This window comes from Hemicordylus capensis, chromosome 4 (genome assembly GCF_027244095.1).
Source record: "Hemicordylus capensis ecotype Gifberg chromosome 4, rHemCap1.1.pri, whole genome shotgun sequence".
Classification (NCBI taxonomy): domain Eukaryota; kingdom Metazoa; phylum Chordata; class Lepidosauria; order Squamata; family Cordylidae; genus Hemicordylus; species Hemicordylus capensis.
This window is the reverse complement of record NC_069660.1, coordinates 271547753-271691931: the sequence shown is the minus strand read 5'-3', so window position 1 is coordinate 271691931 and position 144179 is coordinate 271547753. Positions and strand designations below refer to the sequence as shown.

The window sequence follows — 144179 nt, the reverse complement described above, 5'->3', positions numbered from 1 at the left end:
ATTTGTTATTCCTAGGTTGCAGATAGGAAATTTGCTGGAATAAAGTCTGACTTTGTGGCAGAGTTCTGGACAGTGGAATATGGGGCAACTGAAATAAGTTGAGAGGGCAGAGATGTGGCTACTTTTCATGGATGGGATCTGTGGCATTCAGAAGGAAACCCTGTCCATGACAACTGCTAGGCTAAACATCTAAGCTTCGACACCTTTTGGAAACAGACAATAAAGACCTACCTCTTTGAACTGGCCTGTGGGAGCCAGTGTGAAACTGGAAAAGGTAAAGAATGTCAGTGGTATTACAAGGAGATTAATATCATCATGTTTTGCCTTTTATTATCTGCCCCACACTTTTGCTATGTGTGGGTTACACATCTAAACCCAAATCAAAACACAAATGATTTAAAAGGCACCCTGCATTTCCGAATAACTTTCTGGGATTTTTAAAACTTAAGATCTTTTGATAACAACTTAGTATGTTTAATGTAGTATACATTCATCCTAATTCATTTTGTTAGCAGAAATGTTTTGCACTAGTCTTGGTAAGGATAGCAGGAACAGGTGGCAGTCAATCATTTCAATAAAAGGAGGTGTGAACACATTTCTACACAAAATTTAAAAAGCAAACACAGATAGTCAGTCCGCATTTAAAGGGCATTGTAGCTGGAGGTGATGGGAGTTGTAGGGATGCAATACTGGGAAACTCTCCAGTAAAGATTGGGAGGGGAAGAGGAGGATCTGGGCAGACATACACTTACGATGGACATCACAGAACTTCATTACACCGCAGGGATTTAAGAGGCCAGCAGGGGAGGGAAACCTTTGCAGATCCCACCCCCCAGCCTTTAGGAAGCCCCCTTGAAGGGGCTACAGATATAGATATAGATATAGATATAGATATAGATATAAATGTTTGCACAGGGGCACAATTTCAGTGCTTGCCCTAGGCGCTATTTTCCCTAGATACGCCTCGGTTCAGGAGATGGAGGTGAATAGACACGTGAGCAACTCAGAGACATCTCAAACATTAATGAAGAGATCTGATCCATTAGACAGGTCTAAGAGCTTTGAAGACCCCAGAGAAGCTCACTGGATGTGACTGGAAAAGAATGACATCAGCAAACACCCAATTTTTTTTCATATCAATTATTTGATACCTAAATTTGCATTTAATGTTTTGAAGTTCTTTCACTCTCCTAAAATAATACATTAAGCATGGAAACAATGTAACACCTCAGTAGGTTTTGGAAATGCTTTTCAAAGTTGCTTAAATCAATTATAAAGCATTTCAGTGCTGCCTATAATTTTGTGCTGAATAATTCATGCAGAATATCAGCATCTAACACAACTCATTCTAGGATGATTATGTTCTTCTGGATTCAGTCAGATGCTGCCTTGACTTGGCAACTTTGACAATGCTAGTGCCTGTAAGAATCCTGCAGTTGATGATCTTGGCAACAGCAACGCTGAGCTTTTCTTGTTCTCTTATTATTTACTTAGCATTGAGAGTTTTCACCTTTCCTTATGCATCAACACCTTCCTGGGATACCTCAGGTATTTAACTTAAATCTTGACAGCTTCCAAATGCGATGAATAAATTTCCGAAATGAATTGTAATTCCCTGCCCCCCAGTAATATCCTGTGATTTCCTAAAGCCTTGGAAGATGTATTTAGTCTGTTTGAAGAACTTTACAAAACTATTGCTGATTCTGGACTGAATTAGCATGTGTAAATCCAGAGTAGAAAACATAGCACCATTCTGGACTGCAGGTACCCTTTCTAAATTACACTGCAGCTGTATATTGTTCTGTTCAAGAGTCATGTCCGAACTCCAACCAACGTGTAACTAAAGAAGCAGGCAGAAATGGCATTGTTTTTATTTCTATTTCCATTTCGCTTCCATGGAGCTTAGGGTGCACTGAATGGGGTTCTCAGGGAGCCTGCTGTCCAGGCACTGAGCAGACACAAATCCACATGGCTTCATGGCTTCAGCAACACTGCTGAACCATCAGACCATGCCTTGTGATCTATGAAATACCTTGTGCAACAGGCAGCTTGCCCAGAGATTACAATCAGGTTCATTTCTTAAGGGAAGACTGCAGCAAAAAGCCTAAATCAGTGTAGCTCAGACTTCTGGGAGCTGAGCATGCTTACAACTGAAAAGCTGTAAGAAAATATGCTGTGAGTAAGAATAAGATTTACTGCACTCAGTGAGAACATTTTTAGTTGGACAGAGAATGTCAGGTAAATGTCAGTAACGCAGCACGGGAACCAAACTTGGGCGGGTTCAGACATCATGCCCACCAGGACCTCATGCTCTTGCATCTTCTGGCAAGCTATTATTAGGCAAACACATTATATGTCCAGGCATACTGAGAAAACCAGCAAGATCAAATGGCTTTCTGCTACCTCATTGTTCTGGACCAACCAGTCAAGGCTAGAAAAATTACTGTTTAGCATAGTTCCTAGATTTATTTCTCTGTTGTTTTGGTTTCTCAGAATGGCAGCTATTTTGAATCCAGCTGTTTCTTACAGACTTTGGAACAAGGATGTTCATTAATTTTTAAATAGGCCCAAATTAAACATACTTGTAAAAGGAAGTGATGTGTTGTTAAAGATTATCTCTAATAAAAATGCAACCAGAAATTGGGGGGGGGGGGAATTGGATAAAACCTTTGCACCACTGACCCATTTTAATAGAAGGTAGAATAAGTAATATCCATTGATAGGGTCTCTTAAAAGCTGTTGTCTGGATTAACAATGTAGTATTGTCTTTATTGCAAGCAGGGTCAATTACATTGTCAGTGAGTTCTATGAAGCTGATAGAGGAAGATATAAACTGGCTTCATATTAGGAATTAATGTCCCTTTTCAGAAAGGGACACAGCTGCTCAACATTCATACAGATTTCTGTCCACATATTCCACTGTTGTTTGAATAGTAAGAACATTGACTTCGTGTGCTCTTTTCTGTTTATCTCAATGTGGAAATTCTGTTTTTTTCCTCTTAAAATATATGAAGACATTGTTGATGGTATGATTCAATAAAAATGTGTATCCAGACTTCGATGCCCTAGATGCTCAAACAAGGCTGAAATGCTGTAGAAGTAGGACATATTTTCTACTAAATTGGGCAGAGTGAATGCTCATACGTTTTTTGTATTGATTTTGTACACAGTCAGTAGTGGAAGATACAGCCCGTATTACCTGTTACAACTGCAAGCACGTGGATTCATTTTCTGCATACAATAGAGCATGTAAAGAAATTAAATAACCGCAGGGATCAGGATGTGTGTGTATGTGTGTACGAAATTACATTTTCCACAAAAATATCTGTTGATACACAAAAAATTTGTTTGTTTTTCTAAATGTTTAAGAGAACCTATGATTTAACTAACTTCATTTGCATTATCCTTCCATGGGTTTAAGCATATATTAGCGGGACAGTTCTTCATTACCTAGGTTAAGTACTTCTGCAGCTATAGAATATGTGATAACTGGGCCAGATAATCTAGTCAAAGATGAAAAATCTCCAGAGTATAGTGACTGAGGGCCAAACATGGCATGACATGGGAACTGTGTCTGGAATTCACAATGAGGTCATTCATACAATCAGAAACTGTGTTCTACCCAGGTTTGGGAGCTGTGTGTGCTCCCAATTTTTGGCTGCGTGGAACCAAGGTAAGTGGAAAACCGAGGTAGAAGTGATTGTGTAGAAGCAAGGTAGGAGAAAACCTGGGCAGCTTTTCCTCCTACCTTTCTTCCACACAATCACATCCACCCAAGTTTTCTTCTTGTGCGAATTACCTCAAAGTCTCTTTCTCAAAAAACAAAAACAAACAAACCAAAAACCCACACACATACACACAACAGCCACAAGGTTGGATTGGACACAACAACACACAACAGTTTAACCCTTTCCCCGCAACTTGGCCTGCATCCCAGCCCCCCTCCCAAAGTTGCAGTCTGGCTCTTTTGCAAATTGAGTTGGAAGAAGCTCCTCCATCACTCCAGCTGCTATTGGCTGCTAGGGCTGTACTTCAGTCAAGAAAGAAGCCAGTTCTTTCTTCCAGCCAGTTTCCCCTCCTCTTTGCAGTCTCACTGAATGCAGAGAGGGAGCTCTATGTGAGATCTGAATTTGGACAGGAGAGTGAGGGGAGCGGAACCACAGGCCCATTGGATCCGCTGTTCCACATTGCATGTGAATGCAGCCTCTACCTCATGTAATAGTGAGCTGAGGGTTTTGCTGGAGGTTTTCAATTCTGGATGGCCATTTATCAGAGATGCTGAAACAGTTTCCTGCTCTGAGCAAGGGATTGGACTAGAACAGTGTTTCTCAACCTTTTTGGAGTCAAGGACCGCTAAATTCTTCGTGCAGAGTTTCAAGGACCGCTACTTTGTTCATGCACAGTTTCCCAGACCAGCAGTTAGTAAAGGGGTTTCAAGTCTATCTATCTATCTATCTATCTATCTATCTATCTATCTATCTATCTATCTATCTATCTGACTTTTATACTGCCCAAAACTTGCATTTCTGGGAAGTTTATAATTAAAATAATATAAGCATTAAAATAATTAAATTAGGAATCTTTTGCAAACATGGAATATTAGGGGTTCTCAGCCTTGGGTCCCCAGATGTTGGTGGACTTAAATTCCCATAACCCCCAACCACAATGGCATTTGACCATTATGGCTGGGGATTATGGGAGTTGAAGTCCACCAACATCTGGGGTCCCAAGGTTGAGAACCCCTGAATCTAAAAGCCTGGGTGAACAAATATGTCTCCAGTATGTCTTCAGTATGTGTGGGGTAGGGGTGCTTGTGATTACTCAGTGGAGAGGGGATGTTGGGCCATTAGAAAAATTCAAAAGCTGCACGGGGCCAACGAAAACAACACAAGCAAGCTTTTAAATTCCCCAAAACTCTTCATCAAGCTGGATGTCATGCAAAGCAAAAAGGAAGTGAGGAGAGGAGAGCTGGGCAAGTTGTCAGCAGAGCCCGAAGTCTACAGTTTAACCCTCTCATGATGGAGGTGGAGTTTTAGCAGGAGTTGTGTAGTCACAGGGCCGGATCAAGACAACATTAGTCAGGGCAACCAATTAAATTAATTTAGTCATCTCTAATTTGTGTCAATGCTGCTTGGTCATGATCACCTGGCTTGCTGGGGAGATGAGGCACTGTTCAGGGTGGGCAAGGCAATGGTGCACCAGACTGCGTTTGGAAGGTCGCCTGGGTCCAAGAGCTGCCACTGCTGTGCTTGCGCACCAGAGTGTAGCAGGTGTTCTCCCATCCTCTCTCACAGCGTGTGCCTCTGCGCCCCCCTCCCAACTCTCCTGCATGTGCCAATCACACCAGCCTGCCTTTGGGGCCACGCAGCTCACATAGTCCCCCATGCTGACCATGTGTAGCTGCGAGGCAAGCCAAGGCAGCCCTCCTCCCTCCCTCCACTGCGGCATGATCCCAGCCAGAGGTTGCCCCCCCCCGCCCAGCGAGGTCATAAAGGGGACTGCCGTCTTCCACCGGCGGTGCAGACCAGGGGATTATAGGGGGCCAAGGGACCACAACACCCCACCAATGCAAGAGGGAAATGGCATTCCCTCTCAAGGTGCCTTGGCCGCAACAGGCAGCTGGTTTTAAATTGGTTGGGATCGGACACGAACCACGCTGGGCATCAAATCCCCAGGATCACTTCATTCCAGTGCCATTCATCCAATGACCCTTTTGCATGCACAAAATGGTATCTTGCCTCTCCCCCACACCACGCTGCCTCCCTCCGCCACTTAGCCCTCATTGGTACGCATGCTTGCTCCCCCTCCTCTGAGGAAGATCCACCTGCACTCCCTTTCTGCAGAGTCCAAGCCAAGGAGGCCCTCCTCCCTCCCTCCGCCGCCTAGCCCTCACCACGGCATTATCCCTGCCAGAGGTTCCACCACCTGGCAAGGTCACAAAAAGGACTGCCATCTTCCACCAGCAGTGCAGACCAGGGGGTTACAGGGGGACGAGGGACCACAACGCCCCACCGATGCAAGAGGGAAACAGCGTTCCCTCTCAAGGCACCTCGGCCGCACTAGGCAGCTGGGTTTCAGTCAATCAACCTTTGGCTGCAAACAATGAACAAATAAGAACCAGCAGCCCTTCAAGTGGCACCCACTGCCATACGTTTTCCTACATGCCCCCACACCGCATACAGTTTGAAGCTGTAAAGATAGGGAATAAGATAGCTGTAGGAAGATCTCAGCAGCATGTGAAGGCAAGGCGGAAGCAGGGTCCCACGCCTCTGTGATACTCCTCCTCTTCCTTTTCCGTGCCATGTGCAAAATTGAGGAAGTGAGTGCCTTGATTGCAGGTTTTTTTGGGAGGGGGGGTTGACTCCCAGTCAGGGACCGGCACTCAACCCTTCGCGGACTGGTAGTGGTCCAGGGTTTGGTGGTTGAGAAACTGTGGACTAGAAGACCTCCAAGATGCTTTCAAATTCTAAAATCCTATGGTTCTAAATAGGCACTTCTGGCTTCAAAAGAATTTTTCTACTCTCCCCTTGACTAACCTCCCCACTTTATAATCATATCTGTTTTTCTTCTAATACAGCAAAGATGTTGTAGACCACTGAAACTCCAGTTCTGACCAAGGTGGGAGGAGGTGTGAACATTTTCCAGTGTTGAAAATACTGCTGTAGTAATTATATGATCTATAGACTTAGACAGCAAAAAGGAAGACAAATCGCTTAAAAAGTCACCACGCACTAAGCTCTTTAACGTTGCTTTTATCTACATGGCTGAAACATATGGAATTTCCCTACTATTTCATTTTATGGCCCGTATTCTGTTTAATTGCAGTTTTATATGTTGCTCCTTATTGTTTGTTTTACTTTACTGTATGGCAGCCTGACAGTCTTAATGAAGAGTGGCACAGAAATTTTGAAAAGTTCTAGATCTGTTTTGGGGAAAAACTAGATCAAAATCAAACTCAAATCTTTGAAGATAGAAAATGCAGGTGAAAGAAGAATAGCATTAAAATTAAAGAGAAGAACTTAAAATAACCAAGTGAGCATACACAATCGCCAAGAGTCGATCCCTACTCGACGGCACAACTTATCTGCAAAGAAGGAGGCCCACTGGAAGGGGCCTTGTTGAGGGTCCCCTTCAAACCTGGAGCCAGCCCTAAACATATTAGAACTTACTACTACTTCTCTTGTGTCCTTTAATTCAGAGAGCCGGAAGAAACAAGCACATATTGATTATTGATTATTTTACTGAGGCAATCCGCTTTGATTCTGTCTAGATTGGTGATGGCCAACCATCTAGACAGGTTTAAAGGGGGTTTGTTTGTTTGTTTGTTTGTTTGGGAAGTACATTTCTATACTGCCCCATACAGAAGTCCCTGGGTGGTTCACAATCTAAAAACAACACTATTAAAAAAATTTAAAATACAAATAAAAACTCTAAAACCCCTAAGCTTTAAAATTATAAACTAAAAGCCCCTAAAGGTTAGGCAGATTCATGGGGGATAGTGCTTTCAATGGCTGCTAGCCTTCGTAGCTGTATAATTCCATCAGGATCAGAGGTGGCATGATCCTGAACATCCTTTTCTTCCCCCCTTGCGGGCTTCCCAGATGCACCTGGTTGGCCACTACGTGGGGCAGGATGTGGAACGGGATGGGCCTTGGCCTGATCCAATAGGGCTTTTCTTATCTTCTTAACCCTTCCAAGATAGTCTGTTTTTTTTCATGGTATTGAAATTACACCTGCTATGAGAATTGGATCCTCTTATCATGAATGCAGTGAGGGGGTAATTTGCACTGAGTCAATGGAGGGCCAGTTTTGTTACTGAGGAGGGAGGGGATCATTTTGTGAGAAGCAGGAAAAAGCGGAGGGTATAAATAGGGCTTTATGTGCATGTGTACTCATTCTGTTTGGAACCAGCACATTCACCCTTCGTCCCTCTCTTACCAGTCCCGGGTGTTGCTGATCGCCACTTCTTGCATTTTCCGTCATCAAATATTTTACCCCCTATTCTGATTGCCCTCACCAGATTTATTCAGCTGATTGACTTTGTACAGGTGGTGGGAGCTGGAAGGCAGATCAGTTACAAGAGGTTTGGATAACTTCATGGAGGAGAGGTCTATCAATGGCTACTAGTCTGAGGGGTGTAGGCCACCTCCAACCTGAGAGGCAGGATGCCTCTGCGTACCAGTTGCAGGGGAGTAACAGCAGGAGGGAGGGCATGCCCTCAACTCCTGCCTATACGCTTCCAGTGGCATCTGGTGGGCCACTGTGTGAAACAGAATACTGGAGTAGATGGGCCTTGGGCCTGATCCAGCAGGGCTGTTCTTAGGTTCTTACAAACCTGCCTCATTTGGCACTCTTTTGGGTGCTATCAGACCTCAGCCATAATTGGGTAAAATTTACTCTGCCTTCAGTTAGCTTCAGTTAGGAGCTGGGGCAGATAGCAAGTGGTGCTGTGCCTTTGCCCCAGACCTAGCTCTGGCTGATGGGTACTCCCTCCTTGACAGAGTGCTAAGTTGCACTGTCAAGGCTGGTAGATTGTATGGTCTCGCTGACATGTAATTTGGGGGTTTACTCATCTGCCTTCCAGCTGCCCATTTCTCTTCTCTGATGCCTGTGTTGCTGTCTCTGTTCATTTCTGTGGTTCAATAAAGTTTGGCCAAGCAGATTGCCTGTGCCCATTTACCCATGTATGATTGTCTGGCATCTTCATTGTGTTCAGTGCAACATGTAGCACTGTTAGACATATACCAATGTGCAGGGGCAGAGCCACCATCAGGCTAATGGGCTCAAAGAACCCGGGCCATGCCCAGTCAGGGGCCACACCTCAAGGCCCCGACACACCCGCTGTGTCTGATGTCTGAACGTGCGGCCCCCATTTGTGAGTTAAATGGCTGCTGCATTCACGGTGCAGCCAGGAGAGTATCTTCCCTGCCTTTAAGGCACTCCTGGCTGCGCTGCGAATACAGCACCAGCCTAAGTAGCTCCTGAAGGGGCCGCGCGGCCCCTTTGGGAGCTAAATGAAGTCTGGTGCTGCGTTCGCAACACTGGCCTTCATTTAGCTCCCAAAGGGGCCTGCAGGAGCTAGACTCCATCTGCTGCTGAATGGAGCCTTGCGGCTCTGTTTGGGAGCCAGACCACACACCCCGCGTCTGATGTCAGGTGCAGGTGCATGGCTAGCCCTGCATCTGATGGCAGATGCCGGGGGCAGGGTGAGTGGGGCCGCCGCACACGGGCCGCTGGTGGTCAAACTCCGCCACTGCCAATGTGTGTTCCCTTCAGGAAAGCCTTGAAGACATAATTGCCAATACATTTTTTAAAAGGCATTCTAAAAACCTGCAGCACCTCATATATTAAGCAACACATTTTCTATAGGCCTTCACCCATCCATTCTTTCACCGGCACATACTTTTCTATTTGATGCTGTAAGAAGTTCAAAACAGAACTTCTTCAGAAAACAAACAACTGTTTGCACTAGAAAGGAGTGCTGTGCTGCTGTTCAGAAGTGCTTTAAAGTCACTGTGCATCAGGTCTTCCACTACACTGTGAAGTTGCACAGTAGCCCCAGTGTACATTTAGTGTCAACGAAGTGCTCTGCTTCATGTAGCCCTCTCTTTGGTTAAGGTGAATCCTCTGTAAACATTGACCTGAGTTATGCCTATCTCAGGGCTACTCAACTTCGGCCCTCCTGCAGATTTTGGCCTACAATCCGTGGCTATTGACCACTGTGGCTGGGGATTATGGGAGTTGTAGTCCAAAAACAGATGGTGGGGGCGAAAGTGGAGCAGGCCTGGCCTATCTTGATATGTCCATGAAGGGGTTCCCAACCTTTTAAACAAGTATTCCTCTACTACTGCAGACCTTCAGTTCAGGTACCCCCATGGAGATTTTGAGTGTGTTCATGTGTGCACACACACATGTAAATGTTAAGGTGACAGCCACTCCCCTGCTCCCCCCAAATAAATAGAACACATTCAAAACCAATATAATCATCTGCTCGTAACATGGGAGTTACTAAAGGCTCCCCCAGCCTAGATTACCCCCCATCCACCCACAACCAAAGACTACTAATTTTATGAATATTTACATAGCACTTTTCAACAAAAGTGGAGGGAGAGGAGGCAAGGAGGAAGTTGGTAGGGGAGGGTGCAGAGAGCATGCAGGAATGAGAAAGTCTTGAAGAGGAAATTAGACTTGAAAAGGAGTAGCAGCAGTGGGGGCAAGCAGGCACACACACACACACACACACACACACACACACACACGCAGGAGAGGAGACAAGGAGGAAGGAGGTTGGCAGATGACACAGGGACAAGGAAGAGCATAAGCCTTGGTGAGGAAGAGGAGCCTTGAAGGAAAGCAGCAGCAGTAAACACACACACACACACACACACACGCCATGCTTCAGGCTGCTCTGCCTCCCAGCCAGACAGCCAGCCTGGCCACTATAAACTAACTGATAGCAAGCTGGCTGCACGTGCTGCTAACAGAGCTTGCAATTGGCCAAGCTCTGTCAGGAGGACTCAGGAGCAGACATAGAGATAGAGGATGACTCCAGAGGAGACACGGGGAAAGTGGGCAGAGGCAGGGAGCCCTATCCAGTTTATACTGTAGCTGAGCCCCTGCTGAGTACCACCTGGGACTTCTTCAAAGTACCGCAGGTGGTACATGTACTACTGGTTGGGAACCCCTGTGTTGATGCACTTTTGAAAGGAATACTTCTTCTTCCATGTCAAAATGCTGAGGCACTGCTAGTGTTTCTCACTGCTCCCAGTGCAGTACCTGCTCGGAGGGAAAGCTCGAAAGAGGGAAAGCACTGGCCTCAGTTAAGTGTCAGAGGCTGGTGTGAGATGATAACCTGATGCTAGGACAAAACAGTTCCCATAGATCCATTAGGACCAAGTAATACAAAAGCTAGATGTGGGATGAAACATGGGCCAACGATTGCTCCAAGAAAGCCCCTCTCTGATATTGCAGCTTGTATAAGAACGTGGATGGAAGCCTATGCATCTAAAGTGTTATGGTTTTTTGAATCCAGAAGTAGTGGATTCCCCGGACCCAACCCCCCACCCCCTGGCCACAAGCATTATCCTTTTATGAAAACCAAAAACATTCAGAAAGGAAATGGCTTAAATGGCCATTTCTGCTGCAAAAAAGAAATATAAATAATTGCAGCAGCAAATATAGATTTTTCAAATTTGGAGAAAAACAAAAAGTAAAGGTTACGGACATGGAAAAGTAGTGTAATCAAAATTATGCGCCAAAATAAAAATATATCACTTGGTATATTCTGATTAAACAATGCATTTTAATATTGAACACATCACTCCAACTTGCAAAATCATTTCTCAGCTTTGCATTGTGAAATGTAATGAAATAGATTATCTTACCCATAAATAATGGACTGGATCCAAATAATTAAAAGCAGAAGGAAGCGTGTGAAGGGGACTTGACTGCTCCCTCCTCACCCTCAGCCTCAGCCTCCAGAAAAGTCACTCCTATGGGTCAGAGACTCTTCAGGAACAGGATGGCAAGTGGTGCATGGCAGGGGGGCACAGCAGAGAGATGGAGAAATTTACCAAATGGCACTTTGCACACAAAAAGGCCCCCAACCCTGACTGCAGGGAGCTGCAACAGGAAGGATAAGGTGGGGAAGCCTTCTTCTGTGTGCTTCCTTCCATTTATTCATGAAAAACTCAGAACACCAGACCCTTTTGGGCCCATCCTCAATTTAGAGAATATTTGCAGATTTCCATGTGTAAGCCAGTTCAGTCTTTGCAGATACTATCATACTGCTGACCAATTTCTTAATAGTGTCTATCTACTATGATTTTTATATAGCTAACCTGAAATATTTTTTCTTTATGAAGCGAAAAATCCCATAATTTTAAAGGTTAGAAACATTATGAGATTCCCCCCCCCTACAATATTTCTAAGCAATTCTGGAAACTTTGGAACACACCATAGCATACATTCAAAGACATTCTGAAATGGAGAGAGAGCTCTACAGGAACCTTATGAATTGTGTGATCTCTGCCTCCATTAGCAGTGTTCAAGAAAACGACAGTTTGTTAGTTGCATTTGACCTTTATATGTACATCAGACATTTAACTCAAGGATGTACTCTTAAACATAAACACTTAAAATGGAATTCTATTTATATTGCATCTTAAGTGCTTCATCATACTTTTAAAACACTCAGATATTTGTTGTGTGTCACCGTGTGCTACAAATGAAAGCCAAAGCAAATAATACTAACCCAGAATTACATGTGGAAGTTGAAAGAGATCTCCTTGACATTTCTTTCATGCAAGTCATACATGTGATGTTTTACTATTTCATTAAATCCATAACTCAACCTATGTGCATTCAATTGTTCAGGAGATGCTATGATTAAATATAGTAGGTTAAAAAAAAACCCCACCATTACTTATACCTTATTCCACAATGATATTGCCAGATATAACATTTCCACTTGTAAAGCTGCCTTTGAAGTACTATCCCTGCATTCCACATCTAAAATATATACTACATTACTATAATATTTTTAAGAATATCTGTTTAAAAGATAACCCCCAGAATCACAGTAAATTATACTATGTTCTGCATAACCATTAGGAAAGCTAATTCAGAACTGAAAACATTTGTTTATCGTCATGCAGGTAATTAAGGTCCACATCAGTGCTAAAATCCTTTACTAGAATCTGAAATATTAAGTATTTATAGTCACCAGTTTAATTGTTTGATATTCATGCTTATTGCCCTTCACTACCCACATGCATAGGAAATGCGACATAGCCCCTGGCAAAAAGAGACTGTATAGACGTTATAACGAAATCCAGTTGTTACAAGTATATCCAACCATCAATTCTGACGGGGTTGCAGCTCTGTGGTGGAAGTTCTGCATCCTTTTGCTTCATATAATATTGCTATTTAAGATTAAAAACAGCAGTGAGAAAGACCATTCCCCTTTCCCCACAAACACAGTGGGAAGATACAATGTATAGCAAAAGCAGGGAGCTGCCGCTTTACGTCCTTTGGACTTGTGTTGGTTTTGGTCAATTCAGAGGCACACTCAGTCCCTTCAAGGAGGATTGATGGCTGTGGGGAGAGGAGGGGTATCTACCCTCAGCCAGAACAAGTCCCAAGAGGCAGCTACTACAACTTCTAACACTTTATTATTGGTTAATTTGGGGGCTTCTTTCACTCAGATGACACGGCGAGAAGGATGTCACTGCACAAATCAATACCTACTGCTTGGCCATTGATGTGTCTGCTACCTTAAACAACAACAGCTGTGTCAACAATCATCTTGGAGTTGTTCAGGATACTAATTATTGAAAGCACACAGCACTCTTACAGCAGACCATCCAGGAAAATTGTGGCCTCCTAATGCAAACTTGAAGAACTCACCGCACTTCCTTTAGCTGCCTTTGTCACTTCAGTTCTTGACAGGCAAAGGCTTCTCAGCTGACAGTGTCATGCAAATGGTTTCCTTTATGCTTAAATTACAATCCCCATCGATGTCCAGAGAATATGGGATTTATAAAACATACATGACTGCGCGCAATTTGTGCTACTCTGAGCTGGATTAAACAGCTATATATCTTGCTCAGATTTTTACAGCTTCTCTTTGTGTTTTTGGAGCAACAAAGGACAGTCCTGATATTGAATTTATTACTGTTATAGCTGGAATAAACAAATGTTTTTAAAACATAATATTCAGGATTTCTAACCTGCATGAATGGATTAGTCAATTCTGAATCCCAGTCATTAGTTCTGGGTTCATAAACCACACCACAGCTAAGACAGACAAATGCCCGCCCCACCCGTTCCCACAAAAGCCCTGCCTTGGCAGCAGCAGCAGCACATAAGCAAAGAGACTGAATGATTCAGATCGTAACAGAGAGCTCTGAACAGAGCCAGGAGCCACAATCACGAACTCCAAACTGGCATTGCCAAAAATGCCTAACAAAAATGCCTAGCCCTGGGAATATTTAATGTCTTTTGGCTTATATCTAACACTTTGCAAACCAAAAGCATGATTCCGTGGTGAAACACTTCTAATGACTCTGTAGTTGTCCTATCAGAATTCAAGAATCTTTGGCTATGGCCCCGGAGGTGCACCTAGGTAATTTTGGAGCCTGGATTGAAAGGCCTTTGGAGGTCCCCCCCTACCCCTGCTAACCTGGCAACCCCTGCTAACTTGGCAAAGAGGCACCTTTTAGTGTGGTGATTCTCTTTATTTAGCAGGGGGAGAGTAACTGGCCCATACATCCCCAGCACAGTACCTCCAGTGACTGTTGTTGGTGTCTATCTTATGTTTCTTTTAGACTGTGAGCCCTTTGGGGACAGCAATCCATTTTATCTATTTTTTTTCCCCTCTGTGTAAACTGCCCTGAGCCATTTTTGGAAGAGCAGTATAGAAATACTAATACTAATACTAATACTAATACTACTAATAATAATAATTCCCTGCAAAACCAGGGGATAGCAGAATAGAAGAAAAAGAAATAGAAAAAAAATCACAAAATACAAAGATCTGCAAATTGAAATTGAAAGGCTGTGGCAGAAAAAGACCCAAATAATCCCAGTGGTAATTGTCGCCCTGGGTGCAGTTCCAAAAGACCTTAAAGAGCACCTCAATACCATAGGGGCCACAGAAATCACCATCATCCAATTACAAAAAGCAGCTTTACTGGGAACAGCCTATATTCTGCGACGATATCTATAACAGCAACAACATTGACAATAAAATTCAGCCATCCCAGGTCCTTGGGAAGGACCTGATGTCTGGATAAAACAAACCAATCAATAACACCTGTCTGACTGTGTAAATAAATAATAATACCCTGCAAATTAAGCATCATCATGCTCGGCTAGGCAACCATACCACCCGGGACAGACTGAAAAGGATTTGCGGGCCCCTAGGGGCTGTGTGGGCCCTGGACTTTGGCCCTGAAGTCCTGGGATAACAGCACCTCTGTATAGCTCTTTTCACACACTTAGAGAATAAGTGATGGGGAAAGTAGGATCACATCTGCTACCATTCCTGACCTCCATCCAGCCATTTATCAGAAAGCTTGAACTGAGGCAATACATGTACAAGTTGTACAGGTTCTCTCCATGCAATCAGGAAAGATTCCCATTCATGCATAGAGAGGCCACACATAAGCAGTTGTATGCAAATGAGTGGCTCTTCTCAGGTGTTTGGATGGAAGTATGGAGGTCAGGGCAAGGAGTGACCATGTGAAAAAGGTTGTTGTCTTTGTTGGCTTTCCAAATGCCTGAGGAAGTGGAAAGAGAAAGGTATCCTGACTCTGTGAGTACAGCATTGTTGACCAATAACCTAAAACTGACTATGTTTTAGTAGTCCACATATTCCACAGAGCTATGAGGGTGAAAGAAGAGCTCTGCCCTCAGAGTGACTGGAGTATAGCTGTGTTGCAGACTTGCTGCACAGCCCTATGCTATCAGAAGGGAGGAGGAAGCAATATTTTGCTTCTTTTCTCTCCTCCCAAAGGCACTATCTGCTTCCACAAACATGCACAACCCTCAAGGACATATTCCTGGAAGTGAAATCACTTTCCCCTCTACCTCGGCTGGCCTGTGCAGAGCAAGGCCTGAATGCAGCTATTCTCCAGCTTCTCTCTGTGTGCACTGCAGATGATGTGGGCCATTATGCAGAACTTTTTAAATAAGAGCCCTGCTTAATGAGGTGAAAAGCCCATCATCCAGTTTCCCACAGTGACCAATCAGATGACACTGCAAAGCCCACAATCAAGAGAATACACAACAGACTCTGAAACCCAAAGTAGCATACAGCCATCATGACTAATGGCCCCCAAAAGACTTATCTTCCGTGTTACTCCTAAACATCTTTTAATTCTAGAATTATGTTTTTCCAGCACTCAAATCTTTGAAGAATGGGAGCCATTAAAGTATGTACAGATTAACAATATTGTTATTCTCTATTTATTTTAGAACCAACAAAAGGAAGTGCTTTTTTACACAATGCACAATTAACCCATGGAATTCTGTGCCACAAAATGTGGTGACAACCACCAGCCTGGATGGTTTTAAGAAGGCCTTAGATAAATTCATGAAGGACAAGTCTATCAACGGAGGGCAAAATGCAACCTCCAGACTAATAGGCAAGATGCCTCCAAATACCAGTTGTAGGGGAGCAACAGCAGGAGAGAGGGCATGCCCTCTCTCTTGCCTGTGGGCTTCCCAAAGGCAACTGGTGGGCCACTGTGTGAAACAGAATGCGGGATTAGATAGGCCTTGGGCCTGATCCAGCAGGGCTGTTCTTATGTTCTTATTCTAAAGTATTCCTTTGCTATTAAAAAATAAATTAAGGTATTGTTCCACCTATTCGATTCTTGATACCACATGTTATCTATAGTTAATGGTTTTTGTTTCCACATATAAATTTCTGAAAAAATGGCACCATCTGAGAAGGAACAGTATTCATCCCTCATTCTGAGCAGCACTTGTGGCGCTGTTGGAGCTAATGGGTGGCGCGGGGGGAAGGTTTAAATATTAGAAACACTTTCTAAAAATAACACCAGATTTAGAAGTTAGCTTCCCAAAGATTTCCACATCAGAATAAACATCATCTGATATTCCAAAAGGGATTTTTTTCTAAAAGAAAATGCGGCTCCATATATACACACACCAATTATGCCAAGAAAAACCTGCAAGATCTTTAAGCCGCCATTTAGCCCCTATGTGTGCGGAAGGAAAATAGCAGTGAACAGAAGCATTCAAAAATAGTCCCTTTCAAAATCCCTATTGGTTTAAAGGTTAACATCTGAATGCGAACACTTGCATAATACAGTGACAGAAGACCTGCAGAATTAAAGTTTCCAGTTTCTCAGTGGCTGTAGTGCTCAAAAGATGGAAACTCTTCCTGCCTGGCTGATAGCTTGCTCTTATTTTCATTAGCTGTGCAGGAGTGAGATTACTGTTTGGGGAGAGCTAAATCTCTTTCAAGCATGAGAATCATTTGTCCCTTGAGGTATTGAACTTCGATTAATACAGTTTGGTTTCTTCTTTTTCATCCTAACTCTTCAACTTGTGCTGGCTGGCACCTACAGGCTCCATTTTGTTCCTTTCCTCATTTTGTGCTGTTTCTAGTTCATTTTTTAAAAAAATCTTCTCTTTTTCCTTAGCATTACTCTGTTAGCCATAGTTGACCCAAGTCATTTCTGTGGCAGCCTAAAAGCAATACGAGGCAAACCCTAAGCCAATTGTGACTAATAGGACCTTAATGAAGGATGCACTGTGTGAATGATATGTATGTAGTCCCCCCCAGTGGTCAGGGTAGGTAAGTTCACACACACACACACACACACACACACACACACACTCCCTCTTGTGGTTAAATATTTAATGTTGGTATTTCTAAGTGGAGTCTGGATGGAGATTTGTGCCCTGATGTCTAGATCATGAGGTGGCAGGAAAAATATGGGCCATTGTATGGTAAATTCCAGTACAAAAAAAGAGATGTGCCCACAGGGGTCAGGCTGAATTCAGCCTGACCCCTGTGGGCACATCTCTTTTTTTGTACTGGAATTTACCATACAATGGCCCATATTTTTCCTGCCACCTCATGATCTAGACATCAGGGCACAAATCTCCATCCAGACTCCACTTAGAAATACCAACATTAAATATTTAACCACAAGAGGGAGCCATAATCTACCATCATCAAAAATATGGGAATATACTGTACAGCGCAATGGAAATTCTTCTAAAAATAACTTTGTAAAAAAAAACAACCCACACTATTGTGCAGGTCTGGGGCTTTCATATACGCAGCTCTGCTGCTTCATGAGAATCGGGGTGGGGAAACCCCCTACAAAATGGGAATGCTGATATCTATAATAGTACCTGGAATCAGTCCCATAATTGTTATGTAAACAAAATTTTTGCTGTCCTAGTCTTTTAATGGTTTTTAAATTGTCTTTTTTTGGCTTGCAACAAATGTTTCAGCAACAAATATAAAGGTTTTGTTGCTGAAAAAATGTGGTTGTATTATATGTCCATTGTTTTATTGTGATTGTTCTAAATAGATTTTGTAAGCCACCTTGGGAATCCTATACTGAAAGGCTGCATAAAATATATTTTAAATAAAAGGCAGAGAAAACAAAGAACCCCACCCCCATCCCCATAAGCAGAAAGGAAAAATATGCTCTCAAATAGCACATGGAGTGGTTTGGCTTGTTTACCCTTGTGCTACAGATCATAAGAACATAAGAACAGGATTAGGCCCAAGGCCCACCTAGCCCAGCATCCTGTTTCACACAGTGGCCCACCAGATGCCTCTGAGAAGCCCACAGGCAAGATCTGAGGGCATGCCCTCTCTCCAGCTGCTGCTCTCCTGCAACTGGTATTTAGAAGCATCTCACCTCTTAGGCTGGAGGTGATTACCTGCAACCAGTTGTCCACAATAGGATACTGACAGTTGTCTGTATCTGATCAATTGTCCGCAATAGGATAGTAACAGGAACTGAAGCTGCTAAAGTACAATATCTAAGCCAAAACTCCAAGGACTTGCGTATCTTGTATACAGTAGGTACCATTTGAAAGCCTCCAAGTTACCAATGAGGTGCAATGTACTTAGGACTAAATTCCATGCAGAGATATCCACCCTGCATGTGGATCACACAGAGAGGGACAATTTGGACATTTCTTCCAAGACGGCTGCTTGACAGGGCCACCTGTCGTATGACTTCGCAATCAGTCCAATTATCCACTGCCGTGTGCCATCTCGACTCATCTCCCAGCAATCCTGAAATAACCGTCCTGACACTGATATATAGGTAAAGCCAAAGGCCTCTGGCCAGAGCTTTATTTTGAACCAGATTAAAACACAAGTCATTAATTCAAACTGATTAACCTTGTTACTTGTCTAGTCTGACCCTGCGCTTTTACTTCTAAAGATTGAAATGGCCCAGAAGCACAGCAGTACTCAGTTCCTCTGGAATACATGTCCACCCCTTGTGACAAGAAATCAAGCGTTCCATCTGAATACAAAAGTGAAATCAGCTTTATTACTTGGGGCTGCTTTCATACAACTGTAGGCAGCCAGTTAGGAGGACCACTTAATACACATTACATTTTTACACGTACATGTGAGAAAAATTGTAATGATGCATAAGACAACTTTGTATGGAAAGTAATGCATTATAAACAAAGAGTCACGTGGCGTTGGTACCCTAGACGTATGTATTTATAAATATTCTGGTCATGGACCAAAAACCATTCATCAGATGCATGAAGGGATCTCCTAAGTAAGTAGGTGTGTATATGTGTGTGTAGATTAGGTGTGTATTTATTGCACGCACACACACACACACACACACACACCCTGTCTTATTTAGAAGACCACGGGCTCACTCTGTACTTCTTCTACAACTACTACTACTGCTACAAATATTTACTAGCTTAACCCGCACAGAGTACTAGCATCTGTGCGCTAGTACTTGATTGCCCCCCTCACCTCAGAAATCTTTCCAACGTCACCTGAGCCGCATTCATATTCTTGCTCCTCCATCCCATTGCTTCCACCACCACCCCACCCGTCTTGGTCACTCTTCCATCCTTTTATCCCATCCCCCTCACCCCTCTTGATTGCAGCTGTAGCGTTGTGGTTTCTTTTAGTCAAGCTGCAGCCCCCTATTCCCAGAGACCTCCCCACCCTCACCTGATCCCCACTCCTGCTCATGCTCCAGGAGCAGCAGCAGCAGTGGTTGACTGGGCCCTTCCTCGCTGCCACCACTGCCATGGCTCCTCACTCCTCTCAGGCCGCTGACAGGTCTGAGCCCATCCCTTGCCTGCCTGCCTCCATCCACCAATGGCCTTGGTAGCCTCAAACAGGAACAGTGGTTTACTGGGCCCTTTCTTGCTGCCACCACGGCCATGGCCACTCGTTCCCCTGACAGGCTCAGGCCCATCCCTCACTCTTTCTTCTTCCTCTCTTCCCTTCCCTTCTTTTTCCTCTCTTTCTCTCACCTCTACTCGCTCTTCCCCTATCTTTCTTCCCCTCCTTCCTTCTCTCTTTCTCTCCCTCTCTTTCCCTTCCTGAGATAACAGGTCTTGTTCAACTTGTTTACTCATTTAATTCATCCAATGACAGTCTCCCTTTCCTGAAGGGACTCTTTCCTCCCTCACGACCCCTTTCTTCACAGACCCCTGCCCACTGTCCTTTCAGATAGATAGACAGATAGATAGATAGATAGATACAGTCCTCTCCTCTACAATCAAGAACATCTTCTGACAAGTAACAGTTGCATTCCAACTGACCTTAACCATCACAGGCTCCTCCTCCCTATCTGCCTATGGAATCCCCACTGCCCAATCACCATGGTGGTGCTGCTCTCACAGGCCCCTCCCTATCTACATATGGAATCCCCACTGCCATAGTTCTTCTGCTCATGAACTCTCACGAGACCTGCCACACACAGGATTAGCCATGGGTACTCCTTAAAAAATTATATATACAGGTATACCAGATGAACATCCAGACTAATCCTGCATAGGCATACCAGGGTTTTCCATCACACAAGTGGTGGTTGGGGAAACCTCAGGGACACATTTTCAGGAAGCACAAGCAGCTGTAAAGAGGGAAGGGGAGATTGCTGGAAATTGCCCCTGCCCCCTCACACCATTAATCCCTGCAGTGATCATAAATATTTTTGTTTGTTTGTTTGTTTATTGGATTTCTATACCACCTAATATCTCCAGGTGGTGTAAAAATTAAAACATGAAACAATATAACAATACACAAATTAAAACATAAAAATATAAAACAGTTAAAATTCATAAAATAGATAAAATCTCAATACATAAAAACACATTACAATTTAGATTTCAATTAAAAGCCTGAGAAAACAGGTGCATCTTCAGGGTCCTCCTAAAAGCAAATAGAGAAGGAGGTGCTCTTATTTCAGCAGTGAGCATGTTTCAAAGCCCCAGGGCAGCCACAGAGATGGCCTGGTTCTGAGTTACCACCAAACGAGTCACCAGCAGCTGTAATCGGACCTCCGCAGATGATCTTAATAGACAACAGGGTTCACAGCAGAGAAGGTGCTCTCTTACGTACCCTGGACCCAAGCCATTACGGGCTTTATAGGTAATCAGCACTTTGTACTTCATTCAGAAACATCAGCAGCCAGTGCAATTCTTTTAGAATGGGTGTTATATGGTCCCTTTGGGTAAACTCAGAGACCAATCTGGCTGCCACATTCTGTATCAATTGTAGTTTCTGAATTATGTATGCACAAGCACGCACAATCCTTCCTCCTTGACCAAGCTGCTGGGTGGTAAGAAGATGCTTTAATTACCTCTTTCGCTGTCCCCCCAGCTGCTGCTTCACAGGAGCCAGGACCCCCACCCCTTTACTAACCAGATTCCCCTTTACAAGTATTGGCTGCCGAACTGATTCAGTCAAATGGACCAGACCAGCTGGTCGGTTCGACCGAACCGGTTTGGCAGCATGCAGGTTGACTCAAATTGATTCAAATTTGAGCCAAACTGCAAATTTTGGTTCGTGCACACCCTTAATGGATGTATATTGGACACCAATTTAGTCACCACATTTAATATAGGGACAATGAATAAAATGCTTGTCCTGTTATTTCCATGTTTAGGGTGGAAGAATTCTCTGACTGACCTCCCACCCTCTTGCACAAAATTATAGGCACAGGCATTGCCTCAGAGTTGGGGGAGGAGGGATGTATAGTCACTCCACTCCTTCGCCTATCAAGGAGAGCAAAGGTCTGAGCTCCTCTCCAGAAGTCCACCAGACCTACAAACCCCATCCCTGCTGATCGTCTCATCTTCAGCAGCCCCTGCCTTAAATAAAGCCCTACATTTAGGACACTCTGCCCCCCTTCCAGCTTGCTCCTTCTTCCCTGGCCAGGCAAGTGGGTTGGCCACCCAATCCCTGGTCTCCCAAGGGGCCTTTTTCTCCAACTCCACCCCCTTCATTAGCATTTCCACACAAGGCTGCAGCTGTGGAGCTGATATCATCACTATTCCATCTCCACCATTCTGCTGCCTCTTGGGCTGCACCCACCCATCCCCCAGCAGCTGTTGCCCACCTCTCTGAGCCCCTCCTGACTTCTGAAATTTGACTGAGTAAACAACCCTGTCTCATGGAGGAAGGTAGGAAATCCTGACAGTTATCAATATTTTTTCCATGTGCACAGCCTGCGGTTGTGAACAGGATCCTTGAAGGACGGAGGCTGACCACTTGTTTTCAATCTTCCTGGCAGTTTATGTGGTTAGAGGAGGACTGGCCAAGTGGATAAGAGTGATTAATGCTTCCTTGAGAGAGGATGTAGACATACAATGAAGCTGCTTTGAGAATCAGGTTCCCGTACATCTGATATTTGAGTAAGAAAAAGACATGGCAAGCTCCAAATATGGAGCTTCCATGTCATGTTTAATTTTGTCAGGGGAATATGATGGGTGAAAAAAGAAGCACAAAAAGGGTTTTCATATTGACACCTTTAGCTCCAAAAGAATTTTTCAACTCTTCCCTCTCCATCTCTCCCTTCCTATAAATATCTATTTTTTTCTCTAAGAGAGCAAGTATCCAAGCTGCTGAACTTCCCCATTCTAACCTGAACAGAGCCAGCACGTAGAGAGGAGGTGTAAAAAATAATAATTCCCCAAACAGAGTAATATGCATCTATTCACACACAGTCACTAGTTAGATTACTATACAAACATGATCATGAAGTACACAAATGCAACAATATATCAGAGAAATGATCAGGATAGGATAAAAATTTACTGGGGAGGGGGTTTAATGCTAAGTGAATCCCTCCATTCTCTAACATTCTATTCTTAGCAAGGTGCTTGGTGACACATCCCACAGGTTTCTGGGTATTCGATTATCTGGACCAATTTTAATTGGGCATCTGACCCAGCTTTGGTCACCCTGGAAGACTATTTTCAGAATACTCTGAATGAGAACTGAATCAGGTCCAGTATCCCAGTTGGTTCTGCGGGACCAATCAGCATCTTTTGATACCATCAAAGATGGTATCCTTCTGCTCTGCCTGAATGAGATGGGACTTGGGGGAACTATGTTGTTGTGGTGTCAGTCCTTCTTGGAGGGCTATGCCAAAAGATGGTGATCAGAGCCTGCTCTTCAAAACTTTGGGTGTTTACCTATAAAGGTCCCATAGGATTCAATCTTGTTCACCATGCCGTAAACATCTATACGAAACTGCTGGGAAAGTTGTCTGGGAATCTCAAATACAGTGTCATCAATATTCAGATGATATCTATGTATCTCTCCTTTCCATTGCATCCCAGTAAATTTCAGAGTTACTGAACTGTTGTCTGAAATCAGTAAATAACTTGATTGTGGAAAACAAACTGAAGCTTAATGTAAACAAGACAGAGGTGCTTCCGGTTAGGACTACTGAGCCAGAGATAGAGATTCTTTTAAATATCGTGGCAGTTTTTCACACATGGCTTTATGCCTCAGGGTATCTGAAAAGTGAATCTGCTTCACAGCAGATTCGTGACAGCTTATATACCTGTGGGCTCCTCCCACACTCCCTGCAATCTTTCTCCTATATGAGTTCCCACTGTTTGTTTCAATTTTTCCCCGCCAACCAATCTCATCCCAGGAGGAAGCGAGAGATGCCTCCCTCCCTTCAGTCTTACTTTTTTTTAGTTTGACAGCCAGCCAGATGTTCGCAAAAGTGACAAGTCAAAGCAACAAAACTTATCCCCTACCTGCAGTCTCCATTGCTAAGCTTCCAAACATCTGCATATCAAAACATCTATATAAGCTGTGTTGCTATGGTGACCAAACTGTGAAGACACACATTTTGCTTGTGCTTGTGTTTAAATCAGGAATTCCTCCCCCCACCCGCCACCTTTCTGGACTCTATATAATTGCATCAATCTACCACAACCCCTCCACCAGCACTTGCAATTGCAAATCACTCAAAGAACACACCAGACTGAGCTGTCAAACTCTCCTTTGCTGACACCTGGGTGGATTTAAGAAATCCACCCAGCAAACATTTAAAAAACAACACGAATGTGCGAGTAAGCCGAATTGTCGGCAATGGCCCGTCCGCACATCAAAGGAAAATGTCTGGTTTTCTTCAAAAGCCACTGAAAATACAGGATTTTTTAAAAGCCAGACATACTTTGGGCTAAGCCAGAATGCCCAGCCTCGCTTCGGGGGGAAGCAGAGTCATGTCTGTACTGGTCCATGATACGTCGGGGTAAATACAACTAAAAGGTGGCCTGGCACACTCCTATCTGGAGTGGATTTGAATTAAAAGCGGTGTAAAGTCCCCAGGACCCAGCTTTGCTCTGGATGCCCAGATAGTGGCTATGGTCAGCAGTGCTTTTGCTCAGCATCTTTTCCTGGGAAGGCAGATCTAGAGAGAGTCACTCATGCGTTAATTTCATCAAGACTGGAATACTGCAGTGTACTCTACATGGGACTGCCTTTTAAAAGTGTCCAGAAAGTAAAGCCAATCCAAAATAAGGGATGTGCATATAATTTGGTTTATAGTTCCATTCAATTTGGAGGCTTCTGTTGTGTTTCATTTTGGAGCCATTCATCCCTGCACCTTCATTTTAGGAATCTTTCAGAGTGTCTAGACTCATTTCAGAAATCCCCTCCCCCCAGCCATCCCCTTTAAAAAAGAAGAGAGAAAGAACATATAACTATTACTATTGTTGTCATCCCAGTGTAGTAGAAGTATTCAATCTGCCAGAAGGAGTCTGTACACAGCAGCCCCTACCACCACAAACACAGGTAGCAGACAAACAGTAAGCATAAGAATTATTTTTTAATTTAAAAATGGAATGAATGGGTAGTTAACGGGGATTTAAAAACAACAACAACAATAACCACCACCACAACAACTCTCCATTCATACCCATTCATTCAATGCTATGTTTGCTTCAGAATTCATTCATTCATTCATTCATTCATTCATTCATCAATCATATATATATATATATATATATATATATATATATATATATATATATATAAACACACCTCACACACACACACATATATATATTGCATAATCCAAGTTACAAAAATTAAAAAACTTCCACACAATTAAAACAACTGAAAAAAATATACCGAATAAAACAATTAAACAATTTCACAGAATAAAACCATTAAACAATTCAAAATTCATTTTAATTACAAGCCTGAGAAAACAGGTGTGTCTTAAGGGTCTTTTTCAAAGCAATCAGCCACAGAGAAGGCCCAACCCCGAATAGACACCAGAAAAGCCAGAAGCAACCATAACCGAACCTCCCCAGATGATCTTAATAGGTGGCATGGTTCATGACAAAGGAAGCACTCTTTTAAGTACACTTTACCTAAGCCGTTCAGGACTTAATAGGTAAAAACCAGCACTTTGTATTTCACTTGGATACATATTGGCAGCCAGTACAATTCTTTCATAATCTGTTGTTATATGGACCCTCTGTGTTGTCCCAGAGACCAACCTGGCTGCCACAATCTGTACCAGTTGTAGTTTACGGACTATGTATAAAGGCAGCCCCAGGTAGAGTGCATTACAATAGTCAAGCCTGGAGGTTGCCAGCATATGTACCAAGGCCATTTTCCTCCAGAAATTGGCATAGCAGACGTATCAGCCAAAGCTGATAAAAAAGTGGACCTGGCCACTGCCTCAACCTGAGAAACTAGAGAGAGTTTTGGATCCAGGAGTGCTCCCAAGCTGTGTACCTGATCTTTCAGGAGGAGTGTAACCCCATCCAAAAAAAAGGCTGATCTAAAATATCTTTCTGGTCTTGACCCCGCCCCCGCCCCCCACAATTAGTACCTCTGTCTTATTTGGATATAACCTCAGTTTGTTATCCCTCAGACAGCCCATTGCCATCTCTAGGCAGGCATTTAGCCATTGCCTGATGAAGCTGACAAGGAGATTTTGATGTCATCAGCGTTCTGATATCACCCTGCACTAAATCCCCTGATCAGGGGCATAGTGTCTATTGGACAAGGGAGCACAATTGGCCCCAGGCCACTATGTTTCTCTTTCCTCCCACCCTGTATGAACCATCTCTCTCTCTCTCTCTCTCTCTCTCGCTCTCTCTCTCTCTCTCTCTCTCTCTGTACATGTACATGTTTCTTCCCTCCCAATCTGAAAAACTTGTATGTGCCTGCATTGGAAAAGCCAGTCTGCTTGTGTTTTTTCTCCCCCACTTCCCTTCCTGGTTTGAATCAATCTCTCTCTCTCTCTCTCTCTCTCTCTCTCTCTCTCTCTCTCACACACACACACACACACACACACTTGTGATAAAAATCCTCCCCACTGCCCAACAATATACCTTCTTTTGAGGAAATTAGTAAGTAAATGTTTTTAAAAATTAAAAAATAAGAGGGAAGAAAAAAATGCTCTAACAAAATAGATCTGTTGTTGTTCCTGCCTTTTTGTTTAGTATGTGCTGTTGGGTTTATATTAAGAATATTTATACTGTGTGCTGCTTTTTTAGCAACAAAGTGGTTCTCAGAATGGTTTAAATAGCAAAATATATGAGAAAATGGTTATTTCACAGTATGTTTCTCCTTATAATAAATATTATTTTATTTAGCTTTGTGTGTGTAACAGTAGTTCATATATTGTCTTTTTAAAAAGCTTGTAATGGACTAAAATACCCCTATTGAAAGTGGCTTCACAAATTGCTGACATGAACATTAAACATTTTCCCCTCCCCCACCAAAAGGCGTATTTATATACACTTACTCCATCACAGAAAAGTTCCATTTTTAAAGTCCTTTAAATGCTGACTTGTTTTTAAATGTTAAAAAATTGGGGTAACTCCATATATGAAATTCTGCTGCCCTGTTTCAAATAAAATTGGTGGCTTTTCCTTCTGTAGTGGATGGACATACACTTAAATGTAGTTCCTAGAAGATATCTAGAAAAATAAGAAAGAAAGATGGATCCCTGCTCATGGGCTTTCCAAATATCTGATCCTACTGGTTGCCTGGTGATCTGATATTGTGCTAATTCACTGGTCTGCATTTCAGAACTATTAAATGTACAATATTATGCTGTTTATTGGTCCTTTAAATCTGCATAAACTACATAAAGAAATGTAGATGAAAATAAAAAGGACCAATAAAATGTGTAATACAATTATACAGATGTGATTCCACTGAAGATTGCACAAATCCTAATAGGGATGGGTTGATGTAATGCCATAATCATGGTACACTATATTACACGTGTCCTTTAATGTTCTTTTGCAGCAAAGATATTGGGCCAAGAGAAGGAGAGGAAGGCAGTGGGGGTCCATTTTAAAATCTCATCCCCAAGCGAACTCCAACCTTGCTACGCCCCTGCCCCTGATGATCTCTTACAGTTTCATATAGATGTTAAAAAGCATTAGATACAAAATGGAGTCCTGAGGGACACCATACAAAAACTCTTGCTTTATAGAGCAGCAGTCTCCAAGTAATACTTTCTGAAATCTGCCAGAGAGGTATGAGCGGAACCACTGCAAAGCAATGCCCCCTACACCCAGTCCCTGCAGGCAATCTAGAAGTATACCATGGCTGATGGTATCAAAAGCTGCTGAGAGATCCAAAAGGAACAACAGAGTCACACAGAATCACACTACAGAGTCACATTCCCCTTTGGAGATCATCCATCAGGCCGACCAAAGCAGTCTCCACCCCATAACCTGCCCTAAAGCCAGTTTGAAATGTGTCGAGATAATCCATTTCATCCAAGACTGCCTAGAGTTGAGATGCCACCACCCTCTCAGTCAACTGGGCCAACTACTGGGAATTTGGAGACCGGCCTATATTTGCCTGACTCCAGTGTAGGACCCAGTGTAGGCTTCTCTAAAAGAGGTCTAATAATTGCCTCCTTTAAACAAGGATGCATTCCCTACTTTCCCTCAGAGAAGCATTTACAATCCCAGTCAGGCCCTCTCCAACAATCTCCCTTCTTGATAATATAAGCCATGTTGTACAAGGTTCAAGAGAACAGGTAGTAGGACACACAGTTCCAAGCAGCTTGATCATGTCCTCAGGAATCACAAACTGAAACTGATCCAATATAACTGAACAAGAGAAGTACTGGATACCTCTGCTAAAGACTCTGCACCAACAATGGAATCCAGGTAGCTCAAATACAAGAGATTTGTCCACAAAAAACTCATTAAAAGCTTCACAGCGGCTAACTGATAGTTCCAAAGCTGGAGTGGAAAAGGCCTGTATAAGTTCACTCACCACCCTCAACAATTCTACAGACTCAATACGCACAGCAAAGAATAACTTCTTTGCTGCACGTATAGCCAGAGCATAGGTCATCAATTGTGCTCTATGCTGTAATCTGTTGGATTTGAGTTGAGTTCTTCTCCATGTGCTCTAGTCATCTACGGAGCTGCTTCAGCTGCCAGAATTCTTCTGTATACCATGGAGCTAATTTAGAAGCAGGTTGAAGAGGACATTTAGGAGTGATCGAGTCTATCACCCTAGTGTGCTCATTCCAATTTTCCACCAGGGTATCAACAAGATCACCAGCAGACCCAACATTAAAGCCCTCCAAGGTTTCTTGGGATCCTATTGGATCCAACAGCCTCCTCGGGCGGACCATCCTAATAGGTCCTTCACCCCTGCAGATGTGACTAGTGGCTGCAAATTGAGCCTTCACCAGGTATTATATTTATAATCAGCACAATTCTTTTATCAGCTTTCTTCATCACAGGCCTCTTTAAGTCATCCTTAATCTTTCAGTGGCCACTCTCAACTGCCACTCCACCTATCCTTCCATCTCATTCTCAACTGTCACTAGCATCCAGTTCTCACTCATCCTTCCATTTGCATGGGGTCATTCCTGTCCCATCTCTAGGCCAAATCCTGTCCCATCTCCATTCCTGTCCCATCTCCAGCTATGACCCTCTAGAACTCTAAATGTTCTGCTAACTTGGCAAAGAGGCATCTTTTAACGTGGTGATTCTCTTTATTTAGCAGGAGAAGAGTAACTGGCCCTGTTCCACCCCCAGCACAGTACCTCCAGTGACTGTTGCTGGTGTCTATCTTGTGTTTCTTTTTAGATTGTGAGCCCTTTTGGGACAGGGAACCATGTTATTTATTTATTATTTCTCTGTGTAAACTGCCCTGAGCCATTTTTGGAAAGGAGGGAAAGAAATTGAATAAATAAATAAATAAATAAATAAATAAATAAATAAATAAATAAAGCTTTAGGACAAGGTTACCAGTCTCTCACATGTGCCTGCCCATCCACTGAGATCCATCAATGAGGTCCTTCTCTAATTGAGATTTTGGGGCATGGTGGTTTTGGGACACACAATGGGGCCATTTTTGCCCCATCTTTGGCGACCCACTTGTGAAGAGTTTCCTCTCGAACAGGCATTTGGACTGCCAGCTTAACTGATTTATTTGAAATGGTTGCTTTATTTACCGTCTTTCACCTCTCTATATGGTTGTGTGCTTTTTGTTGATATTGTTTTTAAATGACGGCAGCTGCATTGGGCTGTGAAAAGGCAAGGTAAATATATTTTAATCAATAAATTAATGTGTTCTGGCCCTATATAACAGCTATGCAAAATCATGGGTAAGATCATTCCCAGGTTTGCATATCTGCAGAATGATGGATCATTCCCAAGGAAGTTTTAAAAGATACCTCATTATCCTTCCTGCGATATCAATAGGGGTAGGTATGATCTCAAAAATAAATAAATAAATAAATAAATAAAATAATCCAAAGGAAAATAATTTGATTTTTTTAAATTGAAATGTACTTGGCAAACCAACTCATGCTAGTCTCAGGTTTTTTAGCAACTTAATATGCAGCTAACATATTAAGAAGGAAACTGAAAAAGGATTTTAAAAATAGGTTGATGAGGTGAATTAATATATGTCTTTGGTTTATATGTGCTATCAATAAATATATGAAGAGTTAAAAAAAGTCAATGAGGATCAGCAGGGAAGGCCAGCAAGTAATCAAGGGAAGAGAGAAGAAATACAAGGCGTAAAACATCAGCCCGTAGAGGCAAACTGAGAAGATTACAGAAAGAAGTTAAGAGAGAGTGCAAAAAATGATAAGAAAATTAAAGGTAGAAAATGAAAAGCAGATTGCCCAAGATAAATCAGAATATTTCAAGTGCAAGAAGAAGAACAGGTCAGCAAAGAGGAATGGAGAGTATGACCTCTAAGAAATGGGAAGTGTAATTTATTCACAGAAGAGAAAGTTATTTCTATCAAACAAATCTTCATATCACTGCTTAGAAAAAGGGCTTATGGAAAGAATACAAGAAAATAGGCATATGTTTGCATGTTCTAGGGAAAGAAGAAAATCTACTTCAATCCATCCACATCATTAAAAGGCAGAATACACTGATGTTAGCAGGATGAGACAGCTTGCCTTGCTTGTCCTTGCATGGGCATCAGCAATTTTTGCCAATCTCCAGTTCCCTCTGCAGCTCTCCTGCCGCCCTCAAGAACATATTTTCTGAGGGCACAGAAGATTGCAGACGGAAGGGGAGATTTACACAAATTGCCCCTCCCCTGTTACTTGTGCTAAATCTTTTTCTGTACATGTAATGTTAGTCTGGATGTCAACCAGTGTACAGCCTGTTTAACTTAAATCATTATCAGCTGGCATTTCCAAAATAAACTGAACATTCAAATTTTAATTTAGGGATGCTATGGAGATGTTTCTTTCATTCCTTGTTAATGGCAGGGAAAAATTACTTGGATCTTTTGGAAGTAAAAACTAGCCAAACAGCAGCCTCTTCTTTCTTGATAGATACAGCCCCACTTAACCTTATCATGATTCTAATTTGTTACAGAAATCATAACTCTTTTGTTCCAAAATGGTGTTATAATCTACTATTGTTACACTTTCATTACACAAAATGACAGTTTCTTATTTGTATCCAAATATAGGTGAATATGAAATTTGTATTCCATCTTGTGTATTTGCTGCTCTTTGGGTTTATGACGGCACTGTTTTGAATAACAATTTGTTGTTGGTTTTAATATGTTTCCAAGGTTATATTTAACTAATTGATCTGAAGTGGAACTGGTATGTCAAGGACTAAAAGGCCTTCCAAATGGAGTTGTTGATGGCACTGCACTATGGGAATGAAAAGGAAGAAATATAGATTTCCCCATTCTATGAAGATTATCTTAGGAACGGGCATGATCAAGGTGCAGCTTAACAAAAGAAAAAGAAAATATGCAGTAAAAGAAATCCAGATGTCTCAATAAACCAAACTTTTCTATGCTATGAAGGCAATGCAATAAGTCTCTATATACACCACTGTTTTAACTGAGGGAGCCCAACTGTTATCAATAGCCATATCCTAAACATCCGAGTAATGAGGTAAATCTGGTCTTGGATGGGGTTATGCTCCCTCTGAAAGACAAAGTCCACAGCTTGGGGGTGCTTCTGGACCTGGTGCTGCCCTTGGAGATGCAGGTGGTGGCAATGTGCAGAAGTTCCTTTTACCAGCTACAACTGGTATATCAGCTGCATCCGTACTTGGAGAAGTCAGACCTGACCTCAGTCACTCATGCTTTGGTAACATCCAGATTGGACTACTGCAGTGTGCTCTACATGGAGCTGCCCTTGAAGATGGTTCAGAAGCTTCAGCTGGTCCAGTTGCTGCTGCAAAGATGCTCGTGGGCGCAAGTCACTTCATGAGTGTCACACCCATCCTGCAGCAGCTTCATTGGTTACTGGTATGCTTCCAGGCTAGATTCAAGGTGTCCCCCCAATAATCCCCAATAATCTGTCCACCCCAATAATCTGCCACAAGAAGCAACTGTTTTGTTGCTTCATTAAACATGCCTCATTGCAACATGCCTCATTAAAGGGCCAGCCCTGATTTGGGAACAGGAAAAATAAGGAAGTCAATATATGTGTTTTATCCCATTCCTTCTTAAAAGAATGGAAACTGAGGCTGCCTTGTGACTTTTTTGTTGTTGTTGCTGACTATTACTGGCACTTCAGAATAGGTGCATCATCATCTATGTTAACAAAAGCTTTTATGCAATTTCAAGACACGCAGTAAACTTCTGTACTGTACTATCTGAATGTGATACTCTAACACAATTGCAGCAACAAACATTATGCTTCATTATGCTGCACTTCCATACCATCATCAACTTTTAGGATCAGATACACTCTCTTAACACTGAGTCATAACAACACAGCTGACATAGCAACATGCTGTTCACTTCTGCTCTAACAATAAATCATTGATTGATCAAACCAAATGGCTAAGAAAAGTAAAAGCTTTGGAAAATCCATTTGAAGTATGACTAGTACTAAGATAGAAGAATATCCTATGAATACAGTAAAGGAGCACACTTTGCTTTTAAGAAAAGACTATGGCGCAAGTACAAGACACATGATTTTGACACATCTGGCAATCTTCAGTTCAAATCACTCCCGCAGGGCAGAGTCTCAACATCTGCCAAAGAGGGTGCTTGTAAAAACTGAGGGGAAACTGCTGAAGCACACTGAAAACAATTATTGCTAAGGCATTCAGGGTATCACACCAATGTCAACAGAGATGCATGCACAGTTCCGTAGTGGGGGGGGGGGGCAACTGTGATGAACTGCTAGAGAAAACAAATAGAAAAACACAGCGCAGACATGTGGTCCGCACCAAACTGCAGAAAACATATACATTTAATTTGGGGAATGCAACTTGATGGCTGGGAAAGATGAATTTCAGAATCTTTCCTTTCTGATGGTTTTTTCTAACAGGAAAAGATACTGTTCATGAAAGCAGTAATTCTGAACATGTAATGGAGTTTGATTGAAATGAAGCCAATATCACATCAGAGAAAGGAAGCAAGAAAGCAAGCAATGTGAAATGAGAGATAAACGTGCATTTCAGTGTAACCAACATTAATTTATCTCATACCTAACACATTCTACAACTAGTACATGTGGACACTGAAATCCTATTAAAAATCAGCCAAGATAATAAACTTTAAATAAGGTCACAATCCATTGGTGCTGTAACTGTGTCACTTTAGACTCTCCATATTTGATAGAAATTGTTATATAGCAGCATCTGTCTTATATTCAGATATTCAATACATTTTGTTTTTCAAATGAAGCCAAGTGATTAAAAACCACAGTATTTTGAAGAAGCAACATGGATTTGGGTTTTTCATTACAAGTAAAAGCCCAACTCCAAATAGAAAAGCATTTATATTTCTGTCAATAAAAGTGATCTAGCCACGCCAAAAACAGGGTGGTGGTGGTGGGGAGATACCAAATCAGGCAAAATAGAGAATGCTCAAATGGCTCAAAAATGCGAGTACAAGTTGCAGAGCATGTCTTTTTTTCAGCCTGTTTTATTTATGGAAAGTTATTAGAACAAGAGTCCTGGATGAAGGCTTTTGCCAAAATGCATTGGGCCATCAACAATGTCCGTTTTGGAGGCATCTGAAGATTCACCGCTCTATTCCGGCCAGAATATCATCCCTCCCGTGTGTCTGTTGATAGTGGTGAGTGTGAGAGCAGGGCGGGGGGGTGGGGGGGAGAGAAGGAGAGAGAGAGTGTGTCAGAGAACAACTGTTTTCATTTTTGTTTCTATAAACCACTTTGAGAAGTTTTGGGGCTGAAGTGGTGTGTATGTATGTAGGGAGGGAGACAGACAGACAGATAGACAGACATGCAGTGCTCTGTCGAGTTAAAGCACACGCTGGGGCTGCTACCCAACTTCAGAGGCAGCCCCAATAGGGACAAGGCTGCTGAGGAAACACTTAAAAAGTACTTCCTGTCTCTACCACTCCCCTACACAAGGTACCACCTGTCTGTATGAAACTGAGGTGGCAACAAGCCCTAGTAACAAGGGTCTATCATCTCCAAAAGTTTCATCCCATTCTGACTTTTGAAAAAGGTTATAGGCATTATAACTTACTGTTATTTCCTACCGCCTGATCCACTGGGCCAATTTAAAACAGGCTGTCACTTGTATTGGAAACCAGATACAATAATTACCTGAATTGGATCAGGTCTGATATTTTTTGCTGTGCCCAGACCTAGTTTTAAGAGATGGTTGTCCTCTGAAAGTGTCCGTGACAACATCATAACAACATCTGGGAACCAGATGCTGGACTAGCAGTTATAGTGAGGACATGGCTCTGAACAGGTGGCACTTGATCTTAAGCAAAGAGATTTCAGTAGGGACTTCAGGGAACTGAGGCTGATGCCATTGCCTCCTGAAACAAGGGAGAATAGAAATGTTATGGGTTTCCCTAAAGAAGATATAAAAGATAGAAAAGGTTGGAAGATATAAAAGACAGAGGGTACTCAGAGGGGATTGCTGGGGCATCTCTTTGTGCATTTTCTTCTTCATCTCCCCATCCCTCTACCTTTTCTCAATTTTTCATGATGGTGCTTAATGTCCTGCTTTCCAGAAGCGTATCTAGGGAAAATAGCGCCTATGGCAAGCACTGAAATTGCGCCCCCTGTCCAAACATCTGATACCCATCTTTCAGATAACTTTACCATAATATCAGCTGAAAAATACAAGTCAAGCTTGTTAATCTTTTAATATTTCAAAAACTATTTAGCAGTGAACATAGCCAGACCAAAAAATGCTGGAAAACTACAAATTTCAGAATGCTGGGGCTCATGAAATACCCAAACACTATGTGAAGGTGTACTTGGAAAACTAAACAGAAGTGCCTGTCTAATTCTCTACTATGCATTGTAGCATGACTATCACATAAGTTTTAAAAATAAATGGAGAATTTGACTTTTCTCATATACTCTGAAAATAATTAAAGGATATGCAGAGTAAACTGTGTCACTGCTTGGAATATAGTCTAGTATTTCAGAAAGAAAGTTAAAATGAGAGAAAGAGAGCAAGAAACTCCCAGTGGGCCTTAATACTACGGATTTCACACTGATTCAAAGACAAACTCACCATTAATAGCCATATTATTAAGACATCACATTTAACTCACTTATCACAAGAAGCAAAGTAAAAGCAAATGAATACAATCCTAGCTCATAAGCTTCAGCTCAGTATTCACAAGTCCTGGTTCTCTGTACATAGTGCCAAACTGAATATGTGTACAGTGACTTATATTAATTTTTTTAAAAAAATTTTTTACCTGTAGCCCCATTGGGGGGCTTCCTAAAGGCCATGGGGTGGGTCTGCAAAGGTTCCCCCTCCCCCCACTGGCCTCTAGGGCCTCACAGAGACCATTTGAGCATGTGTGGTGGCCATTTAAAAAAATATTTTTTTTTAAGGCCACTGAAAACAAAATGGCCACCGCACATGCTCAGATGGCCTCTGTGAGGCCTGGCATGGCCTAGGGCCTCACAGAGGCCATTTGAGCATGCACAGTACCATTTTGTTTTTGGCGGCCATTTTAAAATTTTTTTTAAGATGGCGCCCCCTGCAAGTGGCGCCCGGGGCACGTGCCCTGCCTGCATCACCATAGATATGCCCCTGCTGCTTTCTCCTCTATCATCTTTCATTGTATCTCTTTTTAGGACATCTTTGCCTCTTGCCTAATCACTACATTCTCCTTTTTGTTGTTGTTGTTTTGGAGCTTGAAGGCTTCCCTCCGGATGGAAGGCTATGCCTCTTAATTTCTTACATACTCCCTTCTTCAGTCAACTTGCTTTGTATTTCTCTTTAGGGTGGTTTTTTTTTCTTAATCCATACATTAATCCATAAGTTTTCTTGGCGTGGAAGGCTCCTCTCTGGATAGAGTTCTAGCCCTAGTCCTGGATATTACTGAGCTACATTGCTGGATGATATTGAAGATCAGGAAGAGTTTTAAGGAGAAGAGAATGCATAGAGATTGGCAGGCTGTAGGGATATTTTATCACTTAGTTTGGGGAATTCATAACAAAAATAATAATCTGCAGCTAAAATTTGCTTTCATTGCTACATATACAAACATGCTGGGGGTCCATCTTTCCACTGTTCATGTATACCAAATACACTATTCTTGCCATGCTGTTTCTTCAGCCTTGAAATTTCATTCATTTATTAAGGATTTGTTTGCTTCAGGTTTCATTTCAGCTGCTATAATTTCATATGCTATCACCTGTGTGGTGTCTATTGCCAATAAACCACTTTTAATTCATTTCAGTGAAACCAGTGTGTCAGTGCACTCCTCTCATAACAACAGCCCTGCTGGATCAGGCCCAAGGCTCATCCAGTCCAGCGTCCTGTTTCACACAATGGCCCACCAGATGCCTCTGAGAAGCCCACAGGCAAGAGCTGAGGACATGCCTTCTCTCTTGCTGTTGCTCCCCTGCAACTGGCATTTAAAGGCATCTTGCTTCTGAGGCTGGAGTTGGCCTATAGCCACCAGAGCAGTAGCCATTGATAGACCTGTCCTCCATGAACTACAAACCTCATTTTCATCACAGGAAACAGCAAAATTGTGTTTTTGCTTTTCTTGACTACCAAGCCAGAGGTTGCCAGTTTGAATCCCAGCTGTTATGTTTCGTAAACTATGGTAAACATCTATATCAGGCAGCAGAGATATAGGAAGATGCTGAAATGCATCATCTCATACTGTGTGGGAGATGGCAATGGTAAACCCCTCCTGTATTCTACCAAAGATAACCACAGGGCTCTGTGGTTGCCAGGAGTTGACACTGACTTGATGGCACACTTTACCTTACTTTACCTTGTCTGAATAGGTGATGTCTATTTTTTAAAAGACACAAGGATTTCATCCCTCTGGGTGCTGGCATCTGACACCATGCAAGTGACCTAGAAGTAACACACACAATAAAGTTGTAGGATAAAATGAAGACCAATGTCTATACATTGCTAGAGGTATCTTATATATTTACATGATATAAGCATGAACATTCCATAGAGCAGGGATTTCCAGCCTTGCGTCCCCAGATGCTGTTGGACTTCAACTTCCATCACCCCCAGCCACAATGGCCATAGAGAAAAACAACATTTATAGAGAGCTTAGCAAAAAGGAACAGAAAATAGCAGACATCTCTCAGTAGTTTGAAAATACACGAAGCATGAACTTGTAAAATCTGAACACACATGAAAGGAAGTACAAAAGTAGGAATCAGACAGATTTCTGAATATATCACTATGAGTAAAGTATTTACTATTGAGAATGTTACATCAGATATTACTTAGAATACTTAGCTAAACAAAGATTTTATTATCAAGTACAAGGATTATAACCTTAATTCCAAGATACATACATTTCATCATCAAATCAAAAGTTTCAATGGAATGAAACATGATGATAATTCCCCCCCCTCCCGCCCGCTAATCAGTTGTAGAGGCAGGGAAGGGGGAAGAAATACTGGTTGGACATTCATAGCTCTTTTCTATTTATTTATTTTTAAATACTGATTGTTCTGCAAATTCTTTTAAAACCAATAAACTCTGTAGCAAAAAAGCAGTGTTCATTTAGGCATTTCTGTCAGTTTTTGAACGACAGGGCCTTTTCGCGAAAATGCATACTCACAAAAAATGTTTATTATTTGGAGTTTTCAGCCTTACATTAACTTTACAGATATTTCATTTTTCTGGAGTTATTAGATACAGACAGTACTTCAACAGCACTGAAGCATTCACAGTGCATTCCAACTTAAAATAGACTCAACTTGATGAAGTATGTAATTTTAAATTCTTAAGTTTGTAATTTGAATGATTACTTTGTCTCACTGTAAGCTGCTTAGGATTTTTCATCTATAAAGCTAAAACATTTGGCTACACAAATATGGCATCAACATAACTTGTCATACAATCCTTTGTTTTTTAATCATCTTCTCCTGATAATCTAAATGATGATTAGTCTTGTCTCAGTGATTTCTTTGCTCTTCTAATACACATTTTTATTAATCCCTACTACATATTTTGATTTTTTTAAAAAGAACAAGACTACATTAAAATCCTTTCTAAAAACCAAAATGATTAGAAAACAACATTTTTAATGTATGTAGCACTGTGAAAAAGATTTTGAGCAATGCCAGATGTCCCACTTAATATAGAAATGCAAATCTAAAAATAAAATGTGCCTTAATGTCATTAACTGGAAAGACTGAAATTAAATAAAAAGAGTTCACATACGTATTTAAAATACTGCTGAGGATGTATGAGCAATGGTCATCCTAGACCAGTTTGCTAAGGTCTTAAACCACAAAGATCTCAGAATGAGGAAGGAGCAGTTTTCAACAGATGGATTTAAAAAATGCAACTAACTCTCAATAGTTTACTGAAGAAAGATGTCCTACATGTGTCAAGCAGAACTCTTCAGTAGGAATATAGTTTATAAAATTACATCACCTATTGTCAATTCAATTAAGGGGAAGAGAGAAAGAGTAGGTGATAACTTTCATGGTCTAATGGAAGCAATGAAAGGGAAAGGAAATCTCAAGTTGGAAATTCAGTGTCCTTGCCACTGCTGTAAGCCTTTCATTGCATTCATGTGGTGGAGAGTCTTCCCAAGTTATATGGCTGGCAGCTTGTATAAAGGCTTCAAAGCATCTGGGTGTCACTCGAGTTCCAAGGTGGGTCTGCAAACCATGTGTGTCACAAACCAGAGAGCAGAGAGTTGAATACAGAGGCAGGCGCTCAGCTTTGGTGTCTCCAGGGCAACACTGGACAGAATGTACACCAGGTGGTGCTTGGACCAGTTATAGGGATCCCCCCAAAAGGAAACAAAATGCAAGGAGGCATGTGAGTGGGAAATTTCCAAGGTGGAGAGAGGTACATTATTGTTATTAAGAGTCAAGGGAGTTTGAATGGGTGAGTCAACACTATCAGGTATGGTCACAAAAATGATAGGGCTTGGGGTGTACCAATTCAATCAGTGGGCAGAAGCTGCTCTTATACCACTCGGCTGAGATCAGGTTGGTCAACTGAGATTTTCCATTGTCCCAGGACCCTCACTTACAGTGCTTTTTCCCTTTCACCCCTTCTTCAGGGTGAAAGCACAAACTCATACCTATGTCACCATCTTGCTTGCCTGAAATGGAGGTTAACCCTAACCCTGGACATCTGGTGGCAAGTGGGCTACAGGACTCAGGATCTTCAGTTGAGCAACCAGGATTGGAGACTGCAAAGTTACTGGAAGAAAGGTCGCTTAACCGGAAAAAATATACGAAAAATGCCAACAAGGAAATAATGATCTGCTAACATCTGCCACACAATACACCAGATATAACTGTAGTCGAGGAGAAAGAAAAACAAGTTAAAATACAAAATACAAAGATCTACAAATTGAAATTGAAAGGCTGTGACAGAAGAAAACCCAAATAATCCCAGTGGTAATTGGCGCCAGGTGCAATTCCAAGACAACTTGAAGAGCACCTCAACACCATAGGGGCCACAGAAATCACCATCAGCCAATTATAAAAAGCAGCTTTACTGGGAACAGCCTATATTTTGTGAAGATATCTATAATAACAGCAACAACATTGATAATAAAATTCAGCCATCCCAGGTCCTTGGGAAGGACTCGATGTCTGGATAAAACAAACCAGTCAATAACACCTGTCTGACTGTGTAAATAAATAATCATAATAATAAACATCAAGACAGAGCTCTAAGCCAGAGTAGAACAGTGGTTAGTGTGCTGGGATAGACTGAGAAAATCCAGTTCAGCCATAAAACTCACTGAGTGACTTTGGGACAGTCACTTATCTCTCAGCCTAGCCTTTCTCATAGAGCTGTTGGGAGGATAAATGTAACCATGTGCACCACTCTGGGCTTCTTGAAGGAAGCACAGGCTACATATGTAAAAGTAAATAAATCTATATAAGCCCCAGGTAAAGCAAATACCAACTACAGAAGGGGAGAAAAAATGCATTCTGAAGTTAAAAGGGCAGCTCTACCTGCCTATTTCAAAAACGCAAACATAAATAATAGAAATATCACTGTTTTTTCAATGATGCTTGTTGAGGCTATGAACCATCTCCTGTAACTGAGAGGACATCATGGGAAGCAAAGATGCATGAGGACACCCTCTCCCTAGTCCAAGTTTGCTGAACAGCTGGATGTCACTGCCCACCTTGGGTGCCCACCACTTAGCCTGGGTGTCCATATTAGCAAGCAACAAATGTTTCTTCCTTGATCCTTGCCCAATGAACCATAACCCCCAGTGGACATATTAATGTTACAGATACTGGCCATAATCCAGAGAAAAACCTAGTTAGCTCTCTGCATAGCAAATGGATTTTTAAAATTATTTTCCTTCCACCAGAAAGAACATTTCTTCTTTACACCACACCCAAAGAAGGGACATTCCTTCTTTACACCACACCAGTATAGAAAGCCACTTCCGCAATTATTTGAAAAGCAATTTCAAATTGGTTTTTGGGCGGGCTACGGGATGGAGACTGCCTTGGTCGGCCTGATGGATGATCTCCAATTAGGACTTGATGGAGGAAGTGTGACTCTGTTGGTCCTTTTGGATCTCTTGGTGGCTTTCGATACTATCAACCATATTATCTTTCTGGAATGTCTGAGGGAGTTGGGTGTAGGAGGCACTGCTTTGAGGTGGTTCCGCTCCTATCTCTCGGGCAGATTCCAGATGGTGTCACTTGGAAACTGTTGCACTTCAAAACTTGAGCTTTTATTTGGGGTCCCTCAAGGCTCCATATTGTCTCCAATGCTTTTTAACATCTACATGAAACTGCTGGGAGAGATCATCTGGGGATTGGGTGCGGGGTGTTATCAGTATGCTGATGACACTCAAATCTATTTCTCCATGTCGGCTTCAACAGGAGAAGGCATATCCTCCCTGAATGCCTGCCTGGAAGCGGTAATGGGCTGGATGAGGGATAACAAACTGAGACTGAATCCAGACAAGACAGAAGTACTTGTGTGGGGTTGTTACTCAGGAAACAATATTGACCTGCCTGTTCTAGATGGGGTCACACTTCCTCAGAAGGAACAGGTACGCAGTTTGGAAATGCTTCTGGATTCACGCCTCTCCCTGATTTCTCAGGTTGAGGCAGTGCCCAGAAGTGCTTTTTATCAGCTTCAGCTGATATGCCAGCTGCGTCCAATTCTTGAGATTCATGACCTCAGAAAAGTAGTAGATCTGCTGGGAACCTCCAGACTTGATTACTGCAATGCGCTCTGTGTGAGGCTGCCTTTGTATGGTCATCTCAAAGAGACCATATTACTCCTATATTACAGGAGTTACACTGGAGGCCAATAGGTTTTCGGGCAAAATACAAAGTGCTGGTTATAACCTATAAAGCCCTAAGCAGCTTAGGCCCACGGTATTTAAGAGAGCGTCTTCTTCTGCATGATCCCCATTGTCCACTGCATTTGTCAGGGGAGGCCCGTCTGTGGCTACCTTCAAGTCGTTTGGTGGCCACTCAGGGATGGGCCTTCTCAGTCATTGTTCCGAGACTTTGGAATGCGCTTCCCGCTGACATAAGACTCTCTCCATCTCTAGCAGTTTTTAAAAGATCTTTGAAGGCTCAGCTTTTTAACCAGGCCTTTTAGCTTTTGTAATTTTAAATATTGTAAATTGTTTTTGTTTTAAGCAGCTTTTTGGAGTTTTAATTGATTTTAATTTTTATTTATTTGTAGTCTTGTTTTATTCTTGTTTTATTCTTGTGAACCGCCCTGAGACTTTGGTTTGGGGTGGTATATAAATGTATTAAATGAATGAATGAATGAATGAAAATTTAGACTCAGAAATCCATGCATATGTGCCAAACAAACTTTCTGGCTTTCTGAGCCCCACCCACATTGCCCATAGATAAGATCCTCCCCTATGCTTTCCCTAATATAACTTCTGCCTCTTAATTCTTTTTTCTATTGAGGGCTCTTCTTATGGATGAGGTTGCAGGATATAGATAAAACTTTTCCATAAATATGTTTACCAAGATAGATAGATGGCACGGCCACTAGTCTCCGTGCCCACTGTTCCTCAATTCTTTTGTATCTAAGTCCCCTTGTATGCTTTGTATGCAGACAAGATAACTGGCAATCATTTAGAACACAGTTGCCAGACTCAGCCCTGGCTGGCTTTGCTTGGAAGTATAAAGAAAGATATTATATTATACATGTCAACTTGCTGGAATATACAGTTTTCCCCCTTCATGTTCTCAAGACTCATTCTTTTCCTTTCCTTTTCTTTTTTGATCCAAAACATGCAACACCATCAGCTTCAGGGGACTGGAGCAATTGCCAGGCCCTTTTAAAAACAGGGCCAGCTCACCCATTAGATAATACTAGTGTTTGGGGGATCCTGGAAAAAACTTCATCTTGCCACTTCTACAGCTGGCACCTCCCATCAATCAAATGGGTCATACTCAGGGGTGCACATAATTTTTAAGATGAGGTTCTCAAGTGAGTACCAGCAGAAATGGTTCTGTACTCACAGATATCAGATGTCTCACTAGCTCCTTCTCCTCTTCTTCTGCCATTTTGGTGGTGTGGCCCTTTGCTCAGCGTGGACAGCTCTCATCGCCCTTGCTGCTGCTCTTACCACCCTCAGCATTCCTGCTGCCCTCACTGTCATGTGCCAGAGACTCTCCAGGCCTCTCAGAAGCAGAAAAGGCCCCATTCCTGTCTGCAGGAATGAACGGGCCCTTTCAGCTTCTGAGAAGCCTGGAGAACTGCTGGCAAGTGGCACCCAAGGAGCAGTGGTGAGGGTGGCAGGAGCTGCAGTGAGGAAGCGGCAGCGAGGGTGTTCGGCAGGAGGATTTCGAGCATTTTTAGAATGTTCAGGGTACTCTTTTACAAAGTTTTGGTACCCATGAGTACCTGAATACCATTTATGTGAATCCCTGGTTATGCTGTAACCCAAGCTGGTTGGATCTGACATTCTAAACATTCCATACAAAATCACCCAAGTATAGCTCCTGTGTAAAGTATTGTTGAGTTGATGCAACTGAGTAATCTCTATATGATTATGATAAACAAATATCTATTATATGTACATCTTTCTAAAATAAGATGTTGTACCTGTTTTCTCAGCACCAAAGTCATTTGATAACATCCCCTTTTGTTCCTTTTTCCAACATCCAAGATTGAGTATATTCACATATGAGGCTGAAGTGCACCCTTAAGCATTTCTTGTGCTATTGATACCATTGTGTAAATGCTGGAAAGAATGCAGAAAATGAGTCAAAACTTAACTTCAGACAGTGTAGAATTTACAATTGCTTTCTAGATCAATTTAAGCTAAATCTAGTGCCTCACATAAAAACACTCTTTAGGTAAGGTTCATGTTTTGAACAACTGATTTCCCCCCTCCCAAATCAACTGCAAATACCCTATTTGGATTAATGCAAGTGGAGCATTGCCAAGCAAGTCCAAGACAGATGTGCTTGACTTCAGAAGAAGAAACGTCTCAAAAATGAGGGGACTGGTAAAAAAGAAGCTGCAAGGGAAAGTCAGGAGGTTCAAATCGCTCCAGAAAGCATGGGACATATTTAAAAGCACAATAATAGAAGCTCAGTTGGAGTGTATACCAAGAAGAAGGAAAGTTAGCACCAAGTTCAGGAGGGCACCAGCATGGCTAACAAGTTGAGTGAAGGAATCTATAAAAGAGAAGAAGCCTTCCTTCAGAAAATGGAAGTCCTGCCCTAAGAGAACAGACAGGACAATAAACTCTGGCAAAAGAAATGCAAGGAGACAATAAGGGATGAAAAAGAGAGTTTGAGGAGCATATAGCTAGAAGTATCAAAGGGAATAACAAAGACTTCTTTAAAAATATCAGAAGTAGAAAACCTGCCAGGGAGGTGGTTGCACCCTTAGATGATGAAGGCATGAAAGGGATTATTAATGAGGATAAGGAGATTGCAGATAAGATGAATGAATTCTTTGCATCTGTCTTCATGGCAGAAGATACTGACCATATACCTGCTTGGGAACTGAGCTTCTTAGGCTTGGAGGCTGAAGAACTGGGCCAATCTGGGGTGACATTCTAAACTGTCTTGAAAAACTAAAAATTAACAAATTGCCAGGGCTAGATGGCATCCACCCAAGAGCTCTGAAGGAACTCAAATGTGAAATTGCTGCTTTCCTAGCAAAAATAGTGAAAATTACTTTTTCACACAGCACATAATTAATCTGTGGAATTCTCTGCCATGGAATATGGTGATGGCCACTATCTTAGATTGCTTTAAAATGGGCTTAGACAAATTCATGGATGGTAGGTCCATCAGTGGCTACTAGTCTGGTTGCTATAGGCCACCCCCAGTCTTGGAGGCAAGATTTTTTTTAAAAAAATTGTTAAATTTATATACCACCTTTCATTAAAAACAATCACAAGGTGGTTCACATAGAAACAAATTAAAACAGAACTATAAAAATGACATAATTAAAATATTATGCTAAAATATAAAAACAGATCTAATTTTTTTAAAAAAATAAATAAATACACAAAAAGATGCCTTTAAATACCAGTCGCAGGGGAGCAACAGCAAGAGAGAGGGCATGTCCTCAGCTCTTGCCTGTGGGCTTCTCAGAGGCATCTGGTGGGCTACTGTGTGAAACAGGATGCTGGACTAGTTAGGTTTGGGATCTGATCCAGCAGGGCTGTTCTTATGTTCTTAACACCAGGAGGGGAAAAGGTCTTACCCTTCCTCACTGCGCTGTATCAATGATCTAAATCAGCCATTTCCTCAAAGCTGCTAAAACCATTGCCTAAAATTTTCTGCTCAGTAGTAAAAGGAGTTTGTGGGGCAATTTAAGACAGAAGATCAGCAAAATTGAGTCTCTACCCCCTCCCACATCATGGCACTGCTCCACATGGGTATCCCTTGTCTGCTTTGGGGGGAGGAAAATTAGTTCTTCCAAACACAAGGCTACCACATTCCTTCTGGTTTGGCCTTTAGTTTTTTTATGATGTTTTCCTCTATAGCTGAAACCTGAAAATTTTTAATGTAAACCACCCTGAGCCATTTGGAAGGGCGGTATAAATGTTTTAATAATAAATAAATAAATAAACAAACAAACAAACAAACAAACAAACAAACAAACCATTTTCTCCTTTTTCAGTTGTCCTATTACTTCTCCTTCAAATGCATCGTTTAATACCCTATCAGTTTTTTCAGTCCAAAACTGATAGAAGACACAGACCCAATCCCAATGCATGCTCATAGCAATCTTGCCCCCCAAATCCTGGCACCTGTGTGGTTTCAGTTTTCTATCCGCTCCAAACAACCCCAGTGCCATTTTTTTTCTCCCATAGTGCAACCTAAGGGGAGGGAGGGAGGGAAGATACATGCTTGTCTAATCGAACTTTTATATAACTAAGATTATATGACCCCATGACTGTGAAGGCTAAGGAGAAGTTTTCAATGCAGGGGTATAGCTAGGAGACTCCTGAACCGGTCCAAACTAGTCTGGTTTGAACCAGGGCCATTCCAGTTTTTAATTGTTTTTATTCTGGAAGTATTTAAATAAATAAATAAAGTCTTGGAGTTAATACACACAGATACATATGTACCAGAGACAAGAGGTTTCTATTTGTACTTTGAGAGAAAATTAATTGCGGAAGAATGACAACTCTAGCCAAATCACTAACAAGGAATCCTCAAAAAGGAAATGATAAAGACCAGGTAGGTGTAATCTTATCCAGGTGCTTATGTAGTTGAATTAATAAAATTCATCCAAATTCTGAATAAGGTTGTGGTATACTAATTTTAAATATTAAAGCAGAAACAAATAGCACTATGGCAAAACTTCAGAAAACAAACTAGTCAATGTAAACTTCCACTTTACAATAAATTATTACTGTTACTATAACTTCAAGTTTCACAGGGGGGGGAACCCAATAAAGCAGATTAAGAAACATTCTAAATTCAAGCCTATGGTGTATTTTTTTAATTCTAAAAAGCTAAATTTAAAGCACTACAATTCTCTTTCAAATTTAGCTGTTTTAATGGAAATTAAAAGTTAATAGCTGGTATAGCTGCAGAGAAAGGTTTCTGTCATTTATTGAAGTGGAACAATCAATATAAAAGCCAGTGACTGAAGTCATAACAAAGACCCCAGTATGGTGCTACCAAGGAAGATGACATCTTGAATTTTCACAGGAAAGGGGGGGAAATTGAAGCATTCTTATAATAGAATGTGATCCTTTGAACAGCCTGGAGTCCATTACAACTCTTGGATAATGTGCCCTAATTGGACATGAGAAGAAAAAACACATCCTACAAGCATTTTAGAAACTATTCCAGAATTGACATTTAAATATATCCTTTTATGGGAGTGATATCGTACTGAACCATTGTAAGAAAAATCAGAACACTTAAAACATATTACAGATTGCAACCTATGAACTTCCAGGGAAAACTTGTCAGAACACTTTCTGAATGATAAGAATACCTTCACAAAAAGTTTGGTGAGTAGCATAACCTCAACATTCTGAAAACTAACTGCAAAAAGCACCAATTCATTGATGTCAAACAGATGTCTTTTGAGACAGAAGAACCTAATATAGGTGCAACATTTTAATCATGGAAATTAAGGCAACTTCATCTTAATATAGGATTTGACAAATCCTAGGCTCCAGGGGGCCATGGCAGTTAGAAATTTAACTGTGGAGTCTAGACTAGGTTATCTAAAATAAAATATTTGTTTGTCCCATTTTTCTAAGTATGTTACATGTACAGGGACCTCCCCCAACCCCCCACAATGTCCTGAAATTTCCCCCCTGAAAATCCAGAAATTTTGTCAAGTGTCTGGCCTCTAAATTTTTGGGCTGCCTCCTAGTTGCAAAGAGAATTTGTCAAAGCATGTCTTAATAACAGTTTTTCAGTTGTATCTTTGTAATGGTCTATTTGGCATATTATTTTGCTGTCTGAAACACACAGAAAATAGTGGCTGTAACACAATTACTTTGCATACATATACAAACACATTTACTGCACCTAATCAAAAGGTTGAATCAACTCCTTCCAGCAGAAAATACCTATAATGTCTCCAAGAACTTATCATGACCTACTCTTCTCCTATATGATGCTGAAGGCTACCTATCTTCCCTTTCATTATTCAAAAGTGAAATAACTCAGTTCAGAGGTCCATGAAGTAATGGGTGGATCGAAATATGAATTAAAAAATATTCCCTTAATGCAACAAGCTCATGTTTATTGCTTCAAATTCCTTAAAGGATTCCTTAAAGAGAGATGTTTAGATAATCTAAGTACATTTTAAAAAAAACAACCACCCTCTGAGACATTTAGTGTACGTAATGCTTCTACTGGGTGAAAGGCAAGTTCAACATTTGGAGGATGTCAGTATAGCAAGCCTGGTGTTGATGCTTTTAGTTGAACCCCATTTCCTCACCAGGAACAATTCTTGTAGATGTGATTTAGATTTTAATGGTTCAGATTTTTTTCCTGAGTTGAGAGGAAAGCAAAAACAATTTCATGTACTGTAACTAGTTCATAATATAGTCCTGCACATATGTTCTCATCCTATGACTCTAGCTAGATTTCCCTGCAATTCTTCCTTGGCTGCACATTCTTATAAATGGTCTTCTGGATAGTAAATCAATATCACCACTGTGAAATTCATCCATTGAAAATTAACATAGTATTTCTCGTGGTTGTATCTCTATTCCACCATACAGAGTGAGCCTCAGTCACTACAGAAGTGGCCATGTCAATCAGTTTTATATCTATTCTGTGAGAGATGTACGGCCATCCCCAAGACAGAGTAGTTCTGAAACTAACCCAGGGCTGTCCTGGTGAATATAGACCTGCACAAAACTCAATTTACTTTTTGGATGAACAGTTTCAGCAGTCCCAAAAACTGCCTCTACTTTTTGAAAATCCTTGTACAAGTGTTTGTTTTTTAATTATTTACTTTGCCCTCGGTGACTTCAGTCTCATCTTCATGCAGCTAAATCTAATTATTTGGCATTGCAGCAACTTCACATTCACTGGCATGATCCTTCTTGATTGACTGAGGTCACCCATATGACTATTCCAGGGGGCAAAAATGGCATCAAACAGGATTCATCAGAAATGAAGGCTTCACAGTCTACATGTTTGTGAGGAGAGAGGTGTCTAGTTCTCCAAAATCTCTAGTGCCTACCTGAAAATCGAAAGTTAAGATTATTCCATGAAGGCTCAGTTGGATTCTTAGCACGGAACTCAGACTCCGTACCGTTCCAAAAGATGCATGCCAACAGGATAAATGTTAACCAGAATCACTGCACAACAAGAACATGGATTTCAACTCAAAATAAGTGAAGCACCGAAGTGTGCCGACATTAATGTACTCAATATTAGTGTAACTAAATGCATTTGTTCAACATGCTTTTATTTGGTTTCTGCTTAAATTGTATCGATCACAATAAATATGACATTGGCCAATCCTTTACTTCTTTCAGTCACTAAATAATGGGAAAGCTGCTATGAAAAGCCAATGCTATTTTGGTTTCACGTGGTAAGGTAAATAAACATTTCTTTTCATGTCCATGCCAGATGCAGGGCCGATCATTTTAGCAGCTCCGATACGGTTTGTTAAAATGCACAAAAGTACAAATATTTTAAAAACTACCAATATTAAAATAAGCTTGAGGTAGTCGGGGGTGGGGGTGGGGGTGGAAACAGCAGCTTCACCCTGGTTTAAACTTTAGTAAAAGAAAACAATTTCCCAAAGACAATATGCCATCTGTCTCAAAACCATGTGAAAAGGCAAGCTTTTAAAACCTAGCCACTGCTAATGTGACATGTTGAAACATTAATCACCCCCTAAGGCCAACATAATTGTAGCTCCATGTTAATTACCTAACAATTAACAGCAGTATTTCCAAGGGGCAATCAATGAATTAGCTAGTGGTTTTCCCACAGACTTCAGTCTCACACTGCCAATCTGAATGCATTTCAAACTCTGAACCATGGCTCATCAATGACACTTCTGGTGTATGAAATAAAAATTCATTTGCACCCTCACTAATTAGGCTCGATTATATCCCTGTGTGTATTACAAACTCTATTCATTTGCACAGAATCGCTGCCACAGGCGTTTCTCTCCATTTAAAAATTCATTTTCTATTAAATTATAAGGTCACCTAGAAGGAAAATGTACTAATCAAGATTTTGTCACTAACGAATTAAAGGGTTTTAATAAGCAAGCTTAATTAAGTTATCCTAATAAGTGATAATGGCTATCTACAACCTATCGGTATGCAGGCACTGGTGCAGTAGGTGAAATGGGCTATGTATAAACACGTGGATGCATAACTTGTGTGTATGAATACTATTGTCAACATCTGGTTTGTGCAAAAATGTAATTCATTCTTTATCTTCTCCCTGAAACCTTCCTTTAGTTTATTACCTCAAATGCTAGGGTTTCCCTCTCTTAATTTCTTTCAGAAGCATCTGGCATTGTCATGTAAATACTATGATAAACAATGTATGAATTCATCTGTACAGAAGTAGCACACAAGTTTGCTACCTTTTACTGTCCAGACTTAATCTTCTGTCAAGAATAAACACTGGGCAGCAGACTTACTCCTGAGTAGTCCTATTGAAATGAGAAAGTCCTATACAGTAACTCTAGAGTAGTACTATTGGATGCTACTAATCTCTTGCTAATTAACAACTGCCATTAATCAAAATAGATCAATATTTATTAAATTTCACCTTGATTATTGCAAGTTATAATATTTCATTAAGTGAAAAATTGTATTTTTCAAAACAATAAAAAGCCATTTAAACACCAACATGTATGTATGCACACACAGTTGCATTTTAAGGCAAAACAAAAAGACACAACATCAGTTTCTAACTACATTTTGGAACCTTGTTCACCACTACCAATATTGCCATACAGTATTGATGGATGTGGAAAATATACTGGCTGATATCAAGACCAGCCGAGATGGCAGGGTTTTCTGTTGTGCAAGGCAGGAGGAGGGAATTTTTGGCAATCTCCTCTGGCCCTTTCCTCTGCAACCACCTGTGCCCCACAAAACTATCTCCTTGAGGTTTCCCTAACCCTCAGGCATAAAGCCTATTCACACAAGCAGCCTAAGCCAAGCTAGGGCAGCCCAGGAATAACATGAGGAATAAAAAAGAATTATTCAATTTCTATTATACAACAAAGCATACAACAGGATACAAAACTATGAAGGAGGAAAAGGTAAAGGTAAAGTTGTGCTGTCGAGTCAGAGGTGACTCCTGGCGACCACAGAGCCCTGTGGTTATCTTTGGTCGAATACAGGAGGGGTTTCAGCATCTGACGCCTTTCAGCATCTTCCTATATCGCTGCTGCCCGATATAGGTGGTCCCCATAGTCTGGGGAACATTCCCATTGTCTGGGGAACATACCAGAGGGGATTTGAACCAGCAACCTCATTGCTGGACCCCATAAATGCCCACTTAATGCAAGTTAAATCAAAGTTATTTGTGTTTTTGCTTAAAGAAAAGTGGTAATTTTCCTTAAAGGAAATAGTGGTAATGTGACTGCACTGTCCCTCCCACTTATGAAGAAATTAAATAGTCATTTCTAAGTGAATGCACAATTTATAAGGCTAAGAATAATTGCACAGCTGCTCAATAGCCTTAAATATGCTGTTTTAAATGAATAAGCACTAATAAATGGTCAAAACTTCTATAATCTGGAAAAAGAAGGAAAATTGCAAGGCTTCTGGGTTACTACATGTTCACTGAATAGAACATTTCACTTTATGTTTTGAACCTACTGAAAATAAAGAACAAGCATGCAGAAAAAGCAAAACATGCCCCCTCTGCCCCTACCACATACATAAGCAAGGAACACCAAATATTACCTTAATGTAAACAATGCTAGTCTGCCTTAAACTCCTATGCACCCTCCATTCCACATATAAAAGGTAAGAGGATGTGAAGCAACTGTCCTGTGGGCTCTCTCTGTAATGACATTTAACCCTGGACTTGGTTTTCAACAGTTTTCTGTTCATTTGGACAGGGTTTTTGCAAGAGTCAAGATAATAATAATAATTGATTAATGTCACATTAATATTATGTCATATTGCTGATATGTTATAATTTGTTATTTTCTTTTGTATTTTGTAAAGTTCTTTAGGCATAATTCATTATGGAAAAGTGGGATACAAATAAACTGAACGTTTGTTTTTTTCTGATAAATTCACAGAGAACCCTAGAAAGGAGTTTTTAATTAAGGGACCTTTAATTTCCCTCCAAATTTAACTTCCCTCAAAAAAAACCCTTTAAGTTCCCTCAACACTCCTATAGAGTTTCACATTAGGAAACTCCAATTATGCTTCCGATGGTAAAACTACTATGGCACCTAGCAACTTGACTTTATATAGATGCAATAGACATATTATTGCAGCTGCAAATAAAGCAGTTCCAAAAGCATTTAAATATTTCAAATTGTCAGATAAGGAGTCATGTTGTACTGCTAGAAAGATGATCGAAATATGAGAAATTTATCTACTCATGCACTTCAGATATTACTGTGGAGTTTTCAAGAGGTGCTTTGGGGATGATTAGTAGGAATACAGTGAAAATAACCTCTAGATCTCTGTTAGAAGAGGAAAAGTTAATAGGAGCCTTTAATAAAAGAGCACACTAAATGAAAATTTAGAATATCTTGTACATACTTGTGACAACATCAAAACTTTCTGTAAGACCAATTTGCAATCACATTGGGGGGAAATGAAGGAATCGTACGTAAGCTGCTGAAATTAGACCTGGAAGAGGGGCACACACATTTATCCACAGTTGGTAAGCTTGCTACTAGGCATGTGCACAAAACTGGGGTTTCTGGTTCAGTTTTGTGCCCGGTCGGACTGAGCTGGTTCGAACCAGCTCCAAGCTATACTGGTAAAAGGGAATCTGGTGACAATTCCCCTTTACCTGTAAAAGGTCAGGGGGCTTCCCTAAGGAGAAGAACTCTTCCTAAGGGAAGAGCAGGTGTGAGGGGAGTAATTCACTACTAACGAGTACTGGTGTTGGCAGCCACAGGAGGGGTGGTGGGGCGGAGGTGGCTCCCTCCCACCTCGCCAGCCTCCCCCATAGTACCCAGGGCTGGTAGCAGCTAAGTTTGGGCCTTCTTTGGCCAGGTCAGGCCTCTACACATGCATGGAGGCCATTTTAGTGACCACCATGCATGTGCATAGAATGCTGCTGGCACTTGTAAGTAGTGACTACGCCGCCAGCACTCATAAGTATTGAATTACTCCCCTCCCACCCACTTTTCTACCTTTAGGAAAGCCCCCTGACCCTTTACTGGCAAAGGGGAATCCTCACTGGATTCCCCTTTACCAGTAGAGCTCCAAGCCGGCTCGGTTCGAACCGTAAACAGTGTACAAAGGTTCAGACTTTTAATTGCACGTTATGTTCAACAGAAGTACAACAGTAGATTTCCTATCTGTACCATGCATTTGAGGGATTTGTACCTAGATGTACAAGTGTATAGACATACGTAGATTCACACAACATAATGTCTGAATAGGGCGCTAATGTACTAGGGAAGTTGGTTATTCAGCTAGGAGATCTTGGGAATTATCTGACTTCCTAATTTGATACTAAAGGTGCCCAATTAAATATTTCGTGAAGTTTCAGTTATTATTCAGACTCTCAGTAATAGTCTGTGTCATTCATAACTTCATAATATCTGCATTTACCTTCATACTTCTAATCCACAGAATTTGTACCTCAACAATACACACCAATTCCTTTTAGGGAGTAAATTCATTTTCCGGAATGAATGGAACTTAAGTTAAATGGGCCCCATTTGTTCAGGTGGGACAATCTCATAGGAGGTATGCCCACAGAAGGGTGAAGGATCGGGCTTTTAATTTGGCTCGCTACCCAGTCCGAACCTCCTCTCTACCATGAGGTTACCCCCATTGAGGAGATGCATGCCACCTCAACTCAGGTCGCTAGGGTCTGATCAGTGTTCACTGGTATGCATCTGAATGGGAGCAGATCCAATCTGAGAGTTGTGAGATCACCAAGCCTTCCTCCATATTCCCACTCATCATAACAGCCTGTCAGACCAACACCAATGTAAATTAACCTACCCTGCCCTGCATTCAAACCCAAAGTGACCAATTAACCCCAGGGACTGCCTAAATGAAATCAGTGAGAAGTAGGCAAAAAAGGCCCCAACATTAGCCAATCAGTTGAGACGCAAAAAATTCCTACTTGGCCCCAATGGCAACCAGAATATCCCTCACTGAGTCCAGGGATGAGCAGGAGGGTGCCTGTCCATAGAGCAACTAAAAGACAGAGCAAAGGAGCCGACTGCTTAAGCAGCCACTCCTTGCATGTGATTGGTCCACCAGTGTCATGTTCTGGGGGAATAAAATGGCAGCCTGCATGCCCGTCTCTCAGGCTGGGCCTGCCACTCCACCCCCTGCTTATCACATATCTCTGCTAATGCAGAAAGGGGGTGGGGAGCAGCCTAACGTAACAACATCTTAATTCATACTCAGGAATGATAAGAAAAAAAGATTAAAGCAAGTTGAAACAAGTGTTCTGAACTCTTCTCATTGACATCAATAAAAATCTAGCATAATTGTAGGTTAATTTTTTTTCAGTCGCTTTTTTAAAAGTTGGGCTTGTTCTACAGCAATAAAATAACTTGTTTCATACATGGATACAGAAGACTATAATTTGATGATTTCTGCTGTTAGCTTTTGTTATATGGATTTTTACGTAATCATTACTCATAAAGTTCTGACAGATAATACTATTACAGAGTTACCATCTCGGCTGTTATTACAAAAAAAAAACCCCAAAAAACCCACCCCTCCTCGCTTCGTAGAAATGTTAATTTATTAAAATGCAATAAAAAGAATCTGCAAGTCGAACCCTAAATTGTGAAAATTTTATAGGTGATGCTCGATGTTCCTGTCATCTTTTCTTCAAATGTTTTCACATTTGAAAGGTGAAATCACATGAAGTCATAAAAAATCTTTCTCAGCATGCTAGCTGTCACTATCTCCCCTAAGATGTATATTTTTGCTTTAAAGAGACAGGTGTATGTAATTTTAATGTCAGCACCAGCATCACCAAAAAGTGCCCTGGCAATCAGTGGAAAGGTTTAATAGGTTTCCTGTCTTGTTCTTAATTTGCTGAAATTACAAAATCAATACTTTCAGTTGTAGCTGCTGCTACCCGTTTTACTGCTTTAAGATAAAGTCTACAAAGAAAGTAACCTTCACTTTCAATTTGTAGCACCGAACGTCAGGGTGTTCTTAGCCACTAACTAACTAGTCTGTTTTCTCTTATCCAGTAGGAGACATTCTGGATGTGCTATATCTCCCTTTAAGGGACATATACATCCTGAAGAGAGCAGTGATTAATCACTGGCAAATTATGATTTGTTTGGCTGCTGCAAAAACTCCCTCAATTCACCTTTTTAAAAGTCACATCGGCTATTCCTTATTTTATTTATTTATATTTCCCATTTGGAATGCATATAGTCCTTGTGTCAGGAAAAAATACTATAATATTGATTCTATATTAGAATCTATATTCGATTCTATATTAGAATATTGTTGATTCTATATCACTCAGTATTTCTTAACACAAAGGCAACAAGTTTCATTTAGGCAGAGAAGAGCTGAATTCTCTATTCCTAACTTCTACACTGAGCTGTAGTTTTTGTAATGTCCATGACAAAAACAAGGCCGGAGCAGATAAAAGGATAGGAACAGTCATCCAGAAGAGCGATCATCACACTGAGGCAATTAGAGATAATAGATCTATCCGTAGGCTGAGGTGATTCTGCAACCATGCTGCCCAAGTGCAAAAATTTGTATTGGGTAAATTCATCTTTCATTTTAAAAAATAACTTCCTTGAGAAGTTTAAAAACATAGTTAACTCTAGCCTCATTCTCTCTCAACCAGTGTTTCCACTGGTTCAAACTAGCTTTAAAACCCTGGTTATGACATAAACCCTGGTTCACAATAAGCAAGGGGCAAAGTGCTGATGTAAGCTTTAAACATGAATAAGGCCATCAGTAGACGGGATAGATAGGAGGAAATCTCCAGGCCAGTCCTGGCCATTTATCCATGATTAAGAATCAGAAATTTGCTTAGGCATCAGTGCCACAAGTCCTTTGATTTCATTTAGCTTAGTCTTGTTGAAGTCAGTTTACAGATTATTGGCAGTGGGCCAACGCACTGAGGATGTTCTCATGAGCAGCTAAGCTAAGGTTTAGGCAGCCAAGACTGAGTTTCGATGCCTGTGAGAACAACTGGGATTCATGTGGATCCCAGCAGTACCACAGCGCAAAACCCAACGCCAAAGCCCGGCTCTTAGCCTGCTGGGACCTCAGCCCTGAAGCCTGGCTCTTAGCCTGCCGGGATTGCGTGTCAGCATGAGCTGTTTGCCTAAAGTGCCAGCCTCCTGGGGGGAATCCCCCAGTGCTCCACAGGCCCAATAGGTCATATGAATGACCCCACTATGTCACAGTGACGTCTCAGCTGTCCATAGAGAATAATCAAGGGCTTCTCAAAATGAAAAACATTTCTGAAGAAGCTTACACCTATCAAAAATGGGTGAAACGTTTTGGGAAATGGTATAAATGAAACCAAAACCTTTAAAGGTGGCTGATTAGGAATACAGATAGACCAGGGGAATAGCAAGGTTGGAGTGGGCCCAGAGACAAGATTTTAAAATGCCCCCTCTCACTGAAGCTCAGCTCATGAAGTAAGGAAGTCTTGTGCTTAAATCATCCTAAATTAATTTTTTATAAGGCTTTGTAAATTGTGGACGATGCAAGTCATTTAATGGTACTAGAGAAAGACATGCTGTTCTGGTAGCTCCAGCTCTTAACACTCACATCAGTTTCGGAGGATGAATAGAACTGAAGGAAGCCTGGGCGGGTGCGCAGCTGGAGTCAGTCGTCATGTGTCTCCACTTGCTGTCTCCCCTTGCCCTATTATAGTTACGCCCCTGAGATAGACCAATTAGAGCTAATGTCCACATGAGCATATCCTAATGAGATGTGATGGATTCATTTCCAGTATTAAATGTAACATTTACATTTTAAAGACATTTATTTATTTACTTACTTACTTACTTACTTACTTACTTACTTCATGTCCTGCTCTTCCTCCAAGGAGCCCAGAGCAGTGTACTACATACTTAGGTTTCTTCTCACAACAACCCTGTGAAGTAGGTTCGGCTGAGAGTGAAGTGACTGGCCCAGAGTCACCCAGCTAGTTTCATGGCAGAATGGGGATTTGAACTCGGGCCTCCCCGGTCCTAGTCCAGCACTCTAGTCACTACACCATACTGGCTCTCTGACATGGTGTAGCATCTCTCTCTGACATGGCATAGCATCCATACACATGGTTTTACACTAGTGTAAAATACCGTTACACTAGCATAAGGATGTAGCACATGGTCATTGCATGAAGAAATTCACCTCTGTTCCACACTAGTTCTTGCAGTAGCACAACCTCTTGCACAAGCCTGAATATATGCAAATACATGCCTCTTCTGTTAGTGGTAGCAAACTTTGCAGAACACCAAAACATGTCCTCCTTTTACCAGCATCATTGTGGATGCTATCCACAGGCCTTTGGTGTACAGTATGCCAGAATGAGACCATCTTATAAGAAACTCTTTGATTCCACTTGATTTTTAATTGATGCTTCCACCAGCATGCACCATTGTAGTATGGTGCATGATATGAACATGAATCTGAATCTGAATATGAACATGAAAACAATCTAAATGAACAACTAATAGCTATGGCAAATGAAGACTAGATAGAAATCATTTATGTCAGTTGCTTTGGTTTGCATGGTCCTACTATATTTCCTGCATTTGACTCAGCAGACACTGAACCCCATGCCTATATTTAATTTAGAACATCACACCATTACTCAGAAATCTTTCAACATCCTTGCTACAACCTGAAGAACAAGGGCATGGGGACCTGTTTACAAGGAACACCTTTTATGTGCTTGAAGGAATCACAGAGCAAAAATTCAAGATTATTTTGTTAACAAAATAAAACATCCCTGGAAGGATCTTGTATCTTCAAAAGACAGAAGTAAAGCATAGACCACGACTTCTGAAGACTGTTTATCTTATGAATTTATCCCTGAAGACGGGGAAATTATACCCTTCAGAAGGGGTCATAAAGAGCTGGGTTGCTTGTACATCTGGAGGAAAAAAGCTTCACATCAACAAAAACTTTATTCTCAGGTCTTGCAAACTGAGATAATTAAGTACTAAATTCCAGTGTATTCTGCCACTACCTGCTCCATAGTAAGCCACTGGAAGCATGGGATTATTTCAGAAGACTGTGGCTTCAGAAAGCCAATTAGAATCACAACCTCAAATATCAATGGTGGTTCCATTTATTATGGAGAAAGTAAACTGAAATCAGTGGAACAGATGTAAGCCAACACCTCAGTCCTATGGATCAGGACTATTGTATTTGCTCACATCTTTGTGACTCATCTGACCAGATAATAAGAGTATTCACACATGCAGCCTGAATTACCTGTGTGAAGCACTGGGAGCGAAGTAATTCCCAGCATTGCCCCTGTGCCAAGCCCAGTTTTTATCTCGGCGTTTAGCCGAGCTTAAGCAAACTTATGGTTTGCTTAACCTTGGCCGATGGTCATCTTGGCAATTACTACTGGGTTAAATGGCTTTCCCCTAGCCCACAGCCATTTCTGGCAGTGAGCCAGGGAGAAGGAGTGGCCACACCAAACTCTAATGAGAGCAGCTTGGATGATGGAGGGGGAAGTCCTCCTGATCCTAGCATTTCCCATTGCCATGCCAGTGCTCGTGTGGATGTGCGACATGTAGGGATGTGCACGGAACCGGCAGGGGCCGGTTCAAAGGTGGGGGCAGAACAACTTTAAGGGTGGGGGAGGGTGCACCCTCCCTCCATTTTTCCCCAGCCAGGTGCACGTGTGCCCGATGTACGTGTGAAATCTGTGAAATCTGTGAAGCAATCTTTATGAGTACTCAAAACACATTTTGAGATCTCAGTTCAATGAACTTTGCCAACAGCTCTAAATCAAAAGGGGAACAGATATTTAAAATGCCATTAAGGAAAAGAGGACAGGGTTTTACTGGAGGCTAAAAAACACCAGGAGAATGTCTACAGAGGGAGTCGCATGATTTAGGGGGTCATCACATACAAGGCCCTATCTCCAGCAGCCTGACCTCTGAAGGCAAGGGCATTCAGACAAGGCTTTCCATTGAAGTTTTAATTGCCATTTAGTTCTCACAAACTGCTTTGGGAAGCAAGAATACCTGTGACATACTGAGGTTGTTCTCATGATCAGACCTATCCGGGTAGCACAGGGCCAGCCTGGGTAGGGCTGGTTGTGAGAAATGCCAGGATCACTCCTGAACCCGCTGCTCCTCCCCTGGGTAGCCCTGCTTTTCTACCTGAGGTAGGAGGACACACACTTCCTACCTCACTCACCAATCATGTGGATGAGTGGGCTGCTACTCCTGGGCTGCAGGCAGCCATCTTACTCATAGAGCTGGGGAGAAGGAGTGGCCCAGCAACAGGGAGGTATCCTTTTGTGTAAGAGATCTGGCAACCTGGCTTCCTTCTCCCCAGCTCCTGATCTCACCAGACTCACCACAGCTCCAATTGTGTGGGCGTGCAGCACTGCAGAGCCCAGGAGTGGCATAGATCCCCAGATCTTCCCAGCCCCAGCACCAATGGTGAAGTGAATGGTCCTATTGAATCATCTGCTTTCTCAGACCAACTCAGCATAACACTAAACTGTGTTCATCACTCTTCCCACAATGCCATTAGAAATGTACATCCGGATTCTTCATTAGTAGGAGCAGCTTTATAGACATAATACATTATACCATCTTCTAATGATTCTTGGAACCTGGCATGACCCAGAAAAAACATTCTATTTCAGTTTTATTAAAGAAAATTTTAAAAGCTGAATGTAAGGCTGCAAATACCAGTTGCATTGTTCCCTTAATAATACTTGTTTGTTTAAGGTGTTGAGGAAATAGGGCAATGGTAGAGTTATCATGAGAGAAAGTTGGGAAGGAACATTATCAATAGTTTTGAGAGAGCTGAATGATTTATTGTACTATAGAATTGCAATAAAATTCCAGCCACAGGCCGCTGCACAGGGCAGACCTGTCCATGAACCTTAGATAGGTTTTAATTGTAGCTATTTTTGCACAAGCCTCTCTGGGTGCCATTACAGCTTTGCACTTCTAAAGGACTGGAATGCCATTTTGCTGGCAGGATGTGATGGTTTAACCCAGTTCTAGAACATCAGTATAGTACCATATTAGGTGGCATTCCTAAGGACAAACCAATGTACCTTGTGCGTACGTTCACCTAAGGACAAACCATTCCTAAGGACATACCAACATACCTCATCTAGAAACAAAAGTTTTATAATCCTGCTGCAATCATTCATCTGAAAATAATTCACTTTATAAAATGGCAGGCTACTTTAAATGGACCCTTTCACTTAACCAACAAAAAATTATTCAAGCTCTAGTTATATCTTCAGCAACTAATGTGACGATATGTTTAACAATAGTGGTTGTCACAATTTTTTTTCCCTCCCTAGCAAACTTAAATCAGAGCATGTTAGGCTTTGCCGATTTGAGACAGTTTCTATACAAAAGCAAAATGGCAATGTTACAGTTTGGTAAGTTAAAAATAGGTAGAAATTGAATAATTTAACATCCCATGCATTTTTAGCATAACAAAGGTAGTATAACTAGGAATAATGGGATGAAATTAATAAAAGGTAATATTTCAGCATAATATCTGTGGAGTGGACAACACTGAATGAGGCTTATTAGTCTTTGGGATAGTTTCCCTAGCAAACTAATGGATGGCGACTAAAAAGCATATTAAAATCTGAGCAGAATAAGACACCAGCTAGACACCAGAACGGAAATAAGGCTACATACCCAGGGCAGAGAACTTTCTGAGATACCCACATAAATTAAGGTTCATTTAAGGCAACAAGCAAAATGATACATTGAAAACTGTTTCTCAGTCAAGTTGTGTATTATTTTTATTTGTTATAGATGTTTATACCCCACCTTTCTGTGATAATAATACAAGGTGAATTGCAAAAATTAACACACAATATAATCACACAGTAAAAATACTTGCCAAAATTTGTGTTTGAACACATTGTTCCAAACATTTCCCACTCCCTAGTGGAACAGATTTTATATCATAAGAAGAAATCTATGGATTCTATGCATTCCACACATTGTGTAAAAATCTGTCTTTAAATGCATATTTCCAAAACTATTATCGCATCACCTCTTTGGGTAATGTGCAAATACTTGAGGGAAATGCATACTTATTTGTTTTTTCAATGATGGGGTGTGTGGAAAAGATGGGTGCAGAAGATTGCAGAGTGCAAACAAAGATTTGACCCGAACAGAAACGGAAGGATTTGACCATTACTGTCCTCAACAGATCTTGCGATTCAGGCAGATTCATAGAAGAGAAGACAGTTGTGATTTATTGTAATCATTGTCATTATCAGTCAAAACGCATTTGCCTTTTATTTTAAAATGGACTGTTCTCTTGAAGCTTGGTAAGCTATAGTATGGCCAGGATCCAAAGAATCACACAACTAGTTCTACATACCCAAGAGGGCTTTGGATTTCTCTTTCTTGAATAGCTGCTCCCCATGCTAAATGGCAAACTGCTTTTCAACTGGTGCAAAAACAGTGTATGGCATGGGGCTCTGTTATTCAATGAGGTGGGATGGGACGGAATAAAAAATCTCACTGGACACGCTCTCTTTAATAGAGTTAATCTCTTTCATACTGTTTGTTTCTATCCAAATATGATGCACCAAAATTTGCCATGTATAAATGGACTTTTTTAAAAAAATCCTATATTATAATTTAATCTACATTTCTGGTTTAATGCAAAGTAGAAGAATGTTGTCTTATTCATAAAGTGAAACAGTACTCAAAAAGACAACAAAGTGAGTTAAAAATCTTATTATGCCCACATTTTGCAATTTAAGACAACCCATATATATCTTCATGTTTTGAAAGTCTTAATACAACTTGTAGTTGAAGGCTGCAATCCTTAATCATGTACATTGCTTAAGTCTTGAATAATATTTCAGCTGCCTAGCTATATGCAGGATTGCAGTTCAAGGAACCAAAAATCAAGATATTCTAAATTTTAAATCAAATATTTGCTGAGATTATATTTCAGGAAACAGTCCTCCATTTCAAATTAAACACTGAACAACACATTACAGAACTACTGTTTTCCCTAAAACATTAAATTGCACCCATTAAGAAATACTAGGGAAAAATCAGTGCGTAGAGATGGAGTTTTAACTTATAGATTAATTCAAATCTCTTTGAGAAGCTTTAGGGACACTAATTGATACCAGACAACATCTCTGAGGCTACTTTGGTACAAGTACCACTGAATATATAATGTCACAATTATCATGAAATGTTATTAACTGAAACATAGTCGTAAGTGTTCAACATAGATCTCATACTAAGGTAGACTAATGAGATATTTTAGGAAGTTTGCAACTTTATAAAAATATAATATATGATTTTCAAAGCTTAAAGTGATTTTTATGCTGTTGTTAATATGATACTCCTTGTTTACTTTCACATATTAATACAGTTATAGCTTTCTTATAGATGTGCACTCCATTTTTTGATTTTTGTTTCAGAATCATTTCACAACATGTATATTAGAAGTTCACAAAACAAAGGGGGGTGCAGCAGAGTTGTAATCTGTAAAAATGCAGGTGGGCTGCTTGGACATTTTATGGTCTTTACAATAGTCACCTAATGGCGAAGCGGGGAAATGACTTGACTAGCAAGCCAGAGGTTGCCAGTTAAAATCCCCGCTGGTATGTTTCCCAGACTATGGGAAACATCTATATCGGGCAGCAGCGAAATAGGAAGATGCTGAAAGGCATCATCTCATACTGTGCAGGAGATGGCAATGGTAAACCCCTCCTGTATTCTACCAAAGACAACCACAGGGCTCTGTGGTCACCAGGAGTTGACACCAACTCAATGGCACACTTTACCTTTACTAGTGACAATGGCCTGTATGCTTATGAAATGAGAATCTGAGGGTATTCTCACGTTCAGTGGAAAGCAGGCTAAGGGAGATTGTAGGGACCATTGCGAGCCCAGTTTCCCCAAAGCGGGTCACCCGCTTAATTCCCCCTCCCCTTAGCCCAGGTTAGAGCAGCAAGCGCTCTGCTAACCCGGGTTTTGGGGTAGTGTGTTGCCATGGCACAGCTCAGCACCGTGGCAACATATGAGGAGAGCCCCGGCCGGCAAGCAGCCTCCCAGGCTCTGGGGTCTCTCCAGCATGTCCCGCATGTTCACGTGGAACATCCTGGAACTTCCGGGGCCCATGCGGCCCCCGAACCCCGCTGCTCCGACTGGCTTCATGACAGAGTCAGCAATCGTGTGGGCAGCTGATCCGGCCACCCAGGGCTGCCTAAACGATCATCTGAGGGGAGAGCAGTCTAAGCCTCATTTTGACTCACCTCATAGTCTAACAGCAGATACTTTAAAAATGATTTTGTGGGGGTGGGGTGGGCAACATATGCCAAAAGCTCTTCACTATAGCAATATTGTGCAAAGGAATGGGATGTAGCATGGTTCAGCCTTACTTTGATATAGAAAAAGGCTAAACTCTGGCTCACAAAAAGGAACCACGGACAACCTGAAAAGTATAATGCATATACCTGCAAGCCCAGTACAGCGTCCTTAGTTGGGTAGAATACTACATTTTCAGATATTGAGTTGATGTAAGGATCTTTACACTCTTTTTTAAATTTATGAGCTTCTTTGGAGATGCAGCAAGTGGGGTGGAAGGAGAGCTGGTCTTATGCTAGCAAGCATGAATCGTCCCCATAGCAGCGCCCACCCTGGTTGCATTTGAATGGGAGACTACATGTGTGATGAAACGGGGGTGACTCTAGACTTTCCTGGGATCTACTCTCAGTAGAGAGATTGCTTTGCTCCCAAACTAGGAGCATGCTGCTCCTTCGAGGAAGACTGCCACCAGTTGAAGACTTATTTAAAGCCACAGACCAGGCTTAGACACAACTTCAACAACCTAGAACTGTCTGGCTTGGGACTTACAGGCCCTGTGCAGCTGGAGTTTACACAACCCAGCTCTAAACAACAAGATATTATTCTGAAAGCAACTCTCAACAGTCGCGAATGACCTTACACGGCACATGGGGAAGAGTTTTGTAAGTAACCCTCCGGAACCTGGTTAAATCAGACTGAAGGCACTTCTGAGTATATAAACTTTATTAAGGAACAAGGGCTGCACACAGAATAAGGAATTGGGGGAAAATAGGTCACAACATGTGAACACTGTAAGAAATTCCTTTTTAGGGGGTGAGGCCACTCTGGGAAGAGCACCTGCATGCTTGCATGCAGAAGGTTCCAAGTTCCTTCCCTGGCATCTCCAAGACAGGGCAGACAGAGATTCCTGCCTGCACCCCTGGAAAAGCTGCTACCAGTCTGTGTACAGTACTGAGCTAGATGAACCAATGGTTTGATTCGGTATACGACAGCTGCTTATGTTCCTATGTCCCTATGTGGTTGGGAAATCAGGCATAGCTGTGCCAACTTTTTGGATGCTTGGTAAAAGTGCAATTCTGAAAAGGCAGGCAAATTTAAGGTTGAAGAGGGTATATGCTAATACTTGCTATTTCTATAACACTACACTCTTGTTTCCGCTGTGTGCTAAAGAGCTGCATTAAACAAAACTTGCACATTGGTGAAGTATTATATACAATATTAACATTAAATTTGGGTTTTAATGTATATAAGGGATTGCCACTTTATATGTTGATCAGCTGTTGGTTTCTCTCCTTTGAAGTGATGTTCACCAATATCCTTTTACCATTAATATCAGAGCAAAGACAATGTGTCTTCGTTCTTATTTACTGTAATCCACGCAACACAGGATTTGGGAGCGCTTAACAGCCCTGTTGAAAAATCCACTGGTATATTAAGCAAAGTAAATTATATGTATTAAGGGCAAGCCCATTTGTTTAAAACAGAAATACACAGAGACATTGGCATATTGGTATGCTCAACAAGAGGTTTTTTGTATTTCCCTGCAAGCTCCTCGCAAGCACATTTTGCTAAATGCATAGCAGAGTAAAAGAATGCGAATGGAATACATTGCTTATGTTCATGACAGTGTGTATTGTTGCTTGGGATTTTAAAAGTTAATATAATGTACTGGAGAAACAACAAAGCTAGCTTCATTTTCCTGTTTGGTTGCATATGACAACCTTAATGAAATTCCATGGAAGTCTTATCAAATCATTGCTTTTGCATATTGTCATCAGTCAACTGTTACTCTAAAGGAAGTCAACTGATTCATTTATGTAAAAGTGTTTGGGGTGAAGTGGAAGTTAAGGGGGTGCTTGAAGCATAGTGCCACTTCTCTTTCTAGCTGGCAGGAATTCCCAATCACTGCACATGTCTATGACTTTTCTGAACACAGCAGATACAGTTTTTGATGATCAAGGCAAATTTTTATTTTATTACATTGGTATGCAATCCAGAAGAACTGCTATATCCAATAACCAGCATTTCAAGTTATGGAAAAATTAAACACACCAGTCTATAAGGTGGGGAAGAGAAAGCACTTGGATCCCATTCCCAGCAGATGAAGACTGCAGGTCAATGAACATTTACATGGGAGTGTATTGTAAGGGAACTTTCATAGGAAGGAACATAGGAACATAGGAAACTGCCATATACCGAGTCAGACCCTTGGTCCATCTAGCTCAGTATTGTCTACCCAGACTGGCAGCTAGCCTTCCTATCTTGGAAATGCCAGGGAGGGAACTGGGAACTTGGGAACTTCTGCTCTTCCCAGAGTGGCCCCCCTCCCCTAAGTACTCACACATCCCCTAAGGTACTCACACATACGGAGGCTATTCACATGTGCATGCAAAACTGGGCTAAGGGAGCCCAGCCTGGATTTGCATGTGCATGTGAAACACTGGGATTGTGCCTGAACCTGGAGACATCATGGCAGCAAACCCACCTCTGAAGTCTCCCTTGGAAATGGGGTTAGGAAAGCGAGGGTTCTCCTAACCCTGTTTCCTTGATTGTGTGTCAGCCACAGCTGCAAGCAGCCACGGATGGCATTCTTGGGGAGATGAGGGGAGATCCCCATAATGTACCACGCACTCGTGTGGTGCATTATTGGAGCTCCTGGGCATGGGGCGACACGCGGCGATGCATCCTGGCACCCCAACCCTCTGAGTTACTGGTAGGAGCCAGTGCTTGTCTGCTCATGTGCTGGGAAGGTAAGCATTTTGTGGCTTCCTCCCCTCACCCCTTTAGAGCCCATTCTCAAATGTAACCATTCTCAAATGTAAATGGGCTCACTGTCTTCCATTCAAATGCAACCTGCTTCCTCCAAGTAAACATAAGTAGGACTGATGTGCTAGTCATGTTGACTTCTGCAACGCCTAACTAATTTGAAGGCTGAGCCATTAAAACCTGGATGGAGAGTCCATTGTTTTCAATTTCACACAGATACAGAAAATGCGTTTATATCTATTTTAGCCCTTTTCCCTTTGCACTTTTTCAAATGGTACTAGTGTGAGGCTGAATCTTAAGCATAGTTACTTGGGAGTAAGCCAAAGTGATATCTCTTAAGACTAGGCTGTCAAGATTCCTTTTTTCCCTTTTGCACAACATGGACTGAAAATAAAATTCCTTCAGAACAAATTGTGTTATCCATAATGAATGTTGTTAGTTAATAAGGATGTAGTTCAAAATTAAACATGCGAAATGCAGCCTTCATTTTAAAGGTTACGATGCCTGAAATTTGATTTTCAGCTATCTGTATATTTATAATTTGTGAAGAAATTTCTTTTGTACCACTGTTCTGATTGACTAGAATAGGTGTCATCCTGATTTATAGATGTCTTTGTTAATGTTCCCTCAGTGCAGCCCACACCTTCCCCTCAATTCCTACCCTACTCCTTTATTTCTGCTTGTCACATTTCTGTTTTTAATGTATGTGATTAATAAAATCACTTTTATTAGTCATACATTGTACATCCATTCCATTCTATGAAGTAGCGCTGGGGGTGGGGGTGGGGTGGGGTGTTGGAGGGGGGTCAGGAATCAACATTACCAGAAAAGCACAGCTTTCTAACTGTAAAAAAGTGAATCTTACCCCTAACCAGAAATTAGATAAGAGTTTAATTTATAAAACAATACAACAGCCATTTGATGGGACTGGCAAACACTGGGACTGTGAGAAAGAGAATACAAAAAGCGAAGTCTAAAAACTTTCCTTCTCAAATTATGTTACTTACTTGAATAGTTTGGTAATAAAGACTTGGACTTTGAGTCATATTAAAAACACAGGCACGTTTTTGAAGCAGTAATTTTCCATTTTATAGGCAAGCATTAGTTCTTAACCATTTAATATGTGGTTTCCAATGTAAGGAAAATGCTGTTTTCTAATTTGATATGAGTTTTTGTACAGACGCAGATATTCTGACATTGCTGCAGAGCCTTTGCTAGGTTACTGCGAAACTCAAGGAGCAAAGCCTGACACTGTGGAGATGTTGCGGTCTGGATTCTATGGGAAGGTTACCAATGAAATTTACATTTTCCATAAAATATAAGAGGCCACCATTTTCTGTAATCCCATAGCAGCAACGAAATGGTGGTACAGAAGAAAAGTACCTATAAGACACATTTCATCATTGCTTCTATCCATTGCAATCTTCTTTCCGTAGCACGATTATCCTATATCTTTTTTCTCTTCCCTCTGACTAAATATGCTATTTTTTAGATAAAAATAAACTGGTTATCAAGTCAAAAATGGTTCATGCCTATTAGGCCACTAAGGTATCTCTCGGCAAATGTTTTGTGATTTAAAGAAAGGGCTACTAAAAGTACAGCATGGTGCTTCTAGCATGCACACACACACATACATACACACACACATACGCACACTCAGATGAATGTATTTCTTGGAGAAGGCACAATAGAAAAGCTGTATCTTAGAGGTAGAGGACATAAACATGGAGCAGGGATGCAGCATTGGTCAGTATGGCATTTTTATTTTATGCTAAAATAACCATATATAGATCCACATTCATGTCATCAAACCCATTTAAGCTAACTAGGACCATTTTCCATTTGTACTATATGCTTCAGCCTTTATTACCTTTCTTTACACTTCAGGCAAATATGATTATTGGCATATTGAATTTAAACATGCATCTTCTTTGTAAATAATGCCACTTCATATTTTGGCTTAAAACATTATTTTCTTGAAGATATTACATAAGAAAACAAGCATGAAAAAGTGGAATAAATATAGATATAGATAGATATAGGTAAAACAGTGTACATACATCCTATCATATAGTAAAGGCTGTACATTTTTAAGTTGTATTGCACCTTACTACTCCTGGATATTAAATTGATCCTAATTTTATGGGCTGGCAATTTCCTGAAAATTATTTACTGCAGCTGTTCTTGTATATTGTAGCTATTGTTTTCTATGGACATGGTGTATTTCTTTTAACTGATAAAATTCAAAACATGATTGAAGACTTATATCTAACAAGTTGCAGTTTTAATTGATGATTTGTATGATCATCTATAAAAGAAGTATATATTAATACTGCATAATGGTTTAATTAATAATATTTTATATGGGGAAGAAAAAAGTCTAAATGCGTATTTTAAGTAAAAACAACTTTGCTAAGAAAAGTTTGCTAATACACCTTGAACCAGATTAAATTTGCTTATACCTGCAATTATGTACAAGTAAAACAATGCAATGTCCTTTTTAAGTGCTTCCATCCTTTTTAATTCCAAAGAAAAGTGTATTTAGGTAACACTGCCACCTATTGTACAAACATGATAGCAACACTTCTTTGCAGTTCATGTAACTCCTCTTTTGAAATATGCTTAGGGTTTTAAGATGTCCTATTATCTTTGTTTATTTTTTAAATATAGGGATCTCACAAGCATTGGTGGGGAAAGAATATTTGTTACAATAATATGTTACATTATTGCAAAAACAATTCAGGCAATGATAACTGAAAGAAGAATCACATGGAAAAAACTTGGTGCAAAGCTTTAAACAAAGTACAGCTCATACATAGCATTTATACTTTTTAGCAGTATAAACATCTCAGGTATCAAAATTCAAAATTCCATCCCTTCTGTAAGCAACCAAAATATAAGCAACCAAAATATACCCAAGCTGAGTTCCACAGAAAAAACATATCCCTGTTTTATACTTAAAGGTTTATTCTGACACACATTTAAACTATGAACTTGCACCTACAGCCCAGGGCAGGTGAAACGGTACTAATATGTTTACTGCTATTAACATAAACTGTGATAATATTTGGGCCTACAGTTTAGGAAACATTTTAAATAAATACATTTACCTTAGGACGGATTGTGCATGGCAAAAAATAAAAAAAAATAAAAGCCATTATGGAAAAAGATATCAAACCATGAATGGCAAACGATGCCACACAAAATTTCTGTTAGCCATAAGAAAATTAAACAGCAATTTAACATATCTGTTAATGTGACTATAACATGATAATATATAGATAATCTCTCTCTCTCTCTCTCTGTGTGTGTGTGTGTGTGTGTGTGTGTGTGTGTGTGTGTGTAGGGGAGTAATTTCAAATCACATAGCAAAATGGCACATGTTTTACGTAAAATCCTATCCATATTAAACACAACTGGAAACGACTTATATTTGTTTGATGCCAAAGTGTGTTGGAATATATTTTTCATATATATATTGATATCTACTTGATGATTAGTAAAGTATTTTACTTCAGCTTCCCTAAGTAGTGTTCTTTAAAGGAAGTTACTGATATGCTAGACTCTCAAAAGAGCTACATCTGCAAATCTGCTTTATATAGAGATTAAAAGGCATGTGTGCAGGGTATTCGAGTATGTTTATTCTTCTTAATGTGTGCACACCCAAATTTAGCAATTTTAAACATTATAACTTTGATCATTAATAAAACAAATAGATGCAAGAAATAGCCTTAGAATTCATACAGAAACAGTGAAATGCCTTGTTTTCAATAACATTCTTCAGTAGTTAAAAACAGTTACTAACATAACAGTGTTTGGATTATTATTGGATTTTAAGTCAGATTGATTTCTACCTTTTATGGAACAATCCTGAAAGTTTTGACAGGTGCCTGAATAGTTTTAAGTATGTATATATTTATGCAATGACACTTGTATAATTTTGTCACTACAGAAAGTTACCTGTCAAACAATTCTTCTAGAGGCAATCAGGTAGCCAAGTTAGAGTTTCAATACAACTAACAAGTCAGTGGTGGGCTTCCAACCTGTTGGTATTTTGAAAGCAATTGATATATAGTATTTCCTTCTCACTGCAGTATCATTTTCTGTAAATTCCTAGGTTTACATTGCACTGAGGTTGAAATTGAAGAGGAAACGAGCTGTGATCATATAAAGCTAGGGACAAAAAAGGCACACTCACACAATCTCACCCTAAAGCCAATTGAGTTGTAGCTCATGGACTATCTATGGGGCTAACAGCCTGCTTCAAACCCTTCCAAATCACAATGAAGTCCCATTAATACTGATGGAACTTACTTAGAAGTAATTACATTTAGGATCATAGCCTAACTTGTCCAAGTACTTGATCAGGATAAGGTTCATCAGAAAAAAAACCCCAACCTAAAACTGTTTTCAATGCCATTGTGTTCTCATGACTTTTAATAGTTTTAATATTACATTAATATATGCAACGAATTCAGTAACCTTAATGCAGCTGGATAAATATCTAACTACCTATTTGGAAAATAATCGGATTACAACTTTTACTGAAATATCAAAAGCCTTTAAACATAACAGATACATAACAGCGAACTATGATGCATTCAGTCATGCTGTGATGATGCATAACACTTGTTGGATTTTGCAAAGCACTTAAGAAATCTCATTTGCTAGGAAAACCAACAACTTTCTTTCATCAGACTTAAGTTTTAATATGACTTCCCGCTGTACTTTTTCCTCTTATAAGGGTCTCAAATAGTAATATACCCAATCCGAGCAGACATTTAAGTCTTTAAATTTAAACCCACAGACATTCAATTAATTTTGAAAATACAAATATGAACCAAGAAGACTAAGACGCAGCATATTTATAAACATAATTTGAAGTATAGAGAGCATTAAAAGGATCTTTGAATGCAAAGCATGGGGGAAATCAGTTACAGCATATGAGCAATTTCTTAATTCTCTTTTTAAAAATCATATACATTCAAATTGGGAATGAGAACATTAAGATTTTAGTAGTGACTCCTCTAATTAGTGCATCTTGGTCTTGTGTATAATTTAAACAAATGCAAAAAAAGGAACGAAATATATGAATATTAATAGTTAAGAGAACACTTGTTAGCAGAGCTTGTATATTAGCAAAAGTATAGAGACTGCCAAGGTACAATGTTTTAAAAAGCAGAAGGTTAGGTGAAAAATAATGCCTTTTCCTCAGAGATGTACTACTGTCCTTGACTACAGATACTACATTCAAATGCATTTTAAAATGCAAAGGAAATATGGTTATACTTCAATAACTAACATCATCATTACTTTTATATCTTAGCTTTACTAGATCATTGCTTTAAATGAGCATCACAAAACCAATGGAGCTTTCGTTTCCACATTACATTTTCTTGATAATAATTTTCAATTTTTTTCTCTTCCATGTCATCATTTTAATGTAAATCTTTTTCTTTTCAATAAAATGAAATGATTAAGTAATCCTGCTTTTTGCATGATTAAAGATGACAGATAGGCTTGGGTGGATAAAAATCAAGGCTCCTCACAGAATCTGTGCACCTCACATGTCAGAATCTTTCCAGCTTACTTAGCGCTAATGACAGGGGGAAAAATTAGCATGTCCATGAATTGTCTAGAAAGAATAACAAGCTACCAACAGGACCTACCTTATATTATCTACAGCTTTGGCTAAATAGTTCCTTTAAATCATTTTCTGTAATTAACCATCAACGAATTGTTTTGACAGAACGTTAACAGATCAGTGACTATTGCTGTGCTGTTTAATAGCATCCTATACAAAACACTGAGAGAAGCAATATATAAGGATTATTGAATATATAGCACAGAAACAGTTAAAAGGATTTTTTTTTTGCACCAAAAATTCCTATAGCTAAATAAGATTCAATTTTAAAACTAGGAAGAAAGATCTATGGATATTTACCAGTGTTTTTCTTTCCTTTCAACAGCCCTATGCAATATGCGTTCATCCTTTTTTGACTCAGACAAGTAAACCAGAAAGGGGATATTACTGTACAGCACATACATACATACTGCTATCGCCTCTAGACATATGACCCAAAATGATGCTAAGAAGTCTCTCTCTGACCTCCTGCTAACCAGCCTCTTGTGATTAATTCAGCAGGTCCTTGAAACTATCTGCTAGTGATCCTTGTTTCTTTCTATCTTTCTTCCTTTTCTTTTTTAAAATTTAAGTGTTTCTGAAGCCCACCTATAGTTTCAATAGGGGTTTTTTTTTATCAAAGGAAAACCATTAATCTTCTGCCACAGATTTTCCTGCCAGTTTGCAGGAAAGCACCACCTGCCTATGCATTTGCCAAATAGGACCATAAATACCACAACATTCCCTGACATAAGTTTTGTAGACATCTGTATCATGGTAGCACTGCATTTCCCTTCTTTGACAGATGAAATTACTATTCTTTGATATATATATATATATATATATATATATATATATATATATATATATATATATATATTTTTTTTTGCTTCCCCCCCTTCTCTCCCCCCTTCTCTGATTATGTTCTGGATGGCAAAATTTGGGCCACAAAATGCTAATTTCTAACCTAACACCATGACAGCAATCACAGCCATCACAAGGATGGAATAAAGAGAGCAATCTAACATCCAGGGATATGAATTTCTGATCAGTGGCTGGCAGACTGCCGTGAAAGCTTACAGTAATCCCATTGGACAGCTCGGGTTGATGAAGCCTGGGAACAGGCAGCCACAATGTAGGTAGTTCACAATTGCAAGCATTTGTCCATAATTTAAAGCTATATGAGAAGTGGAGAGTATTCATCTGAACAACAAGCTGTAATTTAACTAGAGTAACATTTACATAGTTTTTAACCCATTACGTCCTCATCTCACACTGAAAATTCCTCCTTTTAAATGCTCTTTTTGAAAAAAGAAAAATCCTATATGTGAAATGCCTCTACCTGAGAAGCATTTAGAAAGCTTAGTTATCACTTAGAGCGATTACATTTTATTGTGTGATTTCACAAACATCAATGTTGTGTTTTAAAGTATAAGGAGCTTTAATCATGAAATATCTTACTTGTGTTAACAATGCAGTGAGGTCAATGGAGTTTTCCTGAACAAGCGAATATTACTTAGGAGTTAATTCTGACACCTTTACTCACAATGAATCGTATTTTATCATAGGCTATGCACAAGTCAAGTACTCACTGAAATTAAATCCAAGGATTTGCAGTTCTAGAGAATGCTATTATACTGGATGCATTGGTTCTAACTCATTTTGACTGATACTAAGAGTATAAACAGTAGCATTAGTCACTGACATCCATTCCATTGGCAAATGCTTCCCAAATTCCATCTAAGTCAGAAGCTGGCCATATGAAATTGGACTATTGAGCCATCTTCTAGTCCAGAACTGTCTACTTCAACTGGTAGTGTCTTCTAAAATCTCAAGCAGAGCTATTTCCTAAATCTGCTCCCTGACTTTGGAAATGATGGGTTTTGACCCTAAGAGCATCTTCATGCAAATGAAATATAGCTCTGCCACTGAGCTATATTTACAAATACGGCAAATATTTATATACCACTTTTCAAAAGTGGTTTATATCTAAATGAATGAATGAATGAATGAATGAGAGGCTCCCTGTCCCCAAAGGGCTCACAATCTAAAAAAGAAACATAAGATAAGCCCCAGCAGCAGCCACTGGAGGGATGCTGTGCTGGGGATGGATAGGGCCAGTTGCTCTCCACCTGTTAAATAAAGAGAATAATCACACTTAAAAACCTCTTTGCTCAGCAGGGGACCTGCTCAGTTAGCAGGGGATATTTATATTTCCTCCCAACTATGCACTAATACACGGATTCCTAACGTGTGGTACCCATCACCCCCAGCTACATTGTGGCTGGGGATGATGGGAGTTGTAGTTTTGCAACATCTAGGGTACCACAGGTTGGGAACCCCTGCACTAATGAATGCTTGAGAACCGTGACCTGTTCGGAGGGATCTGGCAGAATTCAAGTAATGGGAAATGGTGTGAAGTGTTTCTTCCTGCAATAAAAGCATTGAGACTGAATTGTAGATGACACAGTGGATTACCAATCCCTGGATTGGTGGATTACACAGAGCTTGGATTACACACCAAGAGAGGCTTCCATATTGACTTCATTGGACATGGCAGGTCTGCAAAGAAGGATTTGCACTCTATGTTGGAGCAAACAATGAAAACTGCTGGCCTAGGAGACCCATTTGTGCTCATCAGTGCACTTCAGTCTCCGGATTAGAGCAACCATGTTTTGTTTTGTTTTTAAAAAATCTGCCTTTCTGGAAAAGATGACCCCAGAAAGAATATTTCTATAGCACTAATTGAAGCAATTTCTATGACTCACTGCAGCCTGAATTTAGAAGGCTCACCAAAAGGTTTGCAGTCAGAAGAATGTAAAGGATACAGGTCCGTTTCCTGAGAACTGAAGAAAACCCTGACTATTAATGATACAAGAGTCTGAAACATGAAGACAATGGGTGCAAACGGTGGTGGTTATAGCATAGCATTAGGATACTAGGACAATTGCCACAAGGAAAATTACAGACATTACAATCTCTATCTCTATATAAAAAGGAATCCTATTACCAGTTACAAAACATATACAGTTTGTTAAATGCCTAATAAATAATGTATTCCAGGAACAGTACTTGGCCAAAATCTTTTATCAAAACTTTAAACAAAGAAGGAAAGCGACAGACTTCTGTTCCAGTTGTTTAAAAACTAGCCTCTAATATTTTTGCAAAGCAAGAAGTTGTATTGAGACCTTGCATGAGAAGTAGGAAACTCTGCCCACAATAGATGACTCTGCTTGATTTTGACAAGTCTCTTATTGCCTTGCAACCCCCGTCCCCCACATCCCCCAGGTCATCTTCTTCTCAGAAATGGCTTTTCAGTGGCTGCTGATGGGAAGAAGGAGTAGGAAAGTTATCTTGTGTATGTTTCCTTCTAATCATGCCAGGTCAGGATGCAAGCCATGGTTTCAATATCCCCCTACAAGAATCATCCCCTTTTCTTCCTTTGGCCCTGAGCCTGTGTGCTGCCTTTTGCCATTTTTCCAAATGTTTCTACCATATTTCTATACCACAGGCTAGGTACTGTGGTAACTGCTCCTAATCACTATAATTTCCATTAGAGGTGTGCACGAATTGATTTTTTTCATTTCAATTTGTACTCAAATTGAAACAACCCCAATTTGTTTTGGGTCTGAATCTGACACCCCCACCCTGAATCACCCCAGATGGGTGATTGGACTCAATTTTTCTGAATCCAAATAGATTTGGATCAAATAAAGCTCCTGGGGACAAAAGAGTGGGGGTGGTGGTAGTACCCAATGGGTGCAAGGAAGCTACCACCCAAATTTCAAAGAAATTGGGCAAAGGGCTGATTTTTTTTAAATGAATTTTGGAAGTTTATGCATCTTTAAGATTTTTTCCATAGGGAATAATGGGGGTTCCAGCAAAATTATAGCCACACGTTGGGGGCACCAGTGTGGCCCAGAGCGAGTGGTGGCATAGTGCACATAGGGCGCCAACCACCCCCATACCCACAAGCCCATGGGGTACTGGGTTTTATTGTTTCTGAGGTATTCTGAGTATTCTCTGGTAGCAAATGGGAGTGGATTCATTTTCAATGAGAAAGCATTGCTCTTCCTGTCCCCCTGACAAGACACCAAGGAAGCCCTCCATGAACCACCGGCCGGCGGAACACGGAGGTGGCACTGGCCGCACCGTTGGTGCTACTGCCAGAGAAACTGCGTTGCTGGACTGGGAAGAAGTGGTGGTGGTGGCAGTGCTGCTGGGGATGGAATGTGCACTGCCAGGCTGCGTACCATCCCCCTCCTCCTGGTTATTTGCAACTAGCCTCTTCTGTTCTGCACGCCTGATGTGCTCGACCAGGAGGTCCCTCCACCTGAGCAGCTGGTCAGGGGTGATAGCTCTGCCCTTCATCCTTGGGTCACAGATGCATGCCAGGACATGCCATGCAGATGCACCCAAGGGTGTCGTGAGCCATTCCACTACCCCAGCCCTCAGCTGATCTGCCAGGGCAATTGTGTCCCGAGTGGCCTGGAGATTACCCATGGTCTTCGCAAGGAGAAGACTGGTGGGCAAAGCTTGGCTCAGCGTAGCTGCCTTGGTACACAAGCTGTTTGTGGCAACATAGAATGGCTCGAGTACTAAGAGCAACTCAGAAATGAGCTGCCAATCCACAGTGGACAGGTTGCAAACATCCAAGCCAGTACACCTTGCCACCCAGTCTGTGGATGGCTCCCTCTTGCTCCTGCAGGCGCTGGAGCAAAAGAAAGGTGGCGTTCCACTGGGTAGGAACATCCTGGAGGATCAGGTGTTCAGGCAGGCCCAGCTCAATCTACCTGGCCTTGAACAGGCACCTTTCCCTTTCGCTCCAGTGGAAGTGACCAGAAATCTTGTGGCACTGGTCCACAAAAGCGGCCACGAAAGCGGCAGGTTCTGGGGCGGGAACTAAACCTAACCTCTGCTGGCGCTTGGACTTTACCTCCTTAAGCCCAAGCACATCCTGCAACACCAAGTTCAAAGTGTGTACAACACAAGCGATGTGCACAAATTGAACCTGCCTGGCCGCCATACTAATGTTGGCTGTGTGATTGGTGACCATGAAGCCTCGGCAGAGGTTTGGCTCCCCGGCTAGCCAAGTCCCCACCTGTCGGTCCATGACTGCCGCCAACTCATCCGACCTGTGGTCTGTGTCCATCGCCTCCACATGCAACACTGCCAAAAAAGGCTTGCCTGCATGGGAGGAGAGGGATACAGCTCCAGTGGAGCCGGATGTCCCCTCACCCTCATGCCCCCACCAGTGGGCTGTCAGGGACATGAAGACAGTGTGCAGCCCACTATGGCTCATCCCGAGATCTGCAGTGAAGTGCATACTGGTGCTGGGGCCGGCTGCACGCAACCGGGCCAACACAGCCTCCCTGCACGCATGGTACAGGGAGGGCACCACCCTCCTACTGAAAGTGGTCCGTGAGGGGATTTTGTACTCAGGGGCAAGCAGCTGGAGCTGACCGTGTAAGCCGACATTCTCCATGCTACGAAAAGGCTGATCGTCCAAAGCCATCATCTCCCCATGGCCTGGGTAATGAGATATGGTTTTGGGTGATCAGACTGCTTGCCCAGAGGTTGCACCCACCACTCAGTCAGCTTTTCCTGCCTAGGAGCAGGAGCCACTGGTTGCTTGCTGCTACTGCTACTAGAGAAGGCACTTGGCTTAGCACCGCTGCCAGCAGAGGTTTGGACCTCTGGGTGCCGCCGCTGCAGGTGCAACAGCAGACCTGACATGCTGAAGTGCTTTGGATCCTTGCCTCTGCTATCAAGTGCCTTGCAGTGGATGCAGGCAGCATGGCTGGGATCACCAGGGCAAAGCTCAAAGTGATCCCACACCACACTGCTGGACTCTCCTGCGACACGGGATCACTTGAGTAGTGGTGCTTCTGCTGGTTCCTTCTGGGGCACACCACCATCACTGCCCTCAGAGCTGGCTTGGGAAGTCCCAGGGACAGGAAACAAAGGGGCTTCCTCCTGGGCCCCCTCAGATGCAACAGGGACCAGTGAGGAGGGCAGCAAGGTGGATCTGGCTGGACTGGCAGCCGTCTCCACCTACACTACCTCCACATCTGCCACGGGAAGAACTTCTTCCCTTGCAGGGGAGGCCTTCCCCTCTAACTGCTGCCCAGCCACAGCTCCTGGCATAGGGCCAGGCAGACAAGAGAAGTCCAGCCTGCGCACAAAAGCAAGGGCAGGGGTGACTCGGGGAATAGGCCCCTGTCGCCACCTCCTATCATAACCAGCAAGAAAAGGCCTCCCCCTACCTTGCACTCCCCCCCCCCACCATCTCTTTTGGAGCTTCTTTTTAAAACCCTGACTTTAAAAAAAACTTTTTTAAATGAATTGGGGGCAAGGGGCAGAAGTGGGGTGAATGTAGTGGGGTGAGTGTCTCAGGGCAGGGGACACTCAGTTGGGAGAAGTGCCAAGAACAGGAGCTGGGCTGACCTCAGCAGAGTGTGCCCCCTGCAGTTTGGGGTGGGTGGTAAGGGAGGAGGCTACAGTCTGTGCCCACTGCCCACTCAGAGCCTGTAGGCTGGGCTGGGCACATGGAACAGAAAGGCACAATATAGGCTGCTGTTGCTGGACTATTGGCCTGGGGTGATGGCTGAAGGCTTTGCTTGTTTAAAGCAAAGTTGGGGGTGGGTGGTAAATGGGTGCAGTGAGGAGCAGGCGGCTGGGCAGCACTAGGGAACAGAACTATACAATAGGGAACAATAACGGGAACAGACACAATAACCGATACAATAACTTGGGAACAGATACAATAAAGATAATATACGCTGCTGGGGTGGTGGCTGAAGGCTTTCTTGGTTTTAAGCAAAGTTGGGGGCGGGTGGTAAATGTAAATGGGTTCAGGGAGGAGGCTAGAGCGTGCACCCACTCAAAGCCTGTAGGTTGCTGGGTAGATAATATTAATAATACTTTATATATTATTGGCACAGAGGGCTGGAGGACCGGCTTCTTTAAAAAAAAAAAAAAGCAAAAACAAATTGGAATGGGGAAAAAGAGAATTATTATTTTTAAACCACAAAGCTACGAAACCCTTCTAACTGCCTACTAGTGCTAGCTAACGGGGATCCCTCCCACAGACCGAAGAACCCTATTTAAACTTCTTCTAAACTAAACTACACAAAACTTTTAAAATTCAATTGCAACCCAAACAGGGGGAAAAACCCCAAGAATACACAATTCCAGAGATATGTTTGTCTGTGGGGTGTGTGTGTGTGTGTGTGTGTGTGTGTGTGTGTGTGTTAAAATAAATGGGTACTCACTCAGTCTAGGGCTTCACCCACATTGGGTCTAGTATTCCACTTCTGTGGTCTGGTCTCTGGGAGTCTTTCTTCTGTCTTCAGATGGGGCAAAAGCCAGGAAATCTGGGGGAGGAGTGTGTGTGGCCAGCCAGGTGGCCAGTGACCACAGGCACTCTGGGGCTGGCACAGGCAGGCAGTGATTCTCTCAGCAGCAGGAAGAGGGGGTGGGGAAAAAGAATCAGATGGTATTCTCTTTTTCGCCACAAAAATCAGTTATTAATATTAATGCAGGAGAGAATCAATCCGACCCAGGATGGCACAGTCAGGCACTGGCAGATTGAGTGGCACTGGGCAAGCAAGGCAGGCTGGATGGCAAGGCAGAACAATAGGCAGCAATACAAAGCAATGCAAAAGGCAAAGCTCTCTCTCTCTCTTCTCCCATGAGGCAGAAAGGAAGAATGGCTGCCTGCTGCCTCTTTAAATACCTCAAAAATCCCCCCGTGAACTCCTCCCCACCCTTGCCCCTTCTTTGACCTTCCCCTGGTCAATGCGGGGTCATTTTGCACTTTGCAGAGCCCAAACAGCCAATCGGGAACAAGGAGACAATTGCCAGCAGTTCAGCCCATGCTTTCCTTTACCAATCTGAAGGCTGGAAGGGCGGGAAATTCAAATCGACATCAAACACAAAATAGAGACTACACTCAGAGATCGCCACAAACTGGAGGTGTGAAACAACAAATCTTTCAGAGCCAAAATTCTGGTGTTTTGTTTTGTCAACAAAACTTTCGGAAGTTGCAATCAGGTGATTTGTTTTGTACACAAATCGCCCGAAATGGCCTGATTTGGGTACAGAACGTTCTGTACCCAAGACGTTTTGCACATCCCTAATTTCCATGACTTTGCTCTCATCAAACTCACATCCGCAAAGCCTTTCTTATATACCACAAACTAACCTTTTCTTAACTTGATGCTGCCAGTTGATTTTCTTCTACCTCTGCCTCACCACAATTTCAGTCAAGAAAGCTTGATCCATCCAATAAAAATGGTAAGCCTTCTGGACAAGGGCATCCTGTATTCTGTTCAGAAGCTTGCATGGTTCTGGACAAATGTTAATTCATACCCATTGTTGGCCAGGTGCAGCAGGGCAAATAAAGCTACATGAATAAATGAAGCTGGTTTGGATACTACCTTACTGGCCCATGCAATTATGAAGGGGATGTGCCAAGAGTGTGCCCATCAGGATGACTTCCACAGACATCTCCAATGCCCTCCCAGCACATCTCTTTATTACATGGAGGGGATGTTCATCTGAATGGCTCCATGGCTATTCAGAAGCACACTCACCCGCACATTATAAAGGGATGTGCCAGGAGGGTGCCAGGACATCTGCAGATGGGCACACACTTTCAGCTTGTCCTCTTTCTGATTTATTTATTTGTTTGTTTGTTTGTTTATTTAATCACATTTTACTACCCAAAACTCGGGTTCTCTGGGCAGTTTACAAAACAAAAAAAATCAATAAAAAGATTAACACATTAAAATTTAAAATGTTAAAACTATTAAAACGCAATTAAAACACGGTTAAAACAATGTCTGATTAAAAGCCTGGCTGAACAAACGCGTCTTGACTGCCTTTTTAAAAGTTGTAAGAGATGAGGAGGCTCTTATTTCAGCAGGAAGTGTGTTCCAAAGCCTTGGGGCAGCAATGGAGAAGGCCCGTCCCCGCGTAGCCACTAGAGGAGCTGGTAGCAACTGCAGACGAACGTCTCCAGATGATATCAATGGGCGGTGTGGTTCATAGCAAAGAAGGCATTCTCTTAAATACCCAGGGCCCAAGCTGTTTAGGGCTTTATAGGTTATAACCAAAACCTTGTACTTTGCTGGGAAACTTATCGGCAGCCAGTGTAAATCTTTTAAGATGGGAGTGATATGGTCTCCCTGAGATGACCCAGAGACCAATCTGGCTGCCTCATTCTGGACTAACTGCAGTTTCCGGACTATGTACAAAGGCAGCCCCACATAGTGCATTGCAGTAGTCAAGTCCAGCAGATGTCCTACTGTTCTGAGGTCATTTATCTCAAGAAATAGACGTAGCTCACGTACCAACTGAAGCTGATAAGACACTTCTGGCCACTGCCTCAACCTGGGAAACCAGTGAGGGTTTTGTGTCCAGAAGCACCCCCAGTCTGCATACCTGTTCCTTCTGGGAAAGTATGACCCCATCCAAAACAGGCAGATCAAAATCATCTCCTGAGTTCCGACCGTGCACAATAAGTACCTCCGTCTTATCTGGATTCAGCCTCAGCTTGTTACCTCTCATCCAGCCCATCACTGCCTTCAGGCAGGCATTTAGGGAAGTTATGCCCTCTCCTGATGATACTGACATGGAGAAACAGATTTGGCTGTCATCAGCATACTGATAGCACCCTGCACCAAATCTCCTGATGATCTCTCCCAGCGGTTTCATGTAGATGTTAAACAACATCAGAGACGATTGTAGATTGTAGAAGCTGGTAAGGTATCACCTAAATCTTCCAGTTCTACAAACCACATACCTAAGTCACAAGTCCAAAACACCCCACTAGATACATTTATATAATGCTCAGAAACCACATGCTTCTCTGATTATAATATTTTATATAAAATTATTATTATATTCTTTCTTACATTCTATAGGATTCACAACCACAAAAAGTGATGATAAAAACTAGATTTTAATGATACTGTATTAGACAAATTTCACATAGGATAAGTCTATCAATAGTAGATATGATAGTGAAACAGAATTTCCATATTTCAAGGCAACATCTTTTGGATTATCACTGGATGCTAGAGATGTAAAGCATCAGCATGAGCTTCCCATAGGCATCTGACCATTCACTATTGTAAACAGAATACTAGACAAGGTGACCATTGATCTGTTCCAGTTCCAAGGAAATTGAAAATTTATGCTCATATGTCCAGTGATCTCCATTTAGATCAGGTCTGCTCAACTTGGGCCCCCCAGCTGTTTTTTTGGACTACAACTCCCAGAATCCCCAGCCAGAGTAGCCAATAGCCAGGATTATGGGGGTTGTAGGCCAACTTCTGCAGGAGTGCCAAAGTCGAGCAGCCCTGATTGCACTATGGACCACTATTGTTCTGATTGGGTGATTTACTCCAGCTATGTTGTTCATCACTAGCCTGATAATATCACCACTCTATAGACACTGGCTACTTAAGAGGAAGAGGAGAACTCAGGCAACAATAAACTCAATCTGCCATTATACAGACAGTCATCAGAATAGGTGTATAGGTGGGGTAAAAGAGAGATTACTCATTCTGGTTCAACAGATGGGCCAAGCCCCTGGTAACTGGTTCTGTTGAAATGTGGGCTCCCATTCAGTTTCCCAGTCTGCTTATGTTCTGAAGCATTCGATACATCCTCCTGTAAGGGGATATTGGCATTGCATAACTAAATTTTGAGCTTCAAGATCAGCACTCCTCTTCGGGGGGAGGGGTGCTCACTCATAGGTTGCATCTACACTTTAACCTTTGTTCTTCCGTGGTTGGCTTTATTCTGCCCTTCCAGCCTGCAGGATCCAATCTATTCAAGGTATGTTAAGTCTCTCCATAGAAATTGGAAAGATATTTTTAGTTTACTTATTGGTGCCTTTCTGTCAACTCTTAAGTTGCACCCACTAACTATCAATTATTAAATGAAGGCTCCCACACCCACTGATCCTTTTTAGGTGGAATAATCACAGAGCCTTGAAATTGTACTGGTTCTTGCCTCTGTATCAGGGCAGAAAGCAGGACTTTCATCATAGTTTAGAGGGGATATAAACCTTTCCCTACACATCAACTGGGTGATTTTTTTTTAATTTGAAGCATGTTTGTTATTCTTTTGTACTCAGTCATTTTTGAGAGATATAGGAAAACCAGTATTTTAGCATGAAATTCTTTAGAATACCAAATATTAAGACTCCATTAGAAGCCTCTCAATTGACAAACCATTATTTTCTAGTTTATTATAGATTCCTAAAGTCTGAAGCAGTCCCTATAAAGAACAAAGTAAATTTCTTATTATTTATGTGATGGCTTGTCCTCTTCTCTACTGCTTAGTAATATTTTATTTAAATATTGACTATTATTTAAATATTATTTTTATTAAAAATCTCTCTGCCCCCTCCCAGCAATTCTCCAGCATGCCCGACATGTAAACAAAAGAAAAGATCAAGAACAGGACGAACACAAACAAAAGGAGAGGGTCAAAATGTTATAAAGAAGGAGAAAAACCTGTCACATTTTTTAAAAGGAGATACTATTTAGTATTTATACAGTCATATTGTCCGGCTTTTATATTTATAGACCAGTTTATATGATCAAGAATAATTACGTTATAAACCTTTTGCTGTAACACACCACTTCAGACTGTGAGAAAGGGCTACATGTTTGAATGCCCCCCAAAACCTTGCATGTAGATGTGTGGCAATTTTGAGGGGGTAAGAAGTATTTTTAAAAAGCTATTTCCCACTTGCAGCTCAAAGTGGTATGTAAAGAAAAAGCTTTATTATGCAATTCTCCTGCATATATAAACCGACCCTACAAGAGGTTTAGGGCCAGTTTATATACACAGGAGAACTGCATATTCAGGAAGTGAGGAATTCTGGGGGATTTAGCATGTCGGCTTCCAGACCACTTTATATGCTGCATTTTCCCATAAAGAATACTTCATGGAAGAAAAATCCATTGTGTGTGTGTGTGTGTGTGTGTCTCAATTATTTTAAAACTGTCAACCTGCTTTTATATTCCACAACTTGCCAAAAAATAAATAATCATAAAAATTATCATTACATGGAAATTAGAAATAGTCTAGACTGTCACATCTGAAGATTTCAAAAACTTCTATTTAATGGTGTACATTCACAGTGCACAGACGCTTGGAAGCTGTGCCTAATCGTGATATATTTTATTGTCACTTGCAGTCATCAGTATGTGGCTCTCCATGTAGGAAAATTTAAACGTGTGATGCAGCCCACAATTCACCTTACAAAACAAGCACCTTTTGTAAGAAAATAGGAAGTGTTAGAAGCCATTTCCAGTGTAATATTCTTGGCCCATTAAAAAAAAAATCTAAGCCAATCACTTTAGAATCACCACTTCAAAATGTTATCTGCCACATAGCTTTTCCACATAGCTGAACCCAAGGGCGGGGGGCGGGGGGGGATACAATAAAAATGTAGAACCTTCTTCATAGAACCACCCAGGACAAGTTACAGTATTTGGCAATGAAGCAAAGTACTAATCCCCAAAATAAATTAGGAAATTAAATATTTAAACAATCCAACCTGATTGCTTTGGAAAAGTGCACACTCACACACACAAAATTGCTGTGACACTAAGTCAGAATTGATGATGAAATCTGGGCACCTTTTGATTTCCCAGGCCAAATGCACCCTGCCAACCATTGCAGTGGCTGTTTATGGTAGGGGTCTAATAAACTGTAGCCTGTTTTTCCTGCTCTGGACCACAAAAAGAGGGCGATTGTCATGCACCTAACCGGCTATAATATATACCTAGTGGGATGCATTGCAGGGTGACAAGTCATACAGGCCTGAAAGCAATACAGATATTAATATGCGGTCTTCAACAAGTTTGCTTTTGCCTTACTTTCAATTTTTTACGTGAAGAAAAATTATCCACATGTATTCCATCCAGTATCCAGTGTTTTGTTGTTTAAAGGTTCGTCCCAGTGGAGATCCTGTAGAGAGTGTGGTGGTTGGAGTCAGAAAGAAAAAGGGAAGGGAAGAAGGAGAAAATTGAGCTTTTTCAGGAAAAAAAGTTAGTTAAATTGATATAAGATTACTTTGTGTTTGTGAGGGAGCAGCTATAAAACACCACATTTATTGCAAAGTCCTTGATAAAAGGACTGAAATTTTTCATCTTCATCATGCTAATGAACGTAATAATAGATATTTTAAAGTGAAACAAAGATAGGAAAGGGGGTAAATGTGTAAAGCTGCACTGCATGCATTTTATATAGGATTACAATGCAAACTGTATAACACAGAAAATCCTTGAGTACACAACAGGCGAAAAACATTTGAAATCAATCTTACCTCTTGGCCTTATTATTTCTTAATAACCAATTATATCAAAGAATAATTGTCCTAAATATCTACCAAGTTAAAATCTACACATGCTATAAAGAGCTACTGACTAATGATAAAAGAGAAAAGCACGTTATTATCCCATAGCACAGTAGCCCTATAATAGAACAACAGAGTACCATCCATGCAGCCTCTCTATAGCATTGGGCTTTCTCACATGTTACCTCCATAGTGCTGCCCTGTATTAAATTATAGATACTGCTGTTCTGTTACGTGACAGTGGCAGCAGGGACAGGGTCAAACTAAATGTTATACGGCAGATGTATGTAACCATTTCTCCATTAAAAATACCATCAAATACCGTTGGGGGAGGCATAAATCTGCAGAGGCCTGTCAAAGGGGGCATTGGGAGAAAAAAGGCTAATCCCCACCACCCCTGAATCTTTTCACTCAAAATCACCCTCTGAGCATCTTTCCCACCCACTGAGGAAAAGATATAGGTGCCCTGTTCATATATAGTTCACCTACAAGTCTGAAATCAGCTGGGGTCCATTCTGAGTGGGAGGGGGAAAGCTAGAAAGGAAAACCAGTCTTCCTAGTTGCAGCATTGGTTTTAACTCAAGACAATCCTAATGTTACATGAGTCCATCACATAACTATAATTTGATCCACAGCTCAGAGAGAGCTGCTGCTCATGCCAGGCAAGTGGCAAATAAAATTAGCTTAACTATTTACAGCCCACATGTAACTTAACTAGGCATACTTATGGCAAGTGTTCAAAGACCATGATATTAATATTACTAAGATCAGCCCTCTTCAGATGTTATTTAAAAATTATACCTGTATAATGTTCTTGCTGTTGTTGTTGTTGTTATTATTATTATTATTATTATTATTAACATTTTATATCCCGCTCTTCCTCCAAGGAGCCCAGAGCAGTGTACTTCATACTTAAGTTTCTCCTCACAACAACCCTGTGAAGTAGGTTAGGCTGAGAGAGAAGTAACCACAGGCTCCACTATACCACTGGCTCCAGGAGTGCTCCAGCAAGCCCCGCTCTGGCACTGACGTACTGAAAAGCTTCATCCCTGAGCTGCTTACAGCAGTTAAGAGCATGAAGATACTATTTCATGATCTGGCTGGGCCTTCCATTGATTGATTAACTGATTGATAGACTGATTGATTGGCCTTCCATTGATGGACTGATTGATTGGCCTTCCCAGAATATCATTACACTTGCAGTGTTTGTCTGCAAGTGTGTTCAGAGGTGCATCTAAGTAATTTTGAAGCCTGTACCTAAAGGCCTTTGGAGCCCCCCCACACACACACACACATACACACACAGTATTTTTTAACACATTTCGAATGTGACCACACCACCTGGGACAGACTAAAAAAAATTGGGGGGCCCCCAGAGAGTGTGGAGGCCCTGGACTTTGGCCCGGAAGTCCAGGGGTAAGAGTGTCTTTGAGTGTGTTCAGCACAGGGGTGGGGTTTTTTGAGTGCATCAGCTTCAGGGCAGGGCTTGCTGGTGTGCTTCCAGGACACTGGATGCAGGCAGAGGCAGGCCAGTAGCCAACCTGAAAATTTAGGGAGGGTCCTGACAAAAAAGGGATGGGGACTGGGTCCATCTTTGATGGGCTGGGTCATCTTACATGGCCTTTTTAATACAATTTGCACTACTTATACTGAAGTAGACCAGAGAGCAATCTGAATGAATGCACATCTTTAAACCTAAAGCCCTAAAAGGGGAATGATAGTGAACAATGTTTTCATTCAACACAATAGGGAAATAAGGAAGACCTAAAAACTTTGATAGGGACAGATCATCTCTCTCCTTAGGATAGGCGCGGCTCGTGAACTCTCCTCCGGGGGGGCGGGGGGCGGCTTCTTTAAGGTAAACGGAGCCGGTGCTCCGTGCTACCCAGCAGCCTCCGCGGCGGGGAATCGCCTCCACCACTCACCTGGCTCCCGCGGAGGTGAGCCCCCGCCATCAGCCAGGTGAGTGGCGGAGGTGATTCCCCACCGCGGGGGCTGCTGGGCACCAGCTCCGTTTACCTTAAAGAAGCCCGCCGCCCCCCCCCCCCCCCGGAGGAGAGTTCACGAGCCGCGCCTGCCCTAGGAAGACAACACAATCGGCCTTAGGTGATATTCAGCGTAAGAGACGTTTCGCTTCATCATTGGAGGGGCCTGGTGGGGGCAGGGTGGAGATTGATTTGTGTCAGGGTCACAGAATTATTTAGAGCAGGGCTGGCCCAGCAAAAACACCACCTGACTATAAGTCTGAGCAGAGGATTCCCTTTTTAAAAACACACACCAGAAAAGGGCTGTTATATTTCATTCTGTGCATCAAATCTAGAAGCAAATTGGACTGCTGGAAGCCTTATTCACTTGAACAGGGCCACAGGCAGCAGGCAGAGGAGCATTAGATGGCTCTCTAAGGGCATGTAATCACCAACCGGCTGGGGCATGGGGAAGATAAAGGCTATATGGCAAGTTGGTGGGGCACTGTGCCCTCATAAGGAGAGTCACCAGAGGCTACCACCATTTAACGTAGAGGATACCTGTTCAGCAGGAAGTGAGACAGGGTTGCATTTTGGTCCCTTTCCTCTTCATTTTTTATATAAACTCATTAAACACACTCTCTATTGGATTCAGATTTCCATCATCCGAAATTAGGCCAGCAACCTCATCCTCCTAAACCTAAACCTAAAGCTCCTCCCCTAACCTTGGGGATTAGAGCTGGTCTTGTGGTAGCAAGCATGATTTGTCCCCTTAGCTAAGGAGGGCCTGCCCTGGTTGCATATGAATAGGAGACTAGAAGTGTGCACACTGTACGATATTCCCCTCAGGGGATGGAGCTGCTCTGGGAAGAGCAGAAGGTTCCAAGTTCCCTCCCTGGCTTCTCCAAGAAAGGGCTGAGAGAGATTCCTGCCTGCAACCTTGGAGAAGCTGCTGCCAGTCTGTGAAGACAAAACTGAGCTAGATAGACCAATGGTCTGACTCAGTATATGGCAGCTTCCTATGTTCCTAAGACTCATTTTTTAAGGAGATAGGAGAGCTGGTCTTGTGGTAGCAAGCATGACTTGTCCCCTTAGCTAAGCAGGTTCTGCCCTGGTTGCATATGAATGGGAGACTAGAAGTATGAGCACTGTAAGATATTCCCCTTAGGGGATGGAGCCACTCAGAGAAGAGCAGAAGGTTCCAAGTTCCACCCTTGGCTTCTCCAAGCTAGGGCTGAGAGAGATTCCTGCCTGCAACCTTGGCGAAGCCGCTGCCAGTCTGGGTAGACAATACTGAGCTAGATGGATCTATGGTCTGATTCAGTATATGGCAGCTTCCTTTTTTTTTTTTTTTTTAATAACCATTCCAGTACTGCTGTATGCAGATAACACAGCAATTCTCTCCTTTACAGAGATAGGCTTGTTCAGAGCCCTTCAAAGATTTGCTACAGTACATACTGTTGAGAGGAAGAACTAGAAGTTAACTATCTGAAGACCAAATTTATGGTGTTCCAGAAGAAATTTGTGCAGCATAAGTGGCAAATTGATAGCCAAGATATAGAACAAGTCAAGCTGCATAAGTATTTAGGTGTGTTTTTCCAAATTAATGGTTATTGAAGAGAATATCTACTCCATGTTACACAAGAGGCACAAAAGAGTGCAATGGTGCTCATTAGATTCTTTTTCGGGAAGCGAGGTGGTTATGTCCCCTTTTAATTTTCTTCAAAGGGAAAATTTTAGCACAACTAATATATGGAGCCCAGCTGAGCAGTTATAAGGTTTTCTGCCACCTATAGTTGGTACAAACCAAATTCATTAGAAAAATCCCTGGGGTGCCAAGAGGGACGCCCAACGCAGCATTAAAGCTGGAAATGGGGTTAGTACCAACTGAAGCACATGTCTGGGTTGCAAAGTTCTCTTATTATTTGAAATTAAATCTTGGTCAAGCAGGCCTCACACCTCTGGTCCTGAAGGACAACTTTGCATCTACATGGAAAGAGGAGCGGAGAGTAAATTAGAAAGTTATGGACTAAGTATCCTCTTGTTGGTCTCCTTAGGGATCTTAAAAGCCAAGGAGATAATTAGGCAGTGGATTTGGGACATAATGACTCAGGAAGACAGGGCCAGAGTCAGACATTTACCTTTCTTAGGTAGTGCAACTTATCCTCATAGACCAGCTAAATATGTGTATGAGCTTTTTCTTGCCAAATTGAGAAGGGCATTTGCCTTGGCAAACTTGAATGTGTTGCCCTCAGCTCCCTTAGAGGGTCTTTATGTCAGTATTCCTTTTGCTCAAAGTTTTGCCCATGTCAGTCAGGAGTGGTTGAGACAATTGATCATATGTTCCTTCACTGTTTATTTTATAGAGATATCCAGCTAGCATTTTGTCACCTATTTTGTCTAGATTCCTAGGTAGGCCATTGGCCTTTTATGTCTCTCTCCTTTTGTCTGATAGTGATATTAAAGTTTCCACCAGGTGGCAAATTTTTGCCACATTGCAAGCTGTGCAAGAAAGCAATTGGTAAATCATGAGTGTTGACTGTACTATATATTGTTATATTGTAAATGGTGTATTGTAAGAAAGTACTGTCAGAATCCTGATTGCTGGAGGTTACTACTTATCTGTTGTGTTGTATTTTTGTCTGGTCAATGACCGAAATAAAGATTCCATTCCATAGGCTACCTTGCAGGTAATCAGTAGAGCATCAAAGCAAGAGCAGAGCCAAAACATACAAGGCACAGTCCCAGAGATGGGACAACGTGAGTCTAACCTTATTCACCAGTTGCTCAAGACAGCACTTGTCACGAACCAATGTGGTTCTTACCCACACTAAGGAACTTTTGCCCTATGGATGTGTGAAGAGACTCAATGAACTAGATCAAGGATGTATTTTGTAATGTTACTTAGGAAATAGTTTCAAGTGGTTGCAGCATAACAGGGTCCCGGCAAGCAGGGAATGTTCTTGCCTTCCTTACAGAACAAATGCTCTAAGGGAGAGAGAAGGGGAAGAGGAAGGGGAATGTTTTATAGCCGCTTCTCTCACAAACACAAAATGGTCTTATATAGATTTATCTAAGAGTTTATTCAGAAACAACTCCATTTTCTCCTTCTCCTTTTGCCTTCTTTTCCTTTCTGGCTCCACTCCTCCAATCTCTACAGAGCCACACTGAGACAAACTTCTAAACAATAAAACATAAAAGAGACTGGATATAATACGACACATCCATCCTCTTTATAACAACCAGAATTGAAATGATTTAAAAACCAGTGACAAATTCTTGAAGTCTTTTTAGGTGGTCTCCTGTAACGCACACTTCTCCTAATTCCTGGGTTCCCTGGCACAGGAGCTGTTAATGATGTTCTTTCTGAATTAGTTGGTACAATGGCGACGCAGTATGCATGATGGATTATCTACAACACTTCTCTCCAGACCTTTTTTGTTGCCAAAGTTAAAACACTAAAAAGAGAACTACAACAAAGAAAAGACATTTCAACGTATATACATCAGCTTCAGTGTTCTATGTCCCACTGTTTAAAATCCATACTCTTATATCTGAAACTTTCCCCAATCTAATTAAATACCTGATTAGTACATAAGTGAAGGGGGAGCTTGATGACTCACAGCTATGCCTGTTTAATGCTGACATGGAGAGAGAAAGACCAGGGAGATGGAGGGTATGAAACAAAATGTTACTTGCACCTTTTAATGACCTATGTACTTTAAGATATCCTTCATTTCTTCTTTACCGTTTTCACTATGTAGTTTTCACCACATGCGACACAAGTGATTTTGTAGACAACCCCTTTCTACTTACAATTGCCTTCCCCGTTTTCACAGACTGGGCAGGCTTTAGTTTCACATTTCTTATTATATAATCTAAAACTTTCTGGTAAAGAGGATTGTCCATCACTTTCTTCTATGAGGTCAAAACTGGAGGCAAGATTAAAGTCCTCTCCAGTTCCTCTCTTGAGACCAGACTCCCTTCCCTTTTTTCTCATAGTATGCATGCTGGAAAGTCTTGAACTGTTCCATTTCTTTCCATCATCAAACATGACAGAATCTTGGATTTTATTATTATTATTTCTTGTTTACATAGTCAGACAGGTGTTAATGAATGGTTTGTTTTATCCAGACATCGAGTCCTTCCCAAGGACCTGGGATGCCAGAATTTTATTGTCAATTGTTATAGATATCGTTGCAGAATATAGGCTGTTCCCAGTAAAGCTGCTTTTTGTAATTGGCTGATGGTGATTTCTGTGGCCCCTATGGTGTTGAGGTGCTCTTCAAGGTCTTTTGGAACTGCACCCAGGGCGACAATTACCACTGGGATTATTTTGGTCTTTTTCTGCCACAGCCTTTCAATTTCAATTTGTAGATCTTTGTATTTTGTGATTTTTTTCTACTTCTTTTTCTTTCTGCTATCCCCTGGTATTGCTATGTCGATTATTTTAACTTGTTTTTCTTTCTTCTCAACTACAGTTATATCTGGTGTATTGTGTGGCAGATGTTTGTCTGTTTGTAGTCGGAAGTCCCATAATATTTTTACATCTTCATTTTCTACCACTTTTTCAATTTTATGGTCCCACCAATGTTTGGCTACAGGTAGCTTGCATTTTTTGCAGATGTTCCAGCGTATCATCCCTGCTACCTTAGCAACAGCAATAGCAATAGCACTTACATTTATATACCGCTCTATAGCTGGAAGCTCTCTAAGCGGTTTACAATGATTTAGCATATTGCCCCCCAACATTCTGGGTACTCATTTTACCGACCTCGGAAGGATGGAAGGCTGAGTCAAGCTTGAGCCCTTGGTCAGGGTCGAACTTGCAACCTTCTGGTTACAGGGCGGCAGTTTTACCACTGCGCCACCAGGGGGTGGTCATGCCTTTGTTTGCAGTCAGTCTGTGTCATCTTTTTACAACAGCTGATTAGGTGGTCCATGGTTTCATCTGCTTCTTTACAAAGGCGGCACTTGCTGTTTGTTGTGGATTTTTCGACTTTGGCTCTTATTGCATTTGTTCTTAGTGCCTGTTCTTGTGCAGCCAGTATTAAACCCTTGTTTCTTTCTTCAAGTAACCATTCTTAAGCCATTGCCAGGTCTTGGTGATGTCTGATTTTCCACTTATATTGTGCAAATATTGACCATGCAGGGGCTTCTTTTTCCATTTTTCTGCTCGGTTCTTGACTTGTTCTTTCTTGTAGGCCTGCTTTCTTTCATTGGTGTTGAATAGTTTTGCGTTATTGACCATTTTAAGTGCATCTTCTTCACTGTCCTTGATATATTCTTCAAGGCCTCTTTTCTCCTCCTCTACTGTTTGATGGACTTGCAGCATTCCTCTTCCACCTGAGCTGCGAGGGAGGTATAGCCTATCGACATCACTGCGGGGTGCAGAGCATGATTGATGGTCATGATTTTCCTGGTCTTACAATCCAGCGTCTCTAGCTCTGCCTGGGTCCAGTCTATTATTCCTGCAGTGTATCTGATAACAGCTATAGCCCAGGTGTTTAAGGCTTGTATGATGTTCCCGCCATTGAGTTTGGACTTGAGGATTTTTCTAACTCTCCTGATGTATTCACTTTCAATTTTTCTTTTAACTTCAGTGTGTGCAATGTTATCAGCCTGGAGAATGCCCAAGTATTTGTAATGTTCTTTCTCTTCCAGGTTCTTGATCTTGCTTCCATTGGGCAGTTCTATTCCTTCTGTTTTTCTTATTTTTCCTCTGTTCATTATTAATGCAGCACACTTGTCTAGTCCAAACTCCATTGTTATATTGCTACTGAATATACGGACAGTGTTTAGCAGTGATTTGATTTCTGACTGGGACTTTCCATACAACTTCAGATCGTCCATGTACAGCAGATGGTTGATTTTACTTGATGTTTTAGATGTTTGGTATCCGAGTCCTGTTTTGTTTAGTATTTGTGAAAGTGGGGTCATGGTGATTACAAACAACAGAGGGGATAATGAGTCCCCTTGGAAAATTCCTCTTCTAATGCTAACCTGTCCAAGTGTCTCGCCATTGATTGTTAACTGTGTACTCCACATGCTCATTGCTTTTTTTTAAATAAATATCTGAATGTTTTTGCTGACACCAGTTGTTTCTAAACATGTTAGTATCCATGTGTGAGGCAATGAATCGAAGGCTTTCTTGTAGTCAATCCATGCAACACTTAGATTTGTTTTTCTTCTCTTGCTGTTTTCTAAAATCATTTTGTCAATCAGCAGCTGGTCTTTTGTGCCTCTGGTGTTTGGGCAATTTCCTTTCTGTTCAACTGGAAGCTGTTTTTTAGTTAATGAGTGTTGCATCACTTCATCTGCTATTATTCCAGTTAATAATTTGAACATGGTTGGTATTATTATTATTATTGTTGTTGTTGTTGTTGTTGTTGTTGTTATTTGGGGGGGTCCAGAATATTGGGAACATCCCTTTCTCACTTTATAAGGCAGCCGCACTCGAACAAATGAAATGTTTTAAATGTTTAAAATGTTACCCCACCTGAAATGTTTGGTGTTTCACACTCCATTCCTGATCCACATACAGTTTACATTTTTTTGCTTCTCTCTTACCTGATCACAAGTCTCTGCATCCTTAGAGGGGCATGGCATGGAAAGCCCTTTCAGGTGTGCCCATTGTGTAAGTTTGGTGCTAGCTTTGTGTCCTCTCAGCAGTTCAAATGGTGCTTTTCCTGTAGTAGTATGAGTAGTTCAATAAGAAATAGTTTTTCACAGATTGCCTCTTTCAAGGATTGTTGTTGCGTAGTAACCAGTTGTAACCTTTCTTTCACTAATCTGTTCATTCTTTTCACTAAGCCATTCCCTCCAGGATGGTACAAGGAAATAGTACTGTGTTTATCCCATGGTTATGTAACTATTGCTCTATTTCAAATGAATTAAGCTATGTCCTATTGTCAGTCACTAGTTCTTTATGAAGACCTTCTCTGGCATCAATTGCAAACATGAACTGGATCACTTGGTTTGTAGTAATGCTGTCAGCAAATAAAATTTCTGGCCACCTAGAATAGTAATCCACCATCACTATAACAATCTTTGTATTGTGGGTTGGTTATCAAAAAGGCTCCATTATATCCAGAGAAAGCTTTTGCCAGGGACCATTGGGATACTCTACTGGAGTCAACGGGGTGGTAAAAGTCTTCCGTGAGATACTGCACAAGCCATACAGTGCCTGATCACATCTTCAATGTGTTTGTCCATACCTGACAACCAAAAACTTTCTCTGATTCGCCTTTTAGACAAGCTCATGCCAGGTGACCTTTTTGGGCAATTTTGATCAATTTTGCTTGTAAGGAGGTTGGCACCACCAAACGATCAGTCCTCAGCACCAGCTAGAGCTTCTTTTTCAATTACAAAAAATATCTTCTCTGATGCACTCTGTACTCTGGAAGCAAAAGCAAATGTAACTTCCCTGCTCCTTTTTTGCTGGGTCAAGACAGCACCCAAACCATATTCAGAAGCATCCGTGATTACAATAGTGTGCCTGTTGGTGTCAAAAGAAGTGAGAGCAGGTCTTTCAGCCATGGCCGATTAGATCATCTGAAAACTAGCCTTGCGGGATGCATCCCAGTTAAATGTTACATACTTTTTACAAAGAAGATGCAATGGAGCAACTTTTGAGGCAAATTGTCTAACACATTTAGAATAATACTCACAGAGTCCTAAAAATGAGTGAAGTGTATCCTTATTGTGTAGCTCTGGTGTTTTCTGAATAGTTTTCACTATTTTGGATGTACACCACTCTGAGATATCATGTTAGTAAGTTCGGGTTCTCAGAGTTTTCTTAAGACTTCTGTCAGTTTACCATCATGCTCCTCAATAGTTTTACCATACTCTAAAATGTCATCCTGAAAGCAAGTTATGCCATCCGTAGCCCCCAAAATTGCATACATCATTCTTTGAAATACCGAAGCTGCAGAGGCTAATCCAAAGGGCAATCTTTTGTATTGAAAAAGACCTTCTGGGGTAATGAAGGCTGTGATTTGTGAGATCTTTTGAGCAGAGGAATTTGATGATAGGCAGAAGACAAGTCCAAAGTTGTGAACACAGAGGCCTCTTTCAGAGTAATCAGCATTTCATTGATATTGGATAATGGATGACAATCCACTACCATGCTGGTGTTCACATCTCTTAAATCTACACACATTCAAAGTGTACCATTTGATTTCCTCACAAGAACCATGGAAGAGACCCATTCTGATGAATCAATAGGCTCTATGATGTCAGCATGCTGTAGTCTTAAGAGCTCCTCTCTGCATGGTTGGCACAATGCTATGGGTACATTCCTCACTTTGTGTTGTACCTGTATTGCATTTGCCTTCATCTGAATATTATGTTTGACATTTATGGCAGTGCCAGGAGAATCAGAAAAAATGTCTGAGAAATCAGCAGTCATATCAGCATATAGATGCACAATATCTGTAATACGTGTTTTGTGCTATATGGGTCCAAAGATCTTTCTGATGTCTCCAGCCCAAAACTGATACTCTTTTTTATGACACATAAACTTTCCCTTCTGCAGTATGTCTTTTGTATTCCAGGTCAGTTGTGAAGTATCCATTTATGGCAATAGGGGAACCTCCATAACTCCATGGGTGGATGTCTGAAGGCTGCAGGTGCAGATCTGATGTAGTAAGGAGCTTTTTGTAAAGTAAGAGGGAAATGATAGTGTATGGAGAACCAGAATCAGCCAGCATCCACGCTTCATGGCCATTAAATTTAACTTGACAATGTGGAGAAGCAAGCTCTGTTTCTGTCACACTTAAAACACTGTCAGGAAGTGTTTTATCTGCCTCTTCCTTATCATGTAGTGAATCAGTAATGGAGTGATGGAGCAGACCTGAAGACCTTAGCAAAGTGCCCCACCCTCCCCCTTTTGGACCTGTTGTAAGTAACCTTCCATGCAAGACTGTGAGCAGAACTGGCTTTGTGGGCAGAGGCTCTACATTAGTAGCAGTGGTAGGTCCTCCTTTCTTGTGCTGTCACTTTCTGGGGCAGTGCCATATGGGAAGACTGGGCATGGAAGGATTTAGACTGAACAGCCTGGATATCAGGAGGACCAAAGAGTGCAATCTGGCACAGTGAAGAGCATTTCCCACCCTCCTAACCATCTCTATAACTTTATCCAAGGTAAGCTTCCATTCCAACAACATTTTATCACACAGTTTAGAGCAGTTTGTTTTCATAACAATCTGATACCTGATCAGTTCATCAGTAAAGTTAGCAAACTCACAGGTTACACTTAAGACACACAATGCTGTGACATACTGATTGATAGATTCACCAGGCAGTTGGAATCTAGAATATAGGGATGTACAAATTGATTCAACTTGAACCTAGGTGATCTGAGTGATTCAAATTCAGATCAAATCACCCCTAAAAAGGGTAATTTGGTTTCAATTCAAATTCAATGTACCATGAATTTCAAGGGCCAGCAAAGCCCAAGACTAGACAAGACTCAGCATAAGTGTACATGGGGAGCAGAGCTGGTCTTGTGGTAGCAAGCATGAATTGTTCCCTTTGCTAAGCAGAATCTGCCCTTGTTTGCATTTGGATGGGTGACTACATGTGTACACTGTAAGATATTTCCCTTAAGAGATGGGGCAGTAACTCAGTGGAAGAGCATCTGCATGCTTGCATTCAGAAGTTCCCAGGTTCACTCTGTGGCATCTCCAGGTAGGACTGGGAGAGATTCCTGCCTGAAACCTTGGAAAGTCGCTGCCAGTCAGTGTAGACAATACTGAGTGATGGACCAATGGTCTGACTTAGTATTAAGTCAGTCAGTTTCCTATGTTCTACTTGTAATTCCCTAATTCTGCCACTGGAACATCCAAATGCTGTGAAAAGGCTTTACAGGCTATATGAAACAATGAAGGTATAGGAGGATGAGAAACACTTTATTTGGAAGCACAAAGGCTTAAATCCAGAATGGTACCTTGCCATTCACAGAGATCCTTTTCTGCTCCCAGGAGGGCTGCTACTACCAGCCTAGCAGAAAAGCACCACATGGGGAAAGTGACCTATATCCATTCTTCCATTGGGCACAAGATTTTTCACAAGTTATTTCGAAGCTCTTTTTGTGACCTACTAGTCTGTTTCTTCTGTATTCACCACATTTTAAATGCTGTAATGCATGCATTACAGCTGAAAGATTGTGAAAAATCTTCCACTAGAGAGCTTGCAGAAGGGTTCACAGAACAGCATTAATACAGTTTTCCCCATCACAGTTATTTTGCAATTCTCCCAGTTGCACCCAAAATGTTCAGTTTTACAACTCCAGAAGAAATGGTTGGAAATCCAAAAAATAAAATAAAATTGCCACATCCCAACAATGATCAAAAGTATAATACATTCATCTATTGCAGGCCTGCACAACATAAGGCCCAGGGGCCAATTCCAGCCAGTGGGGACATTTTTGCTGACTGCAGGGTTGGACCCAAAGTTTTGTGGTGCCTGAGGTAAGGTGCAAAATGCTGCCTTGCCCCAAGCTTTGAAAGTGCATGAGGGGCAGGAAGGAGGAAAGGTACTAGCAGCCTCCTTTTCTCTCTTTCATGAGGTGGTTAACTAATAATTGCTTTCATTAATATTTTAATCAGTAATTAATAATTGTTTTCATTAAGTATGTAGTACACCACTCTGGGCTCCTTGGAGGAAGAGCAGGATATAAAATGTAAAAATAAATAAGAAATAAGAAATAATATAAATAAATAAATTTATATTTAATAATTAATTTTACTGTAATCATTAATGAGCTGAACATTTACCTCAGCCCCCACACACCAAGTTATGGTTGGTTCTGGCCCACTGGGGTATTAGAGTTGTGCACCCCTGATCTATTGCCACCACTCTTAATTAGCCATTATCTTACTATTAAGCTTCTTTGTTGTTCTCTTTTTGGAAAATAGTAAAATATTACAAAATATTAACATGCAGTGCTGAAAAGCTATTTACTAAAACATGAAACATAGCCAGCTTCTGGCTCTAGAATGTTCTCAGGTTTTAAATGAAGAAAGGCCCAGTTGCTCAGTCGTCCTGCTTTTCTGACCTTCAGACTGGTCAGCAGTGTGACTGAACCCTATTTATTTCAAAGGATCTGTATCACAGCAAAACCTGGATGATCACTCCTCATGCCACGAAAGGTGTTTCAGTCCTCTTTCAAGGCAAATTGCTCACTGAAACTCTCTCTTTCTGACTAATGGACATGAGCGGAACACACTTTTCTTCCTATGGTGGAGCCTTCAAAAGTTAGTGCCTTTAGCCTGTTCTATGTCAGGGTTATAATTCAAACTCCTAGGTGCCTCTGGACACGTCATCAACTAGCAGAGTTCTGAGTGCTGAGTTTCTGGATTTCAACACCAGCAAAGGGTGCTGCTGTCTCCTTGGTAGGTTCAAACAACTTTTCAACACTTAGCTGGCACAAAGTAATGGCCCATATTGGCAGGTAGCCATAAAAGAGCTTTTCTGCACTGTCAGTAATTCAAATATGGTGGAGCTCTCAATAGAGCAAGATCAGGATGTAAAATGTAAATAATGTTTACATGCTGTCTATACGACTCTGGGTTGAGCCATGCTGTATATAGTGATCTAGGAACAGGTCTTTCCTCCTTAAAGCTAAACAGAAAAATCCATCTACATCAAACTGCTTTTAAACAGTTTTCTAGTATTGTCTGGATGTTATTGTACATTATTATAAACAAAATACAAGAAGGTCACAGCTGACTAAATTCCTATCAATTATAAACTTTTTATACACACACACACACACACACACTCTACAGATTTCTAGCTTTTCTATAAGGAGAGGTTTTCCTTTAAAGAAAAATGGTTTATACAGTTCACTTCCTGCCATAATCAAGGCCTTTCTAACCTGATATCTGAAGGTTCTGCTTCAGTGAATAATTCAGTAGGTTAGTGAAACTGTGGCAGCAAGGAAAGTGCTAATCTTAGATGGAAGCTGTGAGGGATATTAAGAAACAATTGCAAAAAGTGACATATTTAATAGAGAAAGATTACTCTGTGCTACATCTATTTAATTTGAAATGAATAAATTTTGCCAGTATTTTATGAGATGCAGTCTGCAAATTATGTGAAACTTCATAGTGTCACTGAAGTCTAAGGGAAAGAATAAAAGGTTTCTCCCCCACCCCTCCACCATTTTATGAGCATTGTGATTTTTGAGGACTTTTCAGTCTTTTCAAAAGAATTTTCTATGGAAGAGAAGAACCATTCACTGCAGGACTTTATTAATTTGAATTAAGAAGAAGAAGGGGTAGGGAAAAGGTGATAGCACAAAAAGATAAATAACAAGAGGCAATAAAAGGATCTTATGTAATGAGACTTTTTGAAATAACTGAATTCCTTCTGGACTATGACTGAGTGAGGCTGGATAGGTTCTCAATCTTTCAAGGGAAATTTAGCTGATCTAGCCAAGACAAGTCTGGAAGTGTGAGTGAACACAAGTGTGAAAAATGATAACAGGCAGTTTTTGGCTTTAATCACTAAGGAGATTCTGAAAACCAACCTAGTGCTGACGGAAATAATTTATTTTACTGCTCATGAATAAGCAGAAGGGGGAATGATGCTAGTACTAAGCATGCAAACCTTTTTAAAAAAAAATCTGGTGATAGAATTAGAGATTATTAAAATGAGGCATTGAGGCTTTCGGAAACAAAACACACCTCCACCCCATAAGCTGCTACCAACATGTTTTTGTTTCTGTAATTTATGAATAATAAAATTTTAAACAGCAAAATAGTTTAGACAACTTACACCAAAGTCTTTGGTAGATTAGACCAAAGCTACAGGGGTGATTAAATGTGCAGCAGACATGCACTTATTCATCATTTATGTAGTCTTTTAAATTCACTATGTACTTTGCCATTTTCATCTCATTTATTGTCTTGAAATTCTGCAAGGTATGCTGGGCTAAAAAACAGCAGCTTGCCCAAAGACACCTGGTGAGTTCATGGCTGAACAAAGATTCACACTTTCAATCATCTGCAAGGAGTTATTGGTCTGATATTGCCTCCTGAAGGGCTTACTAAACAGAAGTATTTGATTGCTGAAACTATTTTGCAAGGAAGTATTCTTGAAAAACTAGTTGTAAAGTTGAGGTGACAATTAACATGTGATGAGGACTTTTGTGACCCTCAACAATAATCAAGAAAATTAATTCCTGTGCAATCTTCTCCAAGGAAAGTGTTCCAGCAAAACTTGAGGCTGTTCATACATGTGAGAACTGGGTAGGACAAGCTCACAATTTTCAGTTGTGTGGGAGCAAAAAATTAGGTAGAAGTGATTGTGTGGGAGACAGGAGCTGGGTAGGACAGAACCATCCTACCCAGCTTTCATGCCCAGCATTTGACCAAGTAGGAAAAAAAGTTGTCCTATCCAACTCCTATCTCCCACACAATCATTTATCTCTCCTTCGATCTACTTGTTTGCTCCTAAAGGTAAAGTGTGCCATCGAGTTGGTGTTAACAACCTCAGAGCCCTGTGGTTGTCTTTGGTAGAATACAGGAGGGATTTACCATTACCTCCTCCCACAGAGTATGAAATAATGCCTTTCAACATCTTCCTATATCACTGCTGCCTGATACAGGTGTTTCCCATAGTCTGGGAAACTTACCAGCAGGGATGCGAACCAGCAACCTCTGGCTTGCTAATCAAGTCATTTCCCCGCTGGTACACAACGGAAAATTGGGAGCGTGCACAGCTTCGAAACCAGGATAGGACACTTCTCCTACCCAGTTTTCAGTGGTGTGAACAGCCTCGTTGTCTAGAATTTTTCTCCCACACCCCACCTTTCATGCACACACTCTTAAGACAAGGGGGTACAGTAGAACTGATCAGCTGGGCTGGTCAGTTTGACAAACCAGCTTGAAGCAATTCGTGATCAAACCACTGATTCATTAGCCCTGCCCCTTCTAAAGACTTTGTTAGTTTCTTGCGGGCCAAGATCCCACTTGTTGCAGTTCTGTGAAAATCTTTCAGCTTGTGCAGCTTGAGGGGGTAGACAAAATTCTTGGAGGGTTCTGGACAATCACATTCATTCTGAAACATTGCCCATCATGGCGGATCAAAGCAGCCAGATGATGAATGCCATAGATTTCCCTTTTCAGGAGGGCAAAACTTTGGCAGTGTTCAAGGATGCAGTAATGAGACCACTGCTAAAGAAGTCACTTTAGACTCCTCTCTCCTGGATAACTATCAGCTAGTTTCCAACAATCAGCTTTCTGGACAAGTTTCTCAAGCATCTGGTGGCAGGCCGACGCCAGGATTTCATGGATGCAAGTGATTTTCATGATCCATTTCAGTCTGGCTTTTGGCCAGGGTTTGGGACACACCAGCTTGATTGTCTTAGTTATCCAGTGGGAGTGCCCTTAGTTCCCTGTTGGGAAGCACCATGTTAGCCCTTCTAGCTGTCAGGTTGGGTCCTGTCATCATCGAACTCTGACATTCTGTTGGATTGTCATCACCTTCATATGCCACTTGGAGCATTTAAAGCAGGGTCGCACCACTTCAGCACTCCCATTATCTCTATTTGCCACTGTGGCTGGTGATGATGGGAGTTGTATTCCAACAACAGCTGGAAGGCCAAAGTTGTATAGCCCTTGTCTAGAGCAGGGATTCTCAATGTGGGGTCCCCAGATGTTATGGACTTCAACTCCCATAATCCTCAACCAAAGGCCTCTGGGGCTGGGGATTATGGGAGTTGAAGTCCAATAACATCTGGGGACCCAACGTTGAGAATCCCTGCTCTAGAGGGCTAAAAAATAATACTAGATTATAGGATCTCGGTTGATCTTGTAAGTCAGGGGGTGACAACCTTTCAAACGTGGTGTGCCAAACACCACTTCTGAAAAATTTCCTAATCCTGAATTTGCAAGATGGATGTACAGGAAAAACAGTACCTAGGGATCTAACTGTGCTCCCTAGGAGAAAAGGAAGGGGCTGTAGTTAAGAATAGTCTTATAGCAGGGGTTGGCAACCTATGGCATGTGTACCAAACATGGCACATACCATTATTTTGCATGGCACTCATATATTCCTACTGCCCACATCTCCCACCAAGGTGGTTGATAGTGCCGGGTGGTCCGCAGCCAATGTAACCCTTCCCCCTCCTCCCAAACCCATGTGCCACTCTAAGAATGCATTGTCCTTGCTGTATGCCTGTCAGGAGGCTTGCCGGGGCTTCTACAAACTGGCTCGGTAGCCAGCAGAGGCAGTAGCATCCTCCAACGCTCACTGCCAAACATGGGTCAGAGAATGCTACTGCTGCCGCATGCCAGGGGTTGGGAGAATCTACCTCTCCTGGCAGATTTGTCATATTAGTATTCGTATCCCTGGTTTCATGGTAACCGAGTAGTGGCAGGAAACAGAGCTATGCTTGCCTTTGGAGGAAAGTATTAAACTAGCTGCCTCACTGGCTTGGAAGTTTGATTCTAAAGCTAACTCTCCACCACCACCACCGCCACTTTAGCTGTCCTGCTAGGTGCCTGAGTGGCCCTCGTTCTGGAAAGGATGCTAACGTCTAGGTGGTCCCCACAAAAATAGGAGGACCACTCTACAAATGGCATTGGCATTTCAGAACTGCTGTGCTCAGCAATGATAGGGCTCATGGTTCAATTTAGTTATCTGTTCCACCAAAAAGTATTGCTGCAGTTATACATCTGCACCTCCTACAGCATTGACCACCCTGGTATTCATCCTGAGCACAGACCATCATTCTTGTTGTGCCACCCAGCACTGCATCTTATTGTTAACTTCCTCTCTTCTATTATGTTTTACATTCAGATGCACATGCACTCAAATCTCTCTAAAGCTAATAGTAAAAATCTATGTGCACCTTGGGATGAATATATTATGTATAGAGTACCCATGACAATCACATTTTAAGCTGCTTGTATGGCCTACACCAGGCTTATTGGTAAGGCACTTAGTTACAGCTTGCAATTCTCAGGTTCACAGACAGATTGCTGTTTCTCTGACTTGTCATTCTGTGTGGGACTTAGGTGAGCCTTGTGAGATTTTACACCTATTTCAAATGCACTTTCTGCTTTGAGTATATCAGCAACAGCTTGAAAATCTCCGTTGCCTTCTTCAAGTGTAAATGAAGCTGAACCTAAAGCGGAAGGAAACAAAACTGAAGATGTGTTTAAAAAAAAAAAAGGAAGAGAAGGGAGAGAGTCATTCCAAATTCATAAGCATAAAGCAGGCTTGCCCAGTTTTTGACCCAGCAAGTCAGACAGTACTCCAACCATGTGACAGGCCAGTAAGGCTTCAGTGAACTTCCTGGTTTTGCTTATCTGCTGGAGACTGAAAAGCAAGCAGTGCAATGGCCAGGTGGGAAGGAGAATCGCCCAGAGTCTACTGGGCCATAGTGCATGATTCCTGGGCAGTTTGTGGGGCCAGAGGCTTAGTTCAGGCCTGTTCTAAAGTGAACAATTGCTGAATAGATTATGTTGGAATCCAAATATCAGCTCTGGAATCATAACTTGAAACTGCTCATCAGCTTTTAACAACGTAATGTATAACCGGTGACGACAGCCAACAAATCAAAATGTCCTTCTGATGTCCACATCTGATGTTACTCTGAATCTTTCCACCAAGTCTGGAAACCTGACCCGTGTCCCTCATCTTCATTATGTTTTGTAATGCTGCACTCTTACTCTCCCTTCCCCTCTCTCGCTGCAGGAATAGTTCCAGGGCCGTAGTTATAATCAGGCTGATGTGCTCTAAGAACACACACACAGACCCCAGGGAATCCCCCCAAATAGTGGCTGCCAAGCCCCCTGGCAGCCCCATTCCACAATGGGGGCCAGCACTAGCTCCCCGACATGGCCCTCTGCCTTGCTATAAGAACAGCCCTGCTGGATCAGGCCCATGGCCTATATAGTCCAGCATCCAGTATCACAGACTCGCCCACCAGATGCCTCTGAGAAGCTCACAGGCAAGAGATGAAAGCATGCCCTCTCCCTTGCTGTTGCTACCTGGCAACTGGTATTTGGAGGCATCTTGCCTCTAAGGCTGGAGGTGGCCTATAGCCACCAGACTAGTAGTAGCCATTAAAAGACCTGTCCTCCATGCATTTGCCTAAGCTCCTTTTAAAGCCATCCACGCTAGTGGCCATCACCACATCCCATGGCACAGAATTCCATAGATTATGCGCTGTGTGAAAAAGTACTTCCTTTTGTTGGTCCTAAATTTCCCGACCTTCAGTTTCATGGGGTGACCCCTGGTTTTAGTGTTGTGAGAGGAGGAGAAATATTTCTCTCTATCCACTCTCTCTACTCCATGCATAATTTTATCATTTCTCCCCATTGTCACCTCTTTTCCAAACTGAAAAGCCCTAGATGCTGTAGCTTTGCCTCATAAGAAAGGTGCTCTAGGCCCTGATCTTTTAAAAATGTTCTATGCTTTCTGGAGTGATTTGACCATCCTGACTTCCCTTTCTAGCTTCCTTTTTACTAGTCCCCTCATTTTTGAGAAGGTCTCTAAGAAGAAGGTTTCTCTTCTGAAGTCCAATGCATTTTGTTGGGCTTCCTTGGCAGTGCTGAACTAGGTCACACTATGGTCATTGTTCCCCAATGGTTCTACAGTTCTGACATCTCGCACCAAGTCCTGGGCACCGCTGAGGTTTAGGTCCAAAGTCACCTTCTCTCTGGTTGGTTCTGCAACCAGCTGTTCTAAGGGAGTCATTTAGCATGTGTAGAAATCTGGCCTCTCTGTCAATACCTGTACGTAAATTTGCCCAGACTATCTGAGAATACTTGAAGTCACCCATTATTACAGTTCTGTCTCTCTTTGACTCCTCCCTGATTTACTACTCCAACTCCAGGCCACTCTCAACATTTTGATCCGGAGGGAGATAGCATGTCTCTAGTAACACATTTCCTTTTAGTCCTTGTATTGTCACCCATAATGATTCTGTGGAGGACACCAGTCTTCCTAGGTTTTCTAGCTATCCCTTCTTTAATATACAGTGTTAATCCACCCGCAATATGCCCCTCCCTGCCCTTTCTGTAGAGATTGTACCCAGGAATAACAGTGTCTCGCTGGTTCTCATGCCCACTAGATCTATGTTTTCATTAGCACCAAGCACTCCACCTCACCCATCGTGGCTCAGCGGCTTCTGGCCAAGATGGGCAAGCTGGAGTGCTTGGTTGCTAATGAAAACATAGATATAGTTTGCAAAACATAAATATAGTTTTTCAAACCTGAAATGTTTACACCTTTGCACCTAAGGGGGGATTTTGCTTGCCGAGCCAGATGCCACCCAGTTCCTGTCAGCAATCCCCCAGGCATCATTTTAAAAGCTGCTCTGCGACCTTTTTCATTTTAAGCACCAGCAGTCTAGCTCTATCTTGGTTCAAGTGGAGCCCGTCCCTTTTGTATAGGCTTTGCTTGTCCCAAAATGTATCTCAGTGCCTAACATAATGTATCCCTGTACCTCTTCCAAGTGCCACCATCTCATCCACTCATTGAGACCCCTCAGCTCTGCCTACGTTGCTGGCCCTGTGCATGGAACAGGTAGCTGTTCAGAGAATGTTACTCTGGGGGTCCTGGGGGTCCTGCCTAGCATCCTAAATTTGGCTTCCAGGACATCCCAACTGCATTCCTCAACATCATTGGTGCTGACATGCACCACAACAGCTGACTCCTCCCCAGCACTGCCTAATGTTGTGAGCAACGCCCCAATTCACACCCTGCAGTGGTGGTAAAAAGGCTTGGTCTGTCACTTAGCAAACAGTGGCTGGCTCAGTTCTTTTTGTGATGGCCATGTAGGATCTGGAATCGAAAGCAGACACAACAACCTCTATAGTTCAAGGGGCTTTGTTAAGGCAATTGGTTATATAGGATAAATGCCAATCAGTCAAGCAAGGCAATCAATTTTCAAGTTGTGGTGTAGTTAAATCATTTCACAACTAAAATTATTCCTCAGCTAATGTATGAGTTGTGTGCGTGTGTTCTCAGTAATTACTCTGGCCAACACAGACATAGAAAGACAGAAGGAAAGGGAGGGAGGACTTGGGATGAGAGAGGGGGAGCGGATTCCAGGGAGGGCTGACAGAGCGGTTAGTGAGGAAGGGCTGGGACAAGGCTTGAAGAATCATATTACCTATCTCGCTGTAGCTAGCGGCTGTGTGCAGAACTGGAGAGCGTCACTGGTTATCGAGGCTATTAAGTAAGTCTTCAGGCAGAGAAGGTAGTTGAAGTGGACAGAAATCACCCTGATCTATCCCCCAACGGTAGAGATCACCAGTGCATTCTTGCCCATATCGAAAGGGGCCTATGTCTCAGCTCCACAGCTGCAGTCTACCAGGCTCACAGGTGGACAACTCTTCTTGCCAAGCACGGATGGCTTCACAAGACAAAAATTGCCTGCCTGCTGGTCTGTTCTGACACGGTGTGCCTGTGTCAGTGAGCCAGCCAAATCATGTTCGGAGGGGCTTCCCTTTTTATACCTTTTTGACAGCTCTCTAGTCTAGATCTCACATCTTAGGAGACACTATTATCCTCCCAGTGTCTCCAGAAAGTATCAACAATTGCCCCACACAGGATCTCTCTCATACCATATATGGGTTGAGGATCCAGATTGGAGGGTCATTTCTGACACTGTTTACTGGTTCAAACGGAACTGTTTCTCTTTTAATGTACTCAAAATATCTCTATCTCCTCAAAGGTGACAGTTTTGTGGTCAGCTGTATAAGCAGACTTGAGATGCCTATTGATCCCCAAAAATGGTTAGTCAGATAACATACAGAGAAATCAGCCTTAATTTCTATGTGTTTGCTATGCACCCCTAAAATATGCAGGTGCCACTATCTATGTGTATTATGCTGAAGCCTTCTTATTGTGATTATCTCCGGCATATGCAGTCTTGGAAGTGGATATAGTGATTACATTTGGCAAGGAAGAAATGCATGAACATAACAAGGCCAGGACAGGAGTTATACAAACTCATTCTTTTCCGCTTCTATCAAGGTCTAAAGCCTTGAGCATGAAACAAACAGTTTTCAATCAGTTTCTCACACTTAGCACAATTCATTCACAGTCCAGGCATTGATTACTCTCTCTCAATATGGCAGGGTCAAAGCATGGACTGAGTTTTGCCTTTTGGGCACGCACACCAGGCCAAGCTCAGCAAGGGTGGCCACAACACTAACAGCCTATTTGAACGTTGCATGATGTACAAAACCTTCATACCAGTCAATCAATCAATCTTTATTACGGCCATAGACCAGCATAAAGTATAAGGGTGATAACATTCAAAAGCGAGAGTAGATAAAAAGTGATTATATATAGAACAGTACTAAAGGTACATATTAATACTAAAAATACTAAAAGTAGTAGATAATACACCAAAAGCATGAGGGCATAAAAGCCTGAAAAGTAATGAGTCATAAAAATGCATAAAAGGCATAAGGGAGGTAAAAAGACTAAAAGACATGAGAAGACAGAAATACATAAAAGCCTGAGTAATACAACTGGTTAACAGCCAGACTAAAGGCTGTAAGGATCAGTAAAAAAGGGAGGAGCATAAGTCTTTCTACTGACTCAGTACTGAGTGAGCAATTGTAGAGCCCGCCCTGAGTCACAGAGGGTCAGATTGAGGCTGATAGGACTCACTGCCTACCATCTGCTGACAAATGCTGATCACAGATGCACAGTACCTGTCAACACTATATGTGATGGCAGGCTTAGAGTCAGAGAGCAGCAAGGAGCTGTAGAATTGGCTGGATCGTCCTGGATACTTGCTTAGAAATGGAAGGATGAGGGAGGCGTGAATGTCTCTGTAGAACAAACAGTGGAGGAGGACATGCTCGGTAGTTTCAATCTGCCCTGAGCCACAAGGACATATTATTCATACCAGTCAGACAAGTCACCATGCAGTCTACACGCTGGTCAAAAACCCATCTCTCTATATCCCTAACAATCAAATCACCCACTACTAAGAGGTCCCCAACCCCTGGAGGAGTATCCTCTGTGCAAGAAGATATGGGTGCATCACCCAAGGAAAGGGTCCCTTCTAAGGAAGCATTTCCTCTTCCTCAAATTGATGCCCTCCTTCCCTGAGACCGTCATTCGTTGCCTCCTCTTCCTGCTCTCTTCCTCCTCCTAACAATGCCACTTTCCCACCACTGTCACTTTCATTTCCCTGCAGTGCTTGCAGCAAGGAGTGGGTAGATGGGCTATTTTCTCTTCTGTGTGGGAGAGGAAACAGCCCATCAACTTTTCCCCACTGTGAGTACCAATGGTAATCACTACGCATGCACCCTAAGAGATGCTGTCAAGGCACATGCATAGTCATTGCCATTTCTCCACTGTGGGGAAATGAAGGCAACAGTGGCAGGGTGGCGTTCTTAGGAGGAGAAGCTGGCAGCTGAAGGAAGCTGAGGAAGCACAGGGGGGCTAGTGCCAGCCCTCACTCAAAAATATGAGGGGTGGGGCTTGGCAGGGTGTCAGGGCATCTCCCCACTGAACATGGGCTGCAATCGGACAAGCTATGCCACCAAACATTTCCTTTGGCTTTTCACAAGCTGCAGACTTCTTATGTCTGCAATGTCCCCAAGTCACTTGTGTGATCTCCCTTTTTTAGGATCTGGACCTTTTCTATGTTAACTTTAACTAACTCACTCTTCCTTATTATAACTGCTTCTTTATCTAGACCTCTCCTCTTCTCACTTTTGCTCTGCATTTTTAACTAGGGATATTTATGGGGGAAAGAGTACCATTATTTGATTTTATTATCATTTTTAAAATGTTTGATTTTTCTTCTTAGTCATTCATTAAAATGTGATTTATTTTGTTACTGATTTAGAACTAATACATTGGGTGGGTTCACACATAGTGGTGTCACCTGAAGTTCATGTAAGTACCCAGAACCCTGGAACCCCATGCTTCCCCTATACTCACACAAGTCTCTATTTGCTGCCAGGTTACAATATGCCAAGAAAGGTTGTGATATCCGAACCCACCAATTGACACATCCTGCCTTCCTTCTGTCAGATAACCTGATATCAGTAACCTACCTCAGATCTCAATTATGAACGTAGCTCGGGAGTGCTCCTAGACCCAAAGTTCTCCCTGGTTTCTCAGGTTGAGGCAGTGGCCAGGAGCACTTTTCATCAGCTTTGGCTGATATGTCAGCTTCATCCATTTCTGGAGGTAAATGTCCTTAAAACAGTGGTACACATGCTGGTAACCTCCAGGCTTGACTACTGTAATGCACTCTACACTGGGCTGCCTTTGTACATAGTCCGGAAGCTACAATTGGTATAGAATGCAGCAGCCAGATTGGTCTCTGGGATAACATGAATGGACCATATAACACTGATTTTAAAAGAACTGCACTGGCTACCAATATGTTTGCAGGCGAAATACAAAGTGTTGGTTATTACCTATAAAGCCCTTCACGGTTTGGGCCCAGGGTTTTTAAGAGAGTGACTTCTTTGTCATGAACCCTGCTGCCTGTTACGATCTTCTGGAGGGGTCCAGTTACGGTTGTCACCAGCTTGCCTGGAGGTGACCTGGGACCAGGCTTTCTTTGTGGCAGCCCCGGGACATTGGAATATGCTTCCTGTTGAAAGAAGAGCATCTCCTGCTGTTTGTTTTCAGGAAGACCCTCAAGACTCACCTGTTCTCGAAGGCTTTTAATTAGAATTAATTAACCGGATGTTCAGTTCTGGTCTGGATGGAACCGGGGTGGGGTTCAGTTCGATCCCGAACCTCTGGACTAAACCCCCGAACCTCCGGGCCAGTCTGTACATCCCTAACATACATTACAGATGTCAGATCCCCTGATACAAGTAGGGCAGAATGTGCTGAGACTGGTGGCTTCGGACATCATGTCCAGTCTCAACATATCAGAATCTGGGCAGGAAGTAGAAGCTTGTGCAAAGCATGTCCCTAGGGTTGTGGGTGCTCACGTGAATCTCAGGTGCTGTCATTACATGCCATCCATTCATTCATTACTGAGGCCATCAGGATGGAGGAATTAAGAAGAGTATTTGGTGCCACCCAGCAGAGTTTTACACAGTAGTACTGAGGCAGACTTGGGTACCAGTCAGTATCTTAAGCCACAACAGATTGTGCAAGCCAGTGAAGCAATGAAGCAGTAGTCCAGAGTTGTGAGCCTGCCATTCTTAATCAGCAGAGTTTACAAAACTATTACTAAGGGAATGGGAAAGCCATGCTGTGGTATGGATAAAATAAATGCTTAGGAACTGCATAGGTGCAAAACAGAATTGGAGGATTCTGCTTTTATAAAAGACTCAGGACAACCTTTGAACATTCTTGCTCAAAGAAAGAACACAGAACTACCAAAGGCAGTAGCCAGCCAAATCTTCGCCTGTTTCTTCCACAAACCTCCCCTTGCTACTGTGACTAGAGGGTTCAGGTGGAGTAATGTAATAAGAAAATCTATCAGATTGTTGGATACATTCTTGGAGATGTTGCTAAAATGGGTTTTGGATACGGATTGGGCACCTTTCCAGTGTTCATTTCACTGTCCTCTCTCTTTCCCCTCTCTATAACCTTTCTATGAGCTGTGATTTTAGAGCAACCATTCAAATGAATAAGTTCTGAATTAAACAAGTGAGCTCATTTGGAATGCATTTATTCGAACTCCCATATGTTTTTATAATGAAAACAAATGAAATGAATGGGGCTTACTCATTCTGTTTTCCATTTGTTTATAAAATGAATGCACACCTTTATTTCTTATACGGGGCACTCTGGACATCAACTATGTCACAATTATATCACTGCACTAAACAATATCACAACTAAAGAAATTTTGAAAGATATTGCAGCCATATTTACCCGAATAGAAGACAATTCTGAATTTAAGACAACCTCCTTTAAAAAATTATACCTTTATTTGCCTAAAAGGAAGAGGGCTCTGAATTTAAGACAATTCCCCAGTGTCTAACATCAAAGATCTTGGGGGCGGGGGAGAGACAAGTCTTGGATTCAGGTAAATACAGTAGTATTTATTATTAATAATTATTGCTGTTGTTATTGTTATTATTATTAACATTTTTATCTTATCATTCTTCCAAGAAGCTCAGCATAGTATAAATGGTTCTTCCACCATTTTATCCACAACAACCCTGAGAAACAGGATAGATTGATTGGTGCAAGGTCATGAAGGCAAACTTCTTGGCCAAGTAGTGACTGAATCCAGATTCTCCTTGGTCCTGGTCCAACACTCTGTCTATGTAGCTCAGCTGTCACAGGTGCTTCAAATCCCACAAATATTCAGTCCGGAGCTTAGACGAAGCTATTGTATGCAATTGTACAACCAACAGAACCACTCACCACCCCTCCCTTGCCCTCCCCACATATCACCTTATTCTCAATATTATCTCACTTGAAAGTACATTGGTATGAGATGACTACAACTTCTATCACCCCTGATTATTGGTAACTGTGGCTGGGAATGATGGGACATGTAATCCAACAGTTGGAAGGCTGAAGTTTGTGATCCTGTTCTAGAGCTTCACATATCCATCCTGTTCTAGAGCTTCACACGCCCACCCCTTGAAAAGATAGCTTTGTAATTTCCCACCCATTTGGACGCCCATGTATTAGTTACCTGGAACATGAATGTCAATGACCTGGGGGATCAGCCCACATGTATAGGAAAGTTGTGTGTGTGTGTGCACGGATGCACACACTTGTATTTCTGCCCTTTGACTTGTTTCACAAGAGCCCTTCTCTTTTTGCTAGTAGAGTTATTTTGAATAACCTGACCTATCCCAAGCCAAACCATGGCCACATTAGATTTGGCAGTTAAGATTCATTCTTCAGTTAATATGTCCTGCTAATTTTTATTACACAAATATCACCAAAAGAAACACAGGGCTCTATTTGGCTGAAGTACGTGCAGTACTTCATGATAACAGAGCCCCTGGCCTGGTTTATAAATGTACATTGTGTTTTGGCATAGTTACTTCGGGGATTTGATCACAAAGCTTCTAGCCACATATCTGTATCCCTAGAACTGCCTTCAGATTTCAGACAGAAAGACAAAGAGCTTTTCATTGAGAGAAAAACCTCATTGTCCAAAGATCTAAGCTATTAGAAAGATTTATAAATGGAATCGAAGTCTTCATTTGTAGCAAAACAACCCAAATTGGAAACAAATGCTGTTCCAAAGAACTGGTACAGAGGTCTTTTGCCAATAAGCAAATAGGAACCGCAACTTCATGATGTGCAAGCTGAGCACCAAGGGTTGATGGTGTTGGGTTACATGCTACCTAAGAGCCACGTATTGATCAACTCAGCCACAGAAGCCAAATGTGGGCATTTGCACCTGGGAAGTAAAATACAGGATATCAAATGCAATGCAGAAAGAAAGACGCATTAGTGGCTGTTCAGCGGCCAACCAGGTGCATTTGGGAAGCCCGCAAGTGGGGGGATGAGGAAAAACAGCCCCTCCCTCAGTGCTCACTACTACCTGCTGTTCAGGGCCATGTCACCTCTGATCCTGATGGAAGTATATAGCTGCCAAGGCTAGTAGTTGTCTTCTCCATGAATGTGTCCCTTTTAAAACCACTTAGTTTGGTGGCCATCACCACATCCAGCAGCTGTGAATTCCATATGCAAATATACATGCCATTTTTTTCCCTTGACAAAAGGGAACAGGAAGCCTCCCCCAAGTACACAATGAGGTTGTTCAGATGACCTCAGCTGCATGCTTGGGAAGGCTGGGGGAAGGCAGGAGCCTGTCTGCCTTGTGCCACAGATGAGCGGCAGTGTCTTGGACTCCCTCACGCCACATGCCCACACAAGCAGTGCCCCAGCAGAGTCCCAAGCTGGGATCGGGAGGAGGAAGTTGGGCTAAGCAGCCAAGTGGCCAGATGTTCAGATGACACTAAACGATTTAGGGTAGTGAAATCCAAAACAGATTGTGAGGAGCTCCAAAAGGATCTCTTCAAACTGGGTGAATGGGCGACAAAACGGCAAATGCAGTTCAATGCAAGCAAGTGCAAAGCAATGCAAGTGTGAAGCGATGCCCTCGCCCTTCCCCAGCTCCATATATATACTAATGGGGTCTGAGCTGTCAGTGACTGACTAGGAGAAAGATCTTTGGATCATGGTGGGCAGCTCACTGAAAGTGTTGACTCAGTGCGTGGCAGAAAATAAAAATACTAATATTATAATGCCATTATACAATTCTATGGTGTGGCCACATTTGGAGCAGTACAAGTTCTGGTCACCTTATCTTAAGAAGGACATTGTAGGACTGGAAAAGGTGCAGAAGAGGGCAACCAAGATGGTCAGCAGCCAGGAGCACCTTCCTTATGAGGCAAGGCTACAGCGTCTGGGGCTTTTTAGTTTGGGGGAAAAGGCGACTACAGGGAGACATTATAGAGGTGAATAAAATTATGCATGGAGTAGAGAGAGTGGACAGTAAGAAATTTTTCTCCCACTCTCACAACACTAGAACCAGAGGTCATCCCATGAAACTGAAGGCTGGGAAATTTAGGACCAACAAAAGGAAGTACTTTTTCACAAAACACTTAATTAATCTATGGAATTCTGTCCCACAGGATGAGGTGATGGGTCACTAGCTCGGATGGCTTTAAAAGGGGCTTAGACAAATTCACGGAGGACAGATCTATCAATGGCTACTAGTCTGGTGGCTATTGGCCACCTGCAGCCTCAGAGGCAAGATGCCTCTAACCAGTTGCAAGGGGGCAACAACGAGAGGGCATGCCCTCACTTCTTGCCTGTGGGCTTCTCAGGGGCATCTGGTGGGCCACTGTGCGGAACTGGATGCTGGACTAGATGGACCTTGCGCCTGATCCAGCAGGGCTGTTCTTATGTTCTTAAGTCCTCCCGCATCCCGGTGTGCCCCACGCAAGCAGTGGAGCAGCTGCTCTCAGTAAGGAGCTGTTGTGCTCGGCACAGCCACTCATTCCCACTGGCTCATTGCCTGAAAGGTGGTGGGCCAGGGGGAAGCCCAGCTACCCAGCAGTCATCAACACGTTATGTTCTACCTCAGTAAAAAGCCAGGTAGAAAAGGTGGGTTACTCAGGCCTGGAGCAGTCAGGAGCCCTCCACTCCTGGTGTTCCAGATGACATGAGCTGTTTGGGTAATCCAGGCAGCTCATGTCATGAGAACAGCTTTATTGTTGTGAAGTGTTCACCAGGCCACATAGCCATTACATGCACTGCTATGGCCTTCTATACTCTTCTATAGAAGGGAAATGCACTCAGTTTCAATCCAAAGAAGATTAGCCCAGCAAAAGGAGTGCTAAACATCTCCCTAAATAGAGATTATCTTTAGAAAGCACCAACTGAACATAGACCTTGCTTGCATAGATCTTGTTTTTATTTTAAGACGATACACATGTGTGAAATGCCTCCTTTACAATTGCCTTTCTGCAAAATGTTTCATCTTAATCAGACCCCATTTGCTTTCTTACTGTGCTTTTTATTTCAGGGAATATTCTGTTAAATTAGTGAAAAGAGATGTTCTTCGTTCCTAGCTTTTGAGCCTATAGGCTTAGTAGCAATGTGCTGGTTGTGATGAACTTAGACCAAAACCCAGAGAATGCCTTTCAGTGGCTTGTACAATGCACAGCAGCAATTTTTGGTAACAGCAGGTCCCCATGACACCACTGACTCCCTCTGAGATTCCTTCAGATGGTTTGTCTTGAAGAAAACGTCAAATGCTGCAAGGTGAAAGTGTCACTCAATTCCTAGTCAAAATCCACTGTCTTTCCAAATTCATATTAGGAAGCAAAATCAGTCAAGTATTTAGAGAGCCTTAAATCAGAAGCCACCTAATGGTGCAGCAGGGAAATGACTTGACTAGCAAGCCAGAGGTTGCCAGTTAAAATCCCCGCTGGTCTGTTTCCCAGACTATGGGAAACACCTATATTGGGCAGCAGCAATATAGGAAGATGCTGAAAGGCATCATCTCATACTGTGCGGAAGATGGCAATGGTAAATCCCTTCTGTAGTCTGCCAAAGACAACCACAGGGCTCTGTGGTCGCCAGGAGTCGACACCAACTCGATGGCACACTTTAATCCAGAGTACTGGATCAGTGGTTCTCAAACTTGGGTTCCCAGATATTGCTGGACTACATCCACTCCAGCCTTGGTCCACTGTGGCAGAGGCTGATGGGAGTTGCGACACACAACATCTGGAAACCCAAGTCAAAGAACCCCTGGTCTAGAGTACTGCTATAGCGAAGCTAACAAACCTTTACAACACTGAATAACTGTATTGCCGCATTACTCCATTACTAAACTGTATTACTCAGTGAAGCACCTGCCACAGTAATATTATTTCCCATGCCGGCAGGTAATGTGAGAACCACAAGAGGGTGGGAGTCCACACTGAGAATCAATGGAACAGCATGCAATTGTACTGTTGGACCCAGCACTGCAATGGCACTGTGGAGACCTGAATTCAAATCCCCATTCAGCCATGAAACTCACTGGATGACAATGGGTGAGTTACTCATCTCTCAGCCTAATGTACCTCTAGAGGTGTACACAAACTGATACGGGAGGTTTGGTTCAAGTTCTAGCTGAACTCAAACCAGACTGCCATACTATGGTTCTGGCCTCTGAACATGGAGGGAGGCCATTTGTATGACACGTTCAAAGATCAAGATTGCTTGTTTTTGTTCAGAGGCATGTAAAATAAGGTGTCTGAAAACTGATTTTTAAATTTTTACTTATGTTATTGTATTGTACTGTATTGCTCTTTGCTGTAGTGTTTATTTGGTCGTTGACCATAAATAAATGAGGTCAGTAAATGAGTTGAGTATGATGACACAAATTGTTGTGAACCCTAAGCGTATACACTGCTCCGAGCTCCTTGAAGGAAGAGCAGGATATAAATTTATATTAATAAATAAAACAGCTCATCACAAGAACCTGACTACTTTGCACTGCACGTAGGATGTTGCAAGACTGAATGATTGAATGCAAAAATCCTACACGTGGAAAATTAGCACATCATTGAGAAGGCTAGGAGAGAAACTTTCTAGACATATACTTTTCTATTGGGCGTGTGTGTGTGTGTATATTCAGGAGCCAGTCAGTCATACAACTTGTTAGTAGTTTCTCCCCTCTGGTTTGTATGCTGTTTTGGCTGTTTTTCTGAATGCTGCTATTGTTTTTTGATTTTATTGTTTTGTTCTTTTAATTTTGATTAGCTGCCTTGAGTGTACAGAGAGATGCAGGATACACATTTTTTTAAACAAACAAACTTTCTACCTTCAGTCTGAATTGGTACAGTCTAGGAATTGGTAGAGTCTAGGAAAATGCTGAACTGCTTGTCTAAAGAGTCTCTAACAGACTGGCGGACATAGTAGTTCCTTCAGGAACCCTTCCAGATTTACCAAATATATATGAAAGAAATTAGCTGCAAAGCAGCCCGTCAAACAGTTTCCAGCGCGCTGAACGTCCCAGAGACATAATCCTAATTCTGTATAAACAAGATTGCAATTAATAAAATCATTTTTTTAAAGGAACCATAAATTATTAACCTATCATTATCTAATGTGAGACAGTTCTGGATGTTGATAAGTGAAATCAGGTAGGAACAAAGGAAGCTGCCTTATACCAAATTAGAGGATTGGTCCACCTAGCTCAATATTGTCTACACACATTGGCAGCAGCTTCTCCAAAGTTCCAGGCAGTCTTATCTGGAGATGCCAGAGATTGAACCAGGGACCTTTTACATGCAAAGGCAATGCTCTAACACGGAGCCATAGCCATCACCCCTTCCCTAACATATTATAGTGTACTTGAAACCAAACAAGGAACCTTTCCACCTTTCCTCTAACAACAGTCATCCACATAAAAATAATTTCATTCATTCATTCATTCCATTTATATATCGCCCTTCCTAAAGTGGCTTACATAAAATAAAATAAAATGTAATGTAATAAAATGTAATTAAAAACACGTAATAAAACATCAAAAAGCATTTAGGCCAGATTAAACTTAGAATTAAAACTAGATATCGTTAAAAGCCAGGCTAAAAAGATGGGTCTTTAAGCATCTCCGGAAGGCCTCCAAAGAGGGCCATCCCCTTCTACCCACAGGGAGTGCATTCCACAACCAAGGGCGACGACTGAGAAGGCCCGACCCCAGGTCACCACCAGTTGAAGTGGAGGCACCTGAAGACAGACCCCTCCTGGTGATCTTAATGAGCAGTGGGGCTCTTGTAGGAAAAGGCACTGTCTCGGGTAGCTCGGACCTAAGCCATTCAGGGCTTTAAAGGTAATAACCAGCACTTTGTACTTTGCCCGGAAACATATTGCATACCTGCCAACTGCCCCAATTTACCCGGGACAGCCATGAATTCCCATGTTTCCCGGCTCATGAGCACGCAATGGAAAATCCCAATTTCCACTACTCCTCTCCTCCCTTCAGAGAGTCATCCGAGACACAGCCTTGAGGGAGGTGACTGTCCTGGAGAGACATAGCCTCTCTGAAGGAAGCCTGGCTACAGGGTCTCTCTGCAGGAAAGCAGGACCTGATTTGTTTAAGAGAGCACTTGAGTCAGCCTCAAAGGCAGGTTGCCTCTGAATACGTTGCTGGGGAGTAACAGCAGGAGGGAAGGCATGCCCTCAACTCCTGCCTGTAGGCTTCCAGGCATCTGGTGGGCCACTGTGTGAGACAGGATGCTGGACTGGATGGGCCTTGGGCCTTATCCAGCAGGGCTTTTCTTATGTTCTTATCATTCATCATATCCCTGCAGAAAGGATAGGATAATTTGCTAGAACATCAACTTCTTTGCTTTTCAGAATATCGCTGACGTACAGGAAATTGCTCAAAATAGACCCAGTGAAATTAAAAGGACAATTAGACATTGCCTAACTTTTACTTTCAGTGGGACTACTTTGAGTAATATTCCTCATGTCCGCCAATAAAAAAGAAAAGCATAACTAAAGCTGTATTGTAGACATAAAAGTGAATTAAGAAGTTTGCTATTGCAGCTGCCTGATTCATAGGAACATAGGAAGCTGCCATATACTGAGTCAGACCATAGGTCCAGCAAGCTCAGGATTGTCTATACAGACTGGCAGTGGCATCTCCAAGGTTGCAGGCAACAATCTCTCTCAGCCCTATCTTGGAGATGCCAGGGAGGGAATCTGGAACCTAGATGCTCTTCCCAGAACGGCTCCAGCCCCTAAGGGGAATATCTTATAGAGCTCACAAGTGTAGTCTCCCATTCATACACAACCAGGGAAGACCCTGCTTAGCTAAGGGGACAAGTCATGCTTGCTACCACAAAACCAGGTTCTATTACCCTTGAACTTCAGGGCCAAGGTCTAGGGCCTCTACACCCCCTGGGGCCCCCCAAATCATCTTTAGTCTGTCCTGGGTGGTGTGGTTTGTGCCCTCAAGAATCTACATGTTAAAAACTGATGCTTAACATGAAGTGGGGGCAGGGGAGGGCTTCAAAGGCCTTTAGGTCCAGGCTCCAAAATTATCTATGTGCACCTCTGTGTACACAGATACAGTTGTTCACATGTTATGTTGAATGCAGGTACAGTTGTATCCTTCCTATCTGTACTATGCATTTGGTTTACTTTTAAAATGAATGAAGGTATTGTCATTCACACAAAAATATGTATGTGCAGACGTCTGAACACAGGTACCACATTATGTCTGAATAGGGCTAATCCAAACAACCATGTAAAAACAGGCCAAAGACCCATTTAGTCTGCTTTCTAGCCAGAGGTTTCTGGGAAGCACACACAAGCATGACATGAGTTTAATGTTATGATTATTATATATCTCTACTTTTCGGTGCTTTTCAGTGTTCACCTCACTGAACTTAGGTAAGTTATGTTAAGAGAAATCAATTTGCCCGTGTCCACCTTAATGGCTGAACAGAGATTTGAATTTGGTTCATTCCCAGTACACTGGCCCTTTAAGAACACCAATATTCTTAAAGGACAAAAGTGTTCCTAAAGGACAGCCATGTCTGAGCTCGCTCTCTCGCTCGCTCTCTTTTGGAAAATGAATAGCTTACCTGCTGGGTTTTACACAGGAAGGCAATCAAGCTTTCCATTTTGGTGAATTTCTAAACAATGTATGGTGTATTGTATCGCCGATGTGCTACCCTACCACTGCATTTTGATCACGTTCTGATCCATACACAAGGAGTACATTAAAAATCATATTGCGTGTGTGTGAGAGAATATTTTTATATATCTATGCGCGCACACACACTCATAGACTTCATACAAATACCATACAATCACCTATAAAAAAAAATCATTCTAAAATGCACAGTCAAATGGTAGATTTGGAAGCAAATTTAAAACTCTGGTTAACAAGACATTCAGTGAAGCCTGCTGAACCTTTATAAAATACAAATTAACAGGAGTGTATTTGAATTGTTAAAATGAACATTGCATTTCAAATTGGTTCGTGACTGTTGCCTTATTATCATAAATAGAAGAAAGCTATTGTTGCAGCTCCACCTAGTGGGCAGACGGATGGATTGCAACAGAAAAGGAAAGTTCAGAGGAGCTGGCTGTCGCTGCATTGCCTATGATCAGTGAAGCAGGAAGATAATGCCGCCACCTCACCCCACCCCCCAAACCCCTTCCCTGCTTCATTTACAGTTGCTAGGGGATGACAAGTATTAATCTTAACTTTCACTTCATATTCAGTGACTGAATTTTAATGTCCATTTTCCTCATCCATAAGAATCATGCATTTGTCTTTTTGAACTCATCTGAAGATACTTTAAGCGCAGAAGGCAGCGGGAGGCAGAGGAAGGAAAAAATACTACACAGTGTTCCTCAGCACTACCCCAGAACATTAGCAAATTAGGAGATGGAAAATTAGCTGGTGATTCTCTTTATTTAGCAGGGAGAGAGTAACTGGCCCTATCCACCCCCAGCACAGTACTACCAGTGACTGTTGCTGGTGTCTATCTTGTGTTTCTTTTTAGCATGTGAGCCCTTTGGGGACAGGGAGCCATCTTATTTATTTATTATTTCTCTGTGTAAACCGCCCTGAGCCATTTTTGGAAGGGCGGTATAGAAATCTAATCATCATCATCATCCTTTATCATGAAAAAGTTAATTTAGCCAGTGTGGTGTAGTGGTTAGAGTGCTGGACTAGGACCGAGGAGACTTGAGTTCAAATCCCCATTCAGCCATGAAACTAGCTGGGTGACTCTGGGCCATTCACTTCTCTCTCAGCCTAACCTACTTCACAGGGTTGTTGTGAAGAGAAACCTAAGTATGAAGTACACCGCTCTGGGCTCCTTGGAGGAAGAGTGGGATATAAAATTTTTTTTAAAAAAATGCGCAGAATGCACAACAGACCCCAAGTCAGCAAGGATTTTAAAAAGTTACAATAAAATATGTCGCTTCCATTCCCATTTCTGCTTCTCATTGACATTCTGCTCAGGAATAAAATCCTCAAAATACTATTCCAATGCTATTTTCCTATTTAGCCGTGGAGATATCTTGGCACAAAACAAAAGATTCCTGTGCTTTTGTTGCACAGGAATGCAACAATGCATGCATACATGCTACTACTACCGCTACTACTAGTATTTAAATACCACTTTTCAACAAAAGTTGCCAAAGCAGTTTACATAGAGAGAAAATAGATAGATAGATATGTAGATAGATAGATAGATAGATAGATAGATAGATAGATAGATAGGATGAATTCCCTCTCCCCAAAGGGTTCACAGTCTAAAAAGAAACACATGGTAGACACCAGTAACAGCCACAGGAGGGATGCTTTGCTGGAGTTGGATAGAGCAGCATGCATTTTTATATGCACATCATCATATATGCTTCATCATATGCAACTTTTTCACAAGCAAACATTAGTCCAGGAGTCGTTGGACCCAGCATCCCCTCTAACAGAGAATTCCAGATGTTGTTGACTACAGTTCCCAGCATCCCCAGCTGCGATGGCCTTTGGCTGGGAATTATGGGAGTTTTAGTCATCAACAGCTGGGATTCCCTCTTAGGGGGAACACTGCATGGATCTTCAGATGTTATTGGGCTTCAACTCCCATCCTCTGCAGCTACAATGTACTACAAGAGCTCCAACAATGTTTGAGGACCCAAAGTCAGAAACCCCTGAAGTAAGCACATAATTCTGGCAGCAACTCAGGAATGGGCCTTCTCTGTAGTCCCTTCTAGGCTGTGGAATGCACTCCCTATAGACATTCATGCTTTAACCTTTACCAGCCTTTAAAAGATGCATTTTTTAAGCCTGGCTTTTAGTAATCTTTTATTGTTTTAAATTGGTGTTTTAATAGTTTGTTTTATTTTGTCTTTATTGCCTTTATTATTATTATTATTATTATTATTATTATTATTATTATTATTATTTTGCGAACTACAGCCTTTGGAGTCAAGCAGTCTATAAATTAAATAAATAAATAAACAAACAAACAAACAAACAAACAAAATAATAGCTCTGGGATATGTTCACATATGGTATGCCCACAGTGCGGGGGGCAGAGCAGGGGCGCGGGAGTAAGGCTTTGCCTACAATTACTAACGCGTGCTTCAGCTTTCTGTATTCATGAATGTAAAGTCCCATCCAAACTTGGGATGGAAAAAGTTTCACAATTTATGTTTAACTATCTTGGAAATGTTGACAAGTAAAATACAGCCCGCAGCCTGAATTGTAATGGCAGCCTCCAACACTCCAGCATCATGAGAACATCACATCTGACTGTCAAACATTCATTCCCTTTTGGAAGCTATTCTGCCTCCATGCTGCTGTCACTGCTTAGGACAAGCACTCAAGTTCAAGTTGCAGTGTAGATGGGGTTATGCGCTCCTCCCTGTTCAGAATCCAGAGGCGGTTCATTAGAAAAACTCCCGACAACCTGGAGGAAACACGTATAGTCAGGATGCAATCAAGGCTAGAATAACCATTAATGCTAAATGAGCTACAGTCTAGGGCTGGGGTGGGGAACCTTGGCCCTCCAGCTGTTTTTGAACTACAACTCCCATCATCCCCAGTTTATTGAAACCACAATGTATTTGTGAATGGAGTTGATGGGAGCTGTAGTTCAATAACAGCTGGAGGGCCAAGTTTGCCCACGCCTGGGAGAACCTCCCCCCAAATGCAGCTTCCCATAGCTTCCCATTTTGAATAGCATGCTCATCTTGCTTTGAAGATGGTGAGTGCTGTTCCATCACACTCTGTCTAGTAGATTTGTTGCTTTCTGCACATGTTGTATTTGATTCCTTAGTACTATTGTCACCTCTTTTTATGAGCATCCTCTGTTATGAGTAACAGGTTTACAGATAAAACAGGGGCCAGGTCAAGTTTGGACTCATGGATGTGACTGATAGACTTGCTGGCTGTTAGACACAAACTCCCCACCCCACCCCACCCCCACTTTGTCTTCTTTCCTTGCTGCTTTACGCAGCATGTCCACAGCACAGCATGTGCCCTCTCTTCCTTTAAAAAAAAAAAAATTATTTATTTATTTATTAAAATATTTCTTGACCACCCAAAACTTGCGTCTCTGGGCAAGTTTTACGATTAAAATCATTTAGAACATTAAATCAATTAACAGTTAAAATCATCGAAAAGATTAAAAACATTTAAAACCCAGTATTAACATTATTTAAAACTATAAATCTAATTAAAAGCCTGGGTGAATAAATGTGTTTTCAGTACCTTTTAAAAAGCTTCCCGAGATGGGGAGGCTCTTATTTCAATAGAGAGTGCATTCCAAAGTCCAGGGGCTGCAATGGAGAAAGCCCGTTCCCGAGTAGCCGCCAAATGAGTTGGCCGCACTAGTTTTCTAGTAATATATTTTTATTTTCTAGTACCTGTCCCTGATAAATCACTGGACAACATGATGTGCAACACCACAGAGATGTAACACTGTGGACTCCAGAGTAAGCCCCGACCCTGTTCTGAAGCAGCAGATGTAGAAGCAGCATTTCAACATTGCCCCATTGTTGCAAATTGGGAAATCTGCAGAAATGTGGCTTCCACATCCACTATTTCGGACCAGCATCGGGGATTGCTTTGAAGTCCACGCAGCCCCAGGACACAGTATCATAGCTCCATACACAGAACATCATGCCAGTCACTGTCTCCATTTTTCTTTTTAGGCAGGTTTCCGTGGGGTGAGGGGAATACCTTCAAAAATGCTTATTTCATTTGTGCCCATGTGAGTATTTAGACTGGAAGCTTTTGAGCTGGGTCTTGTTAATTTTATGTTTCTACAGCACCTTTTTTTAAAGACACCTAATAAACAACCTTCCTTTCCATCTCCCCCAACATCATCCCATAACAGCTGCTTTTCCAAATGGAAAATAATGTTGAACATCTTCACAGTATGGCTATTCTGTAATAAGTACAATCAAATCTATTCTAAGATTAAACATGCTTACATATAAAAGACTTAAAATCCCAAGGGGACCAAAAAGCAACACACAGTATAAGGGCCATAACGAAAATAAAAATACAGTTTAAAACATAATAGAACGGAAATGGTTATAGTCAGTTTACTAACATGCCTGCTTCAGAAATGCAGGGCAGACAGTTGTCAGCTCAGCACAGAGAAAGAGAAGAGCCTTCAGCAAGATGTCAGAGTGGATTGGAAAGAGGCACTCTGGCAGTGATCTTTGGTGTACGGAAAGGAGTGTTATAAGTACTATTCAGTTGAGCCTTTGGAAAGTATGCCCTTGTCCAGATCTAAAACCTTCTTGGAGCTTAAAGGAAAGAGAGGCAATTCAGACATGACGCCAAACATCTAAACAGGCGTCTTATTCACCGGCACATGGCTTTGTGTAAATGACCGCATATGCATTCAACGTGAACCTGGGTGCAGGCCACCTCAAATGCATGGCACAAATAAGAAGGGTACTGCTGTATATGCATTGGACATAACATGTATATACTGTCTCATGTGTATATATTAAGGCTATGCTCACGACTAGCAAAAACCGGGCTAAGGGAGCCCAGCCTGGTATCGGCTGGTGGTGAGACCCAACGGGAGACATGCAGCTCCTGGCAGTGGCACAGCAGCAAGCCCTCTTAAGTGGCCTGCCACTTAACCGGGGTTTCGGGAGCAGGAGCACCCCAAAAGTGAGTTAAATGATCGTGTGTCAGTGCAGTCCGACTCCGGAACACACTGACTCACAAGTAGCCTCTTGACTGGGAGGCTACAAGTCTCTCGAAGCTCCCCAAAAGGCTCTGCACACTCACACGGTGCCTTATGGGACCTCCGGGGGTCAGGAGGCCCATGAACCGCACCGCCCCAACCAGCTCTGTGACGGAGCTGGTAATTGTCTGGGCGACCAATCTGGCTGCCCAGGGGGGTCTCCCTGATTGTCTGCGGGGAGAATGGGTCAAACCCGCTCTCCTCGCAACCCCCCTTTCGGCTCTACACACTACTCATGTATAGAGCCTCATTGTCTCACGATCTTGGTGCTTCACACAAGTAGCCCCAGGAGGGCAAGACATGAATTTATCCACAGCACAGTGCCTCCAGTGGTGGCTGCTGGTATCTATCTTATGTTTCTTTTTTAGACTGTGAGCCCTTTGGGGACAGGGAGCCATTTTATGTATGTATGTATGTATGTATGTAAACCGCTTTGGGAACTTTTTGTTGAAAAGTGGTGTCATACTATTTGTCATATTCATATTTGTTGTACACAAATTGTACTTGTGTTGAATGTAAAATGTGAATAGGGCTAGAGAGGACAAGAGGTACCATAGAACTGTAGGATTGGTTGCCGTTTGGTATCTGGGGTTTAGCCTCAGTAGCCCTATTCACAAGTCATGTTCAACACATGTACAATCTGTGTAGAGTGTACAAACAGACATCCAGTTGTTCACTAAGAACATAAAAACAGCCCTGCTGGATCAGGCACAAGGCCCATCTAGTCCAGCATCCTGTTTCACATAGTGGCCCACCAGATGCCTCAGAGAAGCCCACAGGCAGTAGATGAGGGCATGCCCTCTCTCCTGCTGTTGCTCCCCTGCAAATGGCATTTAGAGGCATCTTGCCTCTTAGGCTGGAGGTGGCCTCATTATGTTCATGATGAACACTCATTACGTTCAACACATGTACAGTAGTCCACTCATTATCTGTAACCAGCATTTGAGGGGGGGCTATACCCTGGTTCGCTCAGCGGTGCACCTAGGTAATTTTGGAGTCTGGTCCTAAAGGCCTTTGGAGCCCCCACCCCTGCTGCAAGTTAAGCATAATTTTTTAACACATGGGTTCTTGTGGGCACAAACCACACCACCCAGGACACACTAAAGAAGATGGGGGGGGCAGGGGGTGTGGAGGCCCTGGACTTTGGCCCCCAAGTCCAGGGATAAGAGTGCCTCTGAGTTTGCTGTTAAAATGAAATGCAAGTACTATTACATTTTAAAACTATTTTTATTTTACTTATCCTTTCTATATTGCTCCTCAGTCCTCTTGGAGTCTAGGTATTTTAAAACATAGTGGCTAAAGCTAGTGTCTCCAGGAGAAGGAGGATATTGTCAAAGGCTAGAATGAAAGCAACAGGAAGTAATTGATTGAGATTGCTATGATCAGGACCTCCATGTCCACCAGGCTCTACTCCCTTATCCACTGGGTACCATTCTCTTCTCTGGCCCACTTGACTTCACCCTATCCCAAAAGGGTTAGCCCTCATGCACTGCCAGTAAATATCAGGATAAATATTAGCTCTCATGCACTGCCAGTAAATATCAGGATCTCAGCTTCAGGTAACCTGGCAACCTTCTGGAGGAAGAGACAATAATGGGTCCAAAGTCTCAGGATTCAAACCCTAAGCAGGTGCCAAACCTGGAAATACTCACTCAGGCCAAGATCCAGATTGTGGATCATACCACAGCGAAATGGCTAGAAGATGAAAAATTGCAGGGAGAAATGCCAGGGCTGCTCGAGTCAACTAGACATGGAATAGGTTAGAACAGATGATGTGACAAATCATGACCAAAGCAGTAGGAATTTTGCAGGAGGACATAGGACATATGAAATTTGCTTTGTGCCTACCATCCTAACTTGATCATGATCCCCACCGTTTGATGCCCCACTGTGGTATTTTATGCCATATGCTGCTGTCTGCCTATCTGCTTTTTATTTTGATTTCATATTGTGATAATTTAATAATTTAATATTGTATCACACATTCTTAATTATTGTAAACTGCCTTTTTAGGCACAAAATCAGGTTATAAATACCCAGAAACAAATAAGATTTCCCTCACAGGGAGATTATAAAGATAAACTGGAAGAAGTCCATGTATATTGCCCTGAGAAAAGGCAAGATACAAAAATGATCATTAGCACAATCCAGCCCAAATGAAGCATTTTTCATGCCGATCTACAGTGTTTCAGTGGGAAAGATTTAGACTTACATTTAACTCTCCCATAGAAATCATTGGGACTTAATGCTCAATTTGGGCTGGAGCAGCATGCCAAAATATGCAAGCTACCAAAGCAATAAGAACCCATACTATATGCACACTCTGATAATTCTGTTCCATTGCCACTGATATAGAGCAATAAATTATCCTGTGTGCACGCACATATACAGAGTACATCTGTCAAAAAATTTCTAGAAATCAGCAAATATGTAGTTTTCAGTTTGAAAACTGCCATTTTTCCTTTGCCTGTCTCATCTCTTGGACGAAAAAAAAAGTCCTAAATATAAATAGGGCATTTGCTGTTGTCTTTCTACTAAAGCTTTTAAATTTAAGAAATAATAGATGCCTGTCTAGACAACCCTAAAATTGTTTTAGTTACTGATGTATGGATGACTGATAAATGTCATCTTTTCTGCCTGCAGTGCATTTTGCATCCAGTCTACTGACATTTGTCTATAGCTGACCTGATTCTGCATTTTTTGTTTGCATGAAGCATTTAAAATTTTACCACTATGAAACTTCAGGATTCACTGTGCAAAAATAAATGCCTTATATCTCCCACTCCCCCACCCCACACCAAATCACACCAGCAGGGAAGATTTGTGCTAAGACACCCAATAATGAAATGCATTGCATAACTTTCCAGGTGAAATAGCAATTAATTCCCTAGCTTTATGTGCTCATGTCCATCCAGAGATGAAATGAAATAGAAAAGCACAGAAATAATGAACTAATTTCACCCAAATATACTTGTTTTTGAAGACAGTGCAAATGTGTTTAGTGTTTGCCACTTACTGCTGTAAAATGCGCACTTAAGACGGTAAAGGAAGTCATATTTCTCTCAAGAGCTTTGGAATTCAGCTAAGGGAGAAGATTATGATCATGATCTGTAATCTTGTGTGTGCCTCTGACTCCTGTTACAAACATAAGAACGCCTTATACCAAGTCAGACCATACATACCAGGACTGCACAACTTTGGCCCTCCAGCTGTTTTTGAATCACAGCTCCCATAATCCTTATCCACAGTAGGAAATAGGGATTATGGGACATCATGCAACATCTGAAAGAGGGTCAAAGTTGGGAAGTGCTGGTATATATGTCCTGACTTGGTATAAGGCATTCCAAATGTTTATAACAGGTGCCAGAGGCATATACAAAATCACAAATAATATATAACCTATGACCTATACCATGACCTATGGTATACCACAGAGATGCACTAAAATGCCCCAGTGGGCCAGAACCAACCATGACTTTCCCTGTTCAGTCGCTGGGGTACCCGGAGTGCATACTAGCCCCAAACAAATGCCAAATCCTCTCCTCTCCCTAATTCACTGTTGTTTCAGACTGCAATCCTAGGCGTGCTTACTTGGGAGTAAGCCTTACTGGGTACACAGTGTATTTCCAAATGAACTTGCATAGGATGGTGTTCTAAGGCAAGTTTCCAGAGAGGACACAGGATAGCCCACCACGAAGAAGGAACTGACCAAAAGAGCGACCCTCTGCCTTTCTGGGGTGAATTCTGCCTGTTGTTACTGCTGCTGCTGTTCCAGCCCACTCCATCCATCAGCAAGGGAAAAACAGGCCTCCAAAATGGTGCTCAAAATGTTTCGACTTGAAGAGGGGTTGTTTTTGTTTCTTCCTTGAAACAGGCCCTGTGTTTAAAGGCTGGTTTGTTTTGAGCTCAAAACACTCGGAACGGTCCATTTTGAGTCAAAATGTTTCTACTTTGAAACACTGTGCTCATCCCTACAGTCAAGCTGGTGGCAACTGTGGACGGATCACTAGAATTGCTAGAGCTGGTTCAGCAACTGACAAAGACGAAGAGACTGAACTACACATTAGGACTTGCCCCACGTTGGATCTCATCCATCAGCATTGTGGAGATGATAATAATAATATTTACCTACCTTGGAGAGCTGCTGCAAGTATTACAAGATAATTCATATGAAGTTTTGCACATTCAAAAAAATGTGCAAAACTTTCAAAGCTTTTGAAAGCTTTGCACATTCAAAAGCACTATACAAATTCTATGTATTAACTGCATGCATATATGCACCTCTGCAAACTTATATAGCAAAACCAAATATCTGATAACCATACAATTTAAAGAATTAGTTACTGATTCCAATAGGTGTTTTTATTTCCCCCCAGGAATCTAGAACTTTTCTTGATTTTAAAGTGCAAACAGATATGTGTCATGTTTATTCACAGCTATTTGTGTGTGTCTGTCTGTCTGTCTGTCTGCCTCTTTCCCTTCACTCTACAAAGGAGTACATTTAAAAGTTTGGCCTCTGAGCATACATAGAATGCATTTCTCTTCATTAGGCCATACCAGGCCTTGTATTAAGCACAAAGAGGTGTCTTACTAGTGTTTATAGACAGTATAGACAGAGAAACACAAAGGAGTACAGTATAAAAGTTATAGAGGGCACACCCTCTAAAGTTAGCATTTCTTTCCTTTAAGCCATAAGCTCCTGTTGTGGAGATCTCTTTCTTATTGTGCTGTCTACAAAGTAGGAAAGGAGCAGTTCTTGGAGAGAGAGAGAGATTCCATCACCCATGGGATACTGAATATAATATAAAAATGAAATAGCATACTGTGTGTGTGCCTGTTGGGGAGGGGTTATTGTCCGTATTTTAACAGGAATCTTTAACATTATCCCTGACCCTATTTTTTCTTTTAAAAAAACATTGCCCCTAATTTTTTTAAAGGACCTTTCTATGATTCCCTCCCTCCAGATCATTCTATGTTTTCCAACCCCTATTTTTACAAGCCTTCCTTCCAAGCCTTGGAAGGAAGCCCTTCCTTCGTTTTAAAAAAAGATTTCCCATAAATCCCTCTGCTTTTACAGATATTTTTTTAAAAATTAATTTCCCTCACCCCACTCATTAACAGTGAACTTACTTTGAAACGAGGAAGGACTGCACTGTTAGGCAGCTGCTGGAGAAAGAAAAGAGAGACTCGACAAGCCAGCCATTCCTGCTCTGAAACAAGATCAAGTTTGGTGGCTCAGACAGTCCACACAGCAGCACAGCTCAAGGTGAAGACAGGCAGGCTTGCTTGAGGGGGAACGACTGCTTCCAATTCCAGAAAGCTTCAGTGAGACCACCTGACATGTGGAACATAGGAAGCTGCCATATACTGAGTCAGACCATTGGTCTATCTAGCTCAGTATTGTCTACACAGATTGGCAGCAGCTTCTCCAAGGTTGCAGGCAGGAATCTCTCTCAGCCCACGCAACTAAGCCATGACTCCCAGAGGACCAGCAAGAGCGTCCCGAAATCTCCTGCAAACAGAAAGCTAGTGAGCTAGGCAAGACATTCAGGGAAACCGAATCACATTTCTTAAAAGAGTGTGTGGTAGCCAAAAGAGTGTGGCAGAGAGTAAGCAAGCTGTTAGAGTGGCCCAATTTGGAAAAACAGACTTGGGAAGAGCTAACCACGGGTTTGAGCAATAGAACCTCTTTTCGAGGTCCCAGAAAGAAGCCTTCAAGGAAACGGGACGGAACAGGTGCCCTCATACTAGAGAATTGGAACGTTCCCCTTCTTGTAATCAGGATAGTAAACCTGTATGTCATTTATGCAATGCTCTTGCAAAGGAATAGGGAGGGAAGACGCGACCAAGAGGTTCACGTGGATGAGACAGTAAATTTATTTAGTTTGTATGGTTATGTGCAGAAAGACAAGTGTATATCTTCTAAACAGCAATAGGACAAATTGTGGAAATGGACGTTGGATGTAACCCCCACCCCCCCGATTACCTGATGTGCCTTGAAATCCCACCAAGTTACATACTGCCTGCATATACTTTATAACCCTGTGGGTTACCAAATCCTTGTGTGTAAATCTTTGTATATATATGATGTACAAACAACCACTTTGTATAGAATTGTGCTTTGGTAACGTACTGTATGCTTTAGTAGTTTGTTGGTTCAATAAAAAATCTTGTTGTCCTAAAAAACAAAAAGACAAAATCTTGTTGTCCTATCTTGGAGAAGCAGGAGAGGGAATTTGGAACCTTCTGCTCTTCCCAGAGCAGCTCCATCCCCTGAGGGGAATATCTGACAGTGCTCACACTTCTAGTCTCCCATTTATATGGAACCAGGGTGGACTCTAGGGGGACAAGTCAAAGACCAGCTCTCCTCTCCTGTTCGTGGTGTATGCCAGAAGTTGATTACCTGGCCTATTATAATAAGGCATACAAAGGCTAAAAACATGAGAAACAGTCAGCTTTTTAAAAATTTCTTAAAATCAACCAAAGCATATACTCTTGTATGCAGGGGCGTAACTATAATAGGGCAAGGGGAGACAGTTGTCTGGGGGCCCACTGCCTTGGCCACCCCCCAGAGGCAAGTCACATGACTGACTCCCCCAGCCGCGCACCCGCCCAGGCTTCCTTCAGTTGTATTCATCCTGCGAAATTGATGTGAGTGTTAAGACCTGGAGCTGCCAGAACAGCATGTCTTTCTCTAGTACCATTAAATGACTTGCATCGTCCACAATTTACAAAACCTTTTTAAAAATAACTGAGGATGGTTTTCTATTGTGGCACATAGGGGTGTGTGTGTGTGTGTGTGTGTGTGTGTGTGTGTGCTTTTTGTTACCACTATTCAGCCTCATTTAAGATTTCTTTACTCCATGAGCTGAGCTTCACCGGGCGGAGGGGGGGGGCATTCAAAAATCTTGTCTCTGGGCCCACTCCATCCTTGCTACACCCCTGCCTCTATGGATCAATTTTTAAAAATATATATTGAAAGAACAAAGGGGGAAAGTGAACATAAATCGTATGCTGCCCTTGGCTGACTGTAGGTTGCTTACAAGTGAAAAACAGCTTCATACAAATATGACAAATGTATATATACCGCTTTTCAACCAAAGCAGTGTACATAGATATAAAAATCAATAAAATGGCTCCCTGTCCCCAAAGGGCTCACAATCTAAAAAAGATACACAAGACAGACACCAGCAACAGCCACTGGAGGGATGCTGTGCTGGGGATGGATAGGACCAGTTGCTCTCCCCCTGCTAAATAAAGAGAATCGCCACTTTTAAAAGGTGCCTCTTTGCTCAGTTAGCAGGGGATTCAGTTTTAAACTATGTGTCTTAGTCATGTCTTGCATTTGTACTAATTGTAGACAGGTGGTGGTGCTTGTCACCTTTGTCCTCAATTTCAGACAGATTGAACACATGGTTTAGATTTTATGACAGACAGAATGTTTGGAGCTTATAATGCCTCACCTCCATTATAGAGGTACTACTGTGTCTGTATAATACTTTGTATAGTGTTTTCAAGTGTCCAGAGTGCTTCATGTGAATTATCCTGCTGTTTCCCTTACAACAATCCTAAATATTATCCCAGGACTCAGGGCCGGATCAGGCATGTGGGGACTTTTTTGATGACCCATAGAAAGGAATATTCCGCAGCAACAGCAGGAACCATGAAGAATGCTGACAAGCACTAGCAGCTCAATGCAGGTGGTCACTGGAGACCTGATGCCTCGCACTCACCTTAAGAACATAAGAACAGCCCTGCTGGATTAAGCCCAAGGCCCATCTAGTCCAGCATCCTGTTTCGCACAGTGGACCACCAGATGCCACTGGAAGCCTACTGGCAGGAGTTGAGAGCAAGCCACCTCTCCTGCTGTTACTCCCCTGCAACCGGTACTCAGAGGCATCCTGCCTTTGAGGCTGGATGTGGCCTATAGCCCTCCAACTAGTAGCCATTGATAGACCTCTCCTCCATGAAGTTATCCAAACCCCTCTTAAAGCCATCCAGGTTGTTGGCTGTAACCATATCTTGTGTGCATTGTGGGAAAAAGTACTTCTGTTTGTTGGTCCTAAATTTCCAGGCAGTCAATTTCATGGGATGACCCCTGGTTCCAGTATTATGTGAGACCACCTTGCTTGCTGGCCCCACACCTTGGCCAGAGCCCACTGGCACATCCCTCATCCCTCTCACTTTCATTAATGTTTTAAATAATTAATTTTAATGTAATAATTAATGTGCTGCAAATTGACCCCCCCCACCTGCCATGACCAAGTTATGGCTGGTTCTGGCCCACCAGGGCATTTGAGTTGTTAACCCTTGTATTATCCTTATACTGGGAGTTAAGGGTGAAAGGAGTGACTTTCCCTAAGGCTACTTCTCAACTCATGGCACAGACAAGTTTTGAACTGGTGAAGTTCTGATTTGTTGAACGTTAAAGCAACCACTTCCATTAAAGTTCCTCAGCAGAACCTTTAGGCTTTAACTCTTGTATAATGAAGAATTTAGAGGGGGGGGCGTTGTGTGTGTGTGTGTGTGTGTGTTCTTGGAAGTCTAATATTGCTATGTTTATTATTGTAAACATGAGCCAATTCCCATGATTTACTTTGTCTGTTTCCTTCCTTTAAAATGAAGCCTAAAACACAGTGCTTAAAGAAAGCTGTAATCTTCGCCTTTAGTAAAGTAAAGGTAAAGTGTGTCGTCGGGTTGATTTCAACTCCTGGCGCCCACAGAGCCCTATGGTTTTCTTTGGTAGAATACAGGGGGGGTTACCATTGCCTCCTCCCGCACACTATGAGATGATGCCTTTCAGCATCTTCCTATATCGCTGCTGCACGATATAGTACCAGAGGGGATTCAAACCAGCAACCTTCTGCTTGTTAGTCAAGCATTTCCCTGCTGCGCCACTTTAGTACTCCTATCTCGATCACAATTACTTGCAAGCAAGTCAAACTGATTATTATGGGGGTTTGAGTTCAACCAGATATATGGTTCTTCAATGTATTTAATAGGACATATTATTTATTCTATTTCTATACCACCCTTCCAAAAATGGCTCAGGGCAGTTTACACAGAGAAATAATCCTCTCTAATAAAAAGCCTTGGTGTCCATCCGTGGACGGACACCAAGGCGTGCATTCGTGCCTCCCTGGGCTGTTCTGGGCATGCGCAAAGCGCATGCCCAGAACAGGGCAAGGGAGACATGATCGCCAGCACCCGGTGGCCATCTTGGGCGGCCAGAAGAAACCGGGAAGAGGCGGCGAGGGAAACGGCGGGGCCAGAAGCGGCCGCCACAAAGATAGGAAAGAGGCAGCGGGGGAAACGGCGGGCCCAGAAGCAGCCACCGCGAAAACAGGAAGGAGGCGGCGGGGGAAACGGCGGGGCCAGAAGCGGCTGCCGCGAAGACAGGAAAGAGGCGGCGGGGAAAGAGGCGGCAGGGGAAGCTGGCCGAGGTTGTGGCGGAGCCGCCGCCGAGGCCTGGCGTCGCCGCTAAAGCTGGGCGGGGGGAGAAACTTTGGGGCCCTTGCCCGGCCAGGGAGACCGGCCGCGGCATGGGGAGACCAGCCACAGCATGGGGAGACCGACCACGGCTGAGGGCGGCGGGAGGTGGAATGGCGGCGGGGGCCCGGAGCACTTACTAGCGCCCGTTATTTAACGGGCCTGAAAACACCAGTACATAAATAAGGTGGATTCCTGTCCCCAAAGGGCTCACAGTCTAAAAAGAAACACAAGATAGACACCAGCAACAGTCACTGGAGGTACTGTGCTGGGGGTGGATAGGGCCAGTTGCTCTCCCCTGCTAAATAAAGAAAATCAACACATTAAAAGGTGCCTCTTTGCCAAGTTAGCAGGGGTTCCCTGGAAAGTCTGCATAGGCATGCAGACTTGCTTCCTTAAGGCCTAGAATTGCAGCCATAGGAATTTCTGGAAAGTGCACATGCTCCGTAGTCATGGAGGTGTCTCAGACTGTGGGGAGAGAGGGCTTTAACTCATTGCCCTTTCTGCACAGGCTGCCTGCATTAAAAACAATCAAGCCTTGCCCCAGTCACAGAGAAGGTGTATGATCTAGTTCGCCTAAAAATTTGCCACATTAGTTATTCACTTTCAGCTTAACTCAGATTTTACCTGTGCAAGGAGCTAAATACATTCCCCATGACTGAAAAGAGATCAGGGGTTTTTATACCAGGATTGCCATGTTAGGTGTGGCAAAGAGGCAAAATTGTCTTGAACCTCATATATAGTTTTGGTTAAAACTGAGCTATAAACAAAGTAGAGGGGGAATACATCATTTAAAAATAAATAAATTTTGGGGTGGAGAGACCACAATAACATTAGATTGATAACTTCCTTTATGGCAGGACTGCTGTGTCTTTAATAGCAATAGTGAAGCTTTACCTTTTTCAGCATTCCGCAGCAGCAACAGGCAGAAATTTACCTCCTGAATTTCTGCTTGCAAATCGCAGTTGTTAAAAGCATTGGGCTCCCGCTAGCTGAGAAATCTGGCAGCTCAAAATAAGTTTGCAAAACGCTGACACAAGGCATTTACTGCAGATTATCTGATCGACTTATTTACAACTGCACAATAGTGTTTTTATCATTTCTATAGTGCACTTTAAGTGTTCAGAGTGCTCCACATTAGCAGTGGGCGAGCACCCCTCAGCCTGATTTGGAATCATCTTGGAATGTTAAATGAGATTTTGCAGGTGCAAAATGTACGAGCTTTCTCAGCAAGCTTTCAAAAGGAGCTCATCTGTTTTCCAAGAGCCCTCTCTTGATGTTGCTACATGCATGCATGTTATCACATTACTCTCTAAGAGCTGTAGTTGGGCTTGGTACCACATGCATAATTGTTGCAATTAGGTGTGCATTTGTTTTAAAAATTCATGGAAAATAAAACAAATAAGCCGTACTCATGTTATTCATTTTAGTTATTACAGCAAATGGGGATTCAAAAGAACGTGTTCTACAGAGCCAGGGGACACCAGTCATTTTAATTCATTTTTCATTTGTTTTGTTTGTTTCTCATCTGTTTGTACAGGAGCCCTGGAACTGCCTGTACAGGTCACCAAAAGATTGCAAGAAGGAAGAAGGAAGTGAGCAGTGAATCTGACAAATTGTGAAGATGCCAAATTATAGCAAAAAATCATCATCATCATCATAATTGCTAGCTTGCCTAGAAAGCATTCAACAAGCCAGTAGATCTTCTTTCCACTACCAAGAACCAATCATTGTGGATAAGGAGAGGCTTGTAAAAGCACAAGTAAAGACAAGAAAACATTTGGTTCTTGTCTTTGATAGAGTTTGTAGGTTTTTTTCTTGTTGAGCCAGAGTGTTAAGGTTGTATTTAGACTTCTGTGTTTAAAAGCAGATCTCATTCCACAACTCCTTTCACACCTATACAGTTTCTGAGCATTTATTATATCAATTCCATATTGTATCTTTCCCTTTCCCCTATTTGTAGTTATTTAAATGCTGCTGCTTGTGACTAACCAGCACCCAACTCAAGTCTGCCAGAGAGGAATGTAGGTACCATGGCAAAATTAAATTTCCCAAGAGTCCCTGATGCTTGAAGAACCATACATGGTATTGGAGGTGAGTTTGGAGTGAGTCATTCACATAACCTCTAGATACTGTTGCCAGGAGCAAAATTTGGAATTTGGTTTTTCAAAAAGCTAACTTTGGGGGGGAGGGTGCATGAAATAGTTTGGTTTTCTGGCCCTAATTCCAAATCTATCTGGAGGGAAATTAACCATCACTAGCAAACAATGAAACCCAGGTAGGCATCCATTCAAAAACCTCCCTGGTTTCAGTATATTCAAATGCGTTCAATTGATCAACATAAATTACATCGACAAGGAGGGAAACTTAAGGATCTCACTGATTCTGAAAAATTAATTTAAAAAAAAAATCCTGATCATTTGCTTGGTATGGTCTATAAGTTGTTATTGAAATGTGATACTGAAACAGAAAAAGTAAAGGTATGCATGATTAGATGGATGCAGAATATAAATAAAACAATTGATTTTAGTGATTGGGAATATCAATGGAAGAAAGGAATTAAATTTACCCTCAGCAATAATTTGCAGAAGAATTGGTATTAAAAAAAATTTTGGTAGTATGTGACTCCTATGACTATTCATAAAATTGAAAGCAGTTTCCCAAAAGAATACTGGAAATGTAACCATCACATAGGGACGTTTTATCATATGTGGTGGACATGCGATGCTGCCCAATCATTTTGGAAACAAATACATTGTAAAATGGAGCACATTTTATGTATCAAATGTCCTTTTTAAACCAGAAATCTTTCTTTTAAGTTATACTGAAATGTCTCTATATAGTTTCCTATGTTCCTATGATCATGGCAGCTAGGATTCTTTATGCTGCCAATTGGTGTTCCTCTATAATCCCCTCTTTAGCTGATTGTTTTATTAAATTATGGGACTATGCATCTCTTTCTAAAGTTTCAGCTTATGTGAATAACTCTCCATCAGAATCCTTTTTATTAACTTGGGAACTTTTTATAAAATATAATGTTCAACAAGGTCATTGTTTGTTTCCGAGATGTGGTTTTGATCTGTGATCTATGATTTCATGATTGAAATCGAGTTAGTGGAAGTTGTCTTTCTTATTATTCTTTTCTTTCTCTTTTTATTTTATTCTGATAATTGATTCTTGGCGTAAAACTTTGTATGCTTTGATTTCAAAAGATGGGATTTCTTTCTTCTTTGTAATAAAATAAACAAATTTAAAAAGAAAAAAGAGAAAGAAAGAAAGAAACCCAGGTAGGCAATTATCCCAGTATTAATGTATACACAAGGCAAAAATTTTTTAATTATTATTATTAAGAAAGTGTTTCCTGTCTGTATACAAATTTATAGAATCTGACTCTCATTCACACAGAAGACTTGCCATTCGCAGTACTAAATCTAAAGTTCTGACTGAACAAGCTCAGATGAGTCAGATGAAGTCCTGGAAATGTCATCCAGAAAGAGTTGGAAATAGCCTTAATAATAAAGTGCATCGAGGAAAAATAAAAGTTTAAATTGACCCCCAAAATCCCCCTATAGGATAAAAAGGAAAATGGGATAGGGATGGGAATTCAATTGCCATAATAAAGAGACAGAAATGAAAAAGCACAGCTTCCATGCAGGGACAGCAATTGCCTTTGCATCCAGTGTCTAATGTCTGATATTTTTAAAAAAGCTATAAAAGCAGAAAACAGGAATAATAATAATCATCATAAACAGTTAGGTCCCATTGTGATTGATGGTCCTCCTGTGTCCAGTTCGCTTCTGCAAATTCAATTTGTATCCAAATAAATATTTGGCATTGGTGGTTCCAGTTTCTACAACGAGCGGCAAGAAATCATTTGCACATAAATAGATTTGTCCTCAAAAATGCAAAGTGTTCCATCATACCAGAGGCAAGATAATTCTTTAAAGCTGAGGCGTACGCTTTTATAATGCCCAGTGTCAGGTACGGGTACTGCCTTTCCTCTTGCAGAACCTCTGTGTCTTTAATAGGGTTGCCACTCTCCTTTTTTTACTTGAATAGTACAAAGATCTATATCCAGTATCCAGGTCAGATGCTCACAATCTGCAAACAACTGTGGAAGGGAGTGGATCTCTTAAAGCATTATTTCCCCAGCTCTACAACTACTACTGCCACAATTAACCCCCTTCCAACAGGACTTGTGGTCATGCTACACACCTTCATTTGGGAGGCTGTGACAGGAGAGACAGATGAGAGGAGAAAAGGGAGTAGATTTATTAGGCCAACAGTTTACCTTCTGTGTCCTGCATTCTGATGTCACTTAGCTCATGCAGAACTCATGCTCTTGCTGCTCCACTTGGAATATGTTTGTGGGTAGAGGTAGAAATTAATCCTAGGAGCAGGAGCCCAGGATTAATAAAGGAAAGCAGATGAGAGCAGACTGGAGGGGGAAATACTAGCTAAACTTATCTGCTCTCTTTCCTCCAATGATGGCGTCAGTGGAGTTACAACTGTGGCCTGGTTCACACAATTATTTGAATCTGGGTTTAATGTGAGTTACCAACATTCGCATAATTGTGCGAACCTATGCCAAGTTGAATCTAGGACCTTTTGCATGCAAAGCATGTGCTCTGCACTTGAGCTCTTGGGCTCTCCCTCTAGAAACCCTCTAGAGGCTCTGAGGAGCTTTTGAAAGCTTACAGGCAGGACAAGAAAGCAATAGTTCTCAACCTGATGTTTGTTTCCAGTATCTTCGGGGCTTGAAGTTTCCATGTAACTACCATGGCTAATGGTCAATGATAGAATGGCGGGTTCAAAAATCTACGGAAGGCAAGTAGGAGGAAATCAGAGGTTCTGGGGAGCACCTTGGCGCAAGTCAGTTCTTCGGGCCATTTCCATGTTGTCTGAATCTAGAAATGTCAGATTGACCATGTGGGGTTCCATCTACCACCCACACTCTCTGCCTAACTTCAAGTGTTGGCATGCTCCCTGGGAATAGGCAGTTCCCTCCTACTTATTTTCTGCAGGTTGTATAATCATTGGATTTGTGTAATCTTTTTTTAAAGCCATATACTCTAGGTTCGAGTATTACAAACTGTAGCTTGTACTGCTGCTTCTGAATATGTGAAAGAAAACATATACTCCAAAAAGTATTTGTAATTGTTACAGAAAATGTAAACTAGAGGGGTAAAATAAATTTGCATATGGATCACCTGTAAACTATTTGCTTCTGAGTCTACTTTGCCAAAACTCCCTAACTTACCTTGGTAGTATTGACAAAAAAAGAAGGGTATCCTTCAGCTTATCCCCTACTTCTATATTTGAACATGAAACATACATTACAACAAATTGTTCTAGTAAGAACTAAACTGCCTATTTTCCTTTCACTATCCCTTCAGCTGGACTAATTTTGATTCAAATTGGTTAGGCAGTCCACAAGTTAGACTTCCTGTGCTTCAAATGTTCACATGTTTGCCATCTTGAATCAGGGTGGATGACATCATTACAAACTACACCATTAAGGTGTGCCTATGCTAAATCAATCAATGCATCACTCACTACAACTGTACCAAAATTGGTTCAAATTGGTTAGACTGTCTAGTAGTCAGTCCACTTGCACCTCAAACATTCATGCATCCCCCATCTTGGATTGGGGTAGACGACAGCATCACAATCTTTGCCATTGGGGCATCCTTATGTGTCCCTACAGCTGTAAAAAATTTGATTCAAATAGTTTAGGCTGTTCACAAGTTAGCCCACTTGTACCTCAAAAGTTTATGTGCCTGCCATCTTGAACTGGGGTGGATGACATCTTGCCAAACTATGACATTGAGATGCCCCTGTGTGTTACTCACTGCAACTGTACCTAATTTGGTTCAAATCAGTTAAGACAGTCCACAAGTTAGCCCACTTACATCTCAAAAGTTCATGAGTCCTCCATCTTGGATTGGGGTGGGTGACATCACCACAAACTATGCCACTGGGGCATCCCTAGGTCCCTACAGCTGTAACAAATTTGGTTCAAATCAGCTTGGTGGTTCACAAGTTAGCCCACTTGCACCTCAAACGTTTATGTGTCTGCCATCTTGAATTGGGGTGGATGACATTATCACAACCTACACTGTTGAGGTGTCCCTATATGTCCCTACAACTGTACGCAATTTGGTTCATATTGGTTCAGATGTTGGGAAGTTGATGGGGGGTGGGGGCGGACACACGGACACACACATGGGATGCGGATGATTTCGTAAGCCTACTGGAAAATAAGCCCAAAATGCTGTAAGCCTCAAGTTCTCCAAATCCAGGTTGTGCTGTCCCTAGAATTTACCCCCCTAGAATTTTCCATCTTTCAGAGCTGTGAAGAACATGAAACAATATTCTTGCCTCCCTGTCTCCTTCATGAATGACACCAGGCTAGACTATTTAAAAGGCAAATTTAGAACACCACAATGGTATGTGAATATAATTCACAAGTGTAGCTTGCGCCACAGCAACACATACTTCTGCATTTTTATCTCTATGTGCTCATACTTTGCTGCCTAGAGTCACATACCATTCCATTCTGAAGCCTACATAGAGTGGAGGGAAATCCTCAGAACTGAGAATTGGAGATGTGCATGAAATGGATTTTGCGTATTGTTTCAAGCTAAAAATGAAACGCAAATGGCTGGAACAATTGCTATGCAAAGCTTGAATTCATGGTTAGAAAATCTGCCTGGTCTGATTCAACATTCACAGGGCTAGCAAATTCCCCCCAAAATTGCCTGACTTGCTCTTATGTCTTTACAGCAGTTTCAGTTGCAAAAATCAGCAGCTAAAGCTTGTTATAATTCTGTGATAACATTACCACCCTGCTATGTCTCTAAACTAAGCAGCTGACAAAAGCAGAAGAGCAATGACTGGTAGAAAAGTTGGTAACTAATCATCAAAGCCCCTAGCCCCAAACATTAAAAACTCAGTTGATTGCCTCCTGCAGTATTTACCTGAATGTGAATGCATTGCTAAGGCTGGATTTATTTTATTTATTTATTTCATAGAAGTACAGTATATACCTCCTCAACTTCTGTCTCCAAACAGTTTACATAATATAAATTAAAACAACAATTTAAAAAAAAAACACTTCAAAAAAAGCAATCTGAAAAGCTTGGTAGATCTTTAAAATATTTTTGAGCGCTGTCAGGGTTTGGGAAGCTCTTATTCTGACAGGGAGCCCATTCCAAAGCCTTTGATTGGCTCTAGGGAAGGCCCAGCCCCAAGTAACGGTCAAGTAGGGATGCGAAGGAAACAGATTTGCCATCAGAACATTGTGCACATCCCTACTGGGAATATGACAGCACTATTGCAGAAGAGTGTTATATTTATTTGTGAAGACTCTGTGGGGAGTAGAAGTGGAGTCTTTGATGGGGGGGGGATAAATGAGCATGCTTGATCAGGGGCCGGGTTCTAGAAGAGCCTGGACTACTTACTTTATTTTTCTCATTGTTACCAGTCACCTTTTACATCATCTAACATAATACCAGTTTGCATGATTTAAATATTTGGACTGCACAAATGTTCTTTTAGAACTGCATATCTCTCTCTCTCTCTCTCTCTCTGGCATGAAGCCCCAATGTCAAGAATGACAGAGGTTGCTCCTCAGTCCTGGTGGAAGAGGTAATGATTATGTGTATGACTGTATGAAAGATTAGGTGTCCTGTCATCTGTGTCCTATTGTCAAGAAGAGAAGAGACACTGTGTGAGAAACGAATCCCACATTGCTAGACTACTTCACAGCAATCTTATTGATGTGGTTAGAAATAATCGATGAGAAAATACTTCTTGTGTAATACGCAAACTATCTAAGCCATTGTGCTTTCACTTAATGTGATTTATCCCCATTGGCTGAAACCCAACACAGAGTTAAGCACACTTAAGGCCATTGACATCAATGGCCTTAAGTGCTCTTAAAACTCTGTTGGATTGCATCCAATAGGTTTAATAAAATGCAGCCAGCTGAGTGCATTGGCTTAAAATTTGGGATTGAATGAGGACGCTAGTTTGACTCCTTAAATACCTCATCCCACATTAGGATTAGGTCAAACCTGGAGAAATGTTTGCATTTAATCACAGAATAAAGAAGCATGCACCAAATATTTGATGAATAATAATATTACTAACCAATTAAAGGCTCTCCAACAACATAAACTAGATCAGCACAGAACTGAAAATGGTGGAGGAAGGGTCAATGTCAGCAATTTCTCAGGCAGGCCTGAGCATCTCTACAAATTTCTGAGCCTACTGCAAACTGCCTTCCCCTGGAGCTTTCCCAGACAGCAGCCTTTACCGAGGGTTTTCTGTGAGGCTTTACTGCAAGTTCGAAGTTGCCCCCCAAAAAACAATCCAAAAAGTGGATTTTTTAACCCCAGATATAAATCTACAGCACTCTCGCACAATGATAAACCCGTATTGTGTGTGAAGTGCTCCCTGATAGCTCATAAGGACTTGGGGGTAAATTTGGCCAGTATGTGAACTCACACGTCCATTCCAGAGGAGCTGAGAACTAAAAGCCAGGTGTGAAAAACTTCCTGGCCCTGCAGAACCTCCTTCAGAATGATACCAAATCATGCCTGGGACTTCCACTGCCACCTACTGACACTACTGCAGCATACACAGGTAAAAAGGAAGTTCTTAAAAATTGACACCCGCTGTGACCAGCACCACCAAAACTGCCCCCTCAGAACTTTACAACAAACTACAAGAATGCCCCACCCAAATCATTCTGCTTCATCCCAAAAAGCTTCAGCACATTTGTGTTTTCTTGAAACTGCCCAGTTTGGACTGTTGCATCCCTAAATCCTCCGATCTATATATTTAATTCTCCTGGGTGTGCCTTTAGAATGTGTGTCCCGGCGCCCAGCTGATTGGCTGGGTGGCGGAGGCGCCTGATAGGCTGAGGTAGTGGTGAGGCCGTGCCAAAAAACAGGAGTGGCGGGTCACAGCGAGCCAGTGGGTCATGGTGGCGAGGAAGCGGTGGGCCTGGCTGTGGTGGCAAGGTGGCGGCGGGCCCGGCTGTGGTGGTGAGGCGGCAGTGGGCCTGACTGTGGTGGCGAGGCGGTAACAGGCCCGGCCGTGGTGGCAAGGCGGCGGGCCTGGCTGTGGCGGTGGCAGGCCGAGGTGTGGTAGTGGCAGTTTTAGGCCCGGCGGCGGTGATGGGGTAAGAAGGTGACTGCCAGGAAGAGGATACGGCCCAGGGGGGGATGGGCTGGTTTTAAGCCGGCCAGAAACCGTGGGCGGGGAGGGGGAAGGGTGAGGGGGAGGTGAAGGGGGGAAGGACAAGCCTGGGTAGGATACGCCAGCCCCAAATACCACACAGATGTTCTGTGTGGGGTTGGCTAGTACCTTTGAATTTTGCCCAAACTGCTTCTAAGGAATATTCACATCAGCTCTGATGATGATTAGAGAGGAGAGCTGGTCTTGTGGTGGCAAGCATGAATTGTCCCCTTTGCTAAACAGGGTCCACCCTGGTTGCATTTGAATGGGAAACCACATGTGAGCACTATAAGCAGTAGTGGCCAGTGAAGGCACTGCAAGGGTGGGGTGGGGAAGAGGCACCTTTAAGGCTAAAATAATAAGTGCTTACCTCCGCTCTCTGTCAGTCTGTGTAGACAATCCTGAGCTGTTTCATTATTGGTCTGACTCAGTAGAAGGCAGCTTCCTGTGTTCCTAACATACAAAGGAAGCCATTGCTGAGTCACCACCCTCAGCTAATGCTGCAGGAGGTAAGGAAGCTATGTCTCAAGGGTGTTTCCTGGCCCACCTGCTTTGATCTCCTTAGCTTTGTGAGACCAGGGTGAGTATGTCCCCTTCAGCCTCCAAAGTTTGTTGCAGGGTGCCGAACAATGTTTCATATCGAAATTTCCACCTCTTAACCCACACTGACTTTGCTATCCAAGGTAACTAGACATCAGTCCATGTGCTATATAAACTGGGAACAATGTACTTGCTCCACCCTCATGCTGACCCACTCTGAAGTCTCATCGTCTCTTCTCTCCACACTTACATTTGTCTCTTCATACTTACTGTAAATTATACTGGCACAATCGGACCAGTATAGAAAGAAGTAAACCCAGGATCTTTCAGATTACAAGATCTGTGATGGATTAATTTGCGGCAGAAGAAAGGAAAAGAAGGTTGTGACAAGGATATTAGTTAACAAGCTACAGAAATAATTCAGGAAGAGCTCTCCTTGCTTTACAAACACACCAGACGTTTTGAAGATATTTCTGGCATGACAGATAAAGGGAGCGTTCGGTGCATTCTATATTTAAATTTTCCAAAGGCATTTGAAAAGGTAGCACACAAGTGGCTTGTTTTGAAAATAAAGACCCACATGATACAGTGGAAGCAACAAAGTGAATTACAGGAAGAAGGGGAAAAAGGAAAGGTGTTAGTGGGAAAAGGAATAATGAATATAATGCTTCTGTTTAATGATGGGGTTTAGTCTCCCGAGATGCCTGACAAGCATCAAAGATAACCCTGCTGCACTGAACCAGTACACCAGAACCTTTGAAATATAATCTCACAAATACATTCTCATTTGAGTGCAAGAGCAAAAACATTTATCTACAATGCAAAATGTTCTTTATCTTGGGTTTTTGAATTAAGCTCTCTTCTTGATGCCTGACCAGGACAAGAATTATTAGCAATATTTCAAAATAATGATGAATTGATATTGTACCTGAAAGTCTTTGTTGTTTTCCACTATAAATGGTATCTTAATGGCATAGGCACAATTATCTTGTTAAGATATACATGTACCCATTGGTGGAGTACCATGCTATATGGGAGGGGTCATAGCTAAGCAGTAGAAAACATGCTTTGCATGGAGAAGTTCCCAGCTTCAGATAAAAGGTTCACATAGCATGTCATGAGAAAGCTCAGAGTCTGAGAACTGGGGCAACCACTGCCATGCAGAGTGAACAATATTGGGCTAGATAGACCAGTGACTAGATTCACTATAAGGCAGCTTCAGAACTGGGTGAAGCCAACCAAAAGGACAAGCTAGATGTGACTTTAAACATATCGACCGGGCACACAAATGGCCTGTGTGCATGTACTGCGGCCTTCAAAATGGCCCCTGTGAGCTGTGAAAGGGCCAGAAAGGCCTGGAAATGGCCTTAATGACCTTAAGAAGACCGGAGAGAGGCCAGTGGGAGAGGGGGAACCTTCTGAGATCCCCTGCCATGGCTGCGGAAGCATCCCCTGGAGGCCAA

The 144179-nt window shown here is 41.9% G+C and overlaps 2 long non-coding RNA genes across 2 annotated transcripts; one reads left to right on the top strand and one right to left on the bottom strand.

The window, feature by feature from the left end:
* The first annotated feature begins 66919 nt into the window (after nucleotides 1-66919).
* LOC128322656 (uncharacterized) lies at nucleotides 66920-138147 on the top strand. The gene is made up of 3 exons (XR_008305857.1): nucleotides 66920-67035; nucleotides 114601-114750; nucleotides 134471-138147. It is a non-coding gene; the product is annotated as an uncharacterized LOC128322656 (long non-coding RNA).
* Nucleotides 120855-128726, bottom strand: LOC128322655 (uncharacterized). The gene is made up of 2 exons (XR_008305856.1): nucleotides 128572-128726; nucleotides 120855-121140 (listed from the first exon to the last, which is right to left on the bottom strand). It is a non-coding gene; the product is annotated as an uncharacterized LOC128322655 (long non-coding RNA).
* Nucleotides 138148-144179: the final 6032 nt, after the last annotated feature.